Source organism: Loxodonta africana, chromosome X (genome assembly GCF_030014295.1).
Source record: "Loxodonta africana isolate mLoxAfr1 chromosome X, mLoxAfr1.hap2, whole genome shotgun sequence".
Taxonomy (NCBI): domain Eukaryota; kingdom Metazoa; phylum Chordata; class Mammalia; order Proboscidea; family Elephantidae; genus Loxodonta; species Loxodonta africana.
Window position 1 is genome coordinate 161,346,342 of NC_087369.1, and position 144,179 is coordinate 161,490,520.

The 144,179-nt window shown below is 41.1% G+C and overlaps 1 protein-coding gene across 1 annotated transcript; it reads right to left on the reverse strand.

Moving 5' to 3' along the window:
- Positions 1 to 25,304: 25,304 nt before the first annotated feature.
- FGF13 (fibroblast growth factor 13) lies at positions 25,305 to 90,361 on the reverse strand. Its single transcript, XM_003420490.3, has 5 exons — positions 90,136 to 90,361; positions 88,141 to 88,251; positions 82,381 to 82,484; positions 27,234 to 27,432; positions 25,305 to 25,702 (listed from the first exon to the last, which is right to left on the reverse strand). The coding sequence occupies exons 1-5, from the start codon at positions 90,320 to 90,322 to the stop codon at positions 25,566 to 25,568; spliced, it is 738 nt and encodes a 245-aa protein (XP_003420538.1). The 5' UTR covers positions 90,323 to 90,361; the 3' UTR covers positions 25,305 to 25,565.
- Positions 90,362 to 144,179: the final 53,818 nt, after the last annotated feature.

Below are 144,179 nucleotides of genomic sequence, written 5' to 3' on the forward strand. Positions count from 1 at the left end.
GGCACTTTTCACAATAGCCAAAAAGTGGAAACAACCAAAACATCCATCAACAGATGAATGGATAAACAAAATGTGGAATATATATATATATATATATATATATATATATATACACACACACAATGGAATATTACTCAGCCACAAAGAAAAACAAAGTTGTGATGCAGGCCACAACAGAGACGAACCTTGAAAACATCATGCCGAGTGAAATGTCAGTCACAAAAGGACAAATAATGGTATGATCTCATTTACATGAAATAAGCAAATACACAGAAACCAGAGCTTATTAGTGGTTACCAGGGATGGGAAGGAGGAGGGAAGGGGGAAGTTTATACTTTAGGAGGCATTGAGCTTATGTTCATTCCGGTGGAATAATTTGGAAAAGGACAGCAAGAACGGTTACATAACTTAAAGAATGTAAACAATGTCACTAAGTCATACATGTAGAAATTGTATATCTTTACCACCATAAAAAAAGATTAAATAATGGCCTAAGATCATATAGCAGAGTCTTAAAACCATGTTTTCCAATGCTTTCATGGGATAATCAAATGTACAAGACCCAACCTGAAGAAGACACCACTACTGATGTCTTATAATAACAAAATCGGGTACTCATTTGTGGAGCAACTCTTTTCTTTCTGTGAAGAGAAGGCAATTAGAGCATCTAAGGCTTCTGCTAACCTTTTGGTGACTGAAATTTAGCTCACAAGAAATGTTTTTTTCCAAAAGCCTATTTGGTAACTGCATACAATCATAACCATCAGGATGAGTCACTCTACACTCAAGCAAATCTTTACTGAGAGTAATTTTATGCTAATCAAGGACAACGGGCTGACCATGAGCAATGAAATTCAGCTAACGTAAATACACGATCAAGTTCTCTGAGTAGTGGAGCTTTCACTAATAAGCCAATTTGTAATGAACCAGACCCCTCATCCCCAGTGCTCTCACTGTGGACCCGTCAACCCTTCTACTCCCTCAGGCCTAGGCTTCCTAAGTTTTGATGGTAGCTAGGAGAAATGAGAAATGAATTCGTATTTCTCTTGCAAAAATCCTTCTGGCATTTAGGTGTCTTGTTAGGCACCTAAGAAGCAGATAAATCTCAGCTTCACGAAATCTAACTGTTTGGCTCTGACTCTAATGGAAATGAAAAAAAAAAAAAAAAGACCAGCAATTTCTGACACCATCATGATTTCCTACAAAATTATGTGAATATATTCTTGTCAGTCTGGTCTGGCCCTCTCTGGCTGGTTGTGTGTGTATGTGTGGAGGAGGACTGTATAACAACAGTTACTAATAGACTTCCCTGGGAATACAATGATTGTTGACTGATGACTCAGTTTTCCACAGTGTCTCGGCTTTTCACTACGTGTTTAATGTCCCCATTTCTACAAGCACTGCCGCCCCCACCTCTCCCCCAGGAAATGATCTCAACCTATGTATGCGACAGGGACTTCAAACGAACACACGGTTCCATGTGCTATCATTCTGAATACATGTGTACATGCTTGAAATAGTTAAGAGGCCAATTCGAATTCGCTATTTCTGAATGTTTTAGATAGGGACTCAAATATTTTGTGTGAGGAGTGCCTTGTCACTCCCCAAAGGATTTCAAATTCATTCACTCATTATTGCTCCTCCAAACAACACTGTGATGTTCAAAGCACAGGTGTTAGCACCCTCATTTTTACGTCGGAGGAAACTGAGGCTCAGAGGGCTCGAATGATTTTCCCTAGCTTACCAATAGAGTGAGCCTGGCAGTGCAGACTGGCACCTACATACATACCTTGACTCCTATCTAAATGGCTGTTCTACACAGAGCCAAAACCTTTCACTTTCTAAGCTGTCATCGTTGGCATTAGGCTACACCGGCAATTTGCAGAAATGACACTTTTAGGGGACAGGTGAAATTTTAGGAAAAGAATGCTCAACTTATTCCTCTTAAATTTCAGCACTTTAGATGAAGGTGTCTCATTTTTAAAAAAATCTTATGCCTTCTTTTTTCATGAGTCTGGGCTGTGGTAACTGCTGAGGGTCTGTAAGACAAGGGACTTTCAGAATTTGTTTAGATTCATGATCTCGATCCTATAGCTGCAAATTACTATCACCTAGAAATGTCAAGAAAACCAAATCAAAACAGGTATCACAAACAAAACCCCTGATGTCCAGGCCCAACCCAAGACCAGTTTAATCAGAACCTCTGGGGATGGGGCCTGGGCATCACTTTTTTTTTTAACTCCCCAGATGATTCCTCTTAAGCAGCCAGGATTAAAAATCACTGCTTTATACTGACACACAGCTGGAAGTTCTGGATAACCTAGGAAATTGCCCTGTGCTCTTAATTATAGCCTAGTACCATAAACCAAGTCGTCCTCTCAGGACCAAATGGCTTTCCAAATTTTTATACAGTGAAACCTGTGAGAATAGCAACTCAACGGGACTGCCTTGCTTTTCCCAGTCTCGAAAGTTTCCCACCTTTGACAGGACGCAGACTTACCACTTTTCTATCACTCCATTTAGTGGAAAATTTTTGTGTTTTCCTTCTCTGACAGGTTTCCACCTTACATAGGTTCTAGCTTTCACAGGTTTTACTGTATATTTAGAACACAAGTTAGAAACACCTTACATTTCATGAAAATACATAATCCCTTTTCTACCTGAATGCAATTACTACTAATATTTTGGTACGCTTTCTTCTAGTTTCCTCTTCCCCCCTCCCCTTTTTTCTTTTTTAACAGTTTTAGTCATCTTAGCGTTAAGTCAAAATATTTTCAGCTGTTGTTCTCTAGCCCTTATAGTTATCATTTTTAGAGACTGCATAATATTTCAATGACAGGATTTAACACACATTCTTTACCCATTTCCTTATCATTAGACATTTAGGATGGCTGTTTTAGGTAATGCTGCACTGAACACTTTCACACATATGACGTTTACTATATTGTGAATAATTTCCTAAAGCATAAGTCCCAGAACCCCCACGTGTCAGTCAGTTTGTTGTACTGTAGGGGCTTGTGTGTTGCTGTGATGCTGGAAGCTATGCCACTGGTATTCAGATACCAGCAGGGTCACCCATGGAGGACAGGTTTCAGCTGAGCTTCCAGACTAAGACAGACTAGATAGAAGGACCCGGCAGTCTACTTCTGAAAAGCATTAGCCAGTGAAAACCTTATGAATAGCAGCAGAACATTGTCTGATACACTGCTGGAAGATGAGCCCCCCAGGTTGGAAGGCACTCAAAACATGACTGGGGAAGAGCTGCCTCCTCAAAGTAGAGTCGACCTTAATGACATGGATGGAGTAAAGCTTCAGGGACCTTCATTTGCTGATGTGGTGTGACTCAAAATCAGAAGAAACAGCTGCAAATATCCATTAATAATTGGAACCTGGAATGTATGAAGTATGAATCTAGGAAAATTGGAAATCATGAAAAATGAAATGGAATGCATAAACATCGATATCCTAGGCATTAGTGAACTGAAATAGACTGGTATTGGCCATTTTGAATCTGACAATCATATAGTCTACTATGCTGGGAATGACAACTCGAAGAGGAATGGTGTTGCATTCATTGTCAAAAAGAACATTTCAAGATCTATCCTGAAGTACAACGCTGTCAGTGATAGGAAAATATCCATACTCCTACAAGGAAAACCAGTTAATACGACTATTATTCAACTTTACGCACCAACCACTAGGGCCAAAGATGAAGAAACAGAAGATTTTTCTCAGCTGCTGCAGTCTGAAATTGATCGAACATGCAATCAAGATGCATTGATAATTACTGGCAATTGGAATGTGAAAGTTGGAAACAAAGAAGAAGGATCAGTAGTTGGAAAATATGGCCTTGGTGATAGAAACAATGCCGGAGATCAAATGATAGAATTTTGCAAGACCAACGGCTTCTTCACTGCAAATACCTTCTTTCACCAACAGAAATGGCGACTATACACATGGACCTCTCCAGATGGAACACACAGAAATCAAATTGACTACATCTGTGGAAAGAGACGATGGAAAAGCTCAATATCATCAGTCAGAACAAGGCCAGGGGCCGACTGTGGAACACACCATCAATTTCTCATATGCAAGTTCAAGCTGAAACTGAAGAAAATCAGAGCAAGTCCATGAGACCCAAAATATGACCCTGAGTATATCCCACCTGAACTTAGAGACCATCTCAAGAATAGATTTGATGCATTGAATACTAGTGACCGAAGACCACACGAGTTGTGGAATGACATCAACGACATCATCCATGAAGAAAGCAAGAGGTCACTGAAAAGACAGGAAAGAAAGAAAAGACCAAGATGGATGTCAGAAGAGACTCTGAAACTTGCTCTTGAGCGTCGAGCAGCTAAAGCAAAAGGCAGAACTGATGAAGTGAAAGAACTCAACAGAAGATTTCAAAGGGCCTCTCAAGAAGACATAGTAAAGTATTATAATGACATGTGCAAAAAGCTGGAGATGGAAAACCCAAAGAGAAGAACACACTCAGCATTTCTCAAGCTGAAAGAACTGAAGAAAAAATTCAAGCCTCGAGTTGCAATAGTGAAGGTTTCCATGGGGAAAATATTAAATGACCCAGGAAACATCAAAAGAAGGTGGAAGGAATACACAGAGTCATTATACCAAAAAGAATTAGTCGATATTCAACCATTTCAAGAGGTGGCATATGATCAGGAACCGATGGTACTGAAGGAAAAATCCAAGCTGCTCTGAAGTCATTGGCAAAAAACAAGGCTCCAGGAATTGACAGAATATCAATTGAGATGTTTCAAAAAACAGATGTAGTGCTGGAGGTGCTCACTTGTCTACACCAAGAAATGTGGAAGACAACTTCCTGGCCAACTGACTGGAAGAGATCCAGATTTATGCCTATTCCCAAGAAAGGTGATCCAACCGAATGTGGAAATTATAGAACAATATCATTAATATCCCACGCAAGCAAAATTTTGCTGAAGATCATTCAAAAGCGGCTTCAGCAGTATAGCGACAGGGATCTGCCAGAAATTCAGGCCGGTTTCAGAAGAGGACGTGGAACCAGGGATATCACTGCTGATGTCAGATGGATCCCAGCTGAAAGCAGAGAATACCAGAAGGATGTTTACCTGTGGTTTATTGACTATGGAAAGGCATTCGACCGTGGGGATCATAACAAACTATGGATAACACTGTGAAGAATGGGAATTCCAGAACACTTAATTGTGCTCATGAGGAACCTTTACATAGATCAAGAGGCAGTTGTTTGGACAGAACAAGGGGATACCGATTGTTTTAAAGTCAGGAAAGGTGTGCGTCAGGGTTGTATTCTTTCACCATGCCTATTTAATCTGTATGGTGAACAAAGAATCCGAGAAGCTGGACTATATGAAGAAGAACAGGGCATCAGGATTGGAGGAAGACTAATTTACAACCTGTGTTACGCAGATAACACAACCTTGCTTGCTAAAGGTGAAGAGGACCTGAAGCACTTACTAATGAAGATCAAAGACCACAGCCTTCAGTATGGATTACGTCTCAACATAAAGAAAACAAAAATCCTCACAATTGGACGAATGAGCAACATCATGATAAACGGAAAAAAAGATTGAAGTTGTCAAGGATTCCATTTTACTTGGATCCACAATCAACAGCCATGGAAGCAGCAGTCAAGAAATCAAAAGACGCATTGCACTGGGCAAATCTGCTGCAAAGGACCTCTTCAAAGTGTTGAAGAGCAAAGACATCACCCTGAAGACTAAGGTACACCTGACCCAAGCCATGGTATTTTCAATCACATCATATGCGTGTGAAAGCTGGACAATGAATAAGGAAGACCGAAGAAGAATTGACGCCTTTGAATTGTGGTGTTGGCGAAGAATATTAAATATACCATGGACTGCCAAAAGCACTTCTTGGAAGAAGTGCAGCCAGAATGCTCCTTAGAGGCAAGGATGGTGAGACTGCATCTTACATACTTTGGACATGTTGTCAGGAGGGATCAGTCCCTGGAGAAGGACATCATGCTTGGCAGAGTACAGCATCAGCGGAAAAGAGGAAGACCCTCAACAAAGTGGATTGACACAGTGGCTGCAACAATGAGCTCAAGCATAACAACGATTGTAATGATGGCGCAGGACCAGGCAGTGTCTCATTCTGTTGTGCATAGGGTCGCTATGAGTCGGAACCGACTCGACGGCACCTAACAACAAGTCCCAGAAATGAAATTAATTAGTCAAAGGGTATGAATATTTTATTGCATTTTTTTAATTGCTTTCCAAAAGGTCTGTAGAATTTGCAACACAATTTTCAACATACGAAGATACTGTTTGTGCATACTGGTGACAGCATTAAGACTTACTTGATTTGTTACAACTCAGTAGGCAAAAATGACCCCATGTTTTCTCTTTAAATATTTTCATTTTCTTTTGATTATCAGTTGCATTAAATGTGTGATTACTTGAAAATATTTTCTCAATCTACTCTTTTCCTTTGTATATTGGAGTTGAGGGGTTGGGAGTGGGCAAACTAACAACAATAACATTAAGAGTAGCCATGAATTCTGAGGTCTTAAATGCTAACAAGCGGCCATCTAAGATGCATCAATTGGTCTCAACCCACCTGGATCAAAGGAGAATAAAGAACACCAAGGTCACAAGGTAATTATGAGCCCAAGAGACAGAAAGGGTCACACGAACTAGAGACTACATCAGCCTGAGACCAGAAGAACTAGATGGTGCCCAGCCACAACCAATGACTGCCCTGACAGGGAACACAACAGAGAACCCCTGAGGGAGCAGGGGAACAGTGGGATGCAGAACCCAAATCCTCATAAAAAGACCAGACTTAATGGTCTGACTGAGACTAGGAGAATCCTGGCGGTCATGGTCCCCAAACATTCTGTTGGCCCAGGATAGGAACCATTCCCGAAGACAACTCATCAGACATGGATTGGACTGGACAATGGGTTGGAGAGAGATGCTGAGGAGGAGTGAGCTACTTGTATCAGGTGGACACTTGAGACTGTGCTGGCGTCTCCTGTCTGGAAGGGAGATGGGAGGGTAGAGAGGGTTAGAAACTGGCAAAAGGATCAGGAAAGGAGAGACTGGAAGGAGGGAGCGGGCTGACTCATTAGGGGGAGAATAAATAGGAGTATGTAGTAAGGTGTATATAAGTTTATATGTGAGAGACTGACTTGATTTGTAAACTTAAAGCACAATAAAAATCACTTAAAAAAAAAAAGAGTAGCCATGAACAGCCCCGGAGTAATATGGTATGATCTGAAGATTATCATCAATCCAATTCTGTGCACCTAAGGCTTTATATTAATATACACAAGGCAAAACAACAGATGGTCTCTGAATGGTTACATGGGCCCAGGAAAACCAGACCTGCAGGAAAAAAGCCCTGGCACACTTAAGTGCTTGGCTACTAACTAAAAGGTTTGCGGTTTGAATCCACCCAGAGGTGCCTCAAAGGAAAGGCTTGGGGACCTACTTCCAGAAAATCAGCCATAGAAAACCCTATAAAGCACAGTCCTACTCTGACATACATACGGTCACCATGAATTAAAACTGACTAGATGTTTTTTTTTTTTAGATGGCTACTGGGGAAAAAAAAAATCCCTGAGGTATGGGTGAGGATGAGAAAGTAAGGGGCCCAGCAAATGTTTCTTTCTTTCTTTTATGGTGAAAATGTTAAATAAAATAAACCAAACCTGTTGCCATCAAGTCAATTTGGTCTTCTATTTCAGGCTTGTTGTTGTTGTTAGGTGCCGTCGAGTCGGTTCTGACTCATAGCGACCCTATGCATAACAGAACGAAACACTGCCTGGTCCTGCGCCATCATTACAATCATTGTTCTGCTTGAGCTCATTGTTGCAGCCACTGTGTCAATCCACCTCATTGAGGGTCTTCCTCTTTTCCCCTGACCCTGTACTCTGCCAAGCATGATGTCCTTCTCCAGGGACTGATCCCTCCTGACAACAAGTCCAAAGTATGTAAGACGCAGTCTTGCCATCCTTGCCTCTAAGGAGCATTCTGGCCGCACTTCTTCCAAGACAGATTTGTTCGTTCTTTTGGCAGTCCATGGTATATTTAATATTCTTCGCCAACACCACAATTCAAAGGCGTCAATTCTTCTTCGGTCTTCCTTATTCATATGAATCCTTATTTATATGAAAAAATTAATGCGCACAAATAGCTAAAATTTCAGGCTTATCTTAGCTATTTCTGGGCATTAATTTTTTCATATAAACTTAAGAGTCTGTCTACTTACTCCCAGAATACTGCTGGAGTTTTTGTTATAGTTACATTAAATCTGTAGATTATTTTGGATAAAAATGCCTGCAAGAACATGGTATATATTTCTATTTATTCAGGTATCCTGAAGAGACCCTTAAACATTTAAAGGTTTTCCTTAGGTTTTACATTTTTCTGATTAATTTTAGATACTGTAGTGCTGTTTACTATTGTGAATTGTATCTTCTTTTCTCTTATATTTTCTAATTGGTTATTATTGATCCAGAGAAATGCTACTGTTTTTTTTTTTTATGTTGACTTGTCTTCAGCGACCTTTTCAAACTCTTCAGTTAGTTCTAAAGATTTGGGCTTTCTATGTAACTTACCACATCATCTGCAAATAGCAACAGTCTTATCTCTTCTCTCATAAGAGTGATATATTTTATTTCTTTGACTTTTCTTATTGCACTGACTGGGACTTTAGGCCAAATCTGTTCTGCTCTAACTCGGCATACACATTCCAAAAAACAACAGCACTATGGAAAACCAGGCAGTCAAAACCACGTGGTTTATGAGACTATGGGGTTAGGGCCTCATCACTTCAAAACTTTGTTAGTAACACATTAAAAAAAAATAGGAGCCTAATAAAACTGTATCTACAATGTACGCATGGTAAATGGCTAAACATTAAAAACTTCAATAAACAGGCACTTTACCTTGAAAGACGCCTGAAGTTTGCTTGTGGATGTGAGCAGCGGGAGGGTTGAGGTTTGTGAGCCACTGTGAAACCGTGGAAGGAAGATTATTTGCAACTGAGCGGCAAGTTGTAACACCAGGTGTGGAGGACTGTAGCTCACAACCCAGAGGTCAACTAAGGCAGCTGGGGTGGGGGGGGGAGTTCGCACATGCGGGCTTTGCCTTGCGTTGTGTTTCCTGTCACGTGGCTCCGTTTAACTGGGTGCAGTTTTCTGTGTTCACCTAGTGTTTTGTCATAGACGAAATCGCACATATGCAAATGTGAAAGTCATGTTATGCGCAAATTGTTCTCATCCGTCAATCACGTTGGAATAAATTTGTATTTTCAAAGCAAGCATTCTATCAGAACCCAAGTATTAAAACTTCGCGGTGACAGTTTGTGATTGGGTCACACGTGTTCTTTTTCTCTTTTGTAATAGGTGCAAGGGTTCTTGGCTTTACTAGGAGGAAGTCTCAAGACACTGTGGGTTTGGAAGGTCTCCATTACGGAAGGTTTATAATTTTAGGTGGAAGAATTTGGGGCTGGTCTAAACTGACTATGGTCATTTCTGGTTGAGAGAAGTTTCCTTCTATTCTTAATTTTGTAAGTGTTTTCACCATAAAAAGTTTTTCCCCTACTTTGGTCTTTTAAAGTGGTGAATTACATTGATAGATTTTCTGGCACTACACCATTCTTGTTTCCCTGGAATAAAACCTATTTGGTCATGATGTATTATTTTCTCTTACACCCTTGAGCTCAGCTAGCTAATATTATGTTAATTTTTATAACAATATTCATTGTTCATTGAAATTTTTTATTTCATTTTTTCTTGTAACATACATGTCTGGTTTCAGTATCAAGGCTATGGGAGCCCTATAACATGAGTTTCTCTGCGACAATCTGTATAAGATAGATACCTGTTCTTTGAAAGTTGTTAACAACTCAGCTCTAAAACCATTTGTGCCTGGTACTCTTCAAATGGAAGCCTTTTGATAACTATATCATTTCCTTAATGTGATTAGTTTAATAAGTTTTCTAATTTCTGTGCCAATTTTGTCATTTTATATTTTTCCAAAAATTGATTCAATTTATATACCAAAAAAAAAACCTCACAGCAACCCTGTGTATACAAGAGAGTAGAGCTGCCCCATAGGGTTTCCAAGGAGTGGCTGGTGGACTGGAACTGCTGACCTTTTGTTTAGCAGCAGAGCTCTTAACCACTGCTTTATATAGGTTTTTAAATTTTATCTATTAGTGAATGTTTCTCCTAGTATGTATCCAGTGAATAGATCCAAATTTCCTCCAGTTTTTCCACTGAAGGTTTGAAGGTTTTACATTTTATTTGGATTGGTTTCAAATGTCTCTAGGTTCACAAAGATACAAGCCTAGACCGTTTGATAAGGAGAAGTCTTTAGGAGCTGAATTCCCCAAGACAGAAAGGATGAAAGGCTCATGGGTCCTATGAAAAGGTGGACATATATAGTTAGAAAGTGGTCAGATTTCTGATGGGGCTGCTTGTACAGAAGCAATGAACTAATCTCTAAGCATCACAGCCTTCAGAGGGGCAGTGAACACCCTGGTAGCCAGATTTATCTCAGAGGGAGTGAATGCTAAACAGGAAATCTGCCTGCATTTGAATGAATAACAGGGCTTAAATATTTTCTCAATGACCACATTGGATTAAAAATCAAAAAGCCTTCCCTAAATTTCCTGGATTATATGAGTTCCAATGATTCTATGTAAAACAAGTGATTGCAAAGGAGCTCGAAACAATAACTGAATTTGAATTTCCCACTAACAGTAGTAAAGGCTGAGCCACGTTTAATTTGAATTAAAAAAACATAAACGTGCCATTGCTTTCACCCAAGTGCCAACAGGCAAATCCATATGTATTACCGTTGATGTTATTAATGAGATGATTTTTTCATAAATATCTCTTCCTTCTAAGGATCCCCACTGCAGTAATAAACCAAAACCAAACCTACTGCCGTCGAGTCGATTCCAACTCATGGCAACCCTATAGGACAGAGTTGAGCTGCCCCATAGATTTTCCAAGGAGCGTCTGGTGGATTTGAACTGCTGACCTTTTGGTTAGCAGCCTTAGCTCTTAACCACTACGCCACCAGGGTATCCACTGCAGTAAAATCTTGTATGAAATGATTTATTTATTATGCATGTTCTTGCAATTTTTCCTTATATTTCCTCTCTTATTTGCCCGACTAGGTTGTAAGTACCTCAGTCACTAACACTTATCTGTTCTCTTTCACTATGACTTTAAGTCTTTCATGAGGCCGTGAGCTCTGCCATCTATATAACAAGGAAGGGAATGTGGAAGCTCCCGATGGTATCTCACAAATTGAATGCCCTAAGAATTTAGTGACTGTTTCTTTAAATTCTACCTGTATCTCCTGAAATAACATAACAAATGTACTAATGCAAACCTGGTACTCAGAAATTCATGTTGTTTTTAGCATTGCTTGGTGGTGAGTAAGCTGGATGCAAAAGATCCTTGGTGTCTTCTTCATGCAAATGTCAAGTTCCTCAGTGTAAGCTGGAAACTAAATTTAAGTAGGATTCTGCACTGAGAGCAATCCATGTCACTGAGCTCGGAGACTCAACAGAGAATCAAACTGATCCTTAGGTCTGAAGGCCCTTGCCTGATTGAACACTATCTCTGAGGCACTGTGTTCAGTGCTACGGGTCTTACTATATATATACACATACACACACGTAGAATAGGTTAAGTTATGCTGCAGAACAAATAGCCCCCAAAATATGAGAGAATTAAACGACAAAAATGTGGTTCTTACTCATGCCGCATGTCCATCATGTTGGCTATTTTATATCATGGCCACTCAGGGACTGTGTTCCCATAATTGCTGAGGCAGGAAATCGAGACTGTTGTGGATCATATCCCGGAAGTGGTACACATACCTTCCACTCACATTTAATTGGCCAGCAAGTCAGAAAGCTGCAGTTAACTTCACTTGGGCAGGGAAATGTGAGCTTAGCATTTCTGGAAGGAGAACCAGAAATACTTGGTGGATAGCAATAAAGACTATCATATTTTGTGATGAATATAAGATCTGCCTTCAAGGAGCTCTAAGGTTATGATGTATACCTACAAATAACTACAAAACGAGGCAGAATGTAATAAATGCCAAAAGAGAGATAAGGTAATGTATTGTGGGGCTTTAGAGGAGGGAGGGATCCCTTCTGGCCATGGTAGTCTGAGACCACACCATTATCTTCTATGAAGGTTCCCCTCTTACTTCCAGCAGTGGGACCAAACTAATCTTTAGGGGATCAGGACCATTGTCAAGATATTAAGCTTCAGATACTTCAGACAATATGTAAGGACAAAGATTTCCAGAGCATCAGCGTAGAAAAGATAGATATATGTGAGGTGGAGTTAGAAGATGCGTCAGTCATTGAGCTTGATCTCTGATTTAGTTTAGGAGAGAAAATAAAAAATAATTTTTAACTTTATGTATGTAACTCAGTTAAACCGCTGTTACTATGATTATTCTGGGTTTCCATCTAGCAGTCTCTGAGTTATGAACCTCCGACTTACATACAACCCATAGTTACGAATCAACCCCTGTAAAGCCTATTATATTAAAAATTCGAGGTACATACAATGGTTCATAATAACAAACGTGCTGCTTAGCAAGGCACATGAAAACATTATTGTTATTATTACTGTATTATTATTATGTTAAAGATGTTTTAGTGTGTATGGAAGTGTTTCTTTAATGTTTTTTATGCATAGAAAAGTACGCTATATACTATATGCTAAAACATTTGACTTCCTGATGTTAGATGCGAACCATACCTAACTGTTCCGACTTACGTACAAATTCGATTTAAAGACAGATTTAAGAATGGAACTTGTTTGTAATTTGGGGACTGCCTGTATTTCAAAATTTGAAATATGTGGCATCATATCTGAAATGTTTTCCACCAGCACTGCCAAAGTGAAAGTGAATCTCATAGTAAACTTTTCAGGAATGGTAGTTAGAGCCTGGGCATCAAAATTGATTACATTTTGAAGCTTTCCATTTGCAGTACAATGCTTAGTGAATACTGCTCAATTCCTTTTAATCATGCTCAGAGAACTCAGTGGATTTGAATTAAAGCATGTTTTATTTATTCATTTATCAATGATGGGGCTATTAGAATGTCAATTCCAAGGCTTATTACATGTTCTTAGATGGTTTTGCTTTTGTACTTGTGAATTCCTAATTCTCCCATTATTTTGTAACCCTTGGTAATCCTTAGCTGAGTACTCAGCCAATTCCCACTGGTGATGCAGTGGTTAAGATCCAGCTGCTAACCAAAAGGCTGGCAGTCTAAATCCACCAGCCACTCATTGGAAACCCTATGGGGCAGTTCTATTCTGTCCTATAGGGTTGCTATGAGTCAGAATTGACTCGACAGCAAGGGGTTTTGGGGTTTTAGTTGGGACTGAGGCCAGTTTACTTAAGCTGATGATGCATTAGTTCAAATTACCCTGAGCAAACATGAGTGAACCCATATTTCCGTAACTCATAAAATCTCAATTCCAGGCCCAGTGTTTTCCTCACAAGTGTGACCTCTAAATGCCTAATTTCTCAATGACACCTTCAAATGCATATTTTCCTTAGTACTGTTTGTCTGTGTATGTGGTCCTCACAGATAGATGCTGCAAAAGAAACTTTTCAGAAATTTCTGTAGCTGTTCTAGTTGGCTGTGGCAAAGTTTATATTTATCAGATCTTTATGTAATTTAGGAAGAGGGATAGGAGATCCAAAAGCTTAAATGAGCATTTGTGACTACAGCTGGCAGAAATCGTAGTTACTCTATACTGGTAACAGTTTTATTATTCTCAAATTCTAGAACCTTCTCTGTATCCTAGGTTAATTCTCAAAAATTACATATTATTAATATAGTTGCAGTGTCTCACCTAATGCTCAGGTGGTGACCTCACTTCTTTTACGGAGAAAATATTAGCAAGAAGAAGAGAATTTCCACATCTTCCTGCTTCCAAATCTCCCAACCCAACTACGTTATATGCAAATACTCTGCCTCCTATCTAAGGCCAACCCTTCCATCATGCCTTTCCACTGTATCACTGTGTGCTGAAGAGAATGATCCACTACCAACAGAAAAACCAACATGCTATAGTATCTCCCCTTTAAAATAAAAGCCCTCCCTAGATTCCACACCCACCCCCTCACCCCCCTCTACCCCTGGTATTAATTATCTATTGCTGTGTAACAAATGCCCAAAATCTTAATAGCTGAAAATAACATGTATTATCTCACAGTCCTTTTCCGGGTTTTGGGTAGGGATTGGGGAGCAGCTTAGTCGGGTGGTTCTAGCTCAGGTTTTCCATAGAGTTACTCACCACATGGCAGCCTGCTTCCCCCAGCAAGAGAGAAAGAGATGCTACATTCTTTCTGTAAATTAATTAATCTCAGGAGCAAAATTCCATCATTCCTTCCACACCCCATTCTTCCCCCTCTCCTTTTTTTCTTTTTTGTGACATTGTTTACCAACCCCACGACATGTCAATACTCTCCCTTCTCCATCTTGGGTTCCCTATTACCAGTTTTCCTGTCCCCTCCTGCCTTCTAGTCCTTGCCCCTGGGCTGGTGTGCCCCTTTAGTCTCATTTAGTTTTATGGGCCTGTCTAATCTTTGACTGAAGGGTGAACCTCAGGAGTGACTTCATCACTGAGCTAAAAGCGTATCTGGGGGTCATACTCTTGGGGTTTCTCCAGTCTCTGTCAGGCCAGTAAGTCTGGTCTTTTTTTGTGAGTTAGAATTTTGTTCTACATTTTTCTCCAGCTCTGTCTGGGACCCTTCACTGTGTATACCCTATTCTTAGGAGTAAATCACTAAATCCAGCCTGAACTTAAGGGGAGAAGATTATACAAGGGTGTGAATACCAGAAGGTAAGAAAACATGGAGGACTAGTTGAGAGGATATCTACCATGCTCCCTTGGAGTCCCTGGGTGGTAACAAATGAAAACCCCAATCAACACCCTCCCCCCCCCCACTTTGTTTTGCTAACCATGAGCTTGTTTTGAGCAACATTTTTCAGGAAGTCGAAGCAGGTTGTGGCTTCCTCCATTAAACTGACCCAAGGCTACACCTTGAAGCATGCGCAGACTGAAGAGATCAGGTCCTTCAACTGACCCCGGACCCAATTGTCACCGGAAAGAACGATATTTCCCAGCCCATGATTTCACCCGATTCCATTTTAGAAGCGAGGGGTCCCACTACACGCACATTCGACTGAGATGATTTAATATCCAGATCTCCATGTATGGGCATGGGAGGGCTAAGGGCAGAGACTTCCGGGTGCCAAGCCCAACCCCCGATGCCGCTGGAAACACAAAGCTCCCCAGCCCCTTCAGATGGGGAGCACGTGGTCTTATGGTTGCTAGAACTGCATAGCTCCTTGTATGTGCAGACAATAAACTTTCCACTTTGTGTTTTCCTTGCAATTAGTGTCCATCTTGTTTCAATTCGCTAATAACACAGGACAAGAACCCAAGTGGCATTCGGTGACACAAATGGTCAATGTGCTTGGCTGCTGTCCGAAAGGTTGGAGGTTCAAGTCCATGCCATCCAGAGGTGCCTTGGAAGAAAGGCCTGGTGATCTACTTCCAAAAGGTCATAGCCTTGAAAACCCTATAAAACAAAACCAAAACTGTTGCCATTGAGTCAATTCCAACTCATAGTGACCCTATAGAACAGAGTAGAACTGCCCCATAAAGTTTCCAAGGAGTGCCTGGTGGATTCAATCTGCCGACCTTTTGGTTAGCAGCTGTAGCACTTAACCATTATGCCACCAGGGTTTCCGAAAACCCTATGGAGTAGGCTTATTATATACATATCTACCACAATAGCTAGTGGTGGAGCAGAGCATAGACAAGGGCTGGTGCTTTGGGAAGCCTTGGAAAGACATTTTCATCTCTCTGTGATATCTTCCCTCTGTTTGGTGAAGCCACTGAGCCATGGGACAGCTTTCTGTATTCAGATGTCTTTTTAGCTTAGCCTCCATTCCAGTGATTTGATGGCTCTATTTGGCCTTCTTCCCGGGGCTGTTGTCAGAAATTCAGCCATATGTACAGCTGGCTATCTGTTCATGGTAGCTCTGTGAATCCTAGAGCATTCCAGGGTAGCTGCTTGTTGATACTGTGGCTCCTCACTGGCAAAGGGGGACTGTAGGAGGCTTGTCTCCCAACTGCCGTAAGGTATGTCCTTGCCTGCAGCCCTTGCCTTTCCAAATGAGGTGGTGTTGGTTGAGTGTTGCCAGGTTCGCCTCCACACATGGCCACAGTTCTCTGGTGCCTCTTCAGAAGAAAGTTGGGACTGGGATTTATGTCTTTCTTCAATATGCTGCATGTTCATAATATTTAGAAGAAATTCCTTGAAGTTTCTAGTATGTGAATAGCACTTTTACCTGCTTTCTAGAGCTGAAACAGCTACCTCCTGCCATTCTATGAATTCCGCTGCTTAGTTAATAGGTGGATGTATAGGAAGAGGCAGACATTTTATTCAAGTCATCATCTTATCCAGATTTCCTGAAGTTTGCTTTAAACTTGAGGACACATGAATATCAATAAACAATCCAAAAATAAAATTAAGAGAGCAATTCTATTCACAATCACATGAAAAAGAATAAAATAGGAATGAATTTAACAAAAGAAGCATAAAACATGTGCACTGAGAACTAAAAAGCATTGTTGAAAGAAATTAAAGACATAATAAATGGAAAGATAGCCCATGTTTCTGAACTGGAAGACTTAATATTGTTAAGATGACAATACTCACAAATTGATTTACAGATATAATGTAATACCTATCAAAATTCCATCTGTCTTTTGTGTAGAAATTGAGAAACTTACCATAAAATTCATAGGGAAATACAAGAGATTAGACTATCCAAAACTGGAACAAAGAAAATGAACAAAGTTGGAGTACTTACACTACCCAATGTCAAGGTTTACTACAAAGCTGCAGTAATTAAGACAGTGTGAGGCTGCCATAAGGATAGATACAAGTCAAGGGAATAGCATTGTGAGTACAATAATGAACTCTTACATTTACTGTCAATTGATTTTCGGCAAGAGTGCCAAGACAAGTCAATGGGGAAAAGAAGAGTCTTTCCAACAAATGATGCTGGAACAACTAAATATCCACACAGAAAAGAATGAAGTTGGACCCCTTCCTTACACTGTAAACAAAAATCAGCACCAAATGGGTATGAGACCTAAATTTCAGAGTTAAAACTATAAAACTCTTAGAAGAAAACATAGGTGTAAATCTTCCTGACATTGGATTAGGTAATGGTTTCTTAGATATGACGCAAAAAGCACAAGCAACAAAAGAAGAAAATAGACAAATTGGACTTCATCAAAATAAACTTTTGTGCCCAAAGGTCATGATCAAGAAAGTAAAAAGGACAAACGCGCAGAACTGGAGAAAATATTTGCAAGTCATATATCTGAAAGGGACTTATATCAAGACTATATAAAGAACTCTAACAATTCAATAATAAAAAGACAAGCATTAATAAATCAATAAATGAGCAAAGGATTTGAATAAACATTTCTCCAAAGAAAATACACGAATCGTCAATAAGCTCATGAAAAGATCTTAAATCAACACCATTATTCATCAGGAATATGAAAATTCAAACTATAGTGAGATATCACTTCACACCCACTAGGATGACTATAAACAAAAAGATAGATAATAACAAAAGTTAAACAAAAAATATGAGCTAGAACACTATGGAGGACAACCGTGATATGTGCCTCACTTCTACTCAGCTTTGTGCTGGAGGGCCTAGCCAGTACAAGGCAAGAAAAAGAAACAGAAGGAAAAAATTAATAAGTATTGGAAAGGGAGTAGTAAGACTCTATTTCAATATAATTGTTTATATAAAAATTTCTAAAATATCTATAAAATAACAAATAGAACTTATAATTAAGTTTAGCGAGGGTGCATCTTTCACTATTAATATAAAAGTATTTTATATATCAGCAGAAAACATCTGGAAAATGAAATAAAAAGTACCAATCCATTTAAAATAGGTTCAAAAGATAAACATACAGTGGAATTAATTTAACAGAACACTTGCAAGCCTCTATACTGAAAAGAACAAAATATTCCTGAGAGAAATAAGAAATGACTTAAATAGAGATATATACCTATATATACCATGATAATGGATTGTAAGAGTCAAAATTGACAAGATGTCGATTCTCCAAAAACTGATCTAAAGAACCAATGCAATCCCAGTAATAACCTTATCATTCTTCTTTGTCGAAATTGACAAGATGGCTGCCAAAGAAATGAACAAGTCCGCCTTAGAAGAAATACAACCAGAATGCTCCTTGGAAGTGAGGGTGGAGAGACTTCAAATTGGTTACTTTGGACATGTCATCAGGAAAGACCAATTGCTAGAAAAGGACATCATGTTTGGTAGAGGATCGGTGAAAATGAGGAAAACCTCCAATGAGACGGATTAACACCATAGCCACAACAAGGTACTCAGACCAACGATCATGAAGATGACACAGGACCAGGCAACATTTTTGTTCTATTACAAAGTCACGATGAGATGAAGCCAACTCAAAGGCAACAAACAACAACAAAGGTGGTTTACAGTTCTTTCAGGCAATGAGACATAATACAATGAGCATTGCAAGAAGATAACTCTTTCCTCAATTTCTGCCTTCCACTGTCCAGCCACACTTAGCTAATTAATGTTTCCCAGACATCCAACGGTATTTCGTGCCTCTGTGCATTTCCTTGTACTGTTTTTGGCCTGGAGTTGTCTACACCACCTTTCTGGAAGACCCGACTCAAAAATTAACTCATCTGTGAAACTTTTTCAGTTTTCCTGATCAGAATTTTTTCCTCCGTTGTGTTCTCCTGGCACATTGATTGCATTAAAGTATTTATCATAATTTGACTGACAAAGTTTGATGACTCCATGTCTATCTACCCCACTAACCAAAAAACCAAACCAAACCCAGCGCCATCAAGTTGATTCTGACTCATAGCAACCCTACAGGACAGAGTAGAGCTGCCCCATAGTTTCCAAGGAGTGCCTGGCGGATTCAAACTGCCAACCCTTTGGTTAGCAGCCGTAGCACTTAACCACTACGCCACCAAGGTTTCCTCTACCCCACTAGACTGAGAATTTCTAGAAGGTAAAATCCCTGTACGTGGTTTCTTTCTTTGCCCATAACACACAGCACGATACAGTCACATGATATACCATACGACTCCAAGGAACGTGGAAGATCTCTTGACCCAAATCTCCTTGGCAGTAGGTAGGAGGAATCCTTTCTTTAAGGCCCTGTCCCACAACACACACACACACCACAGAGCAGTGTGTTGTGCATAGTAGACACTCAATATGTTGATGAATGTAACGGTGATGTATTTTGAAAAGTCCCTACGATCCATGAAAACTGAAACTTCGTTCAAACGAATACATTTCACGCTGAAGGAACAACTGTACTGTAGCTACCCTGTGAGAAAGAATTCATTCTGGTTTTGTAGTTTTTGAAGAAGAAAAGAACACCTGGATTGTAATCATCCGGTTTGTACGAGGGTATTAGTGACCGAGAGAGGTTTACGTATGTAAGGAATTTAAAACTAGTTATTTCCAGTTGGAGTTCTACTTCATTAATCCCAATAAAGAAAGAAAATTTCCCTCTTGCTAAACCCCAGAATATCTCTTTTCCTGTGAAATTGACTCAGTCTCAATCCATTTGTTGTTGCATGAACGCTTTATCCAGTCCTCAGTTACACGCTGTGCAGAATTGACAGTTTATAAGGTAATAAATATCCACGGCGCCAACAAGCTGAGTGATTGACTCAAAGGAGCTGAGCTTTTACTCAGTCCTCACCCTTGTGCGTTTCTCTTGCTCTAATTGTTAACTTTACACAGAGTCAAAAAGAAATAGTTTTTAAGAACCCGTTACCGTTGAGTCGATTGTGACTCATAGCCACCCTATAGGACAGAGCAGAACTGCCCCATATGGTTTCCAAGGAGCAGCTGGTGGATTCAAACTGCTGACCTTTTGGTTGGCAGGCAAGCTCTAAACTACTACACCACCAGGGCTCCAATTGTTTGAAAAGTGCACAAAATTATTTACAGTACAAAATTTGCAGAAGTGCTAAACATGTCGTGGTGACTATTCTGGGCATTACTCCTTAGTGTATAGAAGTATCATCACCGGCAGGGCAGCATCAGACACCATAGAGTCACAGCTTTCTAACTTGGATGTCCCAGTCTCCTTGAGAATAGACATACGGTCATCCTTCCAGAGGAACAGAGCATCTCTGAGTCCTTTGGGAGGCACGTGTGTGTGTGTGTGTGTGTGCGCACGTGTGCGTGCTGTCCACGTGATAGAAAAAATACATAAATATATTATGTTGTAGTTGTTGTTAGGTGCTGTTGAGTCGGTTCCAACTCATAGCGACCCCATGCACAACATAATGAAGCACTGCCCGGTCCTGAGCCATCCTTACAATCGTTGTTATGCTTGAGCTCATTGTTGCAGCCACTGTGTCACTTCATCTTGTTTGGGGTCTTCCTCTTTTTCCAAGATCCTCTACTTTACCAAGCATGATGTCCTTCTCCAGGGACTGGTCCCTCCTGATAACATGTCCAAAGTACATGAGACAAAGTCTTGCCATCCTTGCTTCTAAGAAGCATTCTGGCTGGACTTCTTCCAAGACTATCTATCTATCTATCTATCTATCTATCTATCTATCTATCTATCTATCTATCTATCTATCTATCTATCTATCTATCTATCTATCTATCTATCTATCTATCTATCTATCTATCATCTATCTATCTATCTATCTATCTATCATCTATCTATCTATCTATCTCTATCTATCTATCTATCTATCTATCTATCTATCTATCTATCTATCTATCTATCTATCTATCTATCTATCTATCTATCTAATCTATCTATCTATCTATTTATTATAGATATACAGAGATTACATATGTATCTCTATATATCTATACCTATAGATACATGGATTATATAACCTCTATATATAATCTCTCCATATAGCTATAGATATATACAGATTTTATATATACAGTATATGTATATACTCCTATTTCTCACACACATGGTCAAAGAAGAGAAACAAAAACTAATAAAAAAAGGAGAAGCTGGGTTGCTGTTTGGTTCGTTTAGAATTTGAAGCCTGCAAACCATCCATGTTCTGTGTTCTAGAAAGACTTCCTGCACGATGCCGGAATTTCAGCTGTTACATACCTCTCGGAGGATGCTCACGTAGAAAGTGGAACCTCCACCAAACGCTGCCATGTGCTCTTCTGCATTCTTTATTAGGGCAAATGTGATGAAGAAAATATCAGACAGGAGTATTCATGTGATAGCAGCAAAAGGGCTGACCAATTTGGCATAGGTTGTGGGTTTTATTGTTCTCTGCAAAATAAATTCAAACCAACCCTTAAAAAGCAGCACAATGTTTGGAGATAAAAAGGCTCAGAATATGATGGTTCATGAAAGAGTAACTCCCAAATGCTGCTTCTTCTAGGTTTGAATTTTTCTTCTTTTTCTCTTTTGGAGTTAAAGCCCAGAATTAGAGACATACCTTGCTGAGTGTACTATGGCTTGGAGAGTTTCAGCCATTAGGGGGAAAGGGCACACCCTAGGTGATGGAATACACTAGTGTGGCAGCCAGAGGTTTCCACCGGATCCAGAATAGAAACCGGGCAGGGGGGACCAAAACAACCAAAGCTGGTATTTGTTTTGCTTTCAAAGAGTTGTACATATTTTAAACAAAGTAGTTACACCTTTTCCATATTCTACCCTAGGTTCAGTACAGTGCACAGATTGGACACACATTCACAGGTAGCAGAGACATCATGAGATCAAAGCTACCCCACAGAGTATTGGTTCCCAAACTGGTGGGCAGCAGAGTCAGCAGATGCCTAGGCCTCGCCTAAAACCACGGAAGGAGACAAAACACCACAGATAACTCAGGTGTCCACGAAAAGTCAAGGCCTGCCACTCTATGGCAGTACTACAGGTGCTCTGCAAATATATGGCTTCGCAGCCAAAAAGTTTGTTTATCCCAGCACCTCTCAAAGTTAAGCAGGTTTCTTTCGCACCAGGATTTTGGAATTTAAAGCACTAATACATATTTTAAAACCCCAAGAAGGGAATCGTTTATGCCAGTGGTTCTCAAAGTGTGGTTCCCAGGACCAGCAGCCTCAGCATCACCTGGGAACCCATTTGCAATGCCAAGTTTTAGGCCCCACCCCAGGCCTTCTCAACCAGAAGCTCTAGGGTTGGGGCCTAGCAATCTGAGTCTTAGAAACCACCCAGGTCATCGTGATGTGTGCTAAAGTTTGAGAGCCACTAGTCTTTGCAGGGTTTCCCAAAGCTGTTTGATATGGAAACTTTTTCTCTTTTTTCCCTTTCATCAAGCATGTGGCAGGATTGATAATCTGTGCTGAGAAATGCTGCTGAAGTGTGTGTGCGAGTGTGTGTATATGCGTGTGCTCAGGAGATGTGACGTGTTGGTATCATCACTTAGAGGGACATTTCTGTAAGAACTATGTATTAATGGATTTATTTAAATGCCAAACCAAAAGCAAACCTGTTGCCGTTGAGTCAATTCCAACTCATAGCAACCCTACAGAACACAGTACAACTGCCCCACAGGGTGTCTAAGGAAGGGCTGATGGGTTCCACCTGCCGACCTTTTGGTTAGCAGCCGAGCTCTTAACCACTACGCCACCAGGCATGTAATGTTTAAATACGCACACACATATTTAAATACATGCGTGCGCGTTTGTGTATTTAAACACCACATGCCTTTAAAAATAATTTGAGGCAGCTCAAAGAGAACGCTGAGGAACCCTGGTGGTGCAGTGGCTAAGAGCTCAGCTCCTAACCAAAAGCTTGGTAGTTTGAATCCACCAGCGGCTCCTAGGAAATGCTATAGGGCAGTTCTACTCTGTCCTATAGGGTTGCTATGAGACGGAATCGACTCGACGACAACGGATTTGTTTGTTTTGGTTTTGGAAAGAGAATGCTGGGTGTGAAGGATTCTCCCTGGACATTTTGGCCCCTTCCTATTTGCGCCAGGCTTACCTGAGACACCAGTGTGCGGATTTGTTTAATCCCAACAGACCGAGCTGTCCCTGAATGATGACAAAAGTGAGAGCAGCAGTGCAAATAGTCAATAACTAACCCTTTAGAAGTCCTTGGAGTGAGAGGGAGACAATGCATAGCTTTTCTCTATTGATTGAAAATTAATAAGACTTGTAGCAGGGAGCTGGGGGTTGAGCACGTCGAAAACAAGGAAACTTGTTATCCAGGTGATTCCAACTCATGGTAACCCCATGTGTTGCAGAGTAGAACTGCTTGGTTTTCTTGGCTGAAATCTTTAAGGAAGCAGATCACCAGGCCTTTCTTCCAAGGCGCCTTTGGGTGGGTTCAAACCGCCAACCTTTCTGTTAGTAGTTAAGTGTTTACCACTTGCACCCCCCCTCCCCCTGCAACTCCTTGAATAAGAGAGTACCAGTATTTAAAACATGGTGCAAGGGCTTCGCTTCTAGTCTGAGTCTCAACTAGGCAGGCTGCCTCACCTCATCCAGGTGTGCTTCAGGGCTCAGGCAGGATGAGGGGTCAAGTTGGAATCAGAAGGGGGCGGGGCTGGGCTGGGCTGGGTTAGGAGCTTGTGTGGATCTGGCTGAAACATCTTAGAATTGGGCAGCTTCTTCTTATTGTAAAAGCATACTGCCTGGGGTCCCTGACACCTTATTTTGTGGGTACCCTGAAAAGCACCTGTTCTTTCAGATAATGGCTATCTTGAAGCCTTGATTGCCAGGTAACAGCAGTTTGGGGGAGCTATGGAAAAGTCATCAACATTAAAAAAAAAGTATATGTTTTCCTTCAGCTCTTGGAGGTGAAAAGGACTTTAGATAGTCTTTAACCCTGTGTCTTCGCTCTATAGTGGAAAGGATGGAGGGGCAGGGAGAAGAAATGGCAGTGCAGAAGGCAGAGAAAATACTAAAACATAGGTCTCAGCTGTATTATTTGATTGTTGAATGGAAAAGAGAATTCCTCTGTTGCAATCTGAAGTCCAAGTACAATAAACACACTTTAAAGAGTGTTCACGTTCACATGAATCCCTAGATGATAGGTTATCTGAGGGCAGAGGCCTTATCTTCATAATTCAGTCTTTAACTCCCACTCCTACCTCAGTCAGTGGCGCATAAGGGACACTCAATAAAAACACATTGAAGGGTTTTTCTTTGAATGAATATAAAGAGTTTATTCGGTGCGTATTTGGGTATACAACAACAAATATTAAACAGTTTTTTTTGTACTTTTTGTGCACAGGACAGAAAACTGCCTGTACATGCTATGTCCACTTTGGGAACACAGATTTTAACAAGTATTAACGCACGGAATCTTACATATCATGCAACTCTATGCCAAGATTCCAACTTTCTTCCATGCAACAGATATGAGGATCTAAATGGAAACCTAGCTAAGTCTTATACACTTTTCCAATAGCAAGTATAAGTATATGTTGTTTAGGGGTGATCAATTTTAACATTTCCTTGTACACAATATTCACGTGCCAAATACAACGACAGGAGGACTTATACATAATACATATACAGATAAGACATTTTGTAGTTTAACAACACAAAAGACAACATCACAGTTCCACAGTTCCCGTCTTTACACAAGAAGCCACAACGACAGTTTAAACACGATACACAAATGGAATTAAGAGAAATCTATACTTGAGGATAGTCTCTTTTTTTTTAAGTTATGTGTACTGACTGGGGTTGACGATACAACTCAGTTCCTACTCACAAAGTACAGCACAAGAACCTGACCAGAATACTACGTCTAAAAAAAATTGGTAAAGTCACATGAACACCATTACCTTGAGCCTGAGATGCCAATTCCGATTCAACCCTGAATTTGCTTGATTTGAATTAAGTGACACAGAGTCAATAGAACCACTGAATTTCAGAAACCATAAAGTTGCACTACACCAGAGGAAAGAATACATTTGAATCAAGCATAGATAGAAAACAGAAAGCCAAGAAAACAACACAGTTCACATGATTTTCTTTGCCCCTACAAAACACATAAGCAGTTAATTTTGTTTTGTTTTGTATTTTACTGTTGAAGAGCAATTGTGGTCTTTTAGATCGTTTTGGTTGGAGGGCAAATTTGTATCAGCATTAGTGCTGTGAACTATTTTTTGGTTTTTTTTTTTTTTTTAACCCCAAAGCATAGGTGAGTGAAATGATGAGAAAATTGGACAGTCCTTCTCCCGGATTTAGTTCACTGTTAATGCTTGGCAATCTTTGGCACAAGCTCAATCTAAATTAGGGGGCTTAAGTATGGATGATATAAAGGGCTAATGGCAGATCGAATAGTGGACTCTGCCTGTTTGGTAAATGTCATTGACAAATTTGAACTTTTGGGTGAAGGACTGCTAGAATTCAACAGCACCTAGAGGTAAGGTTCTGTTATACAGCCCTTGTTTTGCCCTCACTGGCTACGTTGATTCATTGTGGCTCATGGATTTGCCTCCGTTCAGCACGCCGGAGACACTTCTGCTCTTGGTGGGGGTCCCGCTTCCAGATCGGGAGAATTCCGTGAGATCGTGCAGAGACGGCTCCTTGTACATGGCCACTAAAAAGCACAGACAGAGAGACAGTGTAAAAGGCCTTGGAATGGGCACACCACACTGGTCCTCTACTGTTCTTCCGGTTGTTGGGTGTCTATGCTTTAAAAAAAAAATGCTTTAAGGCACACATTAAAAGGCTGCTTTCAGGGGCTGAGTAGAGAGTGTTCTAGATCGGGATTAAGCAAAATCTAGTCTTGGTGCAGTAGTGTGGCAAAGAATTCTAATGTCAAACCTCTATCACTAATGGCTATATATAAGAGGATTAATGAGAAATGCATTTAATAAAGCTCTTAGAAGTTTAAATATGATCTACAGCATACTGTGCAAGGCAAATATTAAATTTTAAAACATAAAACACTGATTTCTATCATGACTGTAAAATGAAACTCTCTAAGAGTCTAAGTATTAGCAAAATTCTTGATTCAATAGATGGTAAGTATTATGTCTGTGCTGTAAATAACAGTATCAGCTTACAGGTATGGAGCACTGACAATGTGCTCAATACTCTTCTAAGTGCTTTATATGTACTATGTCGTTTAATCCAAATAACAATCCTATGATGTAGGTACTCTCACCCCCATTGTACAGATGAGGAACTTGAGGCACACGCAGGTTAAATAACCTGTCCAAGACCATTCAGTTAGTAAGGGATGAAGCTGAGATTCAAATCCAAAGACTGTGCTCTAAAATACAGAGATATACTGATTTGAACTGGGCAGTCTGCCCTTACTGTAAGCCCCTATCCTAACCCCAGACTGGTAACCTCTTTGGAGTCTTGGTCTGCTTTGCTTACTTTTCCTGTTCCTCCTCTACCTTTATCTCACTGCTTCTAATATCTCTATCTTCCTGAATCCACCCCTTCTAATTGGTTATTCTGCTAATAACGACTGGAGAACAAAGCTATGAAAAAAAGTTTTTAAAAAAAGGGTTGGGATAACATTGTTGGGCCCTTAGTGAGGGCCCAAAAAGCTTTCTGGAACGTGTTCAGTGTAAACATTTTAGTATGTATGTTTCTGCCCAGGGACCATTTGGAGTTCTTGGCTGTGCTGAGTTAGCAACTAAGCCACTTTCACATACCCCCCAAAAAAAAAAAAACATTGCTGTTGAGTTGATGCTGACTCATACCGATCCTACAGGACAGAGTAGAACTGCCCCATAGGATTTCCAAGGATGTAATCTTTATGGAAGCAGACTGTCACATCCTTCTCCCATGGAGCAGCCAGTGGGTACAAACCACTGACCTTTGGGTTAGCAGCCTAGCACCTAACCATTATGCCACCACGGCTTCTTACTTTCACATTAAGTAGAGTGTTATTTTATGTAGCTGTATAATAGAAAAATTAAAATCAGGAGATTAGATGGCATCATCAATGCTTTAATGTTTCTGTGTATCATAAAACATTACTAAATTTTTGTATAAATGCCTTAATGTGGAAGAATTATGTTTCACTTTCAAAAGCACAATAAAGAATTAACTTAAATAAGTATGGCATACCAAGGCTCATTTCATCGCCAGCCCCTATAGTATCACTTTACCTTTCAGTGGTTTGGGCAGAAAGTGCGCTGCAGGCTTGTTCTTTTTCACGTGGTTGCCTTTCATGATCTCTCCCTCTTTGTTCAGACCCAGGTACCACCCTCGGCCTGACTGCTGCTGACGGTATATCATCGACGAATACGTCACATAGTAATTTTCAAACACCGATTCTTTGAATTTACACTCAGGTGTGAAATGTTCCTACGGCAAAAAGAAACAAAAGCTCAAGAATCACAGTTAGGAATTTCATGGAGCACCACCTGGCACTGCCCTTCAGGAGGTTAGACCTGCCTTGCTAAAGCTTCTATGACCAGTGTTCTATTTTAATAGTGTACACTATTATCACTGGAAGCCAAAAGACTACCTATAACTGTTCATAGAATGCTGTAGAAAAAGCCCAAAGTAAAAGTGCTACTGATCAATGAATAGCTCTCTTTGTAATAAGGTATTAGAAAAACTCCCAGCCATGTAAGTGTAATGCATTAGACAATACATGAGCCAAAGATCAAAAAGAGAAGTAGAAAGCCATCACACGGAGCTTTGTCCCCTTCAGGATTAAATATGAGAAAATAAACGTTCAGCGCTTGCGCTTAATTCTCTCGGATTCTTGAGTTACCATGTTCTAATGGTTGTCAATGGCTGGTGGCTGAAAACCCTGTCACAGTGTAGCTCGTCAGGGCTCTTTTTCCTTTTAGGTAAACCAAATTGATTTTTAAAAAATATCATTGGACCTTGACTTAAAACAGAAAAGAAAAAAAAAAACACATTCTGCCCTCGCTCAACCCTTGCCTTACCGTTACATTTATAAGTAAATCAATACCGAAGCCAAGAATTTACAATAATTCTACCAGCTAACATGAACGAGCAGCCCAGGGGACTCTGAACCTGGGATGTAATTTTCTGCCACAGGCTTGGCCATGTCTTCTTTGGACTGGCCCATACAAATGAAGGGCTCCTGATCCAACAGTGTCAGAAAAAAAAAACAAAAAACAAATACAAAACCCCCTTCTTTTTAAAAGCTTTTTAGGTGCAATAAAAAGCCATTAAAAATGATCGTCTAAACTAAATGGACAGCAGATTTTAATCTGTACGTAATCCAGACAGTAGCAGAGTGTCCGACTGGAATGGAAGACAATGAGGAAAATGCTGTTATATGTGACAGTGGTACGAGTGAAAGTACTACACCAACTGACCAACCAACCAACCAAACGACAAGAAACAGCTGCCATGGGACTCCGGGTGCCCCCAGGTGTATCAGAGCAGAGCCGTGCTCCACAGGGTTTCCGGTGGCTGATTTTGGGGGAGTAGATCATCAGGCCCTTCTTCTGAGGCAACTCTGGGAAGATCTGAATTGCCAACCTTTTAGTTAGCCACAGAGTATGTTAATGGCTAGCACCACCCTGGGGTTCCTTACTGAAGCTACTAGAGCTTTGCCAAGGTACTGAGATGTTACCAAGGATAACTTGTGATAATATCTTGAAAAGAAATTTAAAAAGAAAACCTTGTAAAAAAATATCACAAGCATTCTGGGACAATAGTCTTTTCTGAACAATTTAATAGTCCCGCCTTCCTTCATTTTCATATCCAGTGGGATTCTAAGAAACGCACACTATCTGAGCAACAGGCTCTAGAGCATTCTCTCTCGGAGTCACTCCAGCAAAGAGACAGCTTTTCTCTGAGAGAACATTAAACGCTTGGACATTTTTCTCTTTTTTTCCCTGAGAATCAACCATTTTTACGTGTAAAGTTCAATCATATTAATTACGTTCACCATGCTGTACAACCATCACCAGTATCCCCTTCCAATTTTTTTCATCACTGTTAACAGAAGCTCAGTGCTCCTTAAGAAATACCTCCCAATTTCCCCCTTGCCCCAGCCCTGGTAACCACTATTAAATTTTGATCTCTATACATCTGCCTAGTCTAGATATTTCATATAAGTGGAATCATGTAGTCTTTTGTGACTTATTTCACTCAGCATGTTTTCAAGGTTCATCCATGTTGTAGCATGGACCAGAACTTCATTTCTCTTTATGACTGAATAATATTCCATTGTATGAACAGACCACATTTTATTTATCCATTTATCTGCTGATGGACATTTAGGTTGTTTCCACCTTTTTGGCTATTGTGATGAATAATGCTGCAATGAACACTGGTGTCCAGGTTTCTGTTTGCGTTCCTGCATTCAATTCTTTCCAGGTATATACCTAAAAGTGGAATGGCTGGGTCATATGCTAGTTCTATGTTTAAGTTTTTGAGAAACCGCCCAACTGGTTTTCACAGCAGCTGCATCATTTTACAATCCCATCAGCAATGGATGAGGGTTCCAATTTCTCTACAGCCTCAGGAAAACTCCTTTTTGTAGGAATTCTGGACATAAAGAAACACTAAGCTGTATCTACAAAGAAATTTGACTACAAGTCTCCATATTTCCTCTAGCAACAAGGAACCATTGCATAGAATACTGCTGAACTACTTTGGGAATTAAATCATGATTTTGAAAAAAGTCTTCATCCTTGAAGAGAGGATTTTATTTTCCTTAAGAGTCAGAAACCATTTGAAAATAAATCTGGTGAACAATGTATATGATCAAGGTGGGTGATACCATTTAGTCCCATGAACAATATATAGCTGACTACAAAATAATGAGATGGGATCACTGTGTATTCCAGGGCAAGTCCCCAAAAAGGGCTGCGTTCAATGTCTGGTGTGATAGCAGAAGTGATTCATTCATTCAACAAACATTTTCTGAGGATCTATTATGTGCTTGGGTGGTGCTAAAAATTCATAGACAAGTAAGATGCAGCCTCAGACAGCTTACCATATATTTGCAGGAGTCAGGCGTGTACCCAAATGACTGGGACACAAGGTGTGGAACAAGAGTACAGAAAGGGAAGCATAAAGGAAGTGTTATGTGAAAACCGAGGAAGCCAGACTTCATTCTGACTGGAGGACAAGAGAGGATTACGCAGAGAGAGTGTCATTTTTGCTGAGCCCTGAAGGATGGGTAGGAATTCAATAGAGAAAAAAAAAAGGAAGAATAATATTGGGAGCACAGAGCCACAGACCTCTACTTCCATCTTCCCTGTCTCAGTAATTGGAGTCTCCCACCCTGGTAAGTGCTCACACGTTTATGTTCATTTACATGCTCTCCTGCCCATGATCCATGACCATTACCTTTCATTGCCCTTGCTGATTATCTAGTTCATGTCCTTCTGACCTCTTCTCTGGACTGCTGCAATGACCTAAGTGTTCCCTCCCCTTCTGCTAGCTGATTTGCCTTCTTAAACCAAAGTTCCCCTGCTCAGGAACTTGTGATGGTTTTGCCTTGCCTACAGAGTACAAACAGCTCTCTGTGGCATTTAAAATCCTCCACAATTCAGTCGCTACTGTGCCTTGAAATCTCATCCTCCACCATAGCACCTTTGTGCCTTTATCGGTATCATTCACGTCCTTTGTTTAGAATGTCATTCCTCCATCAACACACTGGCTTCCCTCTCATCTCTCAAGGCCAAGCTCAAATATCACTTCCTCTGGAATCATCTATGATCTCTCCCAGTCAGAACTGAATGTGCCCGTATCTGTGCTCCTATGAACTCTATCTACATCTTGAGCATGGCCCTGTGACTCAGACATGCACATGACTGGCTCCAGATGGCAGGGAATGTGTCTCCCTTATTTCCAAATCCTCCTTCCCCCTCATAAAGGACTGGTCATATTGCCCAGAACACGGCAGACTGCTCAATTATTGTTTATAGAATTAGAATTTCAGAGATTCAAATATTGGAAATTTCAGGACTCAGAAGCACCAACCAGTAAAAAGTCTGCAGTGAATATTCCTTAATATCCTATAATGAACTTGGCTGTATTTGGAAGGAGGCTGTCACTCCAAGAAGAGATCCCGTGCTGAAGATTTAACGTCTGTTAAGAATACCATGGTACCAGCAATGCTAGGAGGAAAAACTTGGCAATTGTTACAACTATTGGAAATGGCAAGGGAGGACTCAATGAACTGAATGCTCTGTCACATCCTGGCAATTTCTTAGTCATCACCACTAAATTTGGACTCAAAAGCTCAGTAGAGAGGGAGGAAAATGAGGCCAAAAAAAATATTGAAGCAACCAAAGGAGTGCTCTGTTCTGTGTGTGTGACATTGTCGTTCTTTCCAGTGTGGGAAAGAGTAGGCAGAAAGGACTTGATTTTTAGCAAATGTGGAAAAACGTGAGCATCCCACCAACACAGGAAGGGCCACCGAAGGGGCAGGTGGGCACTGCTATCTCTCTACGTTTCTGCAGTGATTCACAGAGCTAAGAGAAACTGGATTGGACCAAAACCAGGAAAGCCCTACTCAGAAGACCAGGTAGACATATGCCAAGGAACCAACCTCCTTTGACTGGTCTGGAGATGATTATTAGTGCTCTCGAAGAAGGCTCCATAGTGGCCTTGACATACAGTAGGCACTGAAGGGAGGCAGCAATCACTGTGCTTTGTATTTAATAGGCACTAGATAATCTAGTTAGATAAGAGAGCTGGAGATGGAAAACCAAATGGGCAGAACATGCTCAGCATTTCTCAAGCTGAAAGAATTGAAGCAAAAATTCAAGCCTCGAGTTGTAATAGTGAAGGTTTCCATGGGGAAAATATTAAATGATGCAGGAAGCATCAAAAAAGATGGAAGGAATACACAGAGTCATTATACCAAAAAGAATTAGTCAATATCCAACCATTTCAAGAGACGGCATATGATCAGGAACCGATGGTACTGAAGGAAAATGTCCAAGCTGCTCTGAAGGCATTGGTGAAAAACAAGGCTCCAGGAATTGATGGAATATCAATTGAGATGTTTCAACAAACAGATGCAGCACTGGAGGTGCTCACTCGTCTATGCCAAGAAATATGGAAGACAGCTTCCTGGCCAGCTGACTGGGAGAGATCCATATTTATGCCTATTCCCAAGAAAGGTGATCCAAATGAATGTAGAAATTATAGAACAATATCATTAATATCACACCCAAGTAAAATTTTGCTGAAGATCATTCAAAAACGGCTTCAGCAGTATATCGACAGGGAACTTCCAGAAATTCAGGCTGGTTTCAGAAGAGGACGTGGAACCAGGGATATCATTGCTGGTGTCAGATGGATCCTGGCTGAAAGCAGAGAATACCAGAACGATGTTTATCTGTGTTTTATTGACTATGCAAAGGCATTCGACTGTGTGGATCATAACAAACTATGGATAAGATTGCAAAGAATGGGAATTCTAGAACACTTAATTGTGCTCATGAGGAACTTTTACATGGATCAAGAGGCAGTTGTTTGGACAGAACAAGGGGATACTGATTGGTTTAAAGTCAGGAAAGGTGTGTGCCAGGGTTGTATTCTTTCACCATGCCTATTCAATCTGTATGCTGAGCAAAGAATCCGAGAAACTGGACTATATGAAGAAGAACAGGGCATCAGGATTGGAGGAAGACTCATTAACAACCTGCGTTATGCAGATAACACAACCTTGCTTGCTGAAAGTGAAGAGGACTTGAAGCACTTACTAACGAAGATCCAAGACCACAGCCTTCAGTATGGATTATACCTCAACATAAAGAAAACAAAAATCCTCACAACTGGACCAATGAGCACCATCATGATAAACAGAGAAAAGACTGAAGTTGTCAAGGATTTCATTTTACTTGGATCCACAATCAACAGCCATGGAAGCAGCAGTCAAGAAATCAAAAGACACATTGCATTGGACAAATCTGCTGCAAAGGACCTCTTCAAAGTGCTGAAGAGCAAAGATGTCACCCTGAAGATTAAGGTGCACCTGACCCAAGCCATGGTATTTTCAATCGGATCATACATGTGTGAAAGCTGGATAATGAATAAGGAAGACAGAAGAAGAATTGACGCCTTTCAATTGTGGTATTGGCGAAGAATATTGAATATACCATGGACTGCCAAAAAAACGAACAAATCTGTCTTGGAAGAAGTACAACCAGAATGCGCCTTAGAGGCAAGGATGGTGAGACTGGGTCTTACATACTTTGGACATGTTGTCAGGAGGGATCAGTCCCTGGAGGGGGACATCATGCTTGGCAAAGTATAGCGTTAGCGGAAAAGAGGAAGACCCTCAACGAGGTGGACTGACACAGTGGTTGCAACAATGAGCTCAAGCATAACAATAATTGTAAGGATGGCGCAGGACCGGGCAGTGTTTTGTTCTGTTGTGCACAGGGTTGCTATGAGTCGGAACTGACTCGACGGCACCTAACAACAACAACAACAACACTTAAAAGAGCTCTGCTGCTAACCAAAAGGTCAGTCATTCGAATCCACCAGCTGCTTCTTGGAAACCCTACAGGGCAGTTCTACTCTTTCCTATAGGGTCACTGTGAGTCGCAGTTGACTCAGCGGCAAAGGGTTTGGTTTGGTTTTTAGATTAAAATTTGCTATTATAATGAATGAATGAATGAAAAGCTATCAAGCATTCCGTGCACAGTCACTAGGAAATCACTTGGACTTAGTTCAAAAAGAATAGGTGTTTTATATCTTATAATCTTTATATGCATTGATTTCTCTTAAAAGTTGTTTACCTCTCTTGCATATCTGTATTTTTTTCAGAGGAATAACATCTTTTCAGTTGATGAGATAATCAATCTGTCTCTAAAATGTCTCCTCTGTATAATCATCTTTATTCCCCTTAAAGTTCAAGGTACATTTTTTTTTCTCAGTGAATATTGAAACTTTTATGCAAGGAATCCATGCCAGTTAGTTATAATGATCATAATTTGGATAAAGGAAGTGAGGAATATACATCTGTACTATGAGTGGATTCAGGAGCAAAACCCAACATTCCATTTTACGCATTTACTCACTTAAGTAAAAGAAACCAGTCGCCTTCGAGTCAACTCTGACTCATGGCGACCACATGTGGATTAGAGTAGAACTGTGTTCCCTAGGGTTTTCAATGGCTGATTTTTCAGAAGTAGGTTGCTAGGCCTCTTTGCGGACTTGAACTTCAACCTGCTGGTTGGCAGCTGAGCATATTATACATTTGTACCACTCGGGTTCTGCTCAACAACAACAAAATAGTGCTATCGAGTCGTTTCCGGCTCATAATGACCCTATGCAACGATCTGCTCGTCAGGGGGAAATAATTCTTTAGAGGCTGAAATATGACTGATGAGAAGAAAACACTTGAAGCCTGCAACATCAGGTCAATACAACATGTTGGTGAGTATGTGGAACTGGCCCTGATTAGGGCATATCAGACCTCCACACAGACTTTGAGAGACAAATCAAGAAGGCATGAGCACTCAGAAATGCTGGATATATGCAAATCACCTCCAGGTCCAACAGCGTACCTGAAAACTTCTTTGCCCCAGAACAAAGGTCTTGGGACCCACGTAAACTGCTATTCTGTTAGGGTTGGAAGAAGCAACAGTGCCCTGTATTGTTTGTCTGCTCTGGCACTGAGGATAAAGCAGAGAGCTAGCGTGGTACCTCTCTGGCCTTCTGGAGCTGGGACCATATCAGAAGAGTGGCCTTTGATGGTGACAATCCCTGAAGGGAGCCAAGTAAGGGCCAGGTCATTCCCCAGGTGATGTGTAGCTACATCCTCAGTGACCAAAAAGATAGCTAAAAAATATCTGTATATCATTTACGCCATCTTGGTGCCTTAAAATGCATCTGCAGTACCAAAATATACACACCAGGACTCAATGCTTTCCTGATAAAAATGAGTAATCCAGCAAACACAGGCCTTCATAACCAGTTTTTCACACTTTGTTTACTGCCCTTGCGTTTTCGGCTATGGCACCACTGATACAGAGGGCGTGTTTCACTTGAGTCCACATCTCAGCAGGATGGGAAGCTTTGATGATTGCCAGGCAGACTCTATGTGCCCCCTTTCAACACAGTTCTCTCAAATATTTTTTAAACGGGCTAAACTAATTCCCTTGGATCTAGAGAGAGCAACAGAGCCTACTGAGGCCATCCATACATAAAATGGCAACACTAAGCCCTCCAGACTGTTGAACAAAGCCCATGACAACAGCGTTAACATCAAGTATCAGCTTTCACATGTGGATATGCTATGTCAGGTGTACACGCACTGGTACATATTAATACTACTCAATATATTCTGTTTTATTCATCATAAAACAAAGAAACCAAGACAGTGTATGGATATATGAGCGAGCATTTACCGAAAACTTTTACAATGAACCTGGTAAACCACGATTTCCTCTTTTCAGCAGGTCCTCTAAACTTATTTGAACTAATCCACCTCTCACTTCAATCCTCCCACTTTCCTCTCTTCTCTCTTCCAGCCATATTTTCAGTAGCCTGATTGTCCTACTAATTCAACAGTCACTGCCGTTATCAAAGGTCACTCCTGTAATTCTCAGCCATGTCCTGATGACAATTAATTTCTAGATTGAAAGTTAGCAGGTTATTTAAGCAGGTCTAACTTGTGGTGTCAATTCTTCCCCAGTCTGATGAAGATAATATGCAGATCAAAATTAGATTTTTAACTCTGTTAGGAAAAAAAAAAGTAGAATCTTAAAACACACATCATACCCATAGTCTCCGTATTAGTCTTTCCCTTCATCAAGGATCTCAACATCCAGGGCTAATGATTAAATTCAGGGCTTTGATGTTCTCTCCCAGAGTATATCTGACGTGAATGAATTTCATTATTACTAAGATCAAAGCATGGGAAGCAAGAGGGAATCAAATTGCACCCACCGCACCATAGCTAAGCAATATATTAATTCCTGATCAACAGTGTATGGGTTGTTCACTTGAATATGCTGTAGACTATGAGATACTTGAGGGCAGCTCCTAGCACAAGTACTGGCTTCTAGTAAATGATCAATACACGTCTGAGGAAATGAAGACCTGAAAGAAGGGAATATCATATGAAAAGAACTTGGAAGCTCCCTTGTAAAGATCCAAAAAAGGGTTAAACATGACACTGTATTTTCCAAAGGAAAGTTGCTTTAAAGTAGAGACTGACAAGACAGAACTTGCCGGAGAGGGCAGAAAGAGTAGATGATAAAAGCAGAGAAACTCAATTTAAAAAATGAGAGAGAGAGGGAGGGAGAGAAGGAGGGAGGGAAGGAGATGAGAAGAGAGAATAATAAAGACACACAATGCTTAAAGTGCAAGAACAGAGATTTCCTGGTCATCAAGATACAGACACTAAACTTACACTCTTGGTCTGTAGTCTGCAGATAGCTAAGGACTTCAGTTAATTTCTATTAGCTTGAGTTTTGTAAAAAAGGGGGTGAAAACATCAGCCCTGCTGACCTTACTGGGCTGTTGCGCCAGCATCCAATGAGATGATGCACACAAAAGAGACCCTGAAAACGGTAACGCTTCATAAATGTGCAATGTGGGAGTACTTCTGATCACACATGCCAAGAAAACCAGAGCAAAATAAATAAATTCTCTTTTCAAGGTTTATTTTTCACTATGGCATCAATTCACAAAGAAAGGGCTGGCCTGTATGTGTTTTATTAACGTGGAAGAATATACATTCTGCCCCAAATTAGGACTGCACAGGAATTATACTTTATGCTCAGCATTCTCCAGTCTTGGTTCCCAGAAAATGGTTTTGCCTCTTTTCATTTTTCATTTCTGTCTGCAATAGGGCTGAAATAGCAGCAGTCCTTCAAGCCACAGCACCAAAGAAATGAAATGTACTTAAAAATGGGCTCCATGAAACACCATGCAACAAAATGACTTAAAAGTCTGTGTTAATTAGCACCCATTTGTAAAAGAAATGCAAATTATAATTAAGAATATGCGCATGGGACTATTCTTCCCATATGGTAACAAAGAAATTTCTTAGTAACAACATTTTTATATTCCATTGGAATATACCTCATGTTGACCTCACAAAATATGCCAGCACAATATTGCTTTTATTCCCCAAGTTCTTTACAAACAAAAAGGAGAAAAATATTAAGGGGCTTGTCAAGATGGCCTGTTGAAAACAGACTTAGGGCCCAGATATGACTATATTCCAGCCCTGGAGTTTGTACTGAGTTGTTCTGGATTGTCATATATTTCTGTAGAGCAATTTCATGCAATGGCTTACTCAGGTTGTTAAATTTTAGAAAAAAATTTATTTATAAAGCACATTGAAATAAGCTAGACAAAAGTATGAGAACAAACAAAAAAAAACCCTGCAGCCCTCGTAGAGGCTAAGAGGGATTATTTTTGTTGTAAAATAAAAATTACATGATCCAAAAGCCTCACTCAGCTCCAAGCCTGGTCAGCAAGTACATTTTGAAATGGAAGTTACTTGTGGAAATTCATGACAAATGAGAGGGATGAGGCCACACGGCTTCAATACTGTGTAATTGGCCAAAGGCAGTGTCGGTGTGACCCAAACCTTCCAGAAGAATACCCATTGTTTAGGTTATTCAATTCCATGGCAGAAGATTTACTTCATTTTAAATAAAATGTTTTCCAGAGACATTGTGAACATTAAGTTATATTTTAAACTTGACCAGAGGATCTCACTGTTTAATAGAAATCTAAGGAAAGTGTTTTTTTCCAAGTAAAGAACCTTCTCTAAGGTGAGCACTTCCTAATTTTTTTTTCCTATCATATGTATTAACTTTGTATACTGGCTTTTCTTACAGCAGGGGTGACCTCTGGGTTTTCAAAGGTGAAACAAATATAAAACATGACTTGTAAAAATAAATCTTTGTTTTTCAAGCAGTTACCAGAATTTGTGCCTATTGGACAAACATTTTGTGTTACTATGGAAACCCTGGTGGCATAGTGGTTAAGAGCTATGGCTGCTAACCAAAAGGTCAGCAGTTTGAATCCACCAGGCGCTCCCTGGAAACCCTATGGGGCAGTTCTATTCTGTCCTACAGGGTCGCTACGAGTCAGAATCGACTCGACAGCAACGGGGCTTTTTTTTTAATGAAGCTTCCTAGTATGGGGCACTGTTCTTCTGTGTGAGAACTTCTGAGTGGAATCTAAATTCATCTGCAAGAAAATGAGTTCTGAGGTACTTGTAGACAGCAGGAGAACAAGCTTGGTAGGTTGGACCTTTTTGAACAGCTGTTGGAAACACCTGACAAAACATTCAACACCTGGGAGTTCTGGAAAAGTTTCCCAGAGACCCAACAAAGTCTCATGCAAAGGAGAAAGGTCCTTTCCTTGCAGATCAAATTGAAAAACTCTAGCAAGGTAGACAGCCTATTAAAAATAAAATCACACCAAGGTGGGTGCATAAGGATATTCTAAGACTTCAGGAACTTTTGAGGATCATAATTTTGATTTTTGTTGGAGAGTGGTTGTGCTGCATTTGATAGGGTCTTTCTCTACAGAAGAGTGTCACTTACAATAACCAGGAATTTGTGCCTTCAAAGACTTTCAAAGGAGACTTTATGTTTTCTTCTGCACAAGTAGGAGAGTAAGGCCAGACGACAGCAACTTTGCAAATGGAAGTCACTCATGCACACTTTCCACTGCCAAACATAAAACCTGGGCTCACAGGGCAGGGTGCAAAGGCCTCATTTATCCATCAAGGGTGCCCAAGGTGTCACCAAGGGCTACTACAACTTACTTCTGAGTCTGAGCAGCAGGAAAGGGAGTGGGCCTTCTATTAAACACAATGCATTTCTACTCTCATCTGTCCCTTGATGGAAGACGAGAGGATGCTTAGTGCTGTAGTTTGTCTCCCGTCTGAAGAAGTCAATCCCTTAATTTAAGAACCACGTGGAAGAATTCATTCTCAATTTACTGAGAGCTCACTACGTGCCAGTCCCCCAGTCAGGCCTTTTTGCATATCTAATGATCTGATTTAATCTTGACAGCAATTCTCTGTAATAACTTGGTGGATCTACGTCCACCTAGCCTGAGGGGGAAGTTCCTTCACCTTATACATGAGTAAAAACATTTCTTTATAAATGTGATTGCAAGTATGCCTTTTCACTCAGATAGTAGCCATTTTAGTAGCCAGTGTGTAGACAATAAACCTATTGTGATCCCACTGGACAGAGCGGCACTGTCCCCGTAAGGTTTTTAAGGCTGTAAATCTTTATGGAAACAGACTGCCACATCTTTCTCCAGTGAAGCGGCTGGTGCGTTGGAACCACCTATCTTCCGGTTAGCAGCTGAGCACTTAGCCACTGTGCCATGAGGGTTCCTCAGTAGCTGCTATGTATATTCTCTTCTTAACTTAGAGTTTCTGCATTTGCTGAACGGCTCAGCCCTCCCTCCTATGTGTGCCCTGAATCCCTTGCCCTGTCTTCACTTTCTGTTTGTGTGATATCTAAGAAAAGGTAGCATCCCCCACCCTGGCATAAACTTGAAGCTGGTATAAACTTCTCCACTGTCAGAGAAAACAAACGGCATCGAGAAGTACCTTTATTTCCATGAGAGGTTAATATGGCACATTAACTGTATGCGTAAGGATTGCTTTCAGTAACGATTCCTTTCCAAGGGGAACAATATGGAAGCTTTCAACCAGGGGCTTAAAATAGCCTAAGATTCTAAAACTTGAATTATTATAATGTGTATCAGGGAGCCCACATGACATTAAAGGGATTTGTGAAATAATCCCATATTAATGGGCCCAATGACATTCACATGTCTCATTTTAATTGCTATGCCACATAAAGTACAACATTATCGTCTCACTTCTTTTGTTCTACCTCACCAGCTCACTAGTTCTACTTTCATAACACAGGTTACTAGTAACAAAAACAATGAAAACGCTTAATAGCACCTTATGCTTCCACAGTGCCTACTTTTTAAAGTTTTCTACAACTGCTTAAACAGTTATGGCATTCCTGAGACAGGTAAGGGACAGTTTAATAACGATGGTTATAACAAAGGTAATGATTATCATGGATTTGGGTAGGCTTTTTTTTTTTTTTTGCCCCTCTCTAAAGAGCCTTTTTTAGAGTTGAAGAACTGGAACTAGAGGTGCTAATACTTTCTGCTGGGGAAGGAATCCACGGCAGGAAAAGAGTTCCTTCTAGAGGAAGCTGGAATCTATTTAAGGGGGCCGGTGTTGCCATGTGAGAGACCCTTAAAATGAGGCTGCCAGACACAGAGGATCCAGGAGGAATGATGAACCTGTTAACACAGAGCACACCTGGTCAGCCTGTCTCCCAGCCCCCTGCTTTCTCTGCCATGCCAGGCAGCTTTCTATTTCTCTTATGTAAATGTGTTGACTTAACATTCTCCTAGATCATGCCAGGAAAAGTTCATTCTTCTACTGCAAATGGCTCACTACTGAGTTTTGGCACATTTTTTTTTCTCTCTCTCCAGTGACCTTCTCTCTGGCCCAGCAGATTTTAGGGGATGGCCCCAGAGCACAGTACGTTTGCTAGAAGTAGGCTTCTGCCTCATTAGGAAAGAAGTAGCAAGGGAAATACATGCCAATCTATTCAGAATCTCTGTGTGTCACACACACATACACACAGACCGGGGAGTGACAACTGAAAAAGTAAAAAATGTGATTTGTTTTGCCCTATGGACTTTGGGAAATGCCCCCTTCCCCACAAAGTTTTAATGGGGAACGGGGGAAAGGAAGTTGTCTCTGCTAGAGACACTCTCTCTGCTTTCTGTTCAGACTCCCAGCTGTGCTCGGAACTCAGGCTAAAATCTGCGTAGCCACCCGGGGCAGGTTATTTTCTTCTGTGGTTAGTGTCTAGGGAGGAGATTGAGAGGGGTGTGAACCTATTTCTTCCTGGAGATTGTCCTACGTTCAATCACATCCGTCTCTGAAAACACAATCACAGAAATCTGGGCCTCTTGAGAAATGTGGGAGGAAAAAGTCTGATCCAAGTTCATTAAACAGGAAACTTTGAAATATGAAAGTCACTATCACAAAGCAAACCACATTTTCACAAGAGAAATAAATATAACACTTAGATGTCGCAATAAACGAGGCAACGATGCCCTGTTTATGACCAAACTCCTATCAGCTGGGCTGCTGTTTTGTATTATCGTCACCTTATGTTATGGTTACGTAGCAGCCACTGCAGTGAAGCCTTATTTCTAAAAACGCAATTCTTCATAGGAGTGTTTACACAAAGGATCTGGCTACAATTCACAATTGAGCTTTCAGCAGCTTAGTTCACATTAAACGTGGTTGGTTCTCTCCTGAATTCCTGTCACATTTTTATATTAATTTTTCAAAAGGGTTTTGACAAAACATTTAAATTTCAAAATAGGCAAATTACAGTTTATCAAAACATGCAATTTAACATTTCAAATATTTGGTACCCAAGTATCACCAGAGTTGAAAACACAACAATGCAGTAATAGAATATAAACTATGAGAATCTCTGAAAATGACTAATACTTCATCAGGCTTGCACAACCATTACCTATTGAGAATCATTTCCAGCTTTCAATTTCAACAGTGTAGCTGGTTACCGTATTTGCATGAGAATGCAAAATGCATAAATTATCCCTGCAGGGAGCACTTAAAACTTTAGGTAATTATATAGGAAAGAAATGGTTTCAAAGAACTCAAACAAAATAACAAATAAGTCTACGGTCACCCTTTAGAATGATTGTTATTCTGTATTACCACTGTATTCTTGATCACTAAAACTCCATCTCCTTACAATCACATTCACATGATCAATTCTTACTTTGTTCTTTTACCATCAAGCTCTTACAGCCGGCTCTGAAAATTTGCATTCTGTAAAAGCTGAACTAGACAGCTAGTAGAGATGAATTCTCCAGTTATATTCATGCTGTGAACAGAACCATAACATTCCCTTAATATATCTTATCACTGCACTTTTATACTAAACATGCATCCAAATCAAGTCCTATTTTTTACATTCCTCCTGCTCACAATCTTTTAATGGCTCCCTGCTGCCTACAGGAGACTATCCAAACTCCCTGGCCTGGCGTTCAAGGCCCTCTACAATCTGGCACCTGCTCTTCTACAACTCTAGCATGAAATTCCTCAACTCCAGCCAGACTGGAGAAATAAGGCCAGGAGGAAAAGCAGCAGAGCATTTTCTTATGAATGGAAAAATTTCTCTTCCAAACCAATTACTGTGCTTCACAGGCTAGGGTGTTCACTGTGGTTCACTGGGTCTCATGGAAGGCATAAATAATCTTTCCTAAATTTCTTTCTTATCCTCTGCATAACTGTGATATCCTGAAAAATGACTTGCATTTCTAGAACATTCCAGCTGCCCCATGCCATGGTTCCTCACACTGTGATTGAGCAGGCACCATGCAGGCCATTCTTTGGGGGCCAGTTGCTGATAACTGGCACCTCTTCTTTTCACAGCACGCAGAGAGAAAGAGTCTAACGTCAGCATGTCAGAAACCTCCAGGCTCAGCTTCGGCTTCAATGAAAAAGCACTTTACAATTGATTATTTCTGAAGACTTTTCACAGCACCAAGGAAGAGGGTAATGAAATTGTATCTGAACAGAAGGAAGCTAAATTATTTATCTCATACTAATCTTTACCAGATGGCAGGTGATGAAAAGTCTATACTGGCAAATATGCTGTATAGATTACTTTACAGATAATCGAGGGGGCTTAAACTTTAAATGTTCACAATGAACTTTTTTTTCTTTTTGTCTTCTGGCTCATATTGAGTCCCTAGAAGGCCCTTGGAAGTACATGTGATGAGTATGTACTAAATCGTATCACCACGTCATTATAAGTTGCATCATCTCTTCATGAATCACATCAGCGGTTGGATTGCTTCTCTCCTTTAGCCTTTCAGATATAAGAAATTTTGGGTGTTGGCCACATGATGATGCCTGCCATATCCCTCCACGCCGAACTAAAAACTCAAACTCGTTCCCATCGAGTTGGTTACAACTCACAGAGACCCTCTAGGGCAGAGGAGAACTGCCTCACAGGGTTTCCAAGGCTGTCATCTTTACGGAAGCAGACGGCCACATCTTTCTCCTGTGGAGCTGCTGGTGGCTTTGCACCACTGACCTTTCGGTTAGCAGCCGAGTGCTGAACCACTGTACCACCAGGGCTCCTTCCCTCAACACCAGGAGGGTACAAACAACACTTTTCACCCAAGACAAAGCGAAGAACATAGCCCTTCAGGGAGACCACAGTCCTCGGAATTAAGCTCCCTCACTCAGCTTCAGAACTGGTCAAATGTTGACTTCTAACTAAAATAAACACACTGACTTGAAGGGATAAAGGGGTGGCTGTAAGGGAGACAAGGCGTGACAGATGCATACTTCTTCCTCTTCTGCCCAAGTTCTGCCCCCAGGGGAAGGAGGGGGCTGTGTGGGTTCAACATCCAATTCTCCCTTCCCCATCCTGACATGAATCCATTTTCTCTTTGCTTTGAAGTCTATCACTGGGAAAAGGAGGCATGGCCTTGTTCTTTGATTGACTTTCAACTCTAAGCGTTCAGGAGAGAACACATTCGATTAAGCGTGCTGGTTCATATCGAATACCACATTTTCAGATGTGCCTAGCTAGTCTATACTGCTCTCTAGGTAAAACAGGTAAGAGTTCTGGCCCCAGAGAAGAACTGGTTTGGTAGGGAATCACAAGGCATGATGTGCCTAGTGAGCCAGAGCTTCTCTGAACAGTGTCTTTATTTAATGTTTATTGTCTTGCAGCATGTGCAGTATCACCTCTGAATGTCTTACAAAGACTGATTATTCTATATGCTGCTTACGAGGATTTTACTCATTCAAGTTGTCAAAAATTTCTTGAGCACTTACCACGCACTAAAAAAACCAAAAAACCCGCTGCCATTTTAGTCGATTCCAACTCATAGTGACCCTACAGGACAGAGTAGAACTGCCCCTTAGGGTTTCCAAGGAGCACCTGTGGATTCAAACTGCCAATCTTTTGGTTAGCAGCTGTAGCTCTTAACCACTATGCCATCAGGTTTCCATGCACTCATTTACTTAAACTAGATGCTGGTCCTATTGGGCTCAACACTTTGGGAACAGCATTTGCCTTCCCCAGATAGTTGTCAAAAGAGCACTTACCAGGCCTCAGCCTGAACCCATGCAATGCTCCAAAGTCTGTTCTTACAGTAGAAACAACAGACCCAAACTGAGTTCCATAGTCTCCATGGTCCATCCACTGGCTGACCAAGACACAGCCTTACTTTGGATTAATCTCTTCTTACTAGGATAAACTGATTGAACATTTATTCTATTCAAAAAGGATTCATTTGGTAATTTGATATTATTACCATCATCATCAGCTAAGCATTTACAGAAAAAAAAAAAAGACGATTCTAAGTCAAGGTATGGATTAGAATTGAAAGAGCTTACGTTGGAACCTAAAAACAGATCCTTCGGAATCACACTTCAGAATAACCAAAGTGACCACTGTGACGGTACCTACAAGAACATACAAGTCACACATCCTATGACTAGTCAAACATGAGTCAATTTAATCATGTCGTTAGTTGCCGCCAACTTGGTTCCAACTCACAGCAACCTTGCGCATAAAAGAACACAACATTGCCCAGTCCCATGCCATCCCCACAATTGTCGGTATATTTGAACCCACTGTTGTGTCAATCCATCTCACGTAGGGTTTCCCTCATTTTTGCTGACCTTTTACTTAATCAAACATGATGTGCTTTTCTAGCGGTTGGTCTCTCCTGATGATGTGTCCAAGGTAAACAAGTCGAAGTCTCACTACCCTCACTTCTTAGGAGCATTCTGGCTGTACTTCCTCCAAGATTGATAACGCAATCAAAGTTAACTACAAATGATACTGTACACAATATGCCAGTCTAAGACAATAAGTCTTCAGTGTTTTTAATCACATTCCCGCGTGGTGAGATTACTAGTACTCCAATCACCAAAAACAATATGCTATAAAACACAGACACCTTGGTGTCACTGAAGTTATACCTGCTGCAATTCAGACCTACTAAGGGAATGTTTGGAGTCCTGGTGGTGCAGCAGTTAAGAGCTCCGCTGCTAACCAAAAGGTTGGCAGTTCAAATCCATCAGCTGCTCCTTGGAAACCCTATGGAGCAGTCCTACTCTGTCTACAGGGTAGCTATGATTCGCAATTGGCTTGACAATAATGGGTTTGGGTCGGTTTTGGAGGGAATGTTTACAGGAGCTGGATATTTGCTGAAAATCACAGGGAGACGGAGGGAACAGGAGGTCTGTTAGGTAAATGACTAGAATATTTATGTGCAATTCCAATAAAAAGGCAAAGAGATGGGTGTGCCAAAAGGAACCAGTCACAGGAGGATAGACATACATACACAGGCTGTGCAAGACTGGCTGCCAATTACATATTTGTCTTCTTAGCAATAACACCTCTGTATTCTTCTAAATAGTCTCAATGTTTATCCACAATTGCTAACTGTATCTTGAGCAAGTAATAATAGGCTCCATTTTCTCAGTGCCTGAGTCATAGCCAGGTAGTAAATTAGGTGCTTAGGAAGGTGCGTTACTTCCTCGAGGCCACTGAGCCATCATTTCCGGTGTAATATGCTTGCTTTGGTTTATGAAGATGTCCTTGACTCACTTCGGTAAGAGTTGTTTTCCCCGCACTGCTGATGTCTAGGAGTTAAATGAATGTACCCACTTGTTTTCTCCTTGCAGTGCAGGTAAGTAGGATGGCCTGAGCTAATTACATATTCTTGCTAGTCCCAGGGTTACCCACAGTGCAAATGCTCATGATGCTTGGCTACAAAGCAAGGTTCATCTGTGGCTGTGAAACAAAGCAAAGTCGATGAGACGACATGGGAGGGAATTGTGGACTCCTTGCATTCTCTAATTGACTGCGTTAGCTGGCCACTGGTTCCACATAAGCCATACTTGTGAAAAAAAAAAAATTACAATGTAAGGCAGACCATGCCACTCTCTGTTTAATACTCTCTATCAGCTTCCCATTCCACTCAGAGTCAAAGCCAAAGTCTGACCTCTGCTACCTCTCTGCTCTCCTCTACCACTCACTCTCGTTCACTCTAGTCACACTGGCTTCCAAGCTTGTCCCTTGAACATGACAAACATAGTCTCACCTCAGTAACTTTGAACTTGCCATTACCTCGGCCTGGAATATTTTTTCTCCAGAAATCTACCTGGATCCTTCCTTCTCTTCCTTCAAATGCCACCTGCACAGAGAAGCTTTCTCTGTCTACCTTACATAAGAGAAATCCCCAGCTCTCAGCACTCACTATCTCCCTAACCCTGTTGTGGCTGTCTTCAAAGAGTTTATAACCACCTGTTAAGCTGTGTATTCATTTGCTTATGTACCTACTGTCTGTCTACTCCAGCTAGAATATAAACTCTATGACGACAGGGATTATGTTTTGTCCACTACTGTATTCAGCCAGCATTTGGAATAGCACCTGGGGCTCTGCATGCGTGCCATAAAGATTTGCTGGAGAGATGAATCCTGGTGGCTTGGTAGATTGAATGGATAAATTATTCCACATTGTTAAGGTCTTCACATAATTATTAAATAATCAGATTCGTCACAAAGTGATGTTTAGGCTCTTATTGAGGTACAATTGTTGGATCTTTAATTTTCACTGTGGTTATCGACTGCATTATAATTGTAAACCAGCATCTCTACCCAAAGAAACAAACTAAACCTTTACTAATAATACTTTTTTGAGGTAAACATGCAAGACGATTCATACAAAAGAGTGAGACCAGGTGAAAGGGAATAGCTAAAAGGAATGAATACCTTTCAAAAGTGCGCCAACAGGTCACTGATCATTGAAAGCAGCCCATCTTGATGGCTGGTAAATTCCTAGGGCTTATCTCAGTACTACATGAAAGTGTAATTGCCCCCTTGACATATTAGAAAGGTCAACTCATTGTATTGAGCAAAAGAATAAATGAAGAATACATCTTTCCAAAGAAAATGCTATTATTTTTGATGACTTAATTAAAATATATTCAACCAATATGAAAATGTTGAAGTATCTACAGGAGGTTAGCCAGGGACCTAGTGTTTCACTTCGATGTGTTTCACGTGGGAACGTAAAACCTAAAATGACTTGTACTTAAATTGCTCAGTGGAGAACGCAGGTTATCTCAGGCCAAACACGTACACTGCAGAAGGGTTCACATCTCATTTCTTTGCCGTAAGATATTTTGCCTTCGACTGGAAATTTTTAGGAGGAGGGACGTTAAATAAGAAGTAGATGCCGTGACTTGCTAATCAAGTACAAAAGGATGGATAAATCACTTCAGTGCCACACTTCAGATATTGTTAAGCAAGAGAATAATTTGAAAGGGAGCAGAGTTACGGAGAAAGAAAAAAGTATGGTTTAAACTGTGACTTTCCTTTTACATAAATATACATTTACCTTTGCCAACAACGATAAATGGAAAATACACCATTATTTAACTCACCAGTCATGACTACATGAGGCAAGTGCCCACAGCAGCACCCCATTGCAATATGTCTTGCTAGTAAGTGGACTCAGATGTAACTGGATCAAACCAAACTCCTGGGAAGATTTAGCCAGAAGCAGAGCTTCAGGGAAGCAGCCCTGGTGGCACAGTGGTTAAGCATTCAGCTGCTAACTGAAAGGTCAGCTGTTTGAACTCACCAGCTGCTCCGTGGGAGAAAGATGTGGCAGTCAGTTTGCATAAAGATTTACCACCTTGGAACCCCTATGGGGTAGTCCTACCCTGTCCTATAGTGTCATTATGAGTTGAAATCAACTCAAGAGCAACGGGGTTTGGTTAGAGGTTCAGGGTCCTAATCTAGGGATGATGAAGAGATTCCAGTGCATTCTATGTAGGACAGTCTCGTTTGGATATAAACTAACAAACTCGATACTGGACCCATATGTAAATAGAGTAAGGCAATAAGTACATTAGGTCTCTAGTTCTTTTCACAGAAACTGGTTTTTAAGATATGCCCACTTTAATCAGCTGTCCCAGCTTGCTGATTTTGGCTCACTGGGAAAAGAATGGGTAAGGAGAACCGCATGCCCTTAAAACAATCTAAACTAATGGATAATAGCAAATAACTACCCAGAACTATTGAATTTATGTTCTATATTAAGGTTACTTGGCATAAAAGTTTTAAAATCAGTAAATGGCAGAGCAGTAATTAGAACCCAGTTCTAACTGTGTAATACTGGGCAAGTAAGGTAACCTCTGTGTCTCAGTTTCCTCATCTTTAAAATGGGGGTAATAATAACACTTTCTTCATAGGGTTGTTGAGAGAAATAAATAGGGTCTTTCTTCCTAGTCCACCTTAGTCTGGGAGCTCAGCTGAAACCCGTTCAGCACCATAGCAACACGCAATTCACCATCGACAGATGGGTGGTGGCTGCGAATGAGGTGCACTGGTCGGGAATCGAACCCCGGTCTCCCACGTAGAAGGTGAGAATTCTACCACTGAACCACCAATGGCCTCTATCTCATTGCAAGTACTACTAAAGTAGAAAACGAAAAATAGGCAGAGCCTCCTTTGAACCTTGGAAAGTCAACACGAGGTTCACCAAAAACAGATATGGCTGGGAGAACCTAATTTGGGAATATTGTGAGGCATCCAAAGCAGGTAAGATTATCCATGACATGACATCCACAGAAAGGAAAAAGCTGCCAGCTACAGGCATCACTAAGGGCAAACTTCCTCAACTCACTGATGACGTCAGATGGAATAATCTCTTGTATTTAATGACCCCTACTGAAGCTTTTTGGAAATGATGGCTTGTCATAGGTCATCCTTGTGTGCTCTGAGCTCAATTCTCAATTATCAGTAAAAGGACTCATTCATACTTTTCTCCTTGAATGAAGTCTTGTTCTTTAGGAATTACAGGAACTCAATCTTAGCAAAAAAAAAAAAAAAAAAAGCTAATTAATTGGCATGTATTTTTTTTTTATGGGCAAGGTATTGTAGTAGACTCTTGGAAATCAATGAAAAGATTCAGTTGAATATTTATTTTTAATTTTGATCCCCTAGAGTCTCATTTATCATGAATAAATGCAACCTGTTAAGGCCACTAATGTACAGATTAGGTGTCTACAACTGCGTCGACTATTAAAATGACATGAATTACTCCATGCTCTTCAATGATCTGGTTAGAACCACAAACACAGATTATCTCCAGTAATCACCAACTTTTTGCTAGAAAAGGACATCACGTTTGGTAAAGTTGAGCACGTCAGCAACAATGAAGAAAACCTTCCATGAGATGGATTGGCATGGTAGCTGCAACAACAGGCTGAAACACACCAATGACTGTGACGATGGTGGAGTCAGGCAGTGTTTTGTTCTGTTCTACCTCAGGCCGCCACGAGTTGGAGTTGACTCGAGGGCAACTAACAACAACAATCACTGACTTGCTATCAGCATGTGCACTTAAAGGTGGGTGTTTGTTTTTACCCCTAAGTAGCCAATATTGGGAGCTTTTGCCTGAAGCCACAAGGGTTCACATAAATTATTTAAAAATATTTTAGCTGTTGGCCCAATATTATACAATGATATTGCATGTGATGATGGAACTACATTGCTTCCTTTTTAGTATCTCAATTTTCTACTTCTTCCTGTTGCTGTTGTTAAGGGCCGTCAAGTAGGTTCCAACTCAACAACCCTATGTATAACAGAACGAAACACTGCCCGGTCCTGTGCCATCCTCATGCTTCTTCATAGCTGTGGCTATATACTGAAGAAAAACAAATCTTTCCTTATGCCTGGGCTTTATGAAGGCTTATTCTGGTTCTCCACAACAGAAATTCAACTTATTTCCCAGCCTTCTGCCTGGGAGGAAACAGCCAAGCCCTATATGATAACAGTAATGAGGCCACAAATCACAATCAGAAATAATTGGCCAACATAGGCCTCTGATGATTCTGTTTCTTCCTCAATTACTGTATAAAACAGCACAAAATTCGAATGAAATGTTGCCTTATTGATTTTAGTTCAGATTTTGAAAATGACTATGTCCAAGTTGGGAGCCCCTGGGTGGTGCAAACAATTAGCATGTTTTGCTGCTATCTGAAGGTTGGAGGTTCGAGTCCACCCAGAGGTGCCTGGGAAGAAAGGCCTGGCAATGTACTTCTGAAAAATCAGCCATTGAAAAACCCAATAGGGCACAGTTTTACCCTGAAACACATGGGGTTGCCATGAGTCAGAATTTACTCGATGGCAACTGGTTCTGTCCAAGTTGAGAGTAGAAGTGTTTATCGTGCCTAACTGCTTGCTTCTTTTTCTTTCCTTGAGGGGCAGTTGTGAAATAAGGTCCCATTTGTGAATGGCAACCCTCGCTGAAATAAAGCAGACTAGTGAAGTTAAGCAGGTAAGCGTTCACCAAGACTACAATATAGAAGGAAAAACAAAGTTTCCTCACTCAAGTAATCTCCCAAGTAATTTTCAGAATGAGCAAAAACCGTGAGCCTGTCGAAACAAGCAAATTTCCTTTAAAGAAAGGCGTGCGCAAATACAACCAGGAATTACTCACTACAACAGCTATCAGCTAAGGCTGCACAGCACATGCAAGCAACTAATCCTTAAAACCTCCTTTCCTTTTGTACGGATACTTAAAGGAGAGCGACTGGCTAATCCAATTATTCTAATTGTACTTTTTAAATTGAACTTTGCGATTTATTTAGGTTAGGTAGATAACTTGAAAGTTACAATAATGATGAACTCGAATTCAATTTAAGAGAGGACAGAAGAATAATCATTCTTACAGAGTATTATAGAAAATACCTTTTCAGTTTGTCTGAAAGAAATTTGAGTATTTGAATGCCTGGAATATCCTACATTCAAGTCCAGTCACATTCTTTTAGATCAAGGAGTTCTAGTGGGAACGAACTTTTGGCTCGGTCACTGACTCAACAAAGATTGTTCCTAAAGGTATGATGACAGTTAATTTCTACATGGCTACATAATCATAGCTTATTTTTTTTCCTCAAAATTATCTTTAAAGCAGAAGTTATCTTTTATGGTGCGAGTAAACCCCTGACCACTGCACCACCAGGGCTCCGTAAACCCTCATATCCTGCATATTCCAACAACTACCTCAAACTTGAAATAAAATGACCCACATCATGTTTCAATGCTATAAGTCAAAATACCGGATCTTGATTCAAGTTGGTGGTAGAAATACCAGCTTACTTTTTCTATCAACCTTATGTAATCTTGAAAGTTGGTCTTATCTCTGTAATACTTCTGAAATGGGAAGGATATGAGGAATGGCTTGAAAAAATGAATGGCAGGCCTTCACCACTGCATTCACACCTTCTAAAGCAATTGGTAAAAACGTTCCATAAAGTGATTAAAAGAAAAAGTATAAAATTGACATTAGAAACTTAATCATTCTTGTTTTCATAAGCCCTGTATTTTTACCAATTTGATATATTCTTGGAGTAGTCATGTCTAAGCATAGGTTATCAACTCCACATTGCTCAGAGGAAAAAACATTTAACTGGATCTCCAATTCAAGTTGTAAAAGGAAATCTTTGTTAGTGCCCACGCCTTTAGAAGTGAAATGCTATAGCCTTCCCTGACAACCCTGTGGGTGTCAAACAAGTGATGGCAGCCTCCTAGTCTTTTGTAACTGCCCTGTATATTTTGTTCAAATTATTTATACCTTGTCTAGCAAGGCAAGCCTGTGATTTGGAGTGACCTTCCTAGAACTAATCAATGGCATACATTTTATTTGCATGCTGCTCTACCTATATAATACATATTTCATTTTTAGAGTAAAATGATTTCAAATGTATTATATTTTGAGGAATTACACAGGAAATACACACTCACCTTAGTATTCACCTAAGAAAAATATAGTTCAAACAAACAAAAAAACCCCCAAACCATTGCCATCAAGTCCATTCCAACTCATAGCAACCCTATAGGACAGAGTAGAGCTGCCCCATAGGGTTTCCAAGGAGCAGCTGGTGGAGTCACACTGCCGACCTTTTGGTTAACAACCATAGCTCTTAACCACTGTGCCACTAGGGCTCCATGAGAACAGTAACCACCCCTTCTACTGCCCCATATAGTTTCCAAGGACAGTGGTGCCCTCAAATCTCACTCTCTCTGGCACTTGGTGCTCCCACCCAATTTGCATTTGTGGAGATAAAATAATGGCAAGCTTTGTGCCTCTCTGGATAAATCCGTGCTTCTATTTCTTTACAGAGACTTAGAACTAAGGAAGGTTTTAGTTTTCTAAGGTCTGCTGCTGGGTCTACTTGGTGCTTTGGAGTTGCAGTGGGGATGAATGCAAGGATTTCACTCTGAACTCTGATGATGGTTCTCCTTCTGCATTACTTAATCCTATTGATGCTTTCCACACTAGGGACCCCAGGAGGCACTGTGATTCCGATGGAGGCCTTCTCTGTTTCTCACATACTCTTCTATTTTCACCAATGATGCTAGATTGTAATTTAATCATTCCATCTCAGATTCCTTTGATAAAAAATAAGAGAGGGAAAGAATTGCTAGATTTATTGAGAAATGAAGGTACTGGAATAGTTGAAGATGTTTCCTCGTTCATTTTCACAGGTAGTTTTCTATTTTCGTGTGATTCTTTCTAAAGGAGCAACTTCATTTACCTGATTTGATAACTGGAATAGAATGAGAAATAGAACACTAGAATCAAGCTGAGAAAGTGTTTATGGCAAAATTTCACTCAGCACCATTTCTTTAAATGGGATGCAAATTTAATCAGGTGGTTCTAACCTTCTTTATCACCTTGGTCTTGCGAAAAATAAAGCAATGTTCAATAAATATTCTAGCCCGTATATTAACCAAATTTTGCTTCTCTTCGGAGGAGGCAAAATGAAAATGCAAACAAAGCATGAATATCAGAAATGGCGTAATTGGCATTTACCTAAAGCCTCATCCAGGACTACATGAGAAAATTTTAAAATTCTACAATAGCGAAGTTGAAAATCATGAGGTCCTAATGACATTTCTCTGAATTCTATAGACTTGGCATTGAATGATTTGCTTCCTCAGCTTGGACAAAATCAGATCCACTGTTCTTTTAAATTATCTTCTCCTATAAAATAGTTCCCTTTCAGACAAGAGTATAGTGATAAGTAATGAAGAGTAGAATAAAAATGAAAATTTTCCCAGTTAACAATGAATGGTTAAATTCTCTTGGTTCTATATTCTCACTGTATGAGTTAAAAGAGGACTTTGGTTTATGCATCAGTCATCATTATAATATATTGTTCAGCATGAGAAAATTAGCTCACTAAATAATGCTTCCTAAAAAGCATCCGAAAATAAATGCAGCAATCAGTGCTACTACCTATACTGAATCCATGTCCAGAAAATTTCCATTTTTAGATGGAATAAAGCTAATTGTTTCTAATCTATTTTGCAATAAAAAAACTCAGTGTACTAATAGATAATCATTACGAAGGAGGGAATGGCTTTTGGCTAGCTCCCATTTCCTGGAGGTCCAGAGAATGCAACAACTGTGGTTCGGAGGCTCTGATGCCTACCGAGTAACTGCTGGGTGCTGTCACCAGCCAGCTGACAGACATAACAGTTGGGGTATCCTTTTGCCCCAGGAGGCTCTCAGGTTTCCCATTTTCTTTTTATATTCTGGTTCAAAGACTTATTTGCAGTTTCTAAAGTACCTGTCCACCATGGGTCTGTCAGTTTGCCATACTGTGGTGGTGTGCGCGTTACTATGATGCCGGAAGCTATACCACTGGTATTTCAAATACCAGCAGGGTTACCCATGATGGGCAGGCTTCAGCAGAGATTCCAGACTCAGACAGACCAGGTAGAAAGGTCTGGTGATCTACTTTTGGAAAATTAGTCAATGAAAACCCTATGAAACACAACAGAAAACTGTCTGAAATAGTGCTGGAAGATGAGCATCCTAGGGTAGAAGGCTCTCAAAATACACAGTGGCTGAAACAATGGACTCGAACATACCAACGATTATGAAGACGGAGCAGGACCAGGCAACATTTTGTTCTGTGGAACACCGGTCACCATGAGTCGAAGCCAACTCATCAGTAACTAACAACCAAAAAACTACCTGTGCTTTGTACAGAGCTCCAGCTTAGGTAAGACTAGCTCTTCTCCACTTCCTAAAGCTAGATCCAGACTAATGGAAAGAAAAACAAAAACGGCATATGTCGTTCCAGAGGACAGATTAGATTACCTCAAATGTGTATCTCTTGTAACTTTGTATTGTGCAAGATGGTATTCAGGGCAAAAATTTGTCTTCCTAATTACATTTTGCTTAGGTGAATATTACAATGAGTGTGTACTTCCTATGTCTTTCCAGACAGGGAGGAAAAATTAGCTAGGGGAGGAAGGCTAAGCATGCCTGGAATTAAAAATTTTCTACAGACACAAATCACAATTTTCGGTCTGCTAATTGCTTCTAATCAATCCTGAGCCAAATTGCTCAACATAATCCATAAAGTAGTTAACATTACATTGATTATTTATACACCAAACCCAGTGGTGTCGAGTCGATTCCAACTCATAGCTACCCTATAGGACTGAGTAGAACTTCCCCATAGAGTTTCCAAGGAGCACCTGGCGGATTTGAACTGCTGACCCTTTGGTTAGCAGCTGTAGCACTTAACCACTATGTCGCCAGGGTTTCCTATTTATACACAGATAGTTGAAAAGTTGACTGAGGAGTTTCAGGGAACAAAACTTTCAAAGCAATCGACGCTCATCATGAAAGGATACACATTAAATTCTCCCCAGAAACTAGGATGGCCGTTTCTAAATTCACACCCTGCGTACAGATGTCCGTTCAAATCTTGAGAATGGCCGTATCTGAGTTATATCTGCCTTTTGCAGCTAGTCCCACAGGCGCCATCCTGACTACTCTCCCTCCCCCTGCACTAAGTAAGCACACAGTGAATGAACAGGCATATGGCTGTAGATTACCTCAGCACAGCCATTTAAATAAACAAGTCACAAATACCTTTTATTAAAAAGCAAATTGACCTAGCTATCCAAATACAATCTAAATCAGAAATAATAAGATAGGGCTGGTGTGTGTGTGAGAGAGAGTATACGTGTGTGTGCGCGCGCGCGCGCACAAGAGAAAGAGACAAAGAGAAAAAGGCACTCTGGTCTATATTTTGAATGCTTATTCCAGAGTCACAGTGGGGAAACCCTACAGAAAGTCCCACAGCTTCTCCTGTGACTCACCTGTCTCTTTGATATTCTTTGTCGTCTGACTGTCTCCTAGTCTTGTTTAGCAAACCCCCCTCCCCTCGCAAGGCTGCTCTTACAAACAGGCCGCTGCTGCTAGAGCATTTTTTTTTTTTAAAAAGAATGAATAAGCAATGAGGATGCCTGTTCCAGTGGCCTCTTTTGGCTCAATGGTACAAACTCCCAGCTGGTGAATTCCCCAGGAAGTAACCACTACAAGAACAATCTGTTTGATTGATGCAGTGAAGTCTGAAAATTTCTGTGGCACAAAGCTCCTTCTCCAGATTGGGAGGAAACTTTGGCTAGCACAGTCCCTTGGGAGGAAACTTCTTTGGCTAGCACAGTCCCTTGGGAGGAAACTTTGGCTAGCACAATAATGCGAACCTACTTCATTTTTTTCTTTCTTTTTTTGCCAGGGTCCTCATAAAGCTCAAAGTTATCCCAACTGTTGCTCCGTCCGAAAAGGTTATGCAGTATTCAACACCTGTAGTGTCCTCAAAAAGACACATTATTCTTTTGTTTCAGTGAAGTCATCACACTTAAGAATTTTTAGAAGAAAACATTCAGGAAACAAGTCATCAAGTTTGGCCGAAGGGAAAAAAATTAGTTGTTACAAGAAAGAGGGATCAGTTCATCATTGATCCTGAAATACTAGTCTGAGGTTGTCTGTGTGTGTAAGAGACAGAGACAGAGAGACAAAATGAAAATAAATTAAGAAATTAAGAAAAAAAAAACTCTTCTTCAGATGGCTGGTTACAAAACACTTGGCAGTTAGAAAGTGTCAAGAGGGTTTCCCATACAGGGCCAAGAAAAATGATTCCACCTCTTTTTAAAAGATACAGTGGCAGAAGAACACAAAAATAGGGAAAGAGAAAGCTGGAGGTGAAAACCCTGGATCTCCCTCTACCAATATCCAACAATGGTCTGGCTCCAAGAATAGAGGCAACATGTAATATACTAACTAGTCTGGTTCTGAAAAAAAAAAAAAAAAAAGAAGCCCAAAAAAGCAAAAGTATAAGAAAGAAGTCCACTTCTTACTCCTTTCTACCTTCCTCACCACTGCTACCCTTGTTTTTATTCCTGCCGATTTTAAGCTCAGCTGTGCTTTCACCTCAACATTCGAGGACACGCTGGGTCCAGTGAGCTCCCTGGAAGGAAGGGGACACAGCCAAGCTCTCTGTTTGTAGGAAAGGGATTCTTAGTACTTTAGAGTTTGCTCCTTTTGTCTCCAGCCCTGGAGAGATAGTCTATCTCAGAGTTACTTGGTATCACCCGAAGGCAAGACTCAGGCCTTACTTAAGCTTCAAAGTCCTTCGTGCGGAACTCATTTGAAGTGACCAAGCCAGGGTGTCTGCCATCATTGGTCCTGTGAAGCCTGAGACCTGTGTCAATTCTTCAACTATCATGATGCTTCTACAGCTACCTGGGCTTCAGTTCAAGCCAAGGCTCTTCTGGTTTCAAGTTATTCCTGATCTGGCTGTGTAATGAAGTTTCATTCCTGTGCACCGAACGGCCACCTGACTTACTACCATTGTCCCTGGTTAATTTGAGGGCATAGTGAAACAGCCGATATTTGTGTCTTTTTTTTTTTTTTTTAAGCAGACCCAGGGAAAAAGAATTTTGGACCACTTCATAAACACTTAGAATCCATGGATCTACAACATGTGCTTTGGGCATAGCCTTTAGAAATGTATCTGAAACACCTAGTATACTGTAGTAGTGCCTGGAGGAGGACATCATGCTTGGTAAAGCAGAGGGTCAGTGAAAAAGAGGAAGACCCTCGAGGAGATGGACTGACACAGGGGCTGGAACAATGGGCTCAAACATAATGATTGTGAGGATAGTGCAGGACCAGGCAGTGTCTCCTTCTGTCGTACATACGGTCACTGCTATGAGTCAGAACTGACTGGGCGGCACCTAACAACAATACCATCATTAACGCCCAAGCATTAATCCTGAGCAAAGCCATAATATTAAAATGGATATTTCATTTGTCATTATCAAGAATACGCAATAGATTATTGTAAGGAAATATGTTTCAGTATTCTTTAAGTACTCATTTCATGCTGGCCTTTTAGCTGAGATGTAACAGAAGGTCTTTGCCCTGATATAAAACAGGTGGCCAAAGTGTGTGCCTGCCCACAGTTCTAGCAGACAACAAGATCAAACAGGGCAGCAGAAGGTACTGTTTAAAAATCTGCTGTGAACAGACTAAAAAGCAGGGAGCGATAATACCATCAACTACATTAGGGCTGAGGCAGGACTGGGAGACTATGACCATCAATTTCCCAAGTAACAGGTCAGCTGAGGTGCAGGAGGGGCCCCCCATTACCCGACACAGGTACATTTAGTGTCTGTCTCTCCGTCCCTGTCTGTCTCCCTTTGTCACACACACATTTCTCACTTATGTATTTCTCATTCTTGGTTCACGATGACCTGGGAATACAGTTGAGAAGAGGACTAGATGACAGGCAACAAACTGAAAGCTATTCTCGCTGGCACCATTTTGCCAGTGCCTTTTTTATTTGAACCTGTAGCCTATCTCCCAGGTGTTTTGTCTTTGTCCTGTGATTTAATTCCCTGGGGTTTACCCTGATTTCTTACCCTGACCACGTTTTGAGATCAAGATGTTCCAACTCTGAATTAATTGTGGTGCAGCCTCCCCAAACTGCTCAAGAAAAGAAAGATTTTCAGCTTCCTAATAAAAGCCTGAGTTACTGTACAAGGAACCTCATACACAGTATCAATAAGGATCCAGCATCTAAGGGTTTACATTTCTGAAGGGGAAAAATACATTGCATTTGTCAGAATCTAGCCACATTCAGTTTTCTGCTAATAAGGAAACTGGTGAGAAAGCTACGTTCTCCTAAGTTATGATTCAAAAAAATGAGTAAGAAGTGAGTATTTGAATAGGAGGTGTGAGAAAGATGCAGTTAAATAAAATGGAGGAAAAGGTAGGACATGGCAAAATGTACTAGAAAGAATACTGGTTTGGAGTCAGAAGCCTTGAGTTCCCATTCCAAGCCTGCCATTTTCTTACTCACTGTGTGACCTTTGGGAAATCACTCTGTCTCCCTGGACATCATTTTCCTCATCTATAAAGTAAGAATATTAAACCCTGCCCTGTTTGGCTCACAAGATCACTGCAGGAATCAAACGAAGAAATGAGTGAGAGAACACTGCATAGATTGTAAAGTCTTACATAGGTCAGGACTACTATCACATATAAGTAAACCAAACCAAATCCAGTTCCATTGAGTCGATTCCGACTCATAGCGACCCTATAGGACAGAGTAGAACTGCCCCATAAAGTTTCCAAGGAGCGCCTGGCGGATTCGAACTGCCAACCCTTTGGTTAGCAGCCGTGGCACTTAAGCACTACGCCACCAGTGTTTCCTCACATGAGGATACAGAAAAATACAGAACACGTCATTTGTAACTGCAAGGAAGACACAAATCATTATAAACTATTAAGTTTCCTGACAAGTTTTCAAGGATCCAAGCACCCTGATCTCAACACATTTCGGTGTCAACAGTTCCCTAGTCACAAAACAAAATAAAATAAACAGAAAATAACCAAAATACTGACAAATAGGCTGTTACTATTCAGCCATTAAAATGATAATATAGAAGAATATTTTAATATATGGGGAAATATTCATGATAATGAGAAAAGCTCATTTCAAACAGGATATAACTCAAAGTTTCTATATAGAGAGAAGAGAGAGAGACAAAGAAAGGGGGGAAGAATAGCGAGAAAAAGAGACAGAGGGACTACAAGAATCTGTAATAAAATGCTGACATTTGTTTCCTCTGAATAAGGGGATTAGAGAGAGCCCTGGTGGCGCAACGGTTAAAGTACTCTGCTGCTAACGGAAAGATGGCAGTGCAAACCCGCCCAGCTGCTCAGCAGGAGAAAGATGTGACAATCTACTTCTGTAAAGACTGCAGCCCAGGAGTCCCTATGGAGCAGTTCTACTCCATCACATGGGGTCGCTATGAGTCAGAATCAGCTCAATGACACACAACAACAAGGGGGATTAGGGGGATTGTTTTTATGGATATCTTTTTGTATTTCCCAGCTTTTCTACAAGGAACATGTATTAATTACACTGATAAACAGAGAACAAACATGCACAAAATCAATGTTGAGAGAGATGCTCAATTAGAAACTTAAAATTCTTGTTCAACCTAAGACTATGAGGGTGTTACAAGAACAGTTCTATAGCTACTGAAGAGACTTATTGGGGTTGAGCATCTTCTCATGAGCAGATCAGCTGAATTTTCATGAAGCACTGGACTGGTGGGGTAGCTTCCAGGTGAAATGTCTTTGGAATTGGGTTCCAGTCAACCTTGCCACAGGTGGTAGCCTGTGCCCTCTGTATGGGAAACCCTGCCCTGCTCTCCCCTCAGTAAGCATACAGATAAGAGTGCAGACCAGGGTCTCCCAACAGCAGCAGATTCATCACTTCACATTTGCTCTTTTCCGCTGTAATTTTATATGGAAAATGGATGGCTCATTGAGTCAACTTTTCCTTTGGAAACTGTCCCACTTCAGCAACGGGTCCTGGCTGATGATAGCTGACTGTGACCTCGTGGATCAGTCCGTTCTCTGTGAATAACTGTATTTTTGGACTTTATATGAATCTTATTAATTCATTCTTCAAAAAAATGATGATTTCATACCAGAGGATCTCCATAGTCTTCCAAGAATTATACACTGCTACATATTGGCCTGAAGTCAGTAAGTCACCATATGGACTATTACAGCACATTAAGAAGACCTAACATTGACTAACTCTGTGTGCCTAACACAGGGCAGTGCTGTACATGTGTCATCCCAGTTCATTCTTGTACAAATCCTATGTGGTCTATAGTACTATTAACCCCATTTTATAGACAAAGGAGCCCTCATGGCTCAATGGTCAAAGTGCTAAGCTGCTAACCAAATGGTTGGCAGTTCAAACCCACCGGCAGTTCCACAGGAAAAAGACGTGGCAGTCAGCTTCCATAAAGATTACAGCCTTGGAAACCTTATGGAGTAGTTCTACTTTGTCCTATAAGGTCATATGAGCCAGAATCAACTCAACAGCAGTGGGTTTGGGTTTGGGTTTATAGATGAAGAAACTCAAGGGCAGATGGATTAACTCACTTGCCCCAGATCACACACCTTATAAGCACTTTAGCTGGATTTCAAAGCCCTATAGTCTGATACAGCCCTCCTTCTTCACCACTGCAAGTATCTTGAAGGCAAATATAATGTATCATTTATTAATGATGCTGGAGCCTGCACAAACCCAGGGCAGCAAAGGCTGTTGTGCCACGGTGAGAAGCAAGGCTCTTCTGTTCTATTTTGGAGATAGAGATAATGATTTCATCGTTGACTCTCTTGAGTTTGAAGAGTTATTAGTGACAGACAAATGGAGATGTCCAGTAGCCAGCTGGATATACAGGTATGGCTCTCAAGAAAGAAGTTGTCGGCACAATGGTAACTGACATCATGCAAATAGATGGAATAACCGAGAGAAAACATGCAGAATAGGAGACAACCACTGAGGCTGGAGCCTGGGGGTAGGGAAGATGCCAACATTTCAGGAGAGGTAAAGGAAAAGGAGAAAGCAAAAGAAAAAAAGAGTGGTGGTGTGGAACAAAAACAAGGTGGTGGAAGCCAGGGGAACAGTTAATTTCAATACGAAGCAGGAAGTGATCAACATCACTCAACTCTGCAGAAAAGAGGAAGAAGATAAGGGCTCAAGGTAACAATGAACTTTGTTTGGTGGTCACTGGTGACCCTAACAAGAGGAGTTTAAGGACAGTGATGAGGTCAGAAGAGAAAACAAAGGGGGTTGAAGAATTAAGAAGCAGATGAGAAAATGAAGAAAGCCAAAATAGATTAAGTTGACTCTTTACTCTCAAGGGAAAGAGATATTTTGAGGAAGAAACAGAGTTGCAGGAGTGTTTTTTTTTTGGATGAGGAGTCCTGACATGATCTGTATACCAATGGGAAAAAGCCCTAGTCAAGGAGAGGGGGAAGGTACAGGAAAGAGGCTATCTGATGGACGGGATGTCCACCTGGCTTTGGAAAGAGGAAGACAGAGGGTATTTTGGGGAAACGACCTAGAAGGCCTTTCACAATGTTGATATTCTTTGATAAATGATGAAATAGTGTTGGAGCTACCGTTATGAGTTTTGGATAACCAGGAAGGAAATGTATTTCCACGGGCTTAGGTGGACTACATGCGGCACAGAGAGAACTTGGGTGGTGCAAACCGTTAACACGCTTGGATGCTAACCCAAAGACTGGTGTTTGAATCTACCCAGAGGTGCCTAGGAAGAAAGGTCTGGCAATCGATGTCTGAAAAATCAGCCACTGAAAACCCTATGGAGCACAGTTCTACTCTGACATGCATGGGGCCGCCGTGAGTCAAAACCAACTTGACGGCAACTGGTTTTTCATATATGGTACAGAACAAGAAAATCTTACAAAGATCCAATGTACTTCAGACACCTATCAGATAACCCCTTTGCCTAATGAGAAACCTAGACTTTGTCAGCAAAGAGCTGTCTCTTTTTTCCTGTCTTGCCTGGCTTCTTCTAAAAGCTGCGAGTGAAATGTGAACCTGGCATGCAATCTACACATACGTTGTTAAGAATGTGTTGGAAACATGTCACTTTAATAATGTTGATTATGGCTCCCTCCCTCACCGTGGCCCAACCTGTCCTTATTATCTCTAGATTAGCCCTCCTGCTTCCTCCTCAAATACCTTTAGGGTTTCTGCTGTGTGCATAACAACAGCATGATGCACATTTTAACACTTCTTCAAAGAGGTTCCCAGGTGCTAGATACAAGCAGCAGAAGATCTTGTGTGTGTGTTTTTTCTTCCCCACTTAGATCTAAATAATCTGAATCTCAGTGTTGCTCATGGGAACTGTTTCAAAGGCTGAAGTGTCAAAATCAGAAAGGAAAGAAACGTGTGGGTGGGAAGTTGCTACACGCAAACCTGTCATCCTCTTCCTTCATTTCCAGACCTGAATATGCATGGCTGCAGAAATTATAGCTTATTGCAAAGTTTTTATTCTCAGCATCAAATAAAACAAAAAATGTCAAAAAGAGAAAATTGGTATATTTAGGTGAAAATGTTCAACAGATTTGATCTTTAACTCAAATAGCTTTATCTGGTAATGAGTCCTTTCATTCGCTTTGAATATACTTTAGGAAAGGGCTCTGGGGCAAAGTACAGACAGAGTAAGATCTCATTTATTCCAATTGCACTACTTTGAAATTTACAATAATTTAGAGACAGAATAGGGGAGAGACTTGTCTTTGCTTAGCAATCCTTTTTATACATATAAAACCCACTGCCGTCGAGTTGATTCCGACTCATAGCAACCCCACAGGGTTTCCAAGTATAGAATACAAGATAATGACACTAAAGAAGAAACTTTAAAAATACCTGCAAATCCAATGGAAAAGATGCATGCCTAAGAATGTTTACCACAGCACTGTTTTATAATAACGACAAAAAGGAAACAATCTGAATAGTCATCAACAGGAGATGACAGTATACACATACAACCATACAATAGATTATTCATCTTATTTAAAATTATGACATGGATGCCATTTATTAACATAGAAATATGTACATAAGATGAGTGAAAGAAGCAAGCTACAGAACAGGACATAGAGAACTATTATATTCATGCACCATCAAGTACATATATGTGCGTACATACAGGACGAGAGATCGGGTGACAGACACTGAAATATCAAGAGTGCTTGTATCTAGGTGGTGAGTTTGGGGTACTGTTTTACGTCTTTGCATTTCTGTATAAGTTACAAAGTACTTATGAACACATTTTTCTGGAATCCCCAAACAACTTAAATTCACATGTCAACAATTGAGGCACATTTCATTAAACCAGGTCATCTTAAGAGACAAGAGTTAGAATAATAATTTGAGCTAATCCAAGGATGGGTGCAATTGCATCTCTTTTAAAAAATGCTTTGTAAGACTGACCCACTTCATAATGCTTTTTTAGTAGTAAATGGGTCGGTGTGTTGGGGTGTGTGTGTGTGTGTGTGTGTGTGTGATCACGTATGTATGTAAGATGAATAGCAAGTCTCAACTTTGTTCTTCAGCTGTGGCACATACGCATACATTACCACCAGCACCATCACTATTATCATCATCATTTCCCTTATTAATCTGTATCATCTAAAAGAATATTAAAACTGATTATATAACTCTTGGTGGAAATGAATATGTACTTAAAATATTTACAGTATCCCCTAGCAACAAAGCTAAACAAGTGAGAAAGGAATCAATAGTTGGACTAGAGGTATTCAGTCTCAACTAGGCTGAGTGAGATTTCTGCTTTACATAGTGGAATAGTCTAGCAAACAGAATCTATGAATTTCATATTTATATGTACACATTTTGGGACAAACCAGCATTTCTGTACCAAGGGGTAGAGTCAAATTATGAATCTTAAAAACACAGACAAGGTTTATCAATAGGTTCTCCTCATACAGCACTTGGATATTTATCCATCATGTTGATTTGAGTTTAAGCATTACTCTTGGGAATCATTTCAATGCCTGAACTAATCGATAAATTGATTAAATAATTCAAGAAACATTTGTTGAGCTCCCACTATACATATGCCAGACACTGTTCTAGGCACAGGGGACAGATTACTGAACAAAATTAAGACCCTGCCCTCTAGGAGCTGACATTCTAGTAGAGGGAGACAAAAAAGCAAATAAACACATACATACTCATTCACTCAACAAAAACAGTAAAAAGAAAATTCAGCCAGCAAGGAATTTATATTCTAGTGTATAGATACAAAAATAAATAAACATTTATTTATTCAACAAATTTATTATGGCTTCACCAATTTATATGTGCTAGGATGGTGAAACTTCGTCTCACATACTTTAGACATGTTATCAGGAAGGACCAGTCCTTGGAGAAGGACAACAAGCTTGGTAAAGTAGAGGATCAGTGGAAAAGAGGAAGACCCTCAACGAGATGGACTGACACAGTGGCTGAGCAGTGATTGTGAGGGATCACTATTAGTTGTTTTACACTAGAAGAGAAGTAGGTGTTTTGTACGCATAGGGACATCTTCATTCTGGAGCAAAATAGCTTTGTATAGAGATACCGGAGGAATAAGTATGAGTAATGGTTAGAGACAGCATAAAAAGACATAAAAAAGGAAAAGGTGAAATACTCTTCCATACTTCAGACTTTCTATGGCACAGTGAACCCGCAGCAACCTGGCACCTGGCTCTACTAAGCCTACAAGGTCTGTTAGCAGTGTTACGGACTGAATTGTGTCCCCAAGAAATATGTCAACTTGGCTGGGCCATGATTCCCAGTATCCTGTGATTGTCCACTATTTTGTCATCTCATGTGATTTTCCTATGTGTTGTAAATCCTGTCTCTATGATGTTGATAAGGCAGGATTAGAGGCAGTTACGTTAACGAGGCAGGATTCAATCTGTAAGATTGGGTTGTATCTTGAATCAATCTCTTTTGAGACACAAAAGAGAGAAGTGAGCAGAGAGAGAGAGGGACCTTTTACCACCAAGAAAGCAGAGCCAGAAGCACACATCCTACAGATCCGGAGTCCCTGTGTGGAGAAGCTCCTAGACCAGGGAAAGACTGATGACAAGGACCTTCCCGCAGAGCTGACAGAGAGAGAAAGCCTTCCCCTGGAGTTGGCACCCTGAAATCAGATTTCTAGCCTCCTAGACTGTTCTTTTAGACTGTGAGAGAATAAATTTCTCTTTGTTAAAGCCATCCACTTGTGGTATTTCTGTTATAGCAGCACTAGATAACTAAGACACCCAGCAACCTGAGCAAACAGAGTGAACAGGAACTAAGGTACAAGCTCGACTGACTGGGCCATTCAGGGCTCAAAGGCATGTTAAAATACCATGTAATTAGTGTACTTGGAAAACCCAATCAAATGTCCAAAAAAAAATCAAATGTCCAGTAATGATTTATTTCCATGGCTATTTGTTTTCTTCACCACTATGTCTCACTGACTTCAGAAAGCCTTAACTGGACCCTCAGTCTACCAATTTATAAAAAGGTGGCTATAAAGAGTAAATGGCTACATTATTCGAATTCAAGAGTTGGTCATCTTTGTGGCATCTAGCATGATTTCCTTATAAGGAATTCACAAGGTTATGACCTCTTTCCAACAAAACAGCCAATCAGAAATTTAAAAGGCTGGGAATATACGTAACATTTAAAACTAGCTCTTCCTGTACACCAATGTTCATTGCGGCCCTATTCTCAATAGCCAAAAGGTGAAAATAACCCAAGTGTCCATTAACAGATGAATGGATAAACAAAATGTGGTAATACATACCAGGGAATGTTACTCAGCCATAAAGAGAAATGAACTCCTAACACAAGCTACAAAATCCACGAACTTTGAAAAAATCGTGCTGAGTGAAATAGGTGAATTACCAAAGGAAAAATACTGTGTGATCTCACTTACATGAAATACCTAGAATAGGCAAAGGCATAGAGCCCAAAGTTTTATTCGTGGTTACCAGGGGCAGGAGGGAGGGAGACAGGAGGAGTCAATGTTTAGGAAGCTGTGAGTTTCTGTTTATATAGAAATTTGGCAATGATTATGGGTGACGGTTACATAAGGTGATTAACGTAATTGACATCCCTAAATCACACATGGGAAAAATGCTGAATTGGCCAAATGTGTGTCATATATTTCTTTACAAGGATAACAACAACAACAAAAAACTAGCTTTTCCTTCAAATTTAGCCGATCTTTTCACAGAGAGCTTTGCATATTTCACTCTCTTCTGTACTGTCTGTGATAAGTCATACGCTGACAGAACACCTCTGCAAAACAGAATAGCAGGAATGGTGATCAACTACGGCATGACAGCTTAGGAAATAAAGTAGTGTTCCAAATAAATGATCCCCTGAAATGGAGAACTAAGCTGTTAGATTCAGCCGTGTCAATTTTTCTTTGAGTCACTTTGATATGCTCTTTGTTCCTTTCTGATATATGGCATATACTGTTCACACCTAGCTCAGGTCCATAACAGAGCTAGAAAGAAGCAAACTGTGGCTGTGTGCCTATCACAACACCCTATTTCTGCATATTCATGGCTAGGACATATGTGTATAATGCCGGACAGGTGAGGCATGGAAAGTCTTAGCTCTGAAATGATCCCAAACTCAAACAACAAGAACTTGGATGAGTCTCATATTTTTTTTCTACTGGTATCCCTCAGTCCATTTACTTAGAAGAGCTTTCGGCCTGTAATGAACAAAGAAGTACACTCAACCAAGTAGAGCAGGGTAACAAAACATCCACAAGAGATGTTTATAAAAACATTTCATAAAAAACACTAAAAAACCAACTGCTTTTCTATAGGCCACATGTCTCAGCTAAAATTAAATTTTTGACTCTACAATCACTTGAGCCTCAGGATAGGTTTCCAAAACTATTGTTAGGTAGAAGAAAGTTGTCTTAGTCCATTGTTCATTCAACCACAGTGGAGGGGATGCTCACATTTATTGAGCACCTATGTGTGCCAGACAAGTGACATAAGCAAGCTCACTGACCCCCAAGAATAGGTAAGACCCTATTTTTTGGACGAGGAATCTGAAGTTTAGAAATGTAAGGTAACTGGTGGTCTAAGGGCACACAGCTGGCAAGTAATAACGGAGGATGTAGATGCCTGTGGGCGCCTCTCTTGGGTCTCGTGTATGAGTTCTGCCCTACTCCCCCTAAAACCTGTTGACGCTGAGTCGCTTCCGACTCATAATGACCCTGTGGGCCAGAGTAGAACTGCCCCACGGGGTTTCCAAGGCTGTAATCTTTATGGAAGCAGACTGCCACCTCTTTCTCCCACGCAGCAGGCTGGTGAGTTCGAACCACTGACCTTCCGGTTAGCAGCTGAGCACGTAACCATCTTGCCACCAGGGCTCCTTCCTATTCCCTTACTCCCTTGTTTTCTGTGACCCTACATACATGGAAAATAAGGCTATTTATGGCTACCATTGTAATTCTTCCCCCTTGGTTTCTAAAAATATATTATGAAATGAAAAATTTCATGTATTCCCATGTTTAAGGAATAGCTACAGTGTCCCAAAGGTTATATTACTGAAGTGAGCTGTGTCTCTAAGAAAAACAAACAAACAAAAAAACCTCAAAAACCTGCCAACAGTGGAAAGCTACACCATAGAACTCCTCAGCCCTGTCCTTAATTTAAATGGACTCTGAATCTTCATAGCTCCTGACAGAATTATACAAATCTCCATCTTCAAATGTATTTTTCAAAGGAGGAGCTTGGGAACATCAATCTTACTACGTCTCTCTAAAATGAAACAATGTGTGCATAAATAGGAATTTTATGACTCTATGTTTTTTTTTTTATGTCCTCTAAAAGTTATCTTTAATTTCACTGCCATTTAGAGATCGATGAAAAGAGTCTATAAACAGTACCCTATGAAATGGCTTTTCCTGGTTCATTTATGAGGGAACAGGACAGAACTTGGGTTTAATTTCCAAGAAATCCCAAACAGCAGCATTTTTGATTCCTGTTGAAATTAAGTGTAAAGGAATAAATAAACAAAACGAATGCACGTCTGGTTATAGTTAGCCCTGCCCCTCACCTCAGACCACCAAAGCTTGGATGTTTTATCTGCTAACGATGTCTCCAAAGAATTCCCGAGCATGTTTTCCTGTTGGCAAAAGTAATAAAAATTCCACACAATCGCAACTTGATATATTCATAGGAGAGAGAAGATTCCCATGAATATATCAGAGGCTTGCTGATACTCTCTGGGAACACTAATAAGCCCCGTTCAAAAAAAAAGGAAAAAAAAATCTGTCACCACTGAGTCGATTCCAATTCATAGTGACCCTACAGGACAGAGTAGAACTGCCCCCATAGAGTTTCCAAGGCTGTAAATCTTTACCGGAGTAGACTGCCACATCTTTCTCCTGGAGTAACTGGTGGGTTCAAACCACCGACCTTTCAGTTAGCAGCCAAGCGCTTACCCACTGCACCACCAGAGCTCCTGATAAACCCCATTAACATAGCCTATAACTAGGGTGCCTTCAGGGGTAAATACGTTTTAACTTAGATTTGTGAAGTCCTGCATATTCAGTGATACCCAGAGTATCCCGTCTGATAGATACCAACTTTTCTAATACTGTTTTGCTGAGTTTGGAATGAAACTATAGATTGGATAATTACCATCTGAGAGAGGAAAGCCTCTAACTACTGCAATTACTCACATTAATTCAAATTGCATGAAAAGAGAAATAACAAATGTTTGGAAGACTGCACTATGGGGGAAACAAAACAAACCAGGACAGAGAAAAACCTGATATCGACAGAAGAAGACAACCATGTGTTTTCTCTTGCTGTCAATGGTCATGAGATTTGGGCTTGAAGTCCCACTGGATTTGCTTCCTGGGCCATTACCAGGGGACCAAGAATACAGACTGGGTAAGCGAGCACTCCTTTGATGATTTAATAACTAAGAGCACTACAAAAATCTTATTTCTAAATCCAAATGAGATCTGTTTTCAGTTTAGACGTCTCTAGTTTTTTTAGTTATATACCTCACCATTTTCAATAGCTGTCCGCCTCCCTTTACACACATAAAATTGCTGTATTTTGAACTGTTCATACATTTATTTATTATATGAGTCATAGACTATGGAAGTGTGACATTTTCCACAGTTCAGCGAGATGAAGAGCAAGACAATTAGGAGACATGAACAGTTGTCCTTTATTGTTCCAGTCCAATTCTGTCCTCAGTGCAATCCTAATGTTACTTTTACATAAACAAACCAGATAATTAGAGGCAGAGAAAAATAAAAGAACGTTATCATGGCAGATTCATTAGAAACCTAAGGCCGTTGTTTTGACCATGAATAGAAAATAATTGTTCCTTTCCCTACTTAGGGAGTCTCTGAGTACACAAACGGTTAAGCACTAGCTAGTAACTGACTGGTTGGAGGTTCGGGTCCACCCAGAGGTGCCTTGAAAAAAGGCCTGCCAAGCTACTTCTGAAAACTTAGCCACAGAAAACTCTATGGAGCACAGTTCTACTCTGACACGCATAGGGTTGCCATGAGTTGGAATCAACTCGACAGCAGCGGGATTGGGTTTTGATTTGGTTCGCTAGTTATAATCCATCTATTTCAAAGATGATCCTTTGGCCACCTGATACTAGGGCAGCATTCATTAGATCTGTACTCTATTCAACCTCACGGCCTTGGATTTTATGAAAAATTTAACAATGGATGCAAAGTTGAGGTATTTATGGCATGCAACGTATATTCTAGAGCTCACAGGAATCAAATTTAACCCTCTCATATCATATTTGAAGTACCTGAGAACTTGACAAAGCAAGGGACCTGCCCAGATTCATACATTCCTTCAAAGGACTTAGAAGTTGCATTCCTGGGTTTCTAGTTCAATGTGCCCGTGAAATTGTGACATTACTAGTTGCTCAACCAGTGTCTCTCATGCATAAAAAAGGCAGGATTAATCAAATAGTATTTTATTCATCACTGCTTTGAAATGGTGACAAAGACTTGCCTCCATGAGAAAGGGGGAGAGAGACATATGAACAGGTGTGCACGTGAATCTGAAGCTCCACATTGCTCCTTACGATACTGTTATTGTTGTTCCACTCATGTCTTATTATGTAAAAGGGAGAAATCATTCATTTTCCTTCAGTCTTTGGCCCCTCACACAGTAAAATTTTCTTCTATCGTCTATCTACTAAATATCAGTAGAGTATCTCCAGGGTGTTTAGTAAGGAATCTGGTGTAGTGGGAAATACAAAAGAAAGGGAGAAGGCACCATCCTTACCCTCAATTCGCTTACAATATGGTTTGTGGATACCAGATGTACGCACATGAAACAGCTGGGGAATAAGAGGTATGTGAAAATGTTATACACGTTATACTCCGAGAACACAAGTGGAGGCACTACGATGTGCATGCAGGCTTTTATGAGGTTATAAGATCACAAGGAAATAGTCTGATACTATCTGATACCTTTTATCTCGACTTTCTGTATTTGCAATTGATTTAACGAAGCTCTAACGGAGTACAGCCTTATGGACATGCAACCCAGCCTCTACTCGAGAGACTTTTTTGTTAGATAAAAATGCAAACACAGTGAGCTGTGCCCTGAGCAATGGAGGGCAGGAGGGAATGAGTGTAGAGAAAACGAATGATAAAATAAAATCAGAGCAAGAAACCCTATCTTATCTGAATTCAGAATGTCGCCCCTGAAGGGAAATTGAACTATTAGGTATTCTTACCATTTTGTTTTTCAAATGACAAAAAGATATTCAAGTTGAGTTGGTAAGGAAACTTCTTTTAGCAACCACAAAGAAATACAATAAAACTGTCTAGAGGAACCATTTTTCCAGAATTAATTGGGATGATCACTAAAGGTATATAATTTCCTTTGAGACTACTAGCAATATCACAACTGCAACAAGACTTTCTAAGACCTTTGAGAGCTATATCAATCTGCCTCAACATCATATCAGAGGCAGTGACTCTAGAATGTACACAAGATTGAGACTCATCAAACAACTAAAGTTCATGTATCTTGCTTAAAAAAAAAAACCCGTTGCCATCAAGTAGATTCCTACTCATAGCAACCCTATAGGACAGAGGAGACCTGCCCCATAGGGTTTCCAAGGAGCAGCTGGTGGATTCAAACTGCTGACCTTTTGGTTAGCAGCCACAGCTCTTAACAACTACACCACCAAGGCTCCATATCTTGCATAAGAGCTACTTAATGTTTCCTGTCCAGCACTGCCTAACAAATAAAGGTACTTTACCAGAAACTTCCAAGGCCTTGAGAATGACAACATACCCTTTCAGTGTGACTGTACACAAGGAGCCCTGAAAGGTTGGCAATCCGAACCTACTAACCACTCCATGGAAGAAAAACGTGGCAGTCTCCTTCCGTAAAGATTACAGCCTTGGAAACTCTATGGGGCAGTTCTACTCTGTCCTATTGGGTCTCTTTAAGTTGGAATTTGACTCAATAGCAAAGAGGTTTTTTTTTTTTTTTGGTGACTCTATACCATAATAAAATTTTCATGAATTATCAAAACATTGCCAAGGGAAAAACTATAAATTTCAAACTACTATCCTTATTTGTTAACTTCTTGTTACAAAATTTACCTGTTGGGACTTTGCATTTAATTCCGCAATATAAAACATCAAACCAAATACAGTTGTTTTTCTCACCCACTGCCATGTGCACACTGTGATGTAAGACAATGTAGACAATAAGGCTTTGAAAGTACAAATCGCCATACTTCATATAATGTACTTGAGTATTATTATTACACTGGGCTATCTCTATAATCCTATCCTTAGCATTTGAGAGGCTAGACTTAGAATTTAGAATTTTAAAATGTAAACCGTTTTTATAGCAAACTCTCTTCAGCATGCCACAAACTAAACTCCCTAAAATGGGATCCTCCTTTGTAGGGGGTACACTGATATCAAGGGTCCCCATGAACTTTTGATGCATCATGGATTCTGGTACAAAGGGCTCTGCATGTGGCTTCTGGAAAGATTAAGTTCCTCAATATAGTGAATGAACACTGGTACATGATGAGATGGGAATAGGTTGGGTGGCAGTAATAACAGCCAACAGAGGTTTAACAAAATCTTATAAAAAAAAAGACAAATTATCTTTCTTACTGCTAGACTTGGATAACCTCCTCATGAAAAACACTATTGTTTTTTTAACTTTTTGCTGCTAACGTTTAAGAAGAAAGGTTACAATCCTAAGAGGGCAAATGTCATTTATGCAAAAGTGATACTGGTTGGCTTCAAATTTTTCCCTAATGCTTGAACACGTAGATTTGAGAATTCTGTGTAGTCACTCAGTTGGGTGAACTCATATGCTGATTTCTAACCTATGAAATGATCATTGATTCATTAAGAAACTAAACGTTGGCAACATTCAGAAAAACCAAGCATTACTGTGCTTATAAGAGTAAAATGGGAAGATGATGCACACTTTATGAAGTGATTAACTAATGAGCCAGAAATAAGCAATTCGCTCGTGATACTTCCCAGTTTTTTTCACAGTGGGTCCCGTTTTCATTTCCCCTGACTTGAAAATGCCATATGAAGCTCGAGATCTATCAGGTTAGGGAGTGCTGGGCCACTGAAAAGTTAAGATTCAACTACTAGTGAAGGCTATTTATTCAATAAATCAGTGAGTAGTATCTCGTACTCTTATGACACATTTCACATAGAGAGATTGTCATACACTTTTATCTCTCTGTACAAATCACACTGATGTATTGGCAGGATTCCTTGGGTTATGAATTTTGGATTTGATAAAATACATACAATGCCAGCCAAGAAAATTATGGCCTTATATCTGAGGATTAGTTATACTTAGGAAAAGGGTAAAATGTACATAGGCAAATCATCCAAAAGGTTAACTTTGTCACCATTCATTCATGCATACCATCATTTCAGGAAAAAATAATAATAAAAGACCCTCAATAAAACATGAGTAGCTAAAGTAAAGTAATAATACAAACCAACTAACTGTCTACCTTCTTTCAGTATGTTTTTATATCAGCATATAGCTGGTACGATAACCTACCACAGCAATGAGCCAATCTCATTATGGTGCCAATTTATAAATGAAGGCAGTTCATAATGACTCTGACAAAAATGGCAAGTGCTTCCCCTCCCAAATGTTAGACTGGCCAAAAAAAAAAAAAAAAACCTCTTACAATGCTTCTATAAACCCGTTGTCGTTGAGTCGACTGCAACTCATAGTGACCCTACAGGACAGAGTAGAACTGCCACATTGGGTTTCCAAGGCTGTAATCTTTATGGAAACAAACTGCTATATCTTTCTTCCATGGAGGGGCTGGTGGGTTTGAACCTACAACCTCTTGGTCAGCAACCGAGCATGTTAGCCATTTGCACCACTCAGGTACTCCTATTCCTCAAAATACCAACTGTTAATATATCTTGCATATCACAGCTCCAAGAAGTTCCATCTCTGTCTACGGGTCAACATTTTTTCTCTTTACCATGCCGACCACTGCGGCAGCATGAAATTACAGAAAAAATGGGGAGAAAAATTTCCCTGGGTCCTTGTCTAAACATGTGAGGTAGACTCTGATATATCCAAAAGCTCTGGTTGGCTAAATCCAACCAGTGTTGCCCAAAGAGGAGAATTATTTTTTTTTTAAAGAGTCACACATCTGTATACTTTTTAAAGCACTTCAACCTATATCATCTCTTGTTATAATTGAAAACCATTCTTCATATTATTCAATTTTACCTCCCCCAAACATACAAACATGGTTTTAATACGATCTGGTACAGACTATGGGGCCAAATATCAAAATATGTACTGTTTAATATGAATGGTAAATGTCCATAATGATGCATTCTCACACACCCCATCCCCAAGGGCATTCAAAGTTTCCCTATAAGGAATTTTCTTACACTGAGTTCTGGGCTAAAAATAGTATTGCCTCACTGCAGAGTTGGGGAAACAGTCTATACCAATCATCCCTGTAGTAGATCAACTCTGAATTTCAGAAAACTCTTCTTACGTACAGTGTAAGCTCCCCACATTGTAAGTATGGATCACTGGGACAACTACTGGGGTGACTAGTACATCACGGCTGCTCAACAGAGATCTGCTGATTGATTGCTTGACAAAGCTCCTGGACCATTTCATGCCTCAAGTTCCTTGGGAGTTTAGATGTGTGACTGGGCTGAGGCTAGAAGAGTGAAAGGCCACAAGTATACAAGTGCTTAGCTTCAGGTCTCCCCCAGGTTCTACCTCTACCTTCAGTGCACAGAGCCTACAAAGAGGTGCTTCTGCCAACATTTTTATTATACTGAGTTGTGTTATAACTTGGCAGGAACCAGGAAATACTTTATAGAATATTCTTGAGAATTCTTTAATCACACCAACAACCAAATACTCCAAGAGGGACTTTTGTTCTTGTTTTGTGGTTGGTTGCTGCTGAGTTGGCTTCAACCCATAGCAACCTTACGTATAACAGGGCAAAATATTGCCTGGTCCTGCAGTCTTGCTGATTTGACGTTCAGGTTATGACAATGGGTTTGTTAGGCATAAGACTTTTTTTAATTATATTTGCTATATACAATAAGGTTTTGCCGGTTCAACATTTCATTTCTAAAAGCTATTGCCATCATTTCCTGGTGTCTTGTTGACAATTACGAAAGTTTTATGGGACAATTCGTACCCTCGCTCTGTTAACATTTTTTATCCTCTGTATTACTGCTGTCTGAGTTGTGACACTTTGGGGCTGTCATTTACATTTGACTTACAAAGGCTTATAATATTTTTCCCCCACAGGTAAAAATGGACATCGGCCCTAATTTTGACAGTCCCTGTTAGATGCTGTGCCAGAATTCCTATACACAGCTAAGGTCCTTAGGGGAGGGGGTATTATATGCTGCGACGGCTGGCTATATGCGATATCTAGTCGGGAAATCAACCGAGGCTTTGGCAGTCGTTCTACTTCCAGGGCTGTCGAAAGCAGTTAGCATCAGAGTATCTGATGAATAACTTAATCAGAATTTTAGCACAGACCTGTTATCTATTCACACATTCTGCCCGGCAAAACATATTAAACATATTAGTCAGGGACTTGCCAGTTAATTAACCTTCGTTACAGCTATTATCGTGATCAGAGAAATGCCTGAATTCAAAGTTTCCCTGTTTGGAAGTCACAATTCCCTTTCAGTGGCATAACCATCAAAAGCAAAGTTGTTGCCTTCATTTATTTTCTGTGGTCTCTCAGCAATTCACTCTTACATAATATTGAAATATTAGCACTTGAGAGGATCCACGAAATTGGGACTTATAACTTAATTTTAATATTCGTATGGCCTAGTGGTAACACTGTGATTGCACTTTATTTTTTGCTATACGACACATCTCTATTCAGTCTTTCAACGAATATATATTAAAAACATACTTTTGGCTGTACACTGCTCTATGGTTGTGTGCAGGGAGGGAAAACAAATCAGTTACTACTTTGCAAGTATACAATTTGCCAGCCAAACAATTTCAAACCATAAGATTCATAGAAGGAAGGGCAACAATGTCCTGATGAAGTCTGTTTCTTTTTTTCCGTCACGACATAGATTGAAATCATACAAATTGGAAGGCAAGGACTAAAAGCCAAGTCTGTACCAAGAGCTGAGACGAGCTGGGCAATCACATTAAATGTAGTTTAAAAGCCTTTTTTGTTTCCTTTCAGAAGCCAATTAAGTATTAACCAAATATGTCTGTCACTAGAGCAATCTCTAAAGGTATTAAATATTTAAAGTAGGGTATATATATATATATATTTTTTTATATTTTATATATATTTAAAACTCAGAATTATTAAAGGAATTCTAATATACTTAGTGCTGTAAGATCAAAAGAGCAATGCACTGGTTTCTTCCATTTGTCTTTCATATGCGTGTGCACGCACACACGTGTGTGTGTGTGTGTGTGTGCGCCCGCGCGCGTGTGTAAGTAACTCCCTTACATCTGGCTTTACTTGCTAAAATTCCTCATAGTCGTCCCTGCCAATTATTTTTTTCTTTAGCTCTGAGAGACTGGCTTTTCCCTACAAAATGAATTTTGCTTCTGAGTGAAAGCCATAAAACACTCTTTCAAATACGTGCCCCATGACCTCTCATTTGGATTATTTTTTTCAAGTTGGCCTCAAAACCAGAATACAGAGCCAATTGCACTCTATTTAGCTACAAACACTATTGTCGCCTTGATTTCTGAGAAAGTACTATGCTTACACCAAAGAAACTAGACCTGCAACCTGAATAATTTGCCAGCTTTGACTCCCTCTTTTTTTTTTTTACAGGGACTAGAGTCACTGTGAGTCGGAACAGACTCGAAGGCACTGGGTTTTTGTTTTTATAATGAGAAACTCTGGTGGCGTAGTGGTTAAGTGCTACAGCAGAGTTCCAATCCGCCAGGCGCTCCTTGGAAACTCTATGGGGCAGTTCTATTCTGTCCTATAGGGTCTCTATGAGTCGGAAACAACTCGACGGCACTGGGCTTGGTTTTGGTTTTTTGTATAATGACAGGGCACTTGACTTTGAAGGCACAAACAACCAGATTTATCTAATTTCATATTCAAATAATGCCAAGCTAGATTTTCTTTCACATTTGAATGAAAGTTCCATTAACTGGAAAGACTACTAAACATGTGAAGGCTATCTGTGACTGGGGAAACTTATTTGGAGCCTGAAAATTATGCTGATTTACTGGTGTTCTGAAGGCAAATCTAAAGATGAATACGGTTGGGTTTTTTTTTTTTTTTGGTATATTTTTCACTACAGTAATTTTAATGACTTCTAACTCAATAGCACCAACACAATAACTGAAAGCATCTTTGAAACATAAAATCCAGCTTCTTGAGCTAGCAGTCATTCAGTAACAAATAAAATGTGCTTGTTTTCTCAGCTTTTCTTCCTGTTAAATAATTTAATTCTCTACATTTTCTGTTTTTAGCGATCTGCTCAGAAATATATGTATCTGTGCATGTGTATAAGTATCCTTACAATCTAGTAACCTGACCAGCACATGCTAATCAAAACATTTCATTCGGGAGCCATGAAATACTGCACCAAAACGGAAACCATAAGCTTTGACAGTCAATACTTTTCTAATTTTATATTAAATCAACCAAACTGAATAATTCGTGGAAAAACAAAAGTTGTAATAAAAAAGAATTAGAGTTTCCTGCTGCCTATATTTGTTGGTTTGATATTTTGATTTGATAATGATCATTTTCTTCTATATCGAATATGACACTGCTTCTGTCCATTTTAAAACCATTTCCTTTTGTAATTGAGTCAATCTCATTCCCCTGGAGTGCTTTAATGATTAAGCCAGTGCCTTCCCTTTAATTTTATTAAATTTGTAAGCATTCTATGAGGTTGCCATGAGTCGGAATTGACTCAACACAGCAACTGGTTTTGGTTTTATTAAAACAGATACCAGGACAATAACGTTTTCAAATTTAAGACTCTTGATTTTCTAAAGCTAATGTTTATTTCATGCAGTTTTGAAATATTTATTACAAATAGTTTTGTACTATTAAATATTTATACTATTAAGTTTTGAGGAACTCTTGAAGGCTTGTATAAAACTTCTAATTATTAGTAAAGAAAAACCCAAGGTAAGAACAAAGTTCTGTATGCACAATGAATAGTAATTTCCCTCCATTTCCAGACAGACTTCAGTTATATCATGGACAAAAAAGTAAATATGTTATGAAATAATGGCTAATTATGATTCTCTGTGCCACAGATGGTTTCTCACTGCCACTTGAGCCTACATCAAGTCTGTCCCCCACGGCGACAAGAAAAAAGAGGGGAAGGTGCAGTGTAAGACTCCTGAGATTAATCATGGAAATCAAATTGCTATCTCTGTAGCAATAACGTGGAGGTGTTGTTTCTTTTCTTAATGGACAAGGGGAAAAAAAGAAATGATAAAAAGGTAAAACTGAATTCACAAGAAATTGAGGGATGTAGAAGCAGAAATGCAGAAGAGACGACAGATAAAAGGAAAAGGCCATAAAGTAAGAAAGCGTTTCCAAATATCAGCATTTTCCATCACATCTCAAGAAATAGTCCTTCAGAGATAGAAAGGCCATTCACTTGCAAGAGCAGAAAAAGATGTACATCAGGAATTTGGGATAAAGGTCAAAGTGCGTATAAATTCCTGGTTTCCATCTTCAATGGGGGTCTTCGGTGCTATTCAGCAATCCTTTTTCTTAGCCCCAGATCAATGGTTTTCAACTCAGTTGACACATTGGCACCGACTGGGGAGTTCTAAAAAATATTGCCGCACAGACCCCTCTCATATATAATTGGTTTGGATGCAGCACAGGGAATACTGTTTTTTAAAGGTCCCCCAGGCGATTCTAAAGGGTAGCTAAGGTTGAGAACCATTGTTTGCTTAGAGTCTAGGAGTTGGCAAACATTTTCTGCAAAGGGGCAGACAGTAAATAATACAGGTTTCGTGAGCCAGAAGGCTCTGTTTTGCAACTATTCGCCTCTGCTATTGTAGTGCAAAAGCAGCCATAGACAGTAAGTAAATGAATGGGCATGGCTGTGTTCCCATAAAACTTTATTTATAAAAACAGGTGGTGGGCCAGATTGGGCCACGAGTCATAGTTTGTCCATCCCTGGTCATTAGATTGTTTCCTTTCCCCTTTCCTGAAACAGCTGTTCCAAACCCTCACCTACCCTGTCCCTGTGCCTCTGACTGCCAGCAGATGACCTCACGTTATACTTCACAGGGAAAAAGAGGTCATCTGGCAGGAAGTCCCTCAACTTCCTGATCCATCACTTGCAGACTTAGTCTACCCAGATGTGCAACTGTCTTCATCTCTTTCTCTATTTCCGTAGTGTCACTTCTTTCCAGGATAAATCTAATCCTTCCACTTACACTCTTATCTCCATCACCCTCCAATCTCCTCTGGGGCCCCACTCCATAAAGCATCCCATTTCCTATGTCTTTAATCTCTCCCTTCTAGTGACTCCTTCCATTAACAATGTATTCAGCTGTCTTATGCTCAACCAAAGAACCCCAAAGCCTTCTTCAACCCTGTGTCCTCCTCTAACTATTCACCCATGTCTCCCCTTCTCTTAGCAATTCGAGATCTACTGCCTCTACTGCCTCTCTTCCCATTTACTTCTCAAGACACTACAGTCTGGTTTCTGTCCTAACCCGTCTACGGAAAGCGTTCTTTGCCAAGGCCACCAATGACCTTTATAAGGTAATTTCTTAGTTCTTGTTTTTTTTTTCCTTTGAAGCATCTGACTTTGCTAACTGCTCTGAAAACTCTCTCCTCACTTAGATTTTTCAGTACCATCATATCTGCCACAATCAGTTCTTCTTCTGCTGGCCCTGTCCATTCTGGTTTTGCCTAAAATTATTTGGCAAACTCTTTTCTTATGCTACACATTCTCTCAACTATTCTCCTGGCATCAACCACCACCTACATGTGATAACTCCCAAATTTTATCTCTAGCTCACACCCCTTTCTTGATCTCTAGGTCCATATTCTCAAAAAATCTATTGCAAGCTTTACTCAGGTATCTTCTTCCCTAATTCTTCTCTTTTTCCTTTATTCTCTGTCTTGGTCAATAACTTCACCATCTACCCAACTGCCAAAGGTGAAATTCTCCCTTCACCTCAGGGTCCCTACCACTCCACTGAACACCACTGTACAATTTTTTTAAATGTCTCTACATGAAGACACTTTACTTCCATCCATGCAGTGAATGGCACCCCTTAGCACTGTGCAGTACATAACATGTAAAATCATGTATGGTGGTCCTACTTTCTTTTCAAATACAATCTCATCTCCAGATCCTGTTGATTCTAGCCCCCAAATAGCTCATGAGCCCATCTGGTTTTTACTATTCTCACTGAAACTGCTTTAGGGCAGACCATAGTGATCAATCACCAAGACTTTCTGCAATAACTGCCTAACAGTTTTTTTTTCCAGTTGCCCACATTAGTAGCCCCTTATTTCTTTTGATGATTTCTGCTGCCTCCTCAGACCATTGTCCATTCCTATTTTATCACTGCTAAGAGGCAGCTAATAAAACAGCACACCGTATTTTTGTAACAGAAGTGCTATGGTTTCATGCAAGGGGAGGGTGATCCTTTCTCTTTGGGTACCTTGTATTTTTGATGAAGCATGGTATTTTGTTGAGCTATTTGGCCTCAACAATATAAGCAGCTGAAGTCATTAGGACAGACGCTATCTTAATATAGTCTGGGTACCACAGTTTAAATAAGATGACATCAAAATGGAGTGCCCATTGAGGACGGTGAAGGGACTTCAAACCACAACCATTAAGGAGTAACAGGAAGAACTGGAAATTTTATGCGGGAGAAGGCTCAGATTCCTTTGCTGGGGCAGACAAATTTGTATTTATTTTTTTCCCTATATGAACGCCATGACTATTAGGCATCTTTTCTCCTTATTAAGGGAGCCCTGGTGCTGCAGTGGTTAAGAGGTACGACTGCTAACCAAAAGGTCAGCAGTTCGAATCCACCAGAGCCACTCCCTGGAAACCCTATGAGGTGATTCTCCTCTGTCCTATGGGTCGCTATGAGTTGGAATCAACTCAATAGCAGCATGTTTTGGTTTGTTGGTTTTTCCCCTTACTAAAAACACATTTCCTTTTCCTTAATAAGAAATGCTAACAAAGTGTCCCAGATTTACTGTCTATTGACTGGCCCGTCATGAAAACGAGACTCACTGACCTACAGTGTTCAAATTCCCCTGGAAATCTTTCTTGGAAATGAGCTCACATTGACGTTCACCAGCTTGCTGGAACAATGGGCGATTTGGATGGCAAGCTACAAGTTTTTTCTATCAGTTCCCAAAATGTAATAATAAATACCTTAATTTTCTTAAGTGGGGTCACTTGGCATATTATCTAACTTAACTTCTTCCTGTTTTTACTTAAACATTATTTATAAAATGTGTTTTTTTTTAATTGTATTGCTGCAAGATTTTTTTAAAGATTCACCCTTCCTCACTACAGTATCACCACGTTGATCACAATCCAGTGAAATTTTGCACAGTTAGTAATTATTTCCTATACCACCTGGCATTGACCTTCTCAAAAGTATGTCTAGTGCATTACATTTCCTTCACTTGGCTGCATAATTTCAGAAAGCAGTCATTTATTTATTTTAAAACCTACCTTTGTTTCTGGTCCTGATGAGGTAGTTTGTTGATCTAAATGAGGTTAATTAAAGTCTTCCATTATTAAATTTTTTTACCTTAATGCATAAATATGAAAAATAAATCCTTTTTCCTCTCGTATATAATATTGCATAACACTGTATCAATAAAATGACAGATGACATAAGATTTGCACTAAGTTCCAATCTTTTGTTTAGTAAAAAGAATAAAACTCCTGCATTTATTAGACAACCAGACAGTTGTAATGGCCTGAAGGGAACACTGACAGCGACCAGCATTTGAAGCTCGTTCTGATAAGTAACCTTTCATTGCCACATGAAATGGGCTACCTGATTTACCAAGTGAATGGGTCCTTTGTGGTCTGACTTAGGTTTCTCCCACTTCTCCCCATCTCGGCCTCTGAAGATTAGCATTAGAACATGGTTTCCACCATATCTGCCTAGAGTCTTTCTACACGCTAGGCTCCGAAATAAACAGGGAGAGGAACAGCAGAGAAAGGTATTTCACGTGTGGTTTGAGACAAAGATTGCTATAGTCTTCAAGGCTATGAGTAGGAAGTTTGGCAAACAATTTTCTTCATTTGTTAACATCTCATTCTTTTCTTAAAAGATATGGATTAAAAAGAAAAGTTTAAAAAATTCTTGTATTAAATGCTCTCCTGTAATCTGCAACTAGATCTAATGATGAGAAGGAAACCCTAACCCTGGTACTATACCATGTAGGCGCCTTCCTATATTTAAATGTGAAAGTATTATTTAAAAAACCTTAATTTGACTCCATGTTCCTTATTGAACTGTAGTCTACATTGTTTATAAATTTGCCTAAAAAAGTTCCATTTTTCCCTCCGTTCACTCTAAACTTGTAAGAAAAAGGCAAACAGGAATTTGCATAGAAGGAGAGGTTACATTGTGCTTGGTAGAAAAAAAAAAGAGTACCTAGAAACAGACCGCCACTGTGTCCTACTTGAAATAAGGATATGAGATAAAACTCCTGGAACAATCTACAACTGCTCTGTATTCAAGAATGTTCAGTGGGTCTTTGATGTTTTACTAAAAATGTTAGTTTCAAATGATTCATTTTCACGGGAAGTTAATTTGTCCTTTCAAATGTGGTATTTCCATCCAGAACCCTTTCCCCTTATCGCAGAAATCCTCAATGATAGCACATATACAGCATATTTTATTTCATATCAGATGAAAACTAGAGCGGTCAAAACACACACCGAGTGGAAAGCTTACCGAGGTGTACAAGTATCCCTCGCTGTTCATTGCCAAATACAGCTTGGTTTGAACTCCTTGAATGGCCACCACTCGAAGACCCACAGGGATGAGGTTAAACAGAGCTGAAAGGTACAAAAATGTGAAAAGAATGTTACAATTCTGATTTTCACAGCTTTTCAATATTTTTGTGCAGAAATGTCCCAAAGTGTATGGTGAGGACACCCCCCACACACACACACATACACAGACAGGGCCTCATTCTCCATGTTGGTTGTACTTGATTCTTGGTTGCAGTCACATCAGTGGAGCTATAACTACGTATTGTCAAAAACCCTGGAGACAATGGAGGACTTGGTCACAATTCTATGGTTTGTACTGTACTGGAGGTGGGGGATCTCAAAGCTCCTGGAGAGATCCAGTTCTAGGAATTGGTTGGTCTGTCCATGAAATAGCTTCATCCTTCAACAAACTGAGATTTTAAACTGCTCCCCTACTTAACTTCTGAAAGGTACAGATATAGTTAAGCTGCTTCTTGGGGGGGAGATTCCCAGAATCTTAGAAGAGACACTAGTCCAAATGTAGCAACCCAGAAATAAATCCAGGCCTTGAAAAAGATGTCCTTTCGTAGTCATGTTCCCAGAGTAGTATTTCTTAAAGAGCCTACATTTTCCACGACCGGACTGAGAGGAGTACTAGCTTTTCGTTTCCAGGAGAAAAGGCTACAGGAATGAAAATGATGAACATGGGAGAAGTTGATCTTTATTTGCAAAATAGCTGCCAGTGGGCAGCCGGTGGGTGCCAGAGAGGTCTTCATTTCTCCATTTGAGGGTTTAACTGTGTGAAACTTACACCCAGGCTCTCCTCACAGTCACACACCACTTACTGGAGAAAACCAGGGGGCGTCCTCCCCCTACCAGCTGTCTACTCCCTCCCACACTGTGAATAAAAATAAAACAGTACATTTTTAAAACGTAGTGCTTGTCACACACGTCTTTTGAAAACAGCCTGTGCACCTTTCTCTCAGGAGTCACAGACCAATGTTGGTGCTCTGTGCCTTGGGGTGTAAGTTTGCTGAGAACGAGAAATCGGTCTGCTACCATTTCTGTGAACGAGAATGCAAAGGAGTCATCCAATGGGTAAGAATAGTTTTTCTGGAATCTCTTATCCCTGTGCATATAGAGTTTGCTACAGTAGGTGGAGGAACATGGATGAGAAATATTGATGAAGAATTAAATACTCCTTGGTGAACTTACAATGGGTCTCCCCCTGAAAATCAGGGTGTTACCAAAGAGGGGCTGGGACACGTTGTACAGTTCAAAACACGTGTTCCTACCACACGCCACTGGTGGCACTTCATTTGATACTCATCATATGAAAAGCTGTGCCCTCCTGTTACGTGAGGTAAAGGGAAGTAATTGCACAGATTGCAAGACAGGAGCTCATCCTATCTTTGACAAAGCAATGCAGGAGAAAGAGGACTGATATCTTTGAGTGTGTTATGAATATGTCACTAGCTTTCTGCTGATGCTGCCTTGCTCAAAGCAGGTGCTCCACACGCATTTGTGGACTGCTAGCAATCTGTCTAGTGAAAAGCTGATAGTGTTTTTGGAAACTAAGAGATCACAAACCGATTTGATAAGAAGTCATAGTTTTAATATTTTTCCATCAAAAAAACAAACCCCCCTGTAAGGGCTTGATTTAAGAGCCATCCTGCTGCATGCCACCAGGCAAATAGGACGCCAGCATACTTCTGAATCCTAGTTTAGTCATAGTACTAGATGACGGAGAATGAGAAATGAAATTCAAAATTATGTCCAGAAACACATTTTCTACAATATTCTGAACCTTCTTAGTTCTCTTAATGCAGCTTGTAACATGCAAAAGAGAGAAACAGAGACAGAGAGTGAGAGATGGACTGGATTTTCACCTTATGCCCCTACCCACTCTCTGATGTGGGTTTTAATGAGCAGGACAATGTTGAAATTCCAAACATCAGACAAAAGGAGAAGGAACAGAAGCAAAGAACATCAGTAATCCGTACCTGGGATCATCGACTTCTGAATAATGGCATTAACTATAGAATAGAACATGAATCTTGTACCCTCTATCAAAAATTTCTATGAAGCCTGATTCAAAACCACAAATCACCATTCCAAAACAAAACCTCGAAGGGAGCTGCAAAAGTGGAAAGTGGTTGTTCATAGTAGTCTAATATTTTCTTTTCTTTAGACATTCAAAATAGATCATAAAGTGAGTTGGTCTAAAGTCTGTATAAAAGGGAATGACCTTCCAGGTAAAAATGCAAAGAAATTATATCAAGGGTGAGCTTGCTTCCTATAATAAGCCTTTGTTTCAAACGCCTCTCAGAATAAGGGTTTATTTCTCCAAGTCTGGAGTACTTCTTCAAGGACTTGAGATATTATTTTCATCAGGATGAAAATATTCTAAATATGAGAAGAAAAATCAATGCTTCCATTGGTGTATCTAAAACATTCATCAAATAATACCGAAAACCTCTTCTTCCATGTCAGTCCAAGTTTTGAAGAAACTGTTCAGGAATCAAAGTGCTTTTGTGTGTTTTCTGTTAAGCCTACATAAAAACAAAACCCGTGTAGTTGGCGCTCAATGTTTGCTGAATACAATGCTGAAGCCGTGCTACTTCATCAGTTGAATGAAGACCAATTTCTCAAAGGAAATATTGTTTATTTGGGAATATCTTTTTTTTTTTTTGAGAATATCTGAATGTAGATTGGAAAGGCATGACATGTTGACCTGGTAATGCTACTGCAGGCTTGAAGAGAAAGGGCAAACTACTCTTTTAAAATAGCCTTCATTACACCCAAGGTAGATATAATAAAACCACTGCCATGAAATGTCTATCGTCATTTCATTTTCAGGGGGAAATACATAATTTATAATGGCTGATTTGCTCACAATGAGATTTTATTGGACTGACATTTAGCATTGTAATCAATTTACATAATTTTTTTTTACATAAGGTAAGCTTAAATGCATAATATCAAACATATGTTTCTAGAAATGGATATACCTAGGCAAATGTGAACTGAACTAAATTGTTTTTCCATGATCTTGCCTACTATGTCAGGGAGAAAAAAACATAACATAACATAACACCACTCCAGTGGAACTAAATGAGAAAAATATGATACAAAATTAAAGAGGGTAAGAAAAATATACACTTAATACCAGGACTATATATTAGGGAAAACACTATATAAATGAGTGATAGTTGAAAAAAACCTTCTTGTTCCAATCATTTAAAACAGATTAATTAAATAATTAACGCCAATGAAATTGCTTGGCTTTAGGGAGAAAAATAGATTTTGCTGGCTAGACTTCTATTCTGATAAAAAAAAAATCAAACCCAGTGCCGTCGAGTCGGTTCCGACTCATAGCGACCCTACAGATCATTTTAATCAGTAAAACATTCATGTTTCATGACGGATATGCCCCACAACATCCTCAATGGGGCAGCTAAGCCAGCTCCCTTGCCTCTGGTCACACTTGGAATCAGGGATAGAGTCAAGCCCCATGGACTTGCTATTTCTTTTCTGATACCTTCCAGGGGTATGCATCACGACAGGGCAATACTTACCGCTGGGTGACTTACCTCTCTTTATTTCAATCTGCCTGAACCCAGATTCTGGGCATCAGACTGTGCTTCTCAAATGTCTCACAATATCATTACTACAGAGAAACACCATGCCATACGAGTCAGAGTTCTAAGACAACCAAAGGCAGAAGCTATGCAAATGGAGGACTGAAGAGCAAAACCTATTATGTGATTTAAACTTCCATAGTTAAGAAATGAATATGCTATGTGTGTGTATATATTATATTTATATATATATATACACACACATATACACATCAAAAATATATATATGTACAGATCCTATGGATTCCAAAAACCAAATCAAACTCATCGCCTTTGAGTCATAGAGACCCTATAGGACAGAGTAGAATTGCCCCATAGGGTTTCCAAGGCTGTAAATCTTTTACAGAAGCAGGCTGCCACATCTTTCCCCCCCGGAGTGACTGGTAGGTTCCAACCACCGACATACGGTTAGCAGCCAGGGGCTTTAACCACTGTGCCACCAGGGCTCCTTACAGATATACATACATATGACTACATACAGTGTGATCTTGATGAGGCTGGCATATCACCGTCTACAAGGGCACAACCAATGAATGAATCGTCTAATTTCCTTTCGTTTTCAGGAAACATCCATGATCACTGTGCCCAAAATACGTTTTCCCTGATTTGGACCTACAGAAGATATTAAAATTGAGTTGGGCAACTACCTGACTGGGTGGGGCTCATTGACAGCTAATTGTGAAGCTGCCTTCAGTAATGCCTAACAGACCTATCAGCATATGCCCCCCAATTCCTTCCCCCAAACAAAGATATGTGCATACCATTTATATAAATGCTTTATTATTGACCATTATGTCCTATGTTATAGGATTACAGTAAGACCCTCTAGTGACACTTGCCTAATTCTTTGAACTAGAAGAGTACACGTAAATAACAATCTAGGATACTCATTGGAGAACTTGAAGACCACGACAGTTAACACAGCATTTTGGAAAAGGGTGAAGACCTGGTTAGCATGGATGTTTTTCATCCTAGGGACCAACATAGCTTTCTTCAAGGGTAACTGAAGGTGACTTCCTCTTGAGGTCCTAACTTGGCCTTCAGCCCAGGGAGCATTCCTAATAGGTGTGAAAGCCTTGAACACTTAACACTGGGACCCTGGTCTGTGGCTGTGCTGTCTACAGCCACGCATCTCTAAAAAAGCTGCAGAGTACTCATTAGCATTCAGACCTGCTTTCCTTGGCTGCTTTCTCAGCCGACAATGGGAATATTTCTGAGAAATTACCAGAATTTGGGGAAAACGCAGCACAAATTGGGGAAAACAGGGAATGAACTGTGAGAACTCAGTGCTTCCATCTCATGGAACATTTAATAGGTCTGCAGATACCTATAAATTACCAGAAAACACTAATGATTACCATTGAAGTGAGGGTTCCCCCATGTGTGAGTGTATGTTTTCATTATGCCAGATAAATAAGGTACATGTAATAAAAGGTTATGGAATGTCACGGAATGACTATACTTTAATCATTAGAAACAAAATTGACTTTATTTTTGATCTGTTTCCTCTTGAGGTTCACCATTAATGGTCTCCAAGTTGGTCTTTGCTTAAACAACGGTTAAAAATAAAACCCTACATGAAATCCCTCTACCCACCTGGGGAGCTATCGCCAAGTTAAAATTGCAATTAGTCTCAGTGTTATCAGTGGGGGGGGGGGAACAGAAGTGAAAGCCTGTAATGATGAATTCCCGTATCATGAAACCGTTCCTCTCTCTTGGGATGAGGCTGGTTCTTAAGAGTGGAGATAACATACTATTTTCAGGATCAACGTGTGGGTGAGTAAATTTTCTGTGGGGAAAAAAGCAATAAAATCCAAAGGACAGCCACATATCTCTCTAGATTACCATGGAGATGACATTTGGGCTATTCCTCAGATGGTGTCAACAATATTTGCTATAGTTCACTCTTTTGGATATTTTCATCTCCAGCTTCCTTTAGGATAATCTGGGTAAACAGAATTATATAGTGACTATAGTTTGCACCCTCTACAAGATGTGGCAAGGGCAGTTTATTAAAAATAAATAAATAAATAAATAAAGGACAAGAACACCATGTCAACAACATGCTGGGATACACTATTTATTGTGCAGTCACTTACTGAAAGTACTGTCCTCATCTTTGGTGCCATCAATGGTTCCATCGGCCTGCAGCTGCAAGTGGTAGCCTTGTCGGCTGTACAGTTTGGTAACTATGCCCTTAAGCTGAGGCTCTGCAAAGAGAACAATGGCTTGGATCAGTTGGGAGGTTGTGTGTACGTGTGTAGTTGCAAAGTCTCAGAATTCAACATTTTCATTTCATTTAGAAATTTCACTGGGAAAAGGTCAAACTACAACTGTTTTAGAGAGTCTTCTGGAAGAAAGAAAACAAAGTCTCAAGTTTCAGAATAAATCTCCACCCCGCAAGCACGTTTGCTTTCCACCTCACCCTCACTGGTAAAGCCGTAAAGCTTCAGTCAGCTTCTGCTAGAATGGATCTACCTCTTACTCTTGCTCACAGAGCATTCAGAATTGGTTGGCATATTCTGCCTTTTAACAACGTGCCACTTTTCATGTGGAAGAAAAAGGAGAAATACAAAGATAATTTTGAGTCGTTTGCCAACCAGCGACCAAAAACCCACTTCCCAAGATCTCCTTCAGAACTACTGCAATTTGAATCAAGAGTCGCCTCCATTCTGAGAAGGTTGAAAATCCACTCTTAGCCTGGAACCCCATCAGAGGACTAATATTTAGAAAATTGAGCCTTCAATACAAAAAGAGGGAGGGAGGCAAAATAAAAAACCATCACCATATCATATCATCATATTAATTATTCTTAGGGAAAGCGGGTGCAAAAAGAATGGAGTTTTTTGTTGGTGGGGAGGAAAGCAAATTAGTTCATATCTCTTTTCAAACTTAATATCATAAATCGGATTACCCAAAATATGTCTCGTTCATTACAGTGATTTTCAATTATGATCCACCATCAATTAATACATTACCTAATTTACCAATAACCACCCTGTTTTCCAAAATTTGCTTTTATTGAATACGGGCACCTGCATTGAAATAATACTTATGTGATTATTCGGGTCACATTATCACGCTTTTCAGCCACTTAAGCCTGTTCAAAACAAGCCTAATTTACAGTGAAGGCATTAAAAACTTTGTGCAAACAGAAAAGGGTGTGTAGAACACACAGAGAGAGAAATGACGGACTGATCAACAGAGAAGTCTGATTTTCTGTAAAAATATTTTTTAGTTGAAGGCAAGAAAACAGTATAAAGGATTCATTTGGTTAAGAATGGCCAAACAAGTAGCATGTATGTTCTCAGAAAGATCTACCTTGATGTAACCTGCTACCTAGAGCTGTGTGAATGTCCCCAGACACTGGTATATTCAGCTACTCTTGCCACTGAATAGGTTCAAAAGGACCTATGACCTGCTTAGGAGTTTGTTTCCTCTTCAGTCCTGCATTTTAGTAGCAAGTAACCACAGTTTCACTAGCCTAACCAGATCACTAAAGCTTTTTGCCACAAGGCCCTAGGAATACCCCCGCAGCCCCCCCTCATCAGAGGGAACATATCAAAGCTGCATCACAAGTCTGTCCTGATAAGCTTCAAAGTGATCAAAAAAACGGGATGCCTAGACAGCAGAAGCCCACGTTCCCTGGGGATGGCAGCTGGAGAGGAAGGGGCAGACAGGCAGTGTGGAGGGAGGCAAGAGAGGGATTCCCCGGGCTCTCCAGGGGGCAGTGGCGTCTGCCCAGCTCCGTGCTTGCAATTTCCACAGCACACCACACACACACACACACACACACACACACACAGCCATGTCTGGGTCCCGCCTGCCCAGCACACATGTGGCATGCTTGAAGCAGCGGGCGCCTTCTGGACAGCGGATGCCCGGCTCTGCGCCTGTCCCACGGCAGTTGCAATGCAGTAAGTCAGAGAGAAAACACTCGCCTTCCCACGCACGCACACCGGCTAGGGTGGCCTCACCCACACAAGAGGGGCCACTGACAAACTCCCCGCCGCTTCCCTCCCCGTCCCTGGCGCCCTCCACACTCGAAAAGTAGGGGAAAAAAAAAAAAGAAAAAGCCAAGTGCCCCTTCCGACCTGGTCTCCTTCTGCGCCGCTTCTTGGAGCCGAAGAGTTTAACCCGGGAAAAGACATTTAACTTGTTTTTGTCGCAGCTGGTCTTGCCTTTGCTGGGGCTGCTGACACACTTGCAGGCGTTGGATTTCTCGCGCTCGCGGGCTTGCCTCTTCTGCCGGATCAGCGAGCTGGCGATCGCCGCCGCCATGGCCACGACGCCCACCACCACCACCACTTCGGGGGCTGCCCCTGGCTGCGCCGCTGCTGCCGCTGCCGCTGCCGCCGCCGCCGCCTCTGCGCTGCCCGCTGGGTCGCGCTGCCCCGGGCTCCTCGGCGCGGCCGCCCGGCTGCTCGGACTCACTGGGCTTCAGGCGCGTAGGGCGCTCCGCATGCCGTGCGCTCGCGGCGGAGCTCGGGCGCCCGCGGGCTCTGCTGCTGCTGGTCCCGGCCGAAAGCTCGGGCGGCGGCGGCGGCAGCGGCGGCGGCGGCGGTGGCACTGGCAGCTGCGTGCGCTCGGCCTGCGCCCCGAGGACACTGTGGATGGAGTCCACGCGGCGCGGTCGGAGTCGGGCCCCCCCGCCCTGGCGCGAAGGGGCGGGCGGCGGAAGGCGGGCGCGCGGGCGGTGGCGGGGAGTGCGCGGGGGGGCGCGCCCGGGCCCTCGGGCCGCCCACTAGTCCCGGCAACTTCTCCGCCCGCCAGTCGCGAAAAGTTGGCCCGGGGTGGCCGCTGGCCGACTGGGATCAAACAGGTAAGGGCCTCGCATCCTGGCGGTGGCTGCGGCTCCGGGTGCGGCTCCGTCGCAGCACGGGGACTCTGTCGCTGCAGGCACCCTTCCGGAGATTGGTTGCCCCTCCCCGCGGGGCGTCCCCACCCCCCTCCCGCCCCCAGTCTCCGCGAGCCGCCAGGCTAACACCTGTGGGGGCCGAGGCCCTGCCCCGTGGCCCGCACCGTGCTCCTCGCCTATTCCCAAAGGAGCTTGGGGAGGGACCAGTGATGGAGGAGGAGGAGCGGGTTATGCTCGGCGAGGGGGGGTGTGGGGTGCGGGGGTGTCTTGTTAGTGTTTTCCAGCTGGCCGCACCGCGCCGGGCCTGTAGCACCCGGGAAGTTCGCCAGCCCCTGCCCCAGGCTGGGACTCGGTCACCCCTTTTGCTCCGCGTGGAGGTATTTCGCATGGCGACACTTGTAACCATTCAGGAGGAGGTCAAGGCTCCCCAGACGGGCTCGGCCCCCGCGGCAGTACCGGCGGCGGCAGGTACTGCAGAGCTGCGCCGGCACCCCACGCTGCCACCCAGTGGTTTCTGCTGACTTTTCATTTCAGGACAACTGGTTTGGCCCGAACCCCGTTTTCCTCCGGTCCCCTCTTCTCTTCGTTTGGGGTTGGGATCCAAGCAGAGAGCCCGGGTTATGGAGTATTTGGAAAATGCCTATACAAGCGTCTTTATTTAAGCTTTTGCCAGTCTCCAATCTCCTAACTTCCTTTTTTTTTTTTTTCTGCTCTTCAGTCTCAGGCACTCCCCCACCGCCCCCCAGTTCAAGGGCTTTTTGCTGGCCTCACTCTATTCACAAGTTCTGTCCTCTCCCTGTTCTACTAATGTAGAAGAAAGAAGGGGCTTGGGGGTCAAAATGCAGCAAAGAGAAGCGTCCATCACATCCCTGCCTTCAAACAGACAATTATTTTACTCGATTTCAGAGGCCAAGAAGGAAGCCCCAATTTGAGGACTTACAGAAGGGCTGCTCTGTCTTGGAGTTGCCACTATGCTCACTACTGGAGCCCCCGACCCCTGTCCACATTTTCGAGATCTTTTCAGAATTGATGTAGATGCAAAACAAAATGCCCAGCTTGTCCCCAGACTCTAGCCTTGACTTTCTTGCCCGAGCTCCCGAGGAGGAAGCTCTTGCAGGCTTCTGAGCCCATCAAAGCTGAATCGCCTCACCCTTCTGTGGATTTCATGGCTTCATAGGTGAAGAAGCTGCTGCCACATGCCCTTCCGCCTCTGCCCAACCTTGAAGTGTCTTTTGCCTTATTGGGAGCACTATTCCGTACCTGTAAGGCAGGCTGGGCTGGGGGTGGTGGTGGGGCAAGGTGCAGGGGCTAAGATGCATAGTTACAGGAGACCAATATCAAATTCTGTCAGGTCAGCCTACTCCTTTGTGCTTTTGACTTTCCCAAAAATAAAAGGGAGAATGAGGTAGAAGAGAGTTGTACCACCTTAAGTCACTTCAAGGATTTACTCCTTCATCCCTGAACCCATGGGATAAAACACTGGTCTGCTCCCACTGGACCTTGAACTCTGGAAATCGGGACTGGGACTTGTTCATCACTATATTGCCAGCACCTGGCACAGTTCCTGGCACATAGTCTGTGCTCAATAAAAGTTCGTTAAAAAGATTTGATGAATGACTGATTTATATTGATCCTGGAGGATAGGAGGATGCTTTCCTGTGCAGAATGTGTGTGATTGTTGGTCGAAGTAGGGAAATAACCTCACCAAAAGAAGGTCGGGAAGAAGCTTTGACTATGGACAAATATTTGGGGCATGACTAAATGGTAGCTAACAACAACAATAACACCAATAGGAGAGTTAAGCAGTCCCTGCTCACTCTGCAGGTTTTACCTTCGCCTTAGCACCCCCTACCCCTGCCCACTTCTCTCTTGGGACCCTGAACCAAAGCAGGCATGGCACAGCTAAAGGACTAAGTTCTGTTTCAGGGAAGGGTAGGAGGGGATTGAGAAAACCAGGAGGTCTTTCCCATGCTTTGTCCTCCAATTCTCCACCAAGAGAGCTCGCACTGTTTGCTTGTGCAAAGTCCTCCTATTAGGCATTTTCAGGAAGCCTGGAGATATTCCTGGCTCAGCCACTCTGAGGTGGGTATTGGAGGTAAACAGACAGAGAAGATAGCAGCAACATATGATGAGGAGGGAGGACACTTATCACAGAGTCGCAAACACAACATCAGCACTTGTTTCCAATTCCTACCTGCCCCCTCCCCCAGATTTTTTTTTTTAAATGGAGAATTAAACACTATGCCATGAGCTCACGGAAACACTGGGCCAAAGCTGATAACGAGATGATTCCATAGGTGTTTATATGCACCTTTCCTGCTTTACCCTTCTCTCCCCAATTACATTTTATAATCTTGAAAACTGAGAGGCATAAGAGAAACCTTTGCCTTTCCCTCTGCCACATGTTGCATTGGTGGCACAGTGGTTAAGTGCTCAGCTACTAACCAAAAGGTCAGAGGTTCAAACCCACCAGCCGCTCCATGGGAGAAAGATGTGGCAGTCTGCTCCCATAAAGGTTACAGCTTTGAAAACCCTACGGGGCAGTTCTATTCTGCCCAGTAGGAGTCAGAATCAACTTGGCGGCAATGGGTTTGGTTTTTGTACATCTTTTTATATCCTCACCCTTTATTCTTTCATCTCCATGGACAGGAAAAGAAATGACTTATGTGATTGATGAAACTGGGGATAGGGGCCTCTAACTCTGTGGTCTGCCTGCCTCCAGACCACATGCATTCTCTTCCCCCCTCCACGAAGAGAACTCATGGAACCCTGTGTATACAAAGTATGTTCAACCCAGGGGAGAGAGTGGAGAAAGGCCATTTTGACCTTGGGCCCAAATCATATTGTCTAGTCCGCTTCACCAATAATAAAGAAAACATTTTGATCGCCTCCTAACTTTATGCCTATTTCTCAGGTGCTTCAGAACTCGGAGAAGAGAAAGTGTGAACACCACTCTCATATCCCTAAAGGGGCACTGTGCCCAAACCCCATCCAAGTCAGGAAGGCATAATGAAAGATGCATATTTTGCCCCTTGAGAAGCATGTTTTGCCTTTCCCTACAAGGTGAAGAGAATTGTACCACCTCAAGTCAGGTTAAGTATCCACTCCTTCAGAATTTAATCCATGGGATAAAACACTACCCTACTGCCACCCCCCCCATCGCCAGATCAGCAGTTGGCATTTTAGTGGGAGGAAGAAGGCACTCTCCTTTTGATACCTACTTCCGAAGTCCCTTTTCCTCCTGTCTTGTTCCGTTCCTAGCAGTTCACACTGTGCCCTTGCTATGGAACTTTCTGGCTCTCCTCCAGATTTGTAGAGTTTCAGTTCTCCCTGCTTAACTCAGTGCTCCCAACTCTTCCACGTTGTGTTAGAACACTCTCCTCTGTTCCTCCTGGACCTCCTCTTCCCCTTGCGCTGTCCACCAAGCTCTCTCCTTGACCATGTTCAGGAAGAAAGTCTTCTTTGTTTTCTTCCCCAACTCAACTCACAGAGTTCTGGACTAGGTGGCACGAGACATATGTGATAATCCTGGCTCTGCCACTAACTGGCTGTGTAACCTTAGCGTGTCATTTCTCCTTTCAGAGCCTCGGTTTTCTCATCATTAAAGTAATGCTTTAGATTAGATTAGATAGATAGCTGCCACCGAGTGGACTCCAACTCATGGCGACCTTATGTACAACAGAATGAAATGCTGTCTGGTCTTGCGCCATCCTCAGAGTTGCCCACATGTTTGAGTCTGTTGTTGTGGCTACTGTGCCAACCTATCTCACCAAGGGTCTCCCTCACCCTCATTGCCCCTCCACTTCACCAAACTTGATGTCCTCCTTCCAGTGACTGATCCTTCCTGATGGTCAATCAGGAAGGAAAATGCAAGCAGGTCAGACAGTGTTCTGTTGTGATCTGTAAGGTATTTATTGGCCAATTTTCTGAAGTAGATCCCCAGACCTTTCTTCCTTTGTTTCAACTGGAAGCTCTGCTGAAAGCTATCCACCCACCGTGGGGGACCTTGCTGGTGTCTGAAAAACCAGAGGCATAGCTTCCAGCATCACAGCAACACACGAGCCACCACAGTACGACAAACTGACAGACGGGTGGAGGTTAGACTGGATTAGTGGATTTCAAAGTATATTCTGCAGACCCCTTAGGAGTACATGGAGGTGAGGGAAGCACCCTTACCAATGCTTCATTTTATATATTGATGTTCTTTGTAGGATTTCATATAAAAAAAAAATTCACTGCTAAAAACAAAATGTTTAAAAACCTCCAGAAGAGATGATCCTTAAAACCCTTTTAGCTCTGAGAGTCTGTGGTTTTTCTCACATATACCTCTGCTCCTCTGACCTCTGTATCATCCCTTTCGCTTCCATCCACCTCCCCCTCCTCACCCCTCCAGAACATAAACTCTAAATTGGATTCCAAAGAAAAATACAGAAGTCCCTGTGGCTCAACGCCTCATGGGCTCACTTGCAAGCCAGGTTTTAGCTGTCTTTTCAGAGAGAGTTATGGGAGTTTTCAGGGCACAGAATTGTAATCGTCCTCTTCAGTCTCTTCCGGCAGGCCTCAGATGAGCTGTAAGGAGGCTGTGGGGACCTGTTCTCAAGAGACATCTCCAAGAGAAAGACAGAAACCCTAACAGATGTGACTGAGCTGAGGAAAAATGAGGGAATTTAGACCACCTAATCAGAAAAGCAGGAAGGAATTGGCTGTCTCTCTGAAACTCAAAGTGAGAGATTTTCAACGTCCTTCCTTCAGGAAGATAAACATTGCCGGAGCCACTTGCCAGTTTGTGCTGAGTTACTAACAGTCCATCAAAACATCGGGGTGGCCAATTACCAGGTTGAAGACTGATGATGTACTCAAAGGGAAGAAAGGGGGGCAGGTTCAGGTGCAGCGAGGTCAAGCAACACTGGGGTCTCCCTATTAACTGAGTCGGGCAGCTAAGCGGGTCTTGAAGAGACAGGGCAGCAAGTACCACCTTTCATGGTCTATCTAATGTTCAAAAGCTCAGAGAAATGACTGACAGAAATACAAATGAGGAGATTAGAGAAGAGCCATTAGCAGGAGCTGTTGCCACTGAACTCCAAGCAGGAAGAAAAAATGCAATTTAAAGAAATCTTGTCAATGTCACCCTGGAAATCCAGGGACAGAAAGAGTGACTACTGTATTCTGTAACACAACCTGACATATTTATTAGCTGGTAAAGACTTTCTCCTCGTCAGATCCTTTGGAGGAGTTAATGCTTCAGAAACAAAGGCCTCCAGAACCAATTTTTAAGACATTGATTGACTCTCCTGATTTGCATTCAGAATGAAAAGCCGTGGGACCCTGGGCTTGGATTGCACTAGGACGGGTAGCTTGGTCTTCATTAGGTCCCCTCTCTGAGAGCACTCTCTAAATAGCTATAAAATTTACTGAAGCCACCTGTTTACATTTAAAATCAATTGGGAAAACATTGATTAATTCTGATCCTTAAGAAGAAAAATCCTACGGCCCACATAAAAATTTCATTGTTCGCTCATAACTTACGAACCTTAAAACCATAAAGCACCCTCATGGTATTAATCATATCTAATTTTTTTTTTTAAGAATTCCCTTCTTCGCCATTTAATTGGCCATGGCAGCTTAAACATCAAAAGTTCAAGGCCTCTGATTACCTGCTTGGTCATTTAATCAAGAAAACCTGGTGAGAAACAGCAGCTGGCTGGCGTGGAGGTTTCTCTCTTGATGATAAGAGCACAAGGAAATGAGCTTAAGCTTCAATACGTGAGGATTTACGTTCTGTATGAGAAAAACATTTTGTTCAGTAAGGGTTGGTAAATACCATAATGGATGGCTGATTCTCTGCCCATAGAAGCTTCTATGAATATAACAGAGACCTTATCTACCTGGGTGGCTATATGGGTTGATTTCCCTCAAGGCTCTCATTTTGTGATAAAAACTACGTTATTATTCATATGCCTATGACCAACAACCAAGAAGTGGTCACAGGAATGGGGCAGCAACACCATTACTGAGAAAGCGAAAGGTTCTGTCTGGTGGGGAGTGGAGAGAGCTAGGACTTTGCCTTTGCAAGATGATATTGGGTGAAATTGGAGCGTGTGGGTCAAGGCAATCACGCTCATTTCCTAATGTTTCTCTTGTTTGACCTGTGGAAAACATTTTATAGATACAAAAAATGTATTCTTAACCAAATGGGTTGCTTTAGTGGCAATAGAACATCCAGAGGCAACAAAAGCACCACCTTCTCTGAGTTGACTCAGTTTGATTCAATAATACTTGAAGGTCTTGAAAGAATGGTTGCTATTTTATGGACTGACTGGTGGCTAACAGAAATGCGATGCTTTGAAGATGAAACATTTATGGCAGACGAAATGTGCAAGACTCAGAGGCAAAATATCCATAACGTTGGGTTCATTTATTGCCCAATCAACTAAGTAATCTAACTGAAAAGGCAGGAAAATACGATGAGGATTTGAGGCAAAAGCAGACATTCCGTCATTTTTTTCTGGCTCTAAGCTGGCTCAAAGGAACCCTGGTGGTGCAGTGGTTAAAGGGGTCGCTGCTAACCAAAAGGTGGGTGGATGGAACTCACCAGCTGCTCTGTAGGAGAAAGCTATGGCAGTCTGCTTCTGTAAAGATTTACAGCTTGGGGAACCCTACGGGGCAGTTCCACAGTGTCCTATAGGGTTGCTCTAAGTCGGAATTGACTCAACAGCAGTGGGTTTGGTTTTTTGGTTTTTTGTTAAGTTGGCTTCGCAGATAGGGTTTCTGGAAGATGACCTAAACTCAGGATTTGAGGAAGAGAACGCGGTGTTTGCAAGTTATCTTAAGTCCGTTACCATTTAACATACGGGGGCAGGAACGCTGGATTGATTTTATATTTGCCAAAGGCACGGTTTTCACCAATTTCCTATTAAGAGTTTCCACAGATGAATATAGAGGAAATGGTGTCCTTCACATTCCGAGGAAGAAATGAAGGACAGGTCCGTGTTCCACCTGAGAACACTGCAGATGCTGGGGAGGGGGGTAGTGGGTGGGGGGAGGGAGTTAAACTCCCCAACTCTGCTTTAGCTTTGTTCCCAAAAGTGGGGCTTCAAATGGTGATTTTCTTTTTTCAGTAGCCATCGAGGCCATTCTGACTCACGGTGACTCCGTGTGCGTCAGAGTAGATCTGTGCTTCAGAGGGTTTTCAGGGTTTTGATCTTTTGGAAACAGATTGCCAAGCCTGTCTTCTGGGTGCCTCTGGGTAAGTTTGAACTGCTAACCTTTTGGTTAGCAGTCGAGTGCTTAACTGTTTGTACCACCCTGGGACTCCTTCAGATGGTGATAGCACTCAATAAATACTGTGATTTGACCTGGATAACCAATTACCCAAGTGCTGTAATATTATCTCCTTTCATCTTCGCAACCACCCTGAGGTAAATATCGCTATTCCCCCTTTTATGGATGAGAAAGCAAGGCCTAGAGAGACAAAGTAATATACCTACGATTTCCTGGCTGGCACACAAGTAGCAGTGCCAGTATTTCAACTAAGGCTCCTCAGCCAATAAAATTACGTGTACAAGGCCAGCCCTTTAAATACTACTACTTTCCTCCTTGGCACAGCATCTGAAATTTGGGTCACTGAATCGTGGTGGCTGGATATGGCTATCTCTTGGCTCAGGTAACTGAAAAAGATGGAAGATAGCATGATTTTCAATCAGTTTTTTATTTTTTATTTCTTTAACAAAAGTGAATCATTAAATAAGCAGGAAGAACTATGACCTATGCATAGTTCTGAGCACAGTTCATAACACTTTTAACACTGACTTCTTAGAGTGAAATTTAAAGAAAGTATCATTAGCTTTCTCACTAAAATGAGAGGATTATCAATCACTGCTTCACAGCATTCTGAGTTTCCCAGCCCGAGGAATCATGGGACACTAGGAATTAGCCTGACTCAGGTAATCTGGGTTTTGAAGGGCTATGAGACCCAAGGGGCCCTAGTGGCGCAGTGGTTAGGTGCTTGGCTGTTGTTGACCAAAAGGTTGGTGGTGTGAACCCACTAGCCACTCCGAGTTAGAAAGGCTACTTCTGTAAAGAGTTACATGCAGCCTTGGAAACCCTGTGGGGCAGTTCTGCTCTATCCTGTAGGATCACTATGAGTCAGGATTGACTCGACAGCAACAGGATCAGACCCAAAAGACACTTTCTGGCTTTTATTTCCCTAACAGAGACAAGAAGCTAAAGCACTCCCCATTCTCTCTGTTCTTTTCACGTGGGGGAAACTGGCTTTCCAAACCAGAAGCTCTTTTGTGCCATCTGCTTTCAGCTACAGGAAGCTTGAGTTCAGTCAGAGAGAAAAAATATTATACACAGTATATTTGCTTCCGTTGTCTGAAGCCCATGACTATCCTCTGGCATTCAGGGGTTTCTCCAGAATCCGCTCTAACTAATTTGCTCTGTCTTTTCTTTTCTGACACACGGCTAAAAGTGTAATTCAACAGACAACTTATTTAGTAAATTCTCCTGCAGCCACTGAAGGCCACAGGCCGTTTTAGACCCTTATTTCCTAACAGGGGACTTGATGCTTACCAACTGATCTCATTTTAAAGAGATGATAACTCAGGTGAGAAAAGTTAAATAAAGCTGTGCTGGGCCATTTGTTCTTTCGCTCTTCATTCATTCAAGATTTACTGAGAACTAGAGGAGCCCTGGTGGCGCACTGGTTAAGAGCTTGCCTGTTAACCAAAAGGTAAGCAGGTGCTTCTTGGAAACCCTCCGGGGGCAGTTCTACTCTGTCCTATAGGGTTGCTATGAGTCGGAATCAACTTGACGGCAGTGGGTTTTATTTACCAAGTACTGAGCTCTGAACTGACTGATGAAAAGGTAATAACAGCTATCATTTATTGAGCAGTAACTATGTCCTGGAACCCCTGGATGGCTCAAAAGGTTAAGCACTCAGCTATTAACACTGAAATGTTGGCTGTTTAAATCCACCCAGAGGCACCTTGGAAGAAAGGCCTGGTCACTTACTTCTGAAAGAGCACAGCTGTTGAAAACCCTGTGGAACAGACTTTTACCCTGACACACACTGGTCACTATGAGTTGGAGTTGACTGCGACTGTTTAACTATGTCCCAAGCAATATCCTAAGTACTTTATCCTTGTTTAATCATTTAGTACTTACAGCAACCTTGAGGTTATCCCCCCTTACCAGATGAAGAAACTGAGGCAAAAGTGGTTATTGAGCTCCCTAAGGTACGAAGTGGTAAAGCAAGGATTCAAATCCATGCATTCTGACTTATATCCCATGTTCTCAAAACTACTCTGCTGTCCCTGGCCTCAAGTGGAGGAGAAAGTTGTTGTTGAGTCAGTTCCGACTCATAGCAACCCTGTGTAAAACAGAACACAACACTGCCTTGTTCTGCGCCATCCTCACAATCGTTGCTATGCTTGAGCCCATTGTTGCAGCCACTGTGTCAGTCCACCTCACTGAGGGTCTTACTCTCTTTTGCTGACCCTCTATTTTACCAAGCATAATGTCATTCTCCAGGGAAGGGTCCCTCCTGACAACATATCCAAAGCATGTGAGACGAAGTCTTGCCATCTTTGCTTCTAATGAGCATTCTGGCTGTAATCCTTCCAAGACAGATTTGTTTTTCTGACAGTCCATAGTATATTCAATATTCCTTATCAACACCGTAAATCAAAGGCTTTGATTCTTCTTTGGTCTTCCTTATTCATTGTCCAGCTTTCACATGCATATGAGATGACTGAAAACACCATGGCTTGGGACAAGAGCACCTTAGTCCTTGGAGTGATGTTTTTGCTTTTTACAACTTTAAAGAGATCTTTTGCAACAGATTTGCCCAATGCAATGCTTCGTTTCATTTCCTGACTGCTGCTTCCAAGAGTGTTGATTATGAATCCAAGTAAAATGAAATCCTTGACAACCTCAGTCTTTTCTCTGTTTTTCATGATGTTGCTTATTGATCCAGTTGTGAGGAATTCTGTTTTCTTTATGTTGAGGTACAATCCATACTGAAGGCTGTGGTCTTTGATCTTCATCAGTAAGCACTTCAAGTCCTCTTCACTTTCAGCAAGCAAGGTTGTGTCATCTGCACATCACAGGTTGTTAATAGTCTTCCTCCAATCCTAATGCCCCATTTTTTTTTCATATAGTCCAGCTTCTCGGATTATTCACTCAGCATACAGACTGAATAAGAATGGTGAAAGAATACAACCTGGACACACACCTTTCTTGACTTCAAACCACGTAGTATCCCCTTGTTCTGTTCAAGTGACTGCCTCTTGGTCTAGGTACAGGTTCCTCATGAGCACAATTAAGTGTTCTGGAATTCCCATCCTTCCCAATGTTATCCATAATTTGTTATGATCCACACAGTCAAATGCCTTTGCATAGTTAATAAAACACAGGTAAACGTCTTCCTTGTATTTTCTGCTTTCAGCCAAGATCCATCTGACATCATCGATGATGTTCCTCGTCCCATATCCTCTTCTGAATCTGGCTTGAATTTCTGGCAGTGCCCTGTAAATTTACTGCTGCAACTGCTTTGGAAAGATCTTCAGCTAAATTTTACTTTTATGTGATATTAATGATATTGTTCGATAATTTCAGCATTCTTTTGGATCACTTTTCTTGGGAATGGGTATAAATATGGACCTCTTCCAGTCGGTTGGCCAGGTAGCTGTCTTCCAACTTTCTTAGCATGGACAAGTGAGTGTTTCCAGTGCTGTATACATTTGTTGAAACATCTCAATTGGTATTCCGTCAATTTCTGGAGCCCTGTTTCTGGCCAATGCCTTGAGTGCAGCTTGAACCTCTTCCTTCAGTACCATTGGTTCTTGATCATATGCTACCTCTTGAAAAGGCTGGATGTTTACCAACTCTTTTTGGTACAGTGACTGTGTGTATTCCTTCCATCTTCTTTTGATGTTTCCTGATTCATTTAATATTTTCCCTATAGAATCCTTCAATATTGCAACTTGAGGCTTGAATTCTTTCATTTCTTTCAGCTTGAGAAATGCCGAGTGTTTTCTCCCTTTTGGTTTTCTATCTCCAGGTCTTAGCACATTTCATCATAACATTTTACTTTGTCTTCTCAAGCAGCCCTTTGAAATCTTCTGTTCAACTCTTTTACTTTATCATTTCCTCCATTTGCTTTAGCTATTTCTGTGTTCAAGAGCAGCATTTAGAGTTTCTTCTGACATCCATCTGGGTCTTTTCTTTCTTGCTTGTCTTTTTAATGACTTCTTGCTTTCTTCATTATGATGTCCTAATGTCATTCCACAACTCATCTGGTCTTCAGTCATTAGTGTTCAGTGTGTCAAATCTATTCTTGAAATGGTCTCTAAATTCAGGTGGGATATACTCAAAGTCATAATTTGGCTCTCCTGGACTTGTTCTAATTTTCCTCAACTTCAACTTGAGCTTGCCTGTGAGCAATTGATGGTCTGTTCCACAGCTAGCCCCTGGCCTTGCTCTTACTGATGATATTGAGCTTTTCCATCATCTCCTTCCACAGATGCAGTCTATTCAATTCCTGTGTATTCCACCTGGCAAGGTCCATGTGTATAGTCGCCGCTGTTTATGTTGGTAAAAAAAGGTATTTGCAAAGAAGAAGTCATTGGTCTTGCAAAATTCTATCATGCAATCTCCAGTGTCATTTCAATCACCAAGGCCATATTTTCCAACTATCAAGCGTTCTTTGTTTCCAACTTTCACATTCCAGTTGACAGTAATTATTACTGCATCTTGATTGCATGTTCAATCAATTTCAGACTGCAGCAGCTGATAAACATCTTCTATTTCTTCATCTTTGGCCCTAGTGGTTGGTGCGTAAATTTGAATAATAGTTGCATTAAGTGGTCTTCCTTGTAGGCGTATGGATATTATCCCATCACTGACAGCGTTGTACTTCAGGATAGATCTTAAAACGTTCTTTTTGATGATGAACGCAACACCATTCCTCTTTGAGTTGTCATTCCCAGCATAGTAGGCTATACAATTGTCTGATTCAAAATGGCCAATACCAGTCCATTTCCGCTCACTAATGCCTAGGATATTGATGTTTATATGTTCCATTTCATTTTTGATGACTTCCAGTTTTCCTAAATTCATACTGTATACATTCCATGTTCTGATTATTAATGGATGTTTGCAGCTGTTTCTTCTCATTTGGAGTCATGCCACATCAGCAAATGGAGGTCTCAAAAGCTTGACTACATGCACATCATTAATGTTGACTCCACTTTGAGGAGGCAGCTGTTCCCCAGTCGTATTTTGAGTGCCTTCCAACCTGAGGGTCTCATCTTCCGGCACTATATCAGACAATGTTCCGCTGCTATTCATAAGGTTTTCACTGGCCAATTTCTTCAGAAGTAGATTGCCGGGTCCTTCTTCCTAGTTTGTCTTAGTCTGAAATTGCCCCTGAAACCTGTCCACCAAGGGTGACCCTGCTGGTATTTGAAATGCCAGTGTTAAACTTCCAGCGGTGCAGCAACATGCAAGCCACCACAGTACGACAAACTGACAGACACATGGTGGGGAGGAGAAAGAGAAGTAACTAAATAACGAAAGTACAAAAGTGATAAGCAGGTGAAAGTGGTACTAAATATTCAAAGTTTGGGGGCGTTCAAGAGGCAGCACAGCTAACTCTGTGTGCAGAAGGGCAGGAATTGAGTGTGGCTTCAGAAAAAATATCTTACTGAAGATGAATTTTGGAGGAAGAGGAGGAACTAGGAAGTTGGGGAACAGAATTGGGCAAAGCCAGACCTCAAACCTGACTCCTGGTATTGGATTCTCCTTACTAGGCTACATTACTTTCCCTTAGCTGACAAGACTTAGAAAACCTTGGGAGACTGGCTGCTAACCAAAAGGTTGGCAGTTCAAATCCATCAGCCTCTCCTTGGAAACTCGATGGCAATGTATTTGTTTTGTTTTGTTTAAATACTTTGAATCAGAGGCAGTGGTGGTTTAGTGGTAGAATTCTTGTCTTCCATGATGGAGACCTGGGTTCGATTCCCAGCCAACGCACCTCATGCACAGCCACCATCCGTCAGGGGAGGCTTGTATGTTGCTATAATGTTGAACAGTTTTCAGTGGAGCTTCTAGACTAAGATGGACTAGGAAGAAAGGTCTGGGGATCTGCTTTCAAAAGTCAGCCAGTGAAAACCCTATGGATTGTAACAGTCCAATCCTGTTGTGCATGGGGTCCCCATGAGTTGGACACAGACTTGAGGGCAGCTATCAACAGTAACATATTGAATCACTTGGTAATAAGTTGGTCTCATATTGTAGCTGCTCTGCATGAGTGTACTTTTCTGTGGAATGTTCATTACTGGTATGTTCATGAAGCATTCTAGGGGTGGGGACAAAGCAGATGTGCTGTGTGGCTATTCTGATTGGCATTTGTGAGTTGTTTTCTTTCTTGCTTGTAAACTGATTGTCTTCCCTTTCCCAACTGATTGTGTTCAGCACATATTGTCAATGGGAATGCTCAAGTCTGCAGTAGATTATCAATTTACGACTGCCATCAGCAAAGGGTTTAGTAGAAGTAAACCCTTTGGAAAGATGCCAATCAAAAAGAAAATTAAATGGGCATGTATGCCACAGTGAGCCAGCCGTTCTCCTGCAATGATTGGGGTGAGATTGGAGACCAGAGATTTGCATGCGGGCAGTTACTAAACAATTTGTATGATGATGATGATAAAACTTTAAGCTAACAAATGAATTGGAGATTATGAGGAGATGACTGTCCAATCCAGGTAATCCTAGTAATTCCTCTATGCAGATTTCAGTATTCCTATTGGTGAGTGAAAACTAGGATTTGGTTTGTATTTGAATATATTGAAAACATATTAAAAATCTTCCTACTCACTGCATTCTGCTTCCTGCCCCTAAATATCAGTGTCTGCTGTTTCTGCCACAATCTTGGTGTTGTTTGGTCTGAAGAGGAAAAAAAAAAATACTGAAGAGAACTGTTAAGGGAAACAATATCACCCTGCTTCGCTACAAAAAGAATCAAGACAGCCTATAATGTGTGCCATCTGTGGGGGGTGTGTATGTGTCTGTGTGTGTGCACCCCAGGCAAGCCGCAGGCAACACTGTAAAGCCAGCACCTCAGCCCAGATGCCCAATGTCCTTATGAGGCATCACAGGAGCCTGCTCTTCCAGACAAAACTTTAGGCTCCAGGTTTTCCCAGTTCTTCTCCTTCATTAAAATGGTCTTTTCCTGTATCTCTGAGTCACTGCTTCCCAATTAGACAGCCATTTAATCAGATATTCTCATCAGTGCCAGGTTAATGGGTTCTAATATGTCCTCATCACATCCCAGGGAATGGGCTAATTCTAACAGGGATTTTTATGGAGACAATATTATACTTCAAAAAAGTGCCTTCAATGGTGATATTTTAAATGACAGAATGAGCTGGTGTGATAGCTTAAAGGAAGAGAAAGCTCTGGAGAATCGCTCAATTTTAACATCCCTGGTCAGTTCAAACTACCGGCTCTATAAGTATATACACATGTGAGTGTGCATGCTGTGCTACTTTTGCTACTTTTAATTAAAAGCTCAGAAAAGCTAATTCAGCTCCTACCCTGGTCTTTCTTACCCTTCACAGCCAAGCCTCTGGAAAACAAGTTGTTTTCACCAACAATCCCCGCTTCTTTACCTCACATTCATCCTTCGTGTGCGTGTATATCTACAGATAAAATCATTGCTTCTTGTGTCCTACTACTTTCTGGGTTCGACTTTCTTTGCTGAAGAATATTCTTTGGTATTTCTTTTGGAAGGGCTCTGAGAATAGTAAATTTCTGTAATGTTCTTACATCTGAAAATATGTCTATTTTGCCCACATTCTCAAATAGTATATCATCTTGGCATAGAAAGTCTATATTCCCTCAACCTTGTGATTATTCCAATGTCTTGTGACCTATATTGTTGCTGGTGTGACGTTTGCTGTTGCTCTTATTGTCACTTTATAGGTGCCCTGTCTATTCACAGTAGTAACCTTTGAAGATTTTTTCCTTGAAATTCAGGGACATGTCTGTTGTTTATGCTGTTTGGAATAAAGTATGCTCCTTTGGCTGTTCAATTATTTTTCTTCAATTCTTAAATTTAACCATCAACCCTTAAAAACTATTGCTTGTCCTTAAATCTCTCTCTATTCTTCTGAAACTTCTATTATGTTAGATGTCTTTCTACCCTTCATGACTCTTAACTTCTCTTTCCTAGATTCATCTCTTTATCATTCAGTGGAGAATCTGAGAGCTTCACTGATCCCCTTTTCAGCTGGGTTTAGTCTGTTGTTTGACTGTTTGAAAATTTCATTAATACACACATCAACATTATATAATTATATAATATAAAAGGAAATAATATATGTATATATTAAAACCAAAACCAAACCCACTGCCGTCGAGTCGACTGTGACTCATAGTGACCCTATAGGACAGAGTAGAACTGCCCCATAGAGTTTCCAAGGAGCACCTGGTGGATTCGAACTGCCAACCTTTTGGTCAGCAGCCGTAGCACTTAACCACTATGCCACCATATCATAAAATTAAATTATATATATAAATTTTAAATTAAATAATTTACATCTGGTCTTTTCACATATATCTGCTATATTTTTCACAATGGTCTGTTCATATCTTTTGAATTCTATTCCTTCCTTTTTCCCATCAAACATTTTGAAGACACTTATCTTAAAGTATTTGTCATATTGTCTTATTACATAACATTTCTGGACTATGAATAACCCTGTTTATTGCCACTGCTGACACTCCCTGTGGTGGTGATTTTCCCTGCCTACTCTGTAAATTTGACTGTGGGCTCATCTTCAGCAGGAGAGTTATTTTCGGCAGAGATCCTACATGGACCCTGGATGATAGAGTTATCAGTCTCTATAGCTTTGTGTTCTTTCTCTGCCAAAGGTCTATGGGTTTTGTTTGTTCCAGATCAGTTTTTATTTAATTTCCCCACTTGGTAGTAAAAATTGAGACGCAGAGCTCCAGTTTCTTTTTATACCCTCAGCCCAGAATGAGCACCATACCTATATTCTAGGCCTTGGGCCCTGATTTATCCTGAACTGGACAGGATTTCTTGGATCCTGGCTCTATGTGGGAAGCTCGGGCTCTGTATCAGGGCTGTGGCTTCCTCTCAAGCCCCAGGGCATAAACCCATTTTTGATCCAATTGTTGGCCATTTAACTTGAAACAGCTGCACTTTGTTTGGCTTTGAATTGCCTCTTTGTTTCTACCACCTGGAGATTTCTCTTCTTTGCTTCTGAATTCTGTTGTGCATTGTCAAAGATTGAAGGTAATATTTTGTCCACTATTTCTGTGTGTTTGTAGAAGGGCAGGTGCTTCTGCAATAGCTCAGTTCACTATATTGACTAGAAGTCCCCAGTCACTCTTTACCTCAACCATACCACGAAAATTACTTTTACTAAGATCAGGAACAACCTTTAATTGTTATATACATTGATTGTGTCTCAGTCATTACTGTCTGTTACTTTGACCTTTCAGTAGTACTGAACACTATTGACCACTGTCTCCCTGACACATAAGTCTTCCATTGGCTTCTCTCACACTGTACTCTCCTGGTTTTCCTCCTGCTTCTCTAACCTTTACCAGTCCCTTTTCCTTTTACTGACCATTTGAGTTCCTCAGAATTCTGTCCTATATGCTCTAATCTACTTCCTCAATCTTCTCTTTCTAGGGATTACTTTTATGACTTCATTCATCTTTTCAGGCAGTGTTCTTTGAGTTCATGTACCATGCTCCAGGTTGAGTTGTAGGTATTCAGTAGTGAACAAAGCAGATGTGATCCTGCTAACATGAGAACTGTAGTCTAATGAGCACTCAGGCATTCAAAAATGAACATAAATATGTAGTTATAAATTGTGATCATTGCTATAAAAGTAAGTACAGAATGCTGTAGAAGAGTAATACAGAGGAAGCTGACTAAGATTGGGAGATCAGGGAAGGCCTCTAAAAGGAAACGACACCTTACTAACTCTTGAAATAGGAGAAGGACCCAAGCACACAGGTAGTTCAGAGACCAACTGCTGTTTATACACTGACAACTCCAAAACTCTTGATTGCTCTCATCAGTTCACATAGCTCCTCTGAGTCAGATATGGATAGCTCTACCCAAATGCCCCCTACCTCAAACTCAACAAATTGAAAAGTGAACTCATCTCCCCAAACGAGGTCCTCTTCTCTCATTCCATATGGTTATTAAGGATGTTACTATTGACCAATTCAACCGAGTCAGAAACCTGGGCATTATCCTAGACTCTTCTGTCTCTGTCTCAAACCACATTGAAGGTGTAACCAAGGACTACACATTCCACCTTCTTAATATACCTTTCCAACTGCTATTTGTTACGACTCTCACCCATTCCTATTTCACTTCTGGCTTGAATTTCACCATAGCTTCCTATCTGCTTTCTCTGGGATCAAACTACTCTGCTCATTGCTGCAATTCTAGCCTATATATCTGATAATGCCATTATGCTACGACATGGATGTACCTTGAAATCACCATGTTAGGTAAAATAAGTCACTCACAAAAGGACAAATATTACATAATCTTGTTTACATGAAATATCTAGAATAAGCAATGGTATAAGCCAAAGTTTTTTCTTGTGGTTACCAGGGGTGGGAGGGATGGGGGGAAGGGAGAGCCATTCTTTAGGGACACTGAGTTTCCGTTAAGGGTAATAGAAAATTTTGGAAACAGTGGTGATTGTCTTAGCATCTCAGTTCCACCACTGATTAGCTATGTGACCTTAGGCAAATTATTTACCCTCACTCTGCCTTGGCTTCCTCATCTATGATGTGAGGATGATGAAAGTAATTAATTTCACTGAATTGTACATGTAAAAAATGTTGAAACAGCAAATGTTTTGTTACACGTATTTTTGCTACAGTAAAAAGAATTCTTCAGTGGTTCTCCTTCACATACAAGCATTTCATTATCAAGCACCAGAGTTCCTTGTCACCCTCATCTCCTGCCACTCTCCCTCTGAAACACTGAATTTCAGACATACCAGAGTAATTACTATTCTCCCAAACAACCCCCTCCTGCCCTTTAGGCACTCCAACTGTGGTATCTTTGAAAATTCTGTTACCTCCAACTCACATGCCTTCCCACCCAGCAAACAGCTACTCATTCTTCAAGATTTAGCTCAGGCACCATCTCCTCTGGAAAACCTCCCTTGACACCCTCCATAATAAGTCACAGTTTCCCCTTTTCTACTCCACAGCACCCTATGCAAATAGCTATTATGGTCTTTATAACAATCCTTTCTATATAGTTGTCTGCCATGCCTACTCAACAGGTAGCTCCTTGAGGCAGAGAATGGAACTTCAACCTTGGGTTTCCACGTCTAGACAAAGTAGGGGTTCAGTAAATGATATTTTGTCTTTGGAAGGCAGACAGTGGGCATCTATAGAAATGAAATACAGGTCGGGTTCATTTTGATGAAGTAGACCCATGTACAATAAATGTTAGGGCATGTAGGATTTAGTCCATGTTCCAATCACAAACAGATAGAAGCAATGTTGGAGCCGCTGAACTATAATGAGAGGGCTACTGGCTCCTTGTGAAAGGGAACGTTAACTGGTTAGTAATTAGATTTGTCCACATTTTAGCTTATTCTAATTATAAGCAAGTCTATACATGTATAGACCACTTTAAGTTTTGACAGAGCCCTTTTATAACCATTATCTTACTTGACCTGCGTGAGAATGCGTGAGGTGGCCAGAGTAGGTTTCCATTGGTTCCATTTTAGAAACAAAACCATGTCCTACCAAGGTCATGGTTTGTCCAACATCCCATGACTTGTTTATCCTGCTTCACTCCAAAGAGGATTTGTGGCGGCTTATGGAAAGGTGTGCAAGAAGATAAGATTGAAAAACAAAGACAAGGACATTGGAGTAAAGGAAGGCGAGTGAGAGGGGGCCAGCAGGGTTTCCAGCCCAAGGTTTCTGAGTCCCAGTTTCCTTTCCTCTCAGCCCCGTTATGCTGCCTTGGAAAGCTTTGGAACCACTGGGTGGTTATCAGCAGGAGCTTTGCTTGCATTAAAAACAAACAAACAACAGCAACAAAAAAACCCAGACAATTTTGACCTCAAAAAGCAAATAGCCCAGTATCTATTAGAATAATCTCCTATCAAATGTAGCACTGAAAATTAAATCCAAACTGGAATTACTACAATTATCCTGCTTCGAGTAGAAACCTAATCAACCAACAGACAGACACAAGGTGAAATGAGCTGAGACCACCAAGAAAATATGCCCATGAGGGGCCAGGGGCCTGGGTTTGTTTACCAGAGCTATAGATAAATTAAAGAATTAATTTGATCAAAAGGTGACTCTCTATCTGAGGTAAACGAATTCAATTTTGATCACACTGGATTTTACAGACATCTGCTGCGCCTGGATTTTGACGAGAATTTAAACAATCCCTTGGCTTTACTTGGAGCCTATGTCTCGTCCAGAATCACAGTTACCATTTTCCTAAGTGTTTTACTGAAATTGAAAATGATAATACCTCTAAAACCTCTTCAGTGCTGACATTTCCGAGTCCGTTTTCCAGCATAAACAAAATCAGAAAATGGAAAATATAACCTTTCTCATCCTGTGTTTTTTTTCCCACAGGGTATGAAATTGAAAGTGGTTCATATTCCAGGGTCATGACTGACTAGCAGGAATAATAATCAGGACAGTGATAATAATAAGAGCACCAAATATTTTTTGAGCATTTACTCTAGACCAGGCGCCATTTGAAATGCTTTATAAATGTTAACTCATTCAATTCTCATAACATCCCTACAAGGTAGGAACTATCATTATCCCCATGTCATAGGTAAGGAAACCAAGGCAGAGTGAGGGTACATAATTTGCCTAAGGTCACATAGCCAATGAGTGGTGGAACTGGGATATGAACCCAGACAATCTTGCTATACATATATACAAATAATCCTAAATTACAGTTATGTGGTCAGTTAAATTAATTATATATTTTGTGGTTTTTTTTTTTTCTGACTTTTGTTTCAACTCCTTTTTCCTTTTTTTTTCCTGTTTGTTTCATTGCCAATGAACATTCCAGTAGCAGAGACTCAGACAAGGAAAAGATACCATTAGGCTTATAGAAGATTATATAAGTTTCTTGAAGAAGTGGAAAATGCTTCTGATTTTTCCCCCTTTATATTCATTGCAGTGATTTCTATCACACTTTAACAAAAAAAAAAGCCTAACCCATTGGAGTAGCATCGATTCTGACTAGTGGCGACCTCATGTGTTACAGAGTAGAACTGCTCCATAGGGTTTTCCTGGCTGTAATCTCTACAGAAGCAGATTGCTAGGACTTCCTTCCATGGCACACTAGGTGGGTTCAAACCGCCAACCTTTAGGTTAGTAGTCGAGCACAAACCGTTTGTGCCACCTAGGGACCTTATTACACTTTGCAGCTTTGAAATCATTTCTTCACATGTATACAGCTAACCCTGTTGTTGCCATGGAGATTTAGATCTAGTCTCTGAGCCAGGGCCTAATTTGCACATTCTGCTGATTAGCAGGGCTACTAGCTAATCCATGCCAAGCTTTCCCATTCACTCCCGTGACTAATCTTACGAGCTGGCGATACAAGGGATTCGTGAATGTTAAGAACTGATCCTCTCAGGTTATTTAACACTTGAGTTCTATTCAGTAACAGCTTAATTAAACCTAGAGGGGAAAAAAAAAAGTTCAGCAGACAAATAAGATGAAATCTTTTAGGAAATTAATTAATGAGAAGAGAAAGTTAGAGTTCACCATTGCCAGAAAAAGCAAAGAATATAACAATGTAGGACAACATAAAATGGCATATTTCATCCTGATATTCAGTAGGTGATCATCCTGATCTCTGTATGGGATCACATTGAAAACAGCAACTAGAAAGGCTAGATAGGAAGTTCAGGGGGCCCGTGAGTTTGTTAAGGGAGACGAACAATTTTGAAAAGGAGGGCAAGAATGGTTGCACAACTTGAAGAATGTAATCAATGTCACTGAGCTGTACATGTAGAAATTGTTGAACTGGTGAATGCTCTGCTATTTATATTTTCAACAACAACAACAACAAAATTTTTTTAAAAGTCTTCTCTGTACCTGGTAATGTGCTAGGTGCATCCCTATGTGTCGTTCTATTTGCGTAACAATCCTATGACGCAGGTAGCATTTTACAGGCAAGGAAATTAAGCCCCAGAGATACTGAGTTACGTGCCCAAATTCAGAAACCTGACAAGTGACACGAAGTAAACAAAGCAATAACCTAACTCTGTCTGACTCCTTCCTCTTCACCATCCTAGTGGAGTGAGACTGTAGATGGAAATGACTTTCCATCCTGTATCTTAATTCTCTAGAGAACAGCAATAGGGCAGATGAAGTGAAGCTGCAATGAAACAGACTAGACTTCTGTTATGGATTGAATTATGTCCCCCAAAAATGTGTGTCAACTTGCTAGGCCATGATTCCTGGTATTGTGTGATTGTCCACCATTTTGTCATCTGATGTGATTTTCCTGTGTGTTGTAAATCCTATCTCTATGCTGTTAATGAGGCAAGATTAGAGGCAGTTATGTTAATGGGGCAGGACTCAACCTACAAGATTAGGTTGTGTCTTAAGTCAATCTATTCTGAGATTTAAAAGAGAGAAGTGAGCAGAGAAACATGGGGACCTCATACCACCAAGGAATAAGAGCCTGGAGTGAGCGTGTCCTTTGGACCTGAAGTTCCTGTGCTAAGAAGCTCCTAGACCATGCAAAGATTAATGAGAATGGCCTTCCCCCAGAGCCAACAGAGACATAAAGCCTTCCCCTGGAGCTGGTGCCCTGAATTTGGACTTCTAGTCTCCTAGACTGTGAGAGAATGAATTTCTCTTTGTTGAAGCCATCCACTTGTGGTATTTCTGTTATAGCAGCAAGAGATGACTAAAACAGGTTCACTTTGGCAAAGCCATTTCAAACAAACAAACAAACAAACAAACAAAAAAACCCATTGCCCTCGAGTTGATTCTGACTCATAGTGACCAGAGCTTCCAAAAACGGATAGAATGGACAACCTTAGGGAATAATCAATAAACTGTCATCAGAGGGTTTCATAAAGACCTGGGTAAAAACTTATCAGATGTTATTAAAGGGATTCTTATATTTAGTGGATGACTGAATTGCATAATAATCATAGACCTCTTTGTGAAAGCCCCCACATAAAAACTACCAGGGAAGCCTCTTGGCCACACAAAGCCGAGTATATAAACATGTAGAGCAAGAGAACATATCCCCTCGATTGGGTCTTAGTAGTGGCTCAAAAGGAGGAAGTTAGCAAAGGTTCTTAGGGGCTGGGGTTAGTCATAAGGTGGTTTGAGGGTAGAAGTTTGTAAGCATGGTCCTGCTAACAGACTGGTCAGAAGTTGTAAACTAGATAAGTTGCTGAAAGATTCAGGGGTCATCTCTTTGGGACACATTCGTCTTGTGGAATTACTGTTAAAACAGTCTGAGCTTAAAACACACACACACACAACAAGAAAACACTAAGAAACTATCAAAGACCAGAGGAGACTAAGACACGACAACTAAATGCAACGTGGGATCCTAGATTGGCTCTGAGAACACAACAAGGATATTAGTAGCAAACTGGTGAAATCCGAATAAAGCCTGGAGTTTAGTAATAGTAATTTACCAAAGTTTGCTTCTTAGTGTTGACAAAATGTACCACAGTACCATAAGATATTAACATTAGGAGAAACTGGGTGAGGAATATATGGGAAATCTCTCTATTATCTTTGCAACTTTCCTGTAAATATAAAATTATTGAAAATAAGTGTATTTAAAAAACAGCTTGAGTTGCATTTGTCTTGCACTTCAATTCATCTATTTTGCGAGTACTAGTATATTTTTTAGTATATAGTACGAGTACAATACATTTTACATATGGTGTAGGTGGCATTTTATAAGTAAGGAAATTAGGACCAGAGATACTGAGTTAAAAAAAATTTACATGCCCAAATTCAGAAACCTAACGAGTGATGCGATGTGGACCAAGCCATGACCTAAGTCTGTCTGACTCCTTCCTCTTTACCATCCTAGTTGAGTGGGACGGTAGATAAAGTTGTGGTTTGTTTCATTTCTCAACTTGATTTGGAAAACACCTCAGAGGCCATTTAGTCCAAACTGATTTTCTACTTAAGCTGAACTATGGGGAAATTAAGTAATGGAATTTGATGGGGTTGGAAAAGATGTGTCTAAAATAAGATTTATTTTTCACACATTCTTTTTTTTCTGATTTTATAATTTCCCGAGTTAAGGAGACCCTCTTGAGTGCAGAAATGATACTGCACTAACAGGACCAGGAGAAGCCAGATGCTGAGTCTGTACAGAAAGGCATGCACAGCGTGTGTTACTCCTAATAGAAAGCAACAAGTAAGACTAGTGAAGCCCACAATATGGTTATTTACCAAGGGATGCAGCTCTCTAGCTCTAATGACCGGAGCAGAGCACGAGAAGTTGAAATAGGTCAAGAACAGCTTCTTTATGTCTCATTAAATCAGAAACTGCGCCTTTGCTCTTCCTAAACAGTACTGTGAGATTTCTCAGCATTAAAATCACCAGCGCCAGACCAAACAAATTTCAAGTCTTTCCCTCTCCAGAGGAGATGGCTGCAGATGGTGTTCATGATTGCCGCAGAGGAAATGCCATTTAGGACAAAAAGTATTGATGATATAATGGCTTCTTTCCTAACTAAGGATATTTGGCATGTGCGCCCACTGGTATTTACTTTTATGTACTCAGGAAGCCTGGAGTTCCTTTCTTCACCCCTACAAAAATATTGATATTCTTGGTAACGGACAAAGCATGACTTTGCATTTGCACAAGTAAGAACTAGACATTATAATAAGGTGATGTTAGTTATGGGTTTGCACATTATAATTAGAAACAGCATTTACTTACATTCAAGGTAAACTTCCATTTCTACTTCTCAAACTATAGGCTTAGTGGAATAATGGAAATGAGAATCCTGGGTTTCTGTCTCAGTTCTCCTGCTCATTAGTCTTAGGGCTTTAGGAAAGCTCTGTGTACATCCTGTGTACACATCGATAAAATGAAAGAGCTGAACTACATGACCTCTGAGGCCTAGGAGCATGAAATCTCTTGTAATTTAAAAAACCAGTTACCGAGTCTATTCCAACTCATGACGACCCCAGGTGTGTGAGGGTAGAACTGCTCCAGAGGTTTTTCAAGGCTGTGATGTTTTGGAAGTAGATCGTCAAACCTTTCTTCAGAGGTACCTCTGGGTGGGTGGGTTCCAATTGCTAACCATTTGTGCCACCCAAGGAATCCTCAACTTAATTAGTCTACCACCACCCCTTGCGTCTGTCAGTTTGTTTTACTGTGGGGGCTTGCATGTTGCTGTGATGGTGGAAGGTATACCACTGGAATTCAAATGCCAGCAGGGTCACCCATGGCAGACAGGTTTCAGCTGAACTTCCAGACTAAGACAGACTGGGAAGAAGGGCCGGGGGTCTACTTCTGAAAAGAATTAGCCAGTGAAAACCTTACGAAAAGCAGTCGAATATTGTCTGATACACTGCCAGAAGATGAGACCCTCAGGTTACAAGGCACTCAAAATATGACTGGGGAAGAACTGCCTCCTCGAAGTAGAGTCAACCTTAATGACATGGATGGAGTCCAGCTTTTGGGACCTTATTTGCTGATGTGGCATGACTCAAAATGAGAAGAAACAGCTGTAAACATCCATTAGTAATCGGAAACTGGAATGTATGAAGTATAAATCTAGGAAAATTGGACATTGTCAAAAATGAAATGGAACGTATAAACATTGATATCCTAGGCATTAGTGAGCTGAAATGGATTGGTATTGGCCATTTTGAATCAGACAATCGTCTGGTCTACTATGCCGGGAATGACAACTTGAAGAGGAATGGCATCTCATTGATTGTCAAAATGAACTTTTCAAGATCTATCCTGAAGTACAACGCTGTCAGTGATAGGATAACATCCATAAGCCTACAAGGAAGGCCAGTTAATACGACTATTATTTGAATTTACGCACCAACCACTAATGCCAAAGATGAAGAAATTGAAGATTTTTACCAACTTCTACAGTCTGAAATCGATCGAGCATGCAATCAGGATGCATTGATAATTATTGGTGATTGAAATACGAAAGCTAGAGAAAAAGAAGGACTGGTAGCTGGAAAATACAGCCTTGGTGATAGAAAGGATGCTGGAGATCGCATGATAGAATTTTGCAAGACCAATGGCTTCTTCATTGCAAATACCTTTTTTCAACAACATACGGGGACTATACATGTGTACCTCGCCAGATGGAATACACAGGAATCAAACTGAAAAAGATGACGGAAAAGCTCAATATCATCAGTCAGAACAAGGCGAGGGGCCGACTGTGGAACAGACCATCAATTTCTCATATGCAAGTTCAAGTTGAAACCAATGAAAATTAGAACAAGTCCATGAGAGCCAAAATATGACCATGAGCATATCCCACCTGAATTTAGAGACCATCTCAAGAATAGATTTGACGTGTTGAATACTGCCAGACAAGTTGTGGAATAACATCAAGGACATCATACATGAAGAAACGAGGTCATTAAAAAGACAGGAAAGAAAGAAAAGAACAAAATGGATGTCATAAGATGCTCTGAAACTTGCTCTTGAATGTCAAGCAGCTAAAGTGAAAGGAAGGTGTGATGAAGTAAAAGAGCTGAACAGAAGATTTCAAATGGTGGCTCAAGAAGGCAAAGTATTATGATGACATGTGCAAAGACCTGGAGCTAGAAAACCAAAAGGGAAGAACACGCTCGGCATTTCTCAAGCTAAAAGAGCTGAAGAAAAAATTCAAGCCTTGAGTTGCAATACTGAAGGATTCTACAGTGAAAACATTAAGTGATGCAGGAAGCATTAAAAGGAGACGGAAGGAATACAGAGTCACTATACCAAAAAGGAATGGTCGACATTCAGCCATTTCAGGAGGTAGCATCTGATCAGGAACCGACGGTACTGAAGGAAGAAGTCCAAGCTGCTCTGAAGGCATTGGCAAAAAACAAGGCTCCAGGAATTGACGGAATACCAACTGACATGTTTCAACAAACAGATGCAGCACTGGAAGTGCTCACTTGTCTATGCCAAGAAATTTGAAAGACAGCTACCTGGCCAACTGACTGAAAGAGATCTGTATTTATGCCTATTCCCAAGAAAGGTGATCCAACCAAATGTGAAAATTATCGAACCATATCATTAATATCACAAGCAAATAAAATTTTGCTGAAAATCATTCAAAAGCAGCTGCAGCAGTATATCGACGGGGAACTGCCAGAAATTCAAGCCAGATTCAGAAGATGACATGGAACCAGGTATATCATTGCTGATATCAGATGGATTCTGGCTGAGAGCAGAGAATAACAGAAAGATGTTTACCTGTGTTTTATTGACTGAGCAAAGGCATTCGACTGTGTGGATCATAACAAACTATGGATAACACTGTGAAGAATGGGAATTCCAGAACACTTAATTATGCTCAGGATGAACCTATACGTAGATAAAGAGGCAGTCATTCAAACAATACGAGGGGATACTGCGTGGTTTAAAATCAGGAAAGGTGTGCGTTAGGGTTGTATCCTTTCACCATGCTTATTCAATCTGTATGCTCAGCAAATCATCCGAGAAGCTGGACTATATGAAGAAGAACGGGGCATCAGGATTGGAGGAAGACTCATTAACAACCTGCAATATCCAGATGACACAACCTTGCTTGCTGAAAATGAAGAGGACTTGAAGTACTTACTGATGAAGATCAAAGACCACAGCCTTCAGTATGGATTACACCTCAACATAAAGAAAACAAAAATCCTCACAACTGGACCAACAAGCAATATCATGATAAACAGAGAAAAGGCTGAAGTTGTCAAGGATTTCATTTTGCTTGGATCCATAGTCAATGCCCATGGAAGCAATAGTCGAGAAATCAAAAGATGGCACTGCATCAGGCAAATGTGCTGCAAAAGATCTCTTTAAAATGTTGAAATGCGAAGATGTCACCTTAAAGTCTAAGCTGTGCCTGACCCAATCCATGGTGTTTTCGGTAGCCTCATATGAATATGAAAGCTGGACAATGCATAAGGAAGACTGAGGAAGAATTGGCACCTTTAAATTGTGGTGTTGGAGAGGCATATTGAATATACCATGGACTGCCAAAAGAACAAAGAAGTCTGTCTTGGAAAAAGTACAACCAGAAGGCTCCTTAGAAGCAAGGATGGTGAGACTACGTCTTACGTACTTTGGGCATGTTGTCAGGAGGGATCAGTCCCTGGAGAAATACATCATGCTTGGAAGAATAGACAGCCAGTGAAAAAGAGGAAGACCCTGAACAAGATGGGTTGACACAGTGGCTAAAACAATGGGCATGACTGTGAGAATTGCACAGGACTGGGCAGTATTTTGTTTTGTTGTTCGACAGTACCTAACAACAACACCATCACTAATCAGAAAGACTGGTCCTTTACAAGTATTTTTCTCATTTAATCCTACTGATGAGGTTGTGGTTCATAGCTGTTGCATCAGCCCCGACTCATGGTGACTCCATGCACAATAGAATGAAATGCTGCCTGATCCAGCGCTTTTCCAATGATAGGTTGTGTATAAGACCACTGTGATCCATAGGGCTTTCACTGACTGATTTTTAGAAGTAAATTGCCAGGCATTTCTTCCTACTCTGTTTTAGTCTGGAAGCTCTGCTGAAACCCATTCACCATCATATCATCATGGTGGCTGTGCATTGTGTCCACTGGTTGAGAATCAAACCCAGGTTTCCTGTATCAAAAATGAGAATTTTACCACTGAACTGCAAATGCCTCACTGATGAGTTTGGCAGGCACTGTTATTATCTGTATACGGATGACAAAACCGAGACATCGACAGGTTAACCAGTTTACCTAAGTGGCAGCTAGTATATATCAGAGCAGGACTTGGACCCAACAGTCTAGTTCCAGAGTCCCTGCTTTTAATACTATGCTTTACTGCCACATTAATAGCTCATATTTGTTTCAGTGCCTACCAAGTGCCAAGATGATTACAAACCTTGTCTCTACTCCTCACAACAATCCTACAAGGTAGGTATTATTGTTATGTCAATTTTTATAGATGTGGAAAGTGAGGCTCAGAAAGACTAATTCACTTGCCCAGCGTGACCGAACTAGGAAGTGCTAGAGTCTGGCTCCGCAACCCATGTTCTGTCCTCTATATCAAATTGTCCCTTAGCAGAAATAAGGTTTTCGGTTTATTTTAAACTCTGAGGCTTTATAGTGGGAGATTAAGGCAAATTTTACTCAGTGTCAAATTTCTAGAAGGGTTGGACAACTGCAACACCCAAGTCCTCTCTTGGTAATATGCATGGCACTGTCATAATGAGTCGCAGGAAGAAGTAGCCTTCAATGAAACCCCCCTGCTGCTAGTCCAGGCCTCACAGGCACTGGAGAGATCTGTAGATCTTTCCCAGAAGCAGATTTTCTGTTAAATAAAGGGAAGGAGTTACTGAAGCGCAGAAAGAAAGCTGCCATATGAAATTCAAATTTGTTCAACCTTCCTGAGAACGAAATCTTAAGTGAACAAAATAACATTCTGACTAAAGCCCACAATCATATCACGTTTTACATGATGAAATACAATGAGATGCATGGAAGAAATCACTGTGGAACAAATTTACCCTATTTAATTCTCTGGAAGAAGAGCTCTCCCAGATTTACCCTAGAATTACGTAGGATATCAAAGAGGCCAATACATTCTTTGTGATCTGCTAAGGAATATCTACCTAGTAAAAATGTGAAACTAAGCTAATGGTGAATAGTTCCTTCTCTTTCAATTAGATGCTTAAGAAATATAGCCCACAAAGAATGCCCCAAAAGGCATTACAGGGAACAACAAAGGGTTGGAAAAACAGAATTTCTGTGATTTTTATGCTCATCGGATATTACTTTCATAAAACTCCTTATTTCAACTTTCTGTAAAAAATGTCTCCCAAGCTCAACGAGGCCAGAACGTGAAATATGAAAAAGCAGAGAAATGGAAAACTTAAATTTTAAAGATTATATCTTACCCATGACTTTTACGCACCCAGTATTTTAATGTTATATTTTCCTTTCCAAAGCCTCAGTTAGCAAAAGCTAAAGAGAATGTTGAATTCATCCTTGGAAGAATCCTCATATGCAGTAAAATATTAACAGATTTATAAATAAACAAAAGCCTTGTATGAACCATAATCCATCATGGAATAGTTTATTTGCTTACATTCCACTCTACGCCACTGTAAATTTGTAGCATTCCTCTCTTTGGCTTTGTGGATTATAACTCCAGGTTCTCCCAAGCCACAGAGGGGAGTCAATCCCTCATCTAGCATTTGAATGTGTACAATCATAAATAAAAAATTTCCCTTCTGCCATTTCCGTTGAGATATAGGCTCCTTGACTCTTCTAAGACCTTTCATTTTCACTTAAAATATACCATGACCAAACTCTGACCTCCAAAATTGGAGACTGGATTTAAAGAGGCAAAAAAAAATTTTTTTTTTATTGCTTACTCAAGTATGCACAGTATTTTAGAATATTATATGGTTGTTGGACATTGTGCAAATATTATACTGAGTTCTCTTACTTCAGCAATAAGGGTAGTAAACCACAAGTCTATGAAATGATGGTAAATAAAACTCAGAAAGTGTGAGAACTGCTCTCACACTCTAGGCTTTACAGTGAGTAGGAGACAGTGGTCATCTACCATCAGGAAAGAGGAAGGAAAGATGAGAGAGACATCCCAGCAATCCTAATGCAGCGAGAACAGAGATAAAAGGGGGATTTCATAATTTATGAAGAATACACAAAATTCTATGTGTTTGCACTTAGTAACGAAGGTCCTAAATACTTGAAGCAAAAACTGATAACACTAAAAGGAAATATTCACAATCGTGGTTGGAGGTTTTATATACACCTCTTTGGAAGTGATAGAATATGTAGACGAAAGAATCAGAATATAGAATAATTGAACGGCATTATCGATTTGACCTGATACACACCTAAAGAGCACTATACTAACCAATAGGAGAAAATACTTTCTGTTCAAGTTCACATGGACCATTCACCAAGTCAACCATAAGTAGGGCCATGATGCAATTTAAAGAAAAATTTAAGGACCCAAGTCAAGCAGAATACGTTATTTGACTGCAAAAATATCAAATTTGAAATCAGTACCAAGAATACAGATAGGCAATCCCCAAGTATTTGTAAATCAAGCATCATGTGTCTAAATAAGTCACGGGTAAAAAGAGGAATTCAAAAGGGAAGTTAGAAAATGCTTTGAATGGAATGATAAAGTTTGAGATGTTAAAAAATGAAATCCATCTAAAACAATACTTATAGGGAAATTTATAGCTTTAAGTGCCTTTATTCAAAAAGGAGACAAATGTAAAATAAATAATTTATGTTTCCAACTTAAGAAATTAGAAAAAGAAGAACAAATTAATTTCCAAATAAGTAGGAGAAAGGAAATAATAAAAATGAGAAAGAAAATCAATGGCATAGAAAGCCGAGATAATCAACAAAAATGAAAGCTGGTTCTTTGGAAACATGTTAATGAAACTTTAATCCCCTATTAAGATAAAGAAAAAGAGAAAAAATAATAAACAACCAATATAATGAATGGAAAAGGGGCCGTCATTAGCAATCCTATAGACATTAAAAGGTTAACGAGGGGTTCTTGTGAACAACTTTATGCCAATAAATTTGACAAATGAGATGAAATGGATAACTTCCTTGAAAAACAATTTACAAAAACAGACACATGGTGAACCTCCAAATCTGAAAAACCCATACCCTTAAAGAAATTGAATTCTGAATTTAAAACTGTCCCTAAAGAAATCTACAGGTTCAGATGGTACCACTGGTAAATTGCATTGAACATTCAAAGATGAAATAACACCTTCACAAACTCCTTCAGAAAATAGAAGAGAATTTAACCCTTCCCAACTCATTACATGAGGCTAACATAAACCTGATAGCAAAACTATTCAAGGACATTTAAAGAAAAGAAAAATACAGATCATTGCTCTTCATAAAAATTGATGCAAAAATCCTTAACATAAAATAGCAAATTGAGTTCAGGAAGATAGAAGATATTATATCGTGATCAAGTCGGGTTTACCCTAGAAATGCAAAGTCAGTTTACCACATGAAGATCAATCAATGCAATTTACCACATTAAAAGAGTGGAGGAGAAAAAGCATAGGACCATTTCGATAGATACAGAAAAAACATTTCCCAACATTCGCCATCTATCCAAGATAAAAACGCTGAGCAAAATGGGAACAGGAGAGAATTTCCTGAATCTGATAAAGATTGCCTAGGAAAAATCTATAGCTAACATCATACACAAAAATTAATATGAAATGAATCAAGGCTTAAATGTAAAAATGAAAATTATAAAGCTTCTACAAAAAAAAGAGAAAAATATATTGCAGCAGGCAAAGTGCTCTTAGACAGGACATAGAAAACACAAACCATAAAAGAAAATAATGACCAATTGAACTTCATCAAAATTCAAAACTTCTGTGCATCAAAAGACACCATGAAGGAAATGAATAGGTAAGCCACTGACTCTGAAAACGTATTTACAATATATATATCTGGCAAAGGACTTGTATCTAGAATATAAAAGAAATTCCTATAATAATATGGCAACCTGATGAAAAATAGGCAGAAGATTTGAACAGATACTTCAATAAGGAAGTAAGCGCCAAAAAGAGTGCTCAACATCATTAGTCACCAGGAAGTGTAAATTCAAACCAAAATGAGATACCACTCTCCTGTCTGGAGGGGGGATGGGAGGATAGAGAGAGTTGGAGGCTGCCAAAGTTTTCACGAAAGGAGAGACTGGAAGGGCTGACTCATTAGGGGGAGAGCAAGTGGGAGTAAGGAGTAAGATGTATATTAATTTATATGTGACAGACTGACTTGATTTGTAAACGTTCACTTGAAGCTCAATAAAAGTTAAAAAAAAAAAGTAAAATTTTAATAAAAGGAAATAAGTTTGTGACAAAAAAAAATGAGATACCACAATATATACATGAAACCCATAAAAACAAATTCGTTGCTGTCGAGTCAATTCCGACTCATCGCGACCCTATAAGACAGAGCAGAACTGCCCCATAGGGTTTCCAAGGAGTGGCTGGTGGATTCAAACTGCCAACCTTTTGGTTAGCAGCCGAGTTCTTAACCACTGCACCACAAGGGTTCCATCTACAAGAATTGCTAAAATGAAAATAATTGACAACCCCAAATGTTGGTAATTTGTTGTTGTTGTTGTTAGGTGCCGTCTAGTCGGTTCCGACTCATAGCGACCCTACGCACAACAGAACGAAACACTGCCCGGTCCTGCGCCATCCTTACAGTCGTTGTTATGCTTGAGCTCATTGTTGCAGCCACAGTGTCAATCCACCTCGTTGGTAATAATACGCAACTGTTGGAACTCTCATACATCACTGATAGGAATGTAAAACGGTACTGCCATTTGAGGAAATTGTTTGGCAACAGCTTAAAAACTCAAACTTAGATCAAACCTTATGACCCCACATTTTCACTGCTAGGCATTTATTCAAGAGAAATTAAAACATTTGTCTACAAAAAGATTTCTAAAAAATTTTTATAGCAGCTTTATTCATTGTAGCCAAAAGCTGGAAACAGTCTAGATGTCCTTCAATACAAGAATAGATAACTAAACTGGCATATTCACGCAACGGAATACTTGTTGTTTGTTAGTTGCTCAGTCGGCTCTGACTCATGTCGACCTTGTGTATAACAGAACAAAACATTGCCTAACGTTTTCCAGTTCTGTGCCATCCTCATAATCGCTGGTATGTTTGAGCCCACTGTTGCAGCTCTGGTGTCAAGCCATCTCATGGAGGGCTTGCCTTGTTTTCACCTGACCCTCTACTTCACCAGACACGATGTCCTTATTCAGCAAGAAAATGTGGCGAATTATTGATACACACAAAACATGGGTGAATCTCAGAAACATTACACTGGATGAAAGAAGTTGAACACAAAAAAGCACATACTGTAATGTTTATACATATATGAAATTCTAAAATAGTGAGAACTAGCCCATGGGGATAAAAGTAAGTGCAGTGATTGCTTCTGATGGTAAGGGCATGTGGACTACGAAGAGCACAAGGTAACTTTCTAGGATGATTGAAATGTTCTGTATCTTGACAGGGGAATAGGTTGCATGAATGTATGCATGTTCAAAGATGATCAAAATATCTACTGAAGATGTGAGCACTTTTTACTCTTGCCTCACACCTCGGTGTTCCTTACTGCCAAATGTTCGTCGTTAATGTGCAAAATAGAAAGTATATTTTTTACTATTGTCGTAAATGCGAGATGAGGGTAACAAGATAGTCAATAACTGAGGAATAGGTGTACTTGAAATGTGATTTTGGATACTTTTATAAGTTAGAAACTCAGCTTTCATATATTTGTCAATATCAAGTTACTTTATTTTATTGAGATGAGTTGACATTGTGAGTTTTAGTTAGCTGTTTGAAACAGGACTTCAAACCGGTTCAGTCCAATTTGAACCCCTGCTGAGAATTTACATTTCTAGCCTAGATATACTAAATCGGACTCTACATTTTAACAAGATCTCCAGGTAATTCTTATGTATAACTTCCTGGGAACCTGTTAGAAGTGCAAATTCTCAGCAGGGGTTTGAACTGGAATGAACCTGGAATGAACCGGGTTCCAGTTTGAAGCCCTGGTGGAGCCTCTGAACTCTGAACACCTGACAGAAACTATAACTGAGATTCCAAATCTTTCTATGTTATTGAATTGTCAATATATAGTATGAATTGTCAGTATATATTCATGTAAAAATGTTTAAGGAAAGAGGATTATATCTTATCTAAACAATAATTTTGCTTTGTTAAGCCTATGGCATTCATAAATAGCTATTAGGAACATAAAGTCACCTGCTCCGGATTGATAGTAACCAAAGACTACCAACCTCTTAGACTACCCCTACTGTTGCCGTTGAGTTGATTCTCATAGCGACTTTATAGGACAGAGTAGAAGTCCTCCATAAAGTTTCCAAGAAGTGCCTGGTGGATTCGAACTGCCGATCTTTTGGTTAGCAGCCATAGTTTTTAACCACTACGCCACCAGGGTATCCAACCTCTTAGACTGGAATCATTTAAATATATATATTTCAATCAGGACTGTACCAATGAACCCATCAACAAACCAATATTTCCTGAAAATCTGTACCTGGGATAGTATGCCATTACATGGACTTGTTTGAAAGACTGGCTCAAATGTTCATTAGCAGGGAAACTTGGTCATGCTATTTAACCTCTCTTTCCTCACAGTAGTCAAATGAGGAAAATATCAACCTATGCTGCAGGGTTCTTGTAAAAATTAGAGTTAAACCTGTACAGTATCTAAGCTGGGGACTGGCCCATAATTTATGCTTAACAACTGGTAGCTTCAATTTTTTGGCTGCACAGTCACTAGAGTGAGTGTTTAAGCCTTCTTTTTTTAATGAGGAAACCCTGGTGGAGTAGTGGTTAAGTCCTACAGCTGCTAACCAAAGGGTCGGCAGTTTGAATCTGCCAGGCGCTCCTTGGAAACTCTATGGGGCAGTTCTACTCTATCCTATAGGGTCGCTATGAGTCGGAATCGGCTCAACGGCACTGGGTTTGGTTTGTTTGTTTGTGTTTGGTTTTTCTTAATGAGGAGGAGCAAAGAAACTGTTGAACAAGGACAAGGATCAAGTGGGCCACATGCTTAGAGAATTCACTTTTATGGAGAAAGAGAGAAATAAAAAGAACTTGACTTCTTATCCTTGGGTTCACCTTTCTTTGTCTTTGAAGTATTGAGATGTATAGGACAGAGTTATGATGTGACCTGGAGAAAAGGAACCAAAAAGACTGCTTGAGTTGCTTGCAGACTCTATATTCCATGTTGTGGTCATTATTGTACTACAGCAGCTGCCACACTGCCTGGTAGATGGCAGGCTTTCAGTGCATATTTGTTGAGTGAATGAAAGACGGAATAAGGAGTCTTCACAGCTTGCATGTGGTTCCGTCTCGGGCATCAGCAGACTGTATTAAGGTTTGGGGTTAAGGTTCTGGCTAGTAATAAAGATTTTAACTTGACTGGTCTAGTTCTCTGCCTAACACTCTTGGTATACTACCATGAAGCAGTGGTTAGTTAAGAATTCAAAGGAATTCTGAGGGATCCAACCAAAAGTTTTTTTTTTTAACATAAATGGCATTGTTTTTAGTTACTATTGTTATTAATTGTGTACTATTTATTAAGGGGAATCCCTGGATGGTGTGGGGGCCCCGGTGGTGCAGTGTTTAAGAGCTATGGCTGCTAAGCAAGAGGTTGGCAGTTTGAATCCACCAGTCGCTCCTTGGAAACCCTATGGGGGCAGTTCTGCCCTGTCCCATGGGGTCACTATGAGTCAGGACTCAAGGGCAATGTGTTTGGTTTGGATTTTTTTCTGGATGGTGCAAACAGTTAATGCATTCAGCTAACAAAAGGTTGGTGGTTCTAGCCTACTAAGAGACACCTCAGAAGAAAGCCTGGCCATCTACTGAAAAATCAGCCACTGAAAACCCTTTGGAGTACCAGTTCTACTCTAACATACCTGGGGTCACCATGAGTCAGAGTTGACTTGATGGCAATTTTTTTTAATTGATTAAGGTACATGAAAAGAAGCATTGAATATAGGCCTTGCCTGTTAGGAATTTGTAATCCAGTGGGGGAGAGGAACACAAAGGTCAATACAATATGAGGGAGTTTAAGATGAGTGCCCTAAGACTGGGTTAGCCAGTGAGTACTAGGAGAGTTCTAGAGGGGAAAATCCTATGAGGCTGTGGGATACGAAAGCCATCTCAAGAGACATGAACCAAAGTCCCACACACATTTACACCCCTGGTTAAACTACACCTCCTGAGTGAGGTTGCCCCAAAATCCAGCCAGCAGAAGGCTTCTATCCTGTGCCCCTGTGGCTTTTTACATTTCTGTTATAGCGCTCATCACAGTGTTCCTGGTTATCAGCTACCCAGGCAATCAGGCTGTGTCTTCCTGGAAGGCACAGCCTATGGTTCTTTCCTCTTGGCACCTCTCCTGGTATGTAGCATGGCACAGAGAGGGCACTGCATAGAGCACACGTTAACGAACTGGACTGATTCCTCTAGGTGCAAGGGAGGATACTGGATTGGCTGAAGTAATTCTTGTAGGGGAGGAAGGGGCCTGGACCAGAAAGATATGCTGAGCTAGCTGATTGTGGGGTTTGGTTTATGGAATAAAGTCAACTCCCCAGCCCAACCGGTTGCCATTCAAAGTGAAGCCAGTAATGGTTTTTCTATAGGGAAGGAACATGATGAACATGGCATTTGGAGACCTTATCAGATCCCATTATAATAACCAAAAAAAAAAAAAAACCAAACCCAGTGCCATCAAGTCGATTCCGGCTCATAGCAACCCTACAGGACAGAGTAGAGCTGCCCCATAGAGTTTCCAAGGAGCACCTGGCAGATTTGAACTGCCAACCCTTTGTTTAGCAGCCGTAGCACTTAACCACTACGCCACCAGGGTTTCCAGCTACTATTAGAGCTGGAAGAATACCTTCTTCTACTCAACTATGCAGTTAGCACGATGTGGAATATTACAAAGAATACTTAAGAAACACACACATATAACCAACAAGAGTCCTAACACTAATCTCCAACTCTGACTTCTCTGGAGCCTTTTGTTGTTAGCTGCCATTGAGGTGGCCCTCAACTCAGGGCAAACCATGCACAATGGGATCGGGCCATAGTGATCTATAGGGTTTTCACTGGCTGATTTTCAGAAGTAGATCACCAGGCCCTTCTTCCTAGTCTCTTAGTCTGTAAGCACCACTGAAACCTGCTCAGCATCACAGCAACACGCAAGCCTCTACTGACAGAAGAGTGGTGGCTGCACATGAAGTCTGTTGGCCAGTAATTGAACCTGAGTCTCCCACATGGAAGGTGAGAATTCTACCACTGAACCACCAATGCCCCCTATGGAGCCCTTATGTATGCCCAAATATCACCCCACCCCGTCATGCAAAGAGAGGCTCCGGAATCATAACTCTTAGCCCTCTAAGAGCTGTAAAGCATGGAGTATGCTGAGAAAGAGCTAATAGACATTGCAGCTACATGCTGAACTAGATATAGAGAACTAGCATGGGGAACAGATTTCAGTTTTGGGTCCGGAAGACATGTATATCCTCTTTAAATAAGTAAATGTCCATACCTATTATTTACAGCTCCCTTTCAGGAAAGTTTTAAAAACATTCTCTTTTAGAGGGCAATAGTATCATCTCATAGCCAATAACAGCTGTCAAAAGGTAAGAAACACTAATAAATCTTTCAGAAACTTGCAAAACAAAATGAGCAGATTTTTAACACTTCTCACAAGATAGGCACTATTACATTAAATCATACGTAAGTATTAGCAGGCTCTGGTCAGCGAATTCCTTCTGAACAGAATATAGATACCTTGTTTTCATTTCAGTGTATATATATCTCTCCAGACTTTCAAATGCGTAGATTGAAGAACAACCTTTGCAAATGTCTGTATTATAAAAGTAATCCTAACTTTATACACAAACATTCACATAGAGGCTCCTTTATTTACTACACAACCCATGCAGATTTCAAACCAAACTTGATTTACACATAACTTTCTGAAAACACTTTTATTGTGTAAAGCAAGACACACATATACCGCCAAGTGAGCATACTCATCTTTCTCCCATAGGACTGGCATCCCAAGGGCACCTTAAAACCCAAAAAAACCCAGTGCTGTCGAGTCGATTCCAACTCATAGCAACCCTATAGGACAGAGTAGAACTGCCCCATAGAGTTTCCAAGGAACCTTAGAGAACTTTTTCTACCCAGGAAGCCCTTACTTCCTGCAAATACTATCCTTCACAAGACCTTTGCTGCTGGGATGAAAAGTCAAACTGCCCACGACCTCTTCCGTTCCAGTAGTATATACAAGTCTAAAGCCTCCAGTTTCTAAAGCAAATGGCCAAAGGCAACACATAGACCTCCAGTGCATATTCTAAAGATACACAAGTGACAGTCATTTTCTAATTAGACTGCTTAATCATTTGCCCAAAGCAAATATATTGAAATATTTTTTAATGTTCTATGCAGCTCTTTTGGAAACATTCATTCAATCAACAAACTACTAAGCAAAAAGCCAGGCAGTCTGAACTGCATATTATGACAAGGCACTTTGAGTCATTGTCCGGGACCTCGATGTTTGTGATGTTTGGTATTAATGATCAAGGAACAGCTAAAAAAAATTGACTAAGGGTTCATTGATTAAAAAAAAAATCAATAAACATATCATTTCCTGAGTACTTGTAAGTGACAAAAGGATTTATAAGTATATTGTTTCCTATAGTCCCCTAAGAGTGGGACATCTGTCTTTGTGCGCACTATATTTTGGATACTCTAAATCTATATGACATGTGGACTATTAGGCAGGTGTGGCCATGCTCACCTGGCCCAAAACTAGCCAGAAATAGAAAAGAACATGAAGGGAACCTTGAAGAACTGGAGACGTTGTCATAGATAAGCAGAAGGCAGCATAGGAGGGACAAAAACACTTACTGTATTTTTACACAAATAATGTGTGCCTTCTGTGTTTGTTTGCCGGCCACACCCCCTCTGGTATTTTCATAAGTGAACTACGGTAATTTTTTTTTTTACAGCAACACGCGAAAGAGGATTGGCATGGCAACATTTGCGAGGGTACCTCACGGTGGCGGGGGAGGGCTCAGCCAGCAAACAAATGCAGAAGGTGGGCATTATTTGAGTAAAAATACGGTATAGAAGCAAGGGCAGGTTAGAAGCAAGAAGGGTAGGCTAGAGAAACTAGGACTCTTTAAATAAGTATCATCACGAGGGCTTCTAGACTGTGAAGGGTTACAGAGAGCACCACTACTGTCTGTTCTTTTGCTTCCCTGAGGACCAAACGAGAGGCAGCAGACATAACTGGAGGATGGGGGGTTTAGGGTGAATTCTTGCATCGAGAGCTATTGAAATGAGTTTTTTAGAGAGCTTGTGGGCACAGTGGTGAGTACAGTCTCATCTGTATACAAGGGGAGAAAGAGATAAACCACCTGACATTTCTTGGTACACACCATTCTTTGATTGCATAATCTTTTCTTCTGGACTCATTGGCATTATGCTACCATAAACTCTATGGGGCAGTTCTACTCTGTCCTATAGGGTCGCTATGAGTCCATAAACTCAGAGACTATTCAGTGTTGCATCAGGTATTTGTAATATTCCTTTCAAAGAGGAACAACTGTCCCAAAGTTTGCATTCATTTCTGCAAAGGGGCTCAGTTTCTCTTGAACATTCATCTATTTAAAATAGACATGTCTATTTTTATCGTGTCATCAATCAATCTGAATGTCTCTGAAAAACATAAAGTTGGTTTGTGTTTCAATCTCGCCAAACGGCTTAGATAGCAATCTGACCATTTCCAATTAATAGGTGCACATGTCAATGCAATAATTGTTCAGTGAGAGTTACCTATGTCACAGACCTTACTCAGCAAAGAATTAATGTACACATTTCACTCAAATACTTTGTGAGCAGAGCAATGACTATAAATGTGCCACATGTAGCATACCCTGAGCTGTCGGATCAGGGCACGAGAGTCTGTCATTCCTTCCTCTGAGGCTGATTATAAGCTGTCAGATGGGGGATGGGTGAAAACTCTAATGGTTGATTGGAAGCAGGAATTGTGGGAGTGATCACGAAATGAAATGTTGACACAACCTCACATATTCTATGATGACTTTCATCACTAATATTGCCCTTGATGCCCTAACCGTTCAAATGAGCATATTCTGTTCACAGGGAGATCAATTAAAAATAACCCAATAAATAATGTCCATAAAATATGACAGGTCAAGCTGAACCTTCATTTGAGAATGCTCCAGGACCACTCCAAGTAGTGCAGAAGATTCTGTAAAGTACTCAGAAGGGGAAGCCTATAAATCCCCGTTAATTACATGAATAAATGCATGCTACACAAAAGACTTTCTCTTTTCTTTTATACCGTAGTTTCAAGATAGGGAAGGATTTTTGAAGAAACAAAAAATCACGAGGAGTAACCATTCATTTGGACAAAATGTTCTAGCAAAATAGAACATTTACAGGGGTCCACGTTTTCTGGAATTCTTTCAAGTTCAATGATAAAGCGCAAAGGGTTTCAATGAAAGCGTTTGCTTGATGAGGTTACCTCGTTCTACAACACGAAGACTGGCAAAAAAAGTTTCCCAAGAAATGATGCCAATTTCCATTGAGTTAATAGGTTAACGTTTCCCTCAAAAAGTAGCCAGTGATGTGATTTCAACTCTCCAAAAGAATTTCTGGCTTGCTGTTTTCAAACAGGCTTGAAATTGGCTGCTCCAGCAACCTTCTCTAAGCTTGTTTTTCTCCTTGAGCTGGAGACTCTTGGGCGTTGGTTCCATTAGCGATCTGCGGCATCTCCCTTACCGCCATGGGAGAACAGATCCGCCCCTGGTTTCGCTTAGACATTATAGACTACCTATCTTCTGTGATTTCCCTATAGATACCCCTAATAAGATTCACAGAATTAATATGTAAATCTGTCCACCTTTCCTTAAGCCTATGATGCCTTCTATTTTGTTCCTTTCGCTAAGCTGAAAGCAACATACATTTAAAGCCAATTATAACTATCTACTCTCTTTTCTTCCTTTGGAAATTCAAATTATTATTTATGCTGTATACATAGAGTAAATGCAAGTCTACAGACAAGACATTTCGAATCAGCTAGTGCCACACCGTTTTCTAAGCACAGGGCTTTAAATAAGAAAGTCATACACGTTCACTCTTCTATAACAATTCGTATCTTAAATTCCTCTTAGGAGGGGAAAAACACACACACACACAAACAACAAAGGACACATTTTTCAAAGAGTCTTTGTTCAACAGCCAAACATCATGGAGTAGAGAGAAACTCAAGAGCCCCAGTCCCATTCGGAAAGAAAAGACCTCAACAGAAAGATCTCCGGCATAATTTTGTTAATTTCGACAAAAGCATTAATGCCCAGGATAAGCTTTCAAATCAATGTCCTTCAAAAATATTGCTTAAATAGATCTTACCTGAATACGACTTCCTTAACAAAGCCATGCTTCTTTATAAGCTGGTCCTACCCAGACAATTGCTGTCTACATTTGGAGCACACACGGAGAGAAGAGATCAGAGAAAGTTTAAGGCATATCTAAAGTATTCTCCAAGGTACTGGCCAGAAACATCAAGCCCATCCTCGCGGTATAGAGAGATCATTAATGGGCATTAGTGACAGACCATTATGACTCTCACAGATCATTAATGATTCATCATGTAGCAGTATTGTTCTGGCAATAACCAGACCAGTGCTTGGACTCAGATATAAGCTTTGTCCATACTATTTGCTTAAACTTATTATTTCCAAGCATAAAATTTATTTTGCCTTCTAGAATTACGAAAAATGGTCTGTAACAAGATCCCTCAGCACATTAGTGGAGCTTTAGGAGCTAGCTGCCTTATTTGGTAGAAGCTTCTCCAACTGTCAGGAATCTCATAGTCTGAAAGGCTCCCCAATAGCCTTTGGGATGGAGAAAATGTCTTTTATCTTGGAATTAAATTATTGATGAACAGAAAATGCTACAAGCAAAATAAGACGTTTGTAAGAATTACAAGTGCTCAGTCCTCAGTAACAAGTACTTGTAGACTGTTGAAATTCTACTGGAACTTTGAGTTCTTTGCCTAAAAAAATCATTTCGTACCAAAGAGCTTTGTTAAAAATTTAGAGGCTCTAACTAGCAGCCTATGAGAAGGCTTTCAGCTAATTACAACAAAAGCAAGAAACACACTCTTTCAGCATTATAATATCATACACGTCACTGAAGCACTGGACAGTGTTAATACATGAACCAAAACATTAAGAAAAAGCAAATCCTCAAACCAAATTGCCAAATATATATATATATATATATATATTTGCTTGGTGGAATATTCACTATTTGGTTAAAAATTCAAATGGAAATTTCAGTTACTCTGAGAGCAAATGAATCTTTCCTATTGAACAGATTGGATTCTCCTTCTGTGTGGCTCTGGGAAAACTTCCCTTGAGTCAGAGAGAAAGGAAATCTGTTTCAAGGTCTGAATACCGTCATCATCAATGAATATTGAAGAATTACTGACACCCACAGGGAGCTATATTTATCAACCCCCATCACCCATACTCTGTGCTATATGGAAAGGAAGAGTATGTGTATCCCAAATTCCATGAACTTACATAATTTTTTTCCCTTAAGCTTCTCTGCATAATCACAATTGCCTTGTGCTCTCTCCCTCCACTTTTCCATCCAACACTAAGAGTGTAACAGATAACAGCTGCAGTGAACGCTAGCCCCTCCCAAAGGGATCTAGTGTCAAGCAAAACTGGTTTAGCTATAGGGATTTAGGAAAACCCTGGTGGCATAGTGGTTAAGTGCTACGGCTGCTAACCAAAGGGTCGGCAGTTCGAATCCGCCAGGTGTGCCTTGGAAACTCCATGGGGCAGCTCTACTCTGTCCTCTAGGGTCGCTATGGGTCGGAATCAACTCGATGACACTGGGTTTGGTTTTTGGTATAGGGACTTAGCTATAAAGACTGGATTTCAGCAGCAGGCAGAGGATGGAGAAAATTTCCTTTGGCCAGAGCTCAAACACCTTCCACCTGTTCCACCAGCCACCCACAGCCCAAGGACCTGAATACCAGGAGCCCTCAGAACCCAAAAGTTCACAAGAGTTGGCCCACTGCATGGCTGGCTTCCTGGGTGAGCGACCTGTGCAGTCCCACAGGGTCCTGCTCTTAGAAGGGCCCCGTACTTGGTTTTATGCTCTGCTGTTACACTTCTTGTAAAAATTATTAATAATTTTTGAACAAGTGGCCCTGCGTTCTCATTTTGCACTGAGCCCTGCAAATTATATAGCCAGCCCTGTCCCTCAGAAAATCGTTTGTGAACTAGTCAGTCATGCTTGGACGAGCAGCTGATCAGCTTCTGAGTATGCCCATGGGGTCTTCCCCCTTCCCCTTTGATTGGGAAGCTGAGCTAGTGCTCAGGCTACCAGATGCACCACTGCACATGCTCAGAGCCCTGTTTGCAAACCAAAATGGCTAATGGAAGAATTTAGGCTTCAGTGAACTCCTTACGCAGGAGAGATGCCAACTTCCTTCCAACCAAAATAGAAAACCCTAACATGGAGGCAGTTTCTCCTGGCCAATGTAAGAGCTCTCAAAAAAGGCATTTCCCAAGGGACAAAATTAAGTCCGCTCGATATAAGTGGTCTTATCAGGTCTAATCAAGAGATTCTGTCTTGCAGCTCTGCTGTAGTTTCTTCTAATGGCCCTGCAGGGGCTGTACTGGTAGGGCAGTGGATAAGTGGGGGTCCCCTGAGATGAGAGCAACTCAATCTTGTGATGTCTAGACTGCACAGAAATAAAGTCAGGGCTGACATGGGGCCAAACCGAAAGGCAGGTGAAATTTATTTCTGCTATGCTCGCTCTCCTTTCCCCCTTGAACCAATCCTCGGCCACTCAGGGACTTCGTGTTGCTCTCTAGCTGCCTGTGACTCCACTGCAGGAGGGATCCCCAGTCAGGCTGGGCAGCCCCCTCGGTATCTCATGCTCCTGCCCTCTCTAACATTCCGTAGCTCCCTACTCTTAGTCCTCAATGCGGCTGATGCTGCTCAGGGGTTCTGGAGGAAAGCAACCTGATTAAACCAGCTCACACAAAGGTGTTTTCATCATGTTGTTCTCCAGCTGGCTTGCTCTTGGGTAGTGAGACAAATGGAGGGATTCTAAGCAATGGAAAGGCACAGAGGATGGAAGTGCTCACCTGGTCTACTTAGCCTTAGGTGGTAATACAGTCCAATGGCTCCCCCATTTCTTTATTGAGTTCAGCTTCCAAACCTTAGGTCTAAGGTCCCCCCTACCTTTAAACAGTAGCAGGGGGTACAAGTTTGTGCTGATCTAGCTCCATGGCTCAGGGTGCTGCCCCCAGCCTCACACCGCCAGATTAATTGAGCTCTCCCAATGTACCTGTCTTTTTCATACCTCCCCAAATTTGTTCAAACTTGGGGTGCCCTTTTCCCCTTGTCTGCCTACTAATCTTTCAAGACCTCTTCTAGGAAGACTCCTGCAGGCTTCTGCCTCTCAAGTTGATTGTTGGCCTCCTCAGAGCCCTGGCCATACCCGACACAAATGTCTACCATCATACATATTCCACTTGATTGCATGCAGTCATTTACAGGATCCCTCATCTCCTGGACTGTGAGCAGTTAGCATGCAAATACCACGTGTGATCTAATTAATATCTGAGAATAAATGGAACCGATAGAGAACGTGATATCCTAAATAGTGAATGCACTAGAAATTCGAACCCGTGTGCCTGCCATAACTGTAGCGCATATATCTTCGCAGCATGGCAAGGGCTTCATGGGCAGCCTTCACTTCCTTTACGATGGTTTTAACAAGAACAAGTCAACATTGAGGTTGGCACTCAGTGCGTGTGTCACTCGCCCCTTTCTAAAAGATGCCAGTGGCAACAAACTTTCTCCTCCCATCGACCACGAGTGGCCCCCTGAAGTCCCGATCCATCATCTGCCCCTTCAAGCAGAGTCCAACTCAACAGAAGTTGACAAATCTAGTTAACTCTCCAGTGAGTGGCCTTTAATCCCAGCCCAAGAAGGGACAGATATCCAAGCTTCATTATTGTGGTCAAGCAGCCCGCCTAAGCTTTCTGCCTTCCTGGAGGCTCCAATCAATACTCCGCCCTCCTCTCAGAGCCCAGACACATCAAAGTCAATAATGCCTGATATTTAATCATTTCTCATTAAAATGCAAAGCTCTGTCTCCAGGCCCCCTTGACAGTTTAATTGTTTTAAAATGTCGGCAGAAGCGGATGTAAACAGATTTGTAGTACATTGTTTACTTGCTGTGTCACCAAGGCCTCTTATTTTCTGTAAATTGGAGATCTTGGCTGCACTGATCTCTCACCTTGGGAAGAAGTTACGGGAGGGAGGAATTTATGGGGGTAAGGACAGACAATGTTTTCCATTAAAAGTACTACTGCCGACCTTTCGGTTAGCAGCCAAGCTCTTAACCTCTGCGCCACCAGGACTCCTTAAAAAAGTACTAAAAAAAAAGTACTAGGTACTTAATATGTTCTAGAAATAGATGCTTTCTCACTTAATCTTCATGACAACGGTGTAAAGGTTTCTTTGCTTTGCTTTTAGTTTTTGCAGATGAGGAAACTGAAGGGAAGAGAGCTGAAGTTCCTTGCCCAAGGTCACACAGCTGGCAATAGGCTGGGATCGTGTCAGGGGGTTCAAAAGATTGCTTGGTGGTTAAACTGGAAGCCCTTTATGGTGACTTCAAGTTTTCATGATTCTGTGTTCCTCCTCCTCCATAAAGCATTCTCCCATGATTCCAATTACTCTATGCTCATCAGTTCCACCCAAGTCACTCATTTCACAATCCAGAAGAGTTCCAGGGAAGAAAGGAAATGGCTGCTCAGGAAGCCCCCACCCCAGTCAGATCTGAACCCTTCCTTGCTGACAACCACCATGCATTTTCTCTGGGGGTAGCAGGGGCAGAGAAGGCAGCCAGAGAGATCTCTGCCCTATGGATGAACACAGGATCCCTCTGCCATCACAGCCCACTGGCGGCTGCCCAAAGCCAGTTGGCTTCACCGGGGGGTTGAGGCGCTGAAGACAGAGGTGAAGCCAGTTCCTAGAGCACCTCTTATTTCAGTATTTTAATGTAACAGCCACAGTCACATAAGATGACAGGTGGTTGGACTGGGGTGATAATGGTATCTATTTGGCAATTCTAAGAATTAAATGAGGTATTCATATAAAGAGCTTAGGGCAGTGCCTGACACATTGCGAGCAGTCGATAAAAGTCAGTTCTCTTCCATTACCCTGAGTCCCTTCTTGCCCATTGGCTTGTATCCCCTGTAATCACGTCATGTCTTTCCTAACATTTTGTGCCATATTTTTGTGGAAACTTACCAACTGCAAGCAACCAACAAACATTAACTGAGTCTTTCCAATGTACCAGGACCCGTGCTATGTGCTGGAGATACAAAAGTGGAAAATACACACTTACACCGAAGCCAGAGCATCTAAAAGGATGAGTCTAAAGGGCGAGGCAGACTTGAATACAGTTGAAATATATCGCTCAAATCCCATGGCTATAAGGGACATGCTGAAGGCAAAAACTGAAGATAGATCTTGAAAGCAAGATTTGATTTGCCTAAGTCACTGGTCACGAACACTACAATTTCTCAAATATTGGCTGTTTGGTGTGTGCTCCTTTGTTGTGGTCTGGTAAGTATTAAAACTGAACTAGTATAGACAAGCTGCACTACTGAGTCTGTGTGCTCATAGTGACAAAGCACAGCACTACTGACTGATGCCACATCTCTGATACCTGAACAGGTCTTCTTCCATAATAGTCTGTTCTATGTCAGGGTTAGACATGAGGCAGTGAAGGCTGTGGTAGAATTCCTGCCTTCTATGTGGGAGACCCGTGTTCGATTCTCAGCCAACGCACCTCATGTGCGGCCACCGTCTGTCAGTGGAAGCTTGTGTGTTGCTATGATGCTGAACAGGTTTCAGCGGAGCTTCCAGGCTAAGATGGCCTAGGAAGAAAGGCCTGGCAATCTACTTCTGAAAATCAGCCAGTGGAAACCCCATGGATCACAATGGTCCAATCTGCAATTGATCATGCGGATGGTGCAAGAGATCGGTTCCTTTGTGCATGGGGCTGCCATGGGTTGGGGGCCAGCTCACGGGCAGATAACAGTAAGAAGTCAGGCTTAAAAGTAACATAGTAAGTAAGTACATGCTTTTATTCTGCTCTATTCTGCTTCTGGCACCATAGTAAATAACACCTAGGTATGCCAATGGGCAAATTCCAGATATAACACAAATTGTACATCTAACATCATGCACGGATCTTTTAAAGGTGCCAGATGTGTGTTTGCGTGTGTGTACACACACATATGAGTGCATGTGTTTGCGTTATATTAGCAGGAAGGCTTGTTGTAGGCATATATGTTCTACAAAATGATGGGAGAGGTATCCATTTCTTGCTAAATGATAGGCAATGCAGGGAAAATAAAAAAGTTCTTTGGTTTCTGCAGTTCTAAGGAACAACAAATTAATGGAGAAGGGTTTCTCTTTGTGTTCATAGCACCCTCTGGTGGATAGCTGGCATATTTCAGTTTCATGCTAATCCTTCTGCCAATACTGACCCCCCCCAACACACATTTTTTTCCCCACAAGAGTTTTTATGGAAAGAGAAATGAAATATTTATATTTTTGGAGATTCATATCGCATGACAATAGGGACCAAAAAATCCAATTATGCTCCTCTGTGTTCATTTCATTAATTTTGAAGATTCTCTTGGCTGATTTTAAAATTAACATCAAATACTTACCTATTTTAGGGAAACTTCCTTTTCATTCTTTCATCCAGAAAACATTTCTTGGGTGCCTATTATGTGCTAGGCCTGTTCTGGGTGCTTGAAACACAGGAATAAATAAGCCCTGGTCCCTGCTGGGGAGAAGGTTGTCCAGAGCTAAGAGTACCTGTGGACGGCCATCAGTGCCAACTTCACACATACAAGGTCAGGAAGCTGGACTGGGTCTGGAGGAACTCAAAGAAGGTGAGAGAGAACCAAAAAGGGTTCATAGAGCAGATGAGAGATGATCTGAGCATTGAAAGCTGAAGTTAGCTGCTCCCAAGGCAGATGGGGTTGGTGAGGGAGATAAGGTATTCCAGGAAGAGGGTGTAGAAGGAACGAAGGCTTAGAGGGCTGAAGCCAGATAAGACACACCTGAAATTGTAAGTCCACTGGCATGGTTGCAGGTGAGGGAGGAGAGTGGGCATAGAGGAGGATTTGGGAGGTGTACACTGAAGAAGTGTTGTTGTCGTTAGGTGCCACCCAGTCAGTTCCAACTCGTAGCAACCCTATGTACAACAGAACAAAACACTGCCTGGCCCTGCGCCATTCTCACATCCTTCTCCTGAAGAAGTGGGCAGGAGATAATTTAGGAAAACAATTTCGGTTTGGACTTTCCCCCAAAGGTGATTGGGTTTTACACTGGGAAGGATTAGAACTGGTTTCAGAAAGGTGGCCTTGGCTGCAGAGTGGAGAACGTGATGGGGGGAGGGAGAGAGTGGAGACAGGGGGTCTGTTAAGAGATACAGATGAGAGATAATGGAGATCTATGCTAGAACCTCACTGAAGGTTCCTCTGAAGACCCCACAAAACCCTGGGTGACTATCCATATAGAACCTAGTTCTATTGACCGCAAAACAATTTCCTGAAAACAACTGACTTTTGGGTTAGAGGAGGGGGCAGGCAGTAATTACTTCAAATAGTCATCTAAGCTACTCTGATTTGGCCAATACAATGCAGATGGGCTCTATCCCATCTGTTGATTGTCAGAGCAAAAGTGGTGAAAGACATGGGATTCATATGAGGAGCCCCAGTGGTACAATGGTTCAGCGCCTGGCTGCTAACCAAAAGATCAGCTCCCATAAAGATTACAGCCTAGGAAACTCTATGGGGCAGCTCTATTCTATCCTTTTAAAGTTGCTATGAGTCGGAATCAACTCAATGACACACAGCAACACACAGGGCCATATACCGCCACCTGTCAGTTTGTCTTACTGTGGTAACTTGCATGCTGCTGAGATACTGGAAGCTATGCCACTGGTATTTCACTTACCAGCTGGCCACCCACAGTGGAGGGGTTTCAGCAGAGCTTCTAGACTAATACTGACTAGGAAGAAGGCTTGATGATCTGCTTCCAATACTTGGCCAATGAAAACCCTATGGATCACAGAGTTTTGTCCAAGGCTTCGACTTAATGACTTTTGACATGTCATTAGGAAGGACTGGTCACTGGAGGAGGACATCATGTTTGGTGAAGTAGAGGGCCAACCAGGGCAAGGGAGACCCGTGCTGAGATGGATTGGCACAGTAACCAGAAGAATGGACTCAAATATACTGGTGATCACGAGGATGATGCAGGACTGGGCAGTGTTTCATTCTGTAGTACATATGGTCACCATGAGTGGGAGTCAACTTGGCGGCAGCTAACAACGGCAGAGCCATACAGATGTAGATATGAATCCCAGATCTGCTACTCATCATAAGCTATACTTACTTGGGCATGTTTGCTCCTCTCATTGAGCCTCAGTTTTCTCCTCTATAAAATGGATATCATAATTGTATATATTTTGTAGGATGGTTATAAGAACACATGTATGTAAAGCGCTTACCTCAGTGCCTGGCATATAATAAGCACTTGATAAAGGTTAGTTTCTTTCACCTTCCTTTCCTTGGCCAGTGCGCTCAGGCAAATTCGTGTGTAGTAAGATGGCTCGTACGTAAGTCACTTAGTACCTTCCTAGGGTACTCTACCTTGAGCTATAGGGAAAGTCTCTATTCGAAAGGTATCTGGTGAGTTCAGCAGTTGGTTTTCATCCAAACCAGGGCAGAGTCTAAGCTCCACAAAGTTGGGAGCAAGCCCCTCAATTTTCACCAGAAAGAATGGAGCCTGGAAAAAGGCCAGCAGCAGAATCCTCTGGGATTTATAAGTCACTCAAAAAAGAGACAGGTAAGAAAGGAAAAGGTGGCCCAGCCACGATGGGAAGGTGGTGCAGGGAGGGAAACCACAGGCTAGAGCTGGAGGAATTCCTTAAGTCACAGTGCATTTCACAGCAGTGACTTTTTACATGATTTTCCCAGAGGAAGTATTCCCCAAGTGAGCACTGGGGACCGGATTTCCTGACGGAAAAGGCCCTGTGATCAGTGCGTTTGAGAAAGGCTGCATACCATACCTCACTCTTGGAGAACCATATTATACATTTGGCTCGCTGAAGGTCCTAGGAAACCCTATAGTAAAGAAACCTATTGACTCTGAGAAACTCTGGGGTAAACATACTAATTTTCCCCCAAAGCAAAAACACCAAAGCACTTGCTGTCACATGGATTCTGACCCACGGCAAGCCCATGTCTGTCAGGGTGGGACTGCTCTGTGGGGTCCTCCATGGCTGTGACCTTCCAGAAGCAGATCACCAGGACTTTGTTCTGAGGCACCTAAGTGGACTTGAACTACCAACCTTTTGGTTAGTAGCCAAGTGCTTAACTGTGTACATCACCCAGAGGGCTTTATTCTTAAACCCTTTATTTCCTGTAATAACTATTTGAGGATATGCCAGGCTAACGTCCACTGGGCACAAGCTTCCTTAGCCAGGACTGACAGAAGCGTCACTTAGAGAGGCCCCATTGTAGCTTCCCAAAGGCCTTAATCTCAGCTTGGCACCGAGTTATCAACCCATGCACCAGAAGAGGGATTGGGCCAGAATGTTTTCCAGGACGGGGCAACATCACTGCTTTAGATATTTCTGGTTTTCAGGTTAGGGAACACTTAGGGAGGTTTTGGATGTCAGGTAACTGGCACATGGTAACACAGAAGTCCTTGAAGAAAGCAGTCCACTTGACCTGGAGAGAATGGAGCCTATGGGCCCACTGCAGTGATTCTAGGCCTCAGAGGTAACCTCCCATGATGGGAAGGGAGGGAACTCAAATATCCTCTCCCTGGCCCAAGACTTCTCCAGGGCTTCCACTTGTCCCTCTGCTGCTCCAGCAGCATAAGGCCCCCTCCTCTGACACACCAGATAACCAACGCTCAGCGAGGCTGGTCACTGGTCCGGGTTACAACCAATCCTGCTGCTTTTGTTCCAAGGCAATTTAAATACAGCTTTTCATTGAATTCCACACAACTTTGATAACCTTAGGAGGTTTACCTAATTCTTCTAAAACCTAGGCAAGTTTGCCATTTCTTTTTCAAAGAACCCCCTCTAGGTAAGAAAATAGCCCAAATGCTGGGAAAAGTTGATGCAGCCAGGAGTGGTTCAAAACTGGAGGGATGATTTTAATGAAAGAGAAATAATAAGAGGCCAAATCACAATCTCCAAATGAAAAGGTGAATCAGCAAGTGTTTAAATGAGTGTCAGTCTGTACTGGTTCTGCCCTTGGTTATGGGTGGGTGGGGTGGGAAACATTAATTCAAGTAAAGCCTCATCCCTTCCCTCAGGGGGGTTCAGCACTTAGTAGAGGATACAGACAAGTCAACAGTCACTTAGAATACAAAGGAAGAAGTACTGTGTAACAGAGGAGGGGTGTGGAACTCTCTTGTCAGGAGTTGGAGTGAGAGAAGGCATCCCAGAGGAGATAATACTTAAGCTAAGATCTGAAAGGAGGACAGGAGATAACCAGGTGAAGAGAGTACCTGCCCTAAAAACTGACAGAACCAAGAGGAATCAGACAAAGTCTTTGCCCTAAACATGCTCTTAACCACCAGGAGAGAGACCAACACACAAGGTGGTAGGTGGCAGGTGGCACAAGGCATTAAGAAAGCACAGAGGAGGGGGCACCTACCCAACCCAGCCTCAGGGATGCTCAGGGAAGCCTTTCTCAGCTCAGGTGGTGGTAGCTAAGTTTTGAAGGCCAGTGGTCTTGAGTCAGTTGTAGAGGTTGGGAGGAGGGGAGTAAAAATATGGGGCTGACAGCATTGCAGGCAGAGGGAATGACAGGCTTGAGACAGTCTGGAAAAGTAGACAGTTTGGAATGGTTGGAGCACAAATTTTCAGGGGTGGGTGGGATAAGAGACGAAGCTACGGAAGTTGATAGGGGCCAGATCGTATGGAAACTTGTGGTCCATGGGAAGGGATTTGCCACAATCACCTAAGCCACGGAACCACGCGAAGGTGTTAGGCAAGGGGGAGACCTGATCAGATTAGCATTTTAGAAAGAGCTCAGTGGCTGCAGCTTGAACAGAATGGAGAAGTAGCAGACTAGCGGGAGGGAGACCTGTTAGGAAGCAGTGGTGTTGCCCCATCCTGGAAAACGTTCTGACCCAATCCTTCTGCCACCACCTGTCCAGAGAGCAATGTTGATAGCTTGAAGTAAGGCAATGACACTGTGAATGGAGAAAAGGCAAGAGACTTCAGAGCCACTGTGGATGCAGAATCACTAGAACTTGGTTATGGACTGGAGACAGGGAATTGAGGAAGAGGTAGGCGTCAGGAGTACTCCAGAATTTCTGACTTGGGCCAAGTGGATGGCTGAGTGTTTGCATTCATTGAGATAAGGAACCTTGGAGATAGTTTTTCCGATTTTCTATTTTTACAAGTGAGGAAACTAGACTTGCTCAACATCATTAAAAAAGAGAGGGACAGCTGGCACCACAAGCCAGTGTTTACTGATTCACTGCCCCAAAGAAGTTCAGTTTTGGATATGCCTCTAGAGCATGGAGATGACCTAGAACTAGTAGGTCTGGAATATGGGAGAGGGACCTGGGCTAGAGATAGACTCCAATGTCATGAGCACAGAGATGGTAATTGCAGTCTTGGGTGAGGAAGGTGGATGAGATGGCCAAGGAAGGATGCAGAGAACAAGAAGGAGGCTGAGAAGAAACTCTGAGAAACACTAACATTTCTAACTGAGGAAGAGGTGGCAATAAAGGGGACTAGGAAGCAATAGACAAAAGGCAGAAGAGAAACCAGGAAATAGCGGTGTAAGAGAAACCAAGGGAGAAGAGAATTTCAGGAAGGAAGAAGGGCCTCCTGAGAGTTCATGTAAGATGCTCTAAGAGGTCAAGTTCAGAACTGTATGTGTCCTCTGGCTTCTGTAATCAGAAGGCAGTGTTCAAGAAGATGGTGGGGGCAATATGATGAAGAAAGAGAGGGAGGTGAAGGTATTATTTCTTTTCCTTCTCCCTTTCTCTACACCCTCTATTGCTCCTTCCGTGCCAAATACATTCCCGCACCATCATGCAGACTAGCAGAATCTATGCTTCAGGGGGCAGAAGAGAAAGGCAGGTCTCCAAAGAATTTTTCCTGACTTCATTCTTGCCGTAGCTCAAAGTGATCCATGCTCACAGACAGAGGCAAGTTCTTCTGGGGGCAGGAGGGTCGCTCCACGTTACAGAGTTTATTAGTTGGGAGGATTGG

Excerpts from the sequence above, each read along its gene's own strand:
- FGF13 (XM_003420490.3), bottom strand. The coding sequence starts at position 90,322 with ATGGCGGCGGCGATCGCCAGCTCGCTGATCCGGCAGAAGAGGCAAGCC. Across the intron at positions 88,252-90,135 it reads GCGGCGCAGAAGGAGACCAG|AGCCTCAGCTTAAGGGCATA; the intron begins GTCGGAAGGGGC and ends TTCTCTTTGCAG. Across the intron at positions 25,703-27,233 it reads TCTGCCCAAACCACTGAAAG|TGGCCATGTACAAGGAGCCG; the intron begins GTAAAGTGATAC and ends TGTGCTTTTTAG.